The 144,179-nt window shown below is 42.8% G+C and overlaps 1 protein-coding gene and 3 pseudogenes across 4 annotated transcripts; 3 read left to right on the top strand and 1 right to left on the bottom strand.

The window, feature by feature from the left end:
- Nucleotides 1-6,568: 6,568 nt before the first annotated feature.
- Nucleotides 6,569-107,423, bottom strand: KIF13A (kinesin family member 13A). 4 transcript variants are annotated; one of them, XM_028107468.2, is made up of 37 exons: nucleotides 107,367-107,423; nucleotides 91,170-91,262; nucleotides 90,131-90,311; nucleotides 87,465-87,552; nucleotides 85,876-86,010; nucleotides 84,967-85,079; nucleotides 72,989-73,100; nucleotides 72,397-72,609; nucleotides 69,711-69,821; nucleotides 68,170-68,304; nucleotides 65,195-65,325; nucleotides 59,294-59,380; nucleotides 59,029-59,195; nucleotides 52,665-52,878; nucleotides 48,457-48,619; nucleotides 46,582-46,722; nucleotides 45,657-45,806; nucleotides 43,484-43,645; nucleotides 42,787-42,960; nucleotides 40,381-40,532; nucleotides 38,368-38,500; nucleotides 38,037-38,183; nucleotides 33,991-34,029; nucleotides 32,254-32,353; nucleotides 30,954-31,080; nucleotides 28,861-28,916; nucleotides 27,169-27,293; nucleotides 26,727-26,903; nucleotides 25,116-25,208; nucleotides 24,790-24,942; nucleotides 23,514-23,591; nucleotides 20,713-20,760; nucleotides 19,360-19,471; nucleotides 18,048-18,199; nucleotides 17,500-17,604; nucleotides 10,879-11,670; nucleotides 6,569-8,081 (listed from the first exon to the last, which is right to left on the bottom strand). In XM_028107468.2, the coding sequence occupies exons 1-37, from the start codon at nucleotides 107,395-107,397 to the stop codon at nucleotides 8,061-8,063; spliced, it is 5,211 nt and encodes a 1,736-aa protein (XP_027963269.2). In that variant the 5' UTR covers nucleotides 107,398-107,423; the 3' UTR covers nucleotides 6,569-8,060. The 4 variants fall into 4 exon arrangements, with proteins under 4 accessions (XP_027963269.2, XP_027963270.2, XP_027963271.2 ...); XM_028107469.2 differs by lacking the exon at nucleotides 33,991-34,029; XM_028107470.2 differs by lacking the exon at nucleotides 17,500-17,604.
- LOC148164165 (small ribosomal subunit protein uS3 pseudogene) lies at nucleotides 39,268-40,023 on the top strand (annotated as a pseudogene).
- On the top strand, nucleotides 65,423-66,936 carry LOC114212638 (fatty acid-binding protein 5 pseudogene; annotated as a pseudogene).
- An 11,457-nt stretch (nucleotides 107,424-118,880) lies between the features above and the next one.
- On the top strand, nucleotides 118,881-119,302 carry LOC114212558 (LYR motif-containing protein 4 pseudogene; annotated as a pseudogene).
- Nucleotides 119,303-144,179: the final 24,877 nt, after the last annotated feature.

Below are 144,179 nucleotides of genomic sequence, written 5' to 3' on the forward strand. Positions count from 1 at the left end.
ATTTTTCTTTCCCTCTTTTGCTCAGCTTATTTCCCATAATTCTATTTTCTATACCTGTTCATTCCTCTGCCTCTTCCATCTTTGTGGTCATCACCACAAACCATCCAATTGGTTTTGAATCTGTTATTGCTTTTTCATTTTGGCCTGATTGGTTTTATGCTTTTTTATCTCTGTGGTAAGGGTATCCCTGATGTCTTCTCTGCTTTTCTCAAGCCCAGCTAGTATTCTTACGATTGTTGCTTTCAATTCTGGATCAGAAAAATAAAATAAATTCTGGTTCAGGCATATTACTTATATCTGTTTTGATTAGATCCCTGGCTGTGACCTCCTTTTGTTTTCTTTTGGGATGAATTCCTGTCTTAGCAATTTCTCTACATCTCTGTCTTCTGTGTGTTAGGAAAGCCTGTTATGTTTCCTGCTCCTGAGAGTAATGAATTTATGAAGAGGTCATATAATGTCCAGGGTCTGGTGCTTCAGGAAGTGTCTCCGGTGTATGCTGAGTGCACTCTGCTGCTGTGTCTTGGCTGCTGTATCCCTCGGGTCAGTCCTCTGCAGAGTTTGTCCTCGCCTGCAGCGAGGAGTATTTGGACCTTGGCCAGAGTGTGGCAAGTTTTAACTAGGTGTGCTCTGGTCTCCTTGTTAAGAGACCTGATGCTCTTTCCACTAGAGCTGAAGCTTTGCAGAACTCTATGGTCAGGAGATGTGGTGCCTGTGGGGGTTTGCCCTGGTCTCCTGGGGGAGAGGCCTGCTATGCTGGTTTTCAGGCTCACTTCCCAGAGAGAAGCAGTACCAGCAGAATGCAGGGGGGTGGGGCTTGGTGTAAGCAGGTTAGGCAGCCAGCGTTGGTGCTGTGCTGTTCACTGAGGTTGGTTTATGCTGGGGGTGGGGGAGGGAAATGGCACCAGCCAGCTCTTTTGTCCCTGGAAAAGGGAGTTCATGCTTGCTGCTGTCTGGGAAGCTCTCCCTTAAGAGCAAATAATTTCCCCTTGTGCATCCTAGGTGTTTTTTCAGATCGCTGTTTTCACACTGTGTCTAGGTTACTTGCCTGCATGCAGCAGCACAGTGCACTTTGGGCTCTATCCCAGCCAGGCTGGCTGAGTTTTAAAACTCCAAACTTTAGGGACCTAGTGTGGCAGGGACCTAGTGTGGCGGGGACCTGTGCTGGTCTTTGTGGGGAGGGTCTCCCCTCCCTGGGATGAATGCAGGTTTGACCCAGAAGTGCGGTAGTACCAGTGAGCAGGAGCATGGGGTTTGGAGCAAAGTACACTAAAGAGCCAGTGTCCAGGTTAGCCACCCTCACCAGGTGTCTCTGTGCCCATGCTGAGGGGCGGGGGAGGGAAATGGCACCTGCCGGCACCTTCATCCCTAGAGAGGCAATGCCACCTCTCTCAGATGCACTCCAAGAAGAGCAAACAGTCTCTCCCGGTGTCTCTCCTTCAATCTGCAGATGGCACAGTCTGCCCCGGGATTACCTGCTCCCCCTTCTCCACAGGAGCAATGCAGCACCCTCAGGGCTCTATACCAGCCACGCCACTGACCTCTACAACTCCAGTCTTTGAGCCCTGGTTGCAAAAACTCAATGGCTTTGGGGGAAGTGTTTTCCTTGAGCTATTCCTGGTGTGCTGTGCTTTCTCTCTCTCTCGCCTCTCTCCATGACCAGGGCTCCGTCCCCTCTGTAGCACCCGAAATCCATGTCTCCCCCAAGCCATGTCTCCCCACTTCCTACCTTCCACGATGTGCTCTCTTCTCTCCCTCTAGTTATGCGGTTTGTTCTGTCAGTCCTCAGATCGATTTCTTGGGTGTTCAGAGTGATTTGACTTCTCTAGCTCTGTTCGAGGCATGAGGCGAGACTAGGACCCTCCCACTACTCCATCTTAGCTCCTCCCCCCAAACCCCTGCATCTTAAATTTCTTTTTCCACTTATCCTGTTTTAAAGTTTCATTTATAGGGGGCACAGTTGATTAGGCATCTTACTCGTGGTTTCAGCTCAGGTCATGATCTCAGGGTTGTGAGATGGAGCCCTGAGTTGGGCTCTGTGCTCAGAGCAGTCTGCTTGAGATTTTCACTCCTTCTCCCTCTCCCCCTCATGCTCTCTCTCTAAAAGAAATCAATCTTAAAAAAAGTTTCATTTTATAAGCTTCAAGAGCTTTGAACCCCTTTTGCTTATATCCAAACATTTGGGTATGTATCACATTTTAATAATAAAATAATCCTACCACTGTCAATATCTTCAGGGAAAAAAATCCTATTAACTTTTTTGTTGGCAGTTTTATTTCTAAAGCTAATCATTAACATTACTTGCCTTAATAAGATGTGATTGAATTTCCTAAGATTCATTTCCTATTTTGAGGAAAACCATCAAACATATTCATGTGCTTGTGCCTCTAATGAAGCAAATCTGAAAAGAATCAAATGTGAAAATATAGCTATAAATAGAAACGTAATAGTTTCTGATCATTCGCCTCTGCCAGGAATATTGGTTCAGTTCAATTATTGGCTATAACTCACACATTCAAATGATCCTATTTTCATTTTTATTCATATCTTTTTTATTCCATGAAAATGTGGCTTTCCTTTTGACCCTACTGCTTATATAAATAGGTGAATTCCTACATTCACTCATAAGTTCTAGTTAGCTTTGCTTTATCCCAAGGCCTCAGCGATGTAACCCCTAATTAGTTATGGAGATTTAAAAATATGTCTGCAAATTCTTAGACATTCCTCTTTTCAAAAGGAAGAGCCTAATTTCCTTCCTTTCAGTGGGTCTGTTCTAGGGACTCACTTTAATGAGTAGAATGTGATGGAAGTGACAGAGTGGACTTCTGAGTCCAGGTCATAAAAGGCAAGGTGGCTTCTGTGTGCCCTATGGGACCACTCCCTGGGGAAGCCAGCCGCCACATCACGAGGACACTCAAACAGCACGAAGGGGTCTACTCGGTGAAGAAGCGGTCCCAAGCAGGCCTTCAGATGATGACTGCAGCTCTGACATCCTGACTACCACTTCCGAGCAAACTGCAGCCAGAACTACCTAGAACTGCCTACTCCTGAACTCTGGACCCGTGGAAATCGCGTGAGATCGTTATGGCTGTTTTAAGCTGCCGAGTTGAAGGGTACTTCATTTTGCAGCAATAGGTAACTAATACTCTAGCTTTCTCACAAATATATACCTCTACATATAAAAGGACAAGGGGAAAATGTGGGAAACTGGCATTCATAGCGTCAACAGGACAGTCTTGAATGCAAGTGGTACTGTGGCTAGATCTTACAGCCTCATTCTTGGTGAAATGCTTTCTTGGCAGTTGCTGTGGCTAGTATTTTAACTCTGGTGTTTTTAAGCAGCTTGGCTTGTTTGTTGTTGACTGTGCACTAGGTACAGATTATCCTGGATCAACAAGGGTGACTAATTAATTACATGAAGGTGTGGTTTTTGGCTTGGATACTTAGTCAAAGAAAAATAGATCTACTCTACTGTGCTATTTCCAAAAGCCCATGCTAGACTAAGAGAAGACAAACTCTAACAAAGAAACGTAAGGACATGTGTGTATGGTTTGGTTCAGGCAGATATTTAGGAGACTGAAGAGCCAAAATAATGGTTTGAAGTTGTTACAAACACCCACGTATTCCAGTTTTAAAATCTAAGTAGTTACAGGTGTTTTAGGTATCGTGAAAGGGTTGAGTTGGTTTATACTATTCTAAAACCAAACTGGATCTTTTTTCCCCCTCTCCAAGTTGATTTTCTTCCAGAGACTCCAATTTCAAACTTACCTTTTTCTTTGTAAAACATTCATTGTTCTATTAGCCTCTCAATGTCTTCGTGAATAGGGTCCCATAAGGATTTAAGAGTTCCTTTCTCGGTCACACTCTGCTGCAGAGAAAACCTATGATAAGCTCCAAGATGGTGGTTGTTGCCAACTGGGCTCACATTATGGTGACTGGGGGCACCCGAAGCATCTTCTGGAGCTACCATCTTCTAAGAACTGTGTGCAATGATACTGAGCCTCACAGAGGGCAAAAATAACTTGTTTTTCCAAGAGTACACAGAGGTGAGTGTGTGCCCCAGAACATCTGAAAGATAAAGACTAAGTTTTATTTCAACTGAAATTAACTCACTGTATTGGGGGGGGCCGGAATCTACAGTGATCTTTCTCCTCATCTCAGAGGATTAGCAGGGTTGAATTTTAGAAGTTTGGCTTTTGTTTTCATTCCAGTTCATAATGTTCTGCTGGGCAGAGCTCGCCTGCCGGCCTGGCATTCCTACAGGGTTCACTGCATTCCGGGTTCCCCACTCGTAGGATGGGGCAGTAATGCCCAGCTCTCTGGTGGGAGACTGTTGAGCTTTAGAACACTGCCTTCCCTCTGGGTTAGAACACCTGAATACCACAGGCTGACTTGTTATTTTTAAATGTAGGGTAGGGGTGCCTGGGTGACTCAGTCAGTTAGGCGTCTGCCTTCGGCTCAGGTCATGATCCCAGGGTCCTGGGATTGAGTCCCACGTTGAGCTCCCTGTTCAGAGAGGAGTATGCTTCTCCCTCTGCCTGCTCTGTCTCTTGCTCCCCCTTGTGCTCTCTCTGTCAAATAGATAAATAAAAATCTTTTAAAACAATGTAGGAGGTAGGCTCAATATCATGGAAAGAAACTCATGTTAGTAAGAAGTTCAAGGGTGAACACAAACATTCTCCACATGACTGTGTATTGGTAGCATCCTTTCTGTTTTGGGCTCCTTTTGTTCCAGAAAAGCAAGCAAGAACTCTTATTCAATTACATCTTCTTTCAGGACTTCTTAATGACATGACCAGAAAGCTTTACTTTGTAGAAATAAAGATCAATTGGGTCATTAGTTGTCTTTTTTTTTTTCAAACCGTTCAAAAACCTCAATATTGTAATTTTCAAAAATAAGTATTGATTACAGCAGGATAAGTAGAATTATTGTCTTGTTCTTACTTAACTCTAAAGGTATTTTTATGAAGTCATTCTTCCTGTAAGTTGGTGCCCTAGAAACACAAGGCAAAATTCTTATTAAATAAGTTATTTGGACATACATTTTATGTATAAATACGTACATAAAAATGTATGTCCAAATAACTATAAACAAATGTTATGACACTAGTCATACTGGAAGTTAGCTGTTAAACACATGCCTGTATTTAACTGTCCTACATGCTAAAACCAGTTTGCTCTTCCCAAGTCATAACAACAAAGTTGATGACCAAATACCGTCAATCCCATGCTAGCAGAAGGAATGACAATTTGCTCATTTTGTCTTGAATTCTATTTGTACTCATCATTTATTTAAATATTAAATAGCTGTTCTCCTCCCTCAATCCTATGTTATGGAATTCAAGGAACTTTGGACTTTCCCTGCTCTCTACTTTCTCCTGGAAGTCTACGTAAGACACTTGTCTGTCCAGACTAGGCTAGGTCTAATTCTTGACCTCTTCAGGAAGGCTACCACAGGGACGTGTGGGTGGCTCAGTTGGTTAAGCATCTACCTTCAGCTCAGTCAGGTCATGATCCCGGGGTCCTGGGATCCAGCCCCGCATCGGGCTGCCTGCTCAGCGGGCAGTCCGCTTCTCCCTCTGCCTCTTCCCCCCAACTCGCACTCTCTTTCTCAAATAAATAAAACCTTTTTTTTTTTAAGATTTGATTTATTTGTCAGAGAGAGAGAGAGAAAGCACAAGCAGGCAGAGTAGCAGGCAGAGGCAGAGAGAGAAGCAGGCTCCCCGCCAAGCAGGGAGCCTGAATGCGGGACTCGATCCCAGGATGCCGGGATCATGACCTGAGCCAAAGGCAGATGCCCAACTGACTGAGCCACCCAGGCGTCCCTCAAATAAATAAAACCTTTAAAAAAACAAAAACAAAAAAAGAAGGCTACCGCGAACAACTGAGATTTTTCTGAAAACATTGTGAGCTACCATTTTAAGATAAACCTCTCACAGGAAGCTGTCGTTAGCCACTAGCTGTCAGGTGACTGAGCACTACTACTTGCTCTCTCGAAGACTTGTCTGAGTGCTGTGAACGGGACAGATCCCCCTTGGCCTGTCTGCTGCGGATGTCACGTTGGTTGCTCAGTCTGGAACCTGTGAGACTGGCCCAGCCCTTCTGCACTCTGAAGGTGCCCCATCCTCCCTTCAGGGGCCTGCTCTTTCAGGACACATCACCAGACACGACATGGGGAGGAGACTGAGGCAAGCATGCCACCGTCCCGCTCACCCACCCCCTCCCTCGGTCTTCCAGCATCAAACACTTAATAATAGCAGCACCCATGGCACCCACTGCTGTGAGAATTAAGCAAGATGATAAATATCAAATGCTGGGAATAGCGCCTAGTACACAGTAAACCCTCAGTGAATGTTGGCTGTTACTATTTTTGTTCAGGCCACAGGGACATGCATATACATACGAATAAGGGAAGTTAGATCTGCAGCTAATGGCAGAGTTATTAAAGACAAACCACTGATGTTTTAAAATCTGAATTAGGCAGTCTGTATTCTAAAACACACACACACACACACACACACACACACACACAGTCTGAACCAATTAAATACAATAAAGTTGAAAGGGGATATAAATTACAGTTTTTCTTTTTTTTTTAAACAGACAATAGTAAAATACTACAGTCGGCTCACTATACACAAAATCATGAACAGCAGCTTTTCATTAGTCTCCAAAATCTTACTCATGTACTGGTGCTAAGAACTTAAAGAAAAAGGTACAGCAGGCTGTACGCCTTTTCTCTCTCCCACAGGCATTTACTGCTGTACATCCACACCCATCCCACAGGCTTCTACAGAGCAGGTGCATAAAGTACTCCTGTCACAATGCATGCACGTCATCCCTTCGACGTCTCCGTTAGCAGAACTCTGCAAGCGAAGACGTGGACAGCGGGGTCCTCTGTACTCAGTCGTTTGCCGCAAACATGGCAGAGTGAGCACCTGTGACCTGTAGAGCTCATCCCAACAACGGAAGTAAAGTAACAACAGCAAAACCACACAACGGAACCTACCAATCCAAAAAAAAAAAAAAAAAAAAAAAAACCACAAAAAGACAAAAATCAACATCCCCCTCCCTCCCCAAACCCAACTCCAGGCGTGTCCTCGTGTTTTCCTACAGTAATACTGCTCTCCGCATCCCACCCGCCTGGCCAGGCCAAACCAAGGGACGAGGAAGGCTGGAGTCAGAGCCCCAGGCAGTGTCAACAGTTCCGGTACCATGTCTCGTCAGCAGGTGCCGGGCCAGGTGGAAGACCATGGAGGATAGCTGTGGGGTTTTTCAGTGTGCTTATGCAACAGGACAGAGAACAGCTAGCTACAGGGGGCCTGGTAGCCAAGAGGAATATGGCACCAAACTTGCAGTCAGACATATATGTACACATGAAACAGGAATGGACAGCAAACACGTGCAGTCTTACGTAAGTTCTTTGGTTGTAAAGAACGGCCTTCTGGAACCTTTTCTGCAAAGAGGGATTTGCGACCTCGTTCTTAGGCAATCAAATCTTTTTCATCTGCTCGTCTATCAGATGATTACCTAAGTTGCTGTGTATCCAAGTCCAGTACCTTATGATTTTCTACAAACCACTTTTATCTGCATTTTCATGTGCAGTCTTGTCTGTCTCGGAACAGACATACTATAGATATACATTTCATATACATCATATATATTATTTATAAAAAAAAAGCATTGACTCCAGATTTTACAGTAAGAACTGATTAAAATTAGTTGTACAAGAATAAAGTTTGTTTGAATCTGTGGAGGTTTCTACACAGTGGGTGTGTGTAGTAGTTAAGTGCAAAACAAAAATACTGCCACTTAATTCAGTCCAGGATTTTCGGTTCTCTGGCTTTCTGGGAAAAGCAGAGGCTGCCGATTCACCCGCCTGACAAAGTGCCACTGCTCCCAGCTCGGGAGGAGAAAGTAGGTGGCCCATGAAGCACACGGCTTCTCCACGCTGGTCTGAGGTCCCCGGCTGGGCCGCCGCACGGTTTAAAGATGCGGCTGGTGCTTCCACAAGGCAACCGGAGCAAAGATGCCATGGCCTGCGGAGCAGCATGGGCTGCCTTTCACCGAGTGGTCGTGCTGCCCTAGAATGCAGAGGCTGGTGAGTTCAAGCTCCGGATCTCCCCACCCCCAACTCCACACACACACACACACACACACACACGGGCCCCCTCCCCCAAGTCCCCCCCCCACAGGGGCCCCCTCCCCCAACTCCACACACACACACACACACACACACACATACACACACAGGGGCCCCCTCCCCAACTCCACACACACATACATACACACACACACACACACGGGCCCCCTCCCCCAACTCCACACACACACACACACACACACACACACACAGGGGCCCCCTCCCCCAACTCCACACACATACACAGGTCCCCTCTTCCCCAACTCCAGCACACACACACAGGCCCCCCCCACCCCCAACGCCACACAGACACACATATACACACACACATACACACAGGGCCCCCCTCCCCCAACACACACACAGGGACCACTCTCAGCCAGACATCACCCACCCAAGGGGCTCTTCCTGAAGGGACCCATGGAATCTGATTTCTTATGGAATCCATTCTAGGGCTTACACTATATGAGGGAGAAACCTAGCCCAAGGTGAGGCTTCTAGGAAAAGTAATGACAGCAAGACCCAAAGCTAAGGTAAAAAATTGTTACTGCAACTTACTAAAACCTAAGACTATTATAACAAAAATACTAAAGCAATTAAAAAAAAATAACCTGATAACCACAAATGTTTTTGTTAAATTCCACTTCTAAAGCAGGATCTTTGGCAGGAACATACTATTCTGGAGCCTCTGAAAACAAAAATCAGGTACTATTCCTGTTGGTTGGTTCTAAATAATCCAAGCCATGGTATGAGAGGAGGGACTGTTGCCTCTTCCTCTCCTGCAGCCCCTGCTTTTCCCAGTGCAGCCTTTAGACAGCCAATCACTGCAGCAGAGGCTGAAAACCCAAGCCCCCCGCTCCACCCCATGCTGAAGCAGAACGTCAGGTGAGGGGGCAGTGACTCCTGGGGCCTTGAATTTTGAAGAGGCTCCCTCAATACTGCTCAGTGAGTCTGCTGCACATTTAGACTGGAGGAGCACTGTCTGAGGGGCACCTGGGTGGCTCAGTCGGTGAAGCGACTGCCTTCGGCTCAGGTCATGATGCTGGGGTTGTGGGATCGAGTCCCCAGGTCAGGTTCCCTGCTCAGCTGGGAGTCTGCTTCTCCCTCTGCCCCTCCCCCTTCTCATGCTCTCTCTCAAATAAATCAATAAAATATATTTTTTTTAATTTTTATTTTTTGGATCTTCTTTCTTTCCTTAATTTTATTATGTTAGTCACCATATAATACATCATTAGTTTTTGATGCAGTGAATAAAATCTTTTTTAAAAAAAGAGAGAGGCACTGTTCGAGGGGGAAGAATCAGCCCTTGGACTTCCCGGAAGAAGGCCTGACAGGCCAATGCAGGCCAACAGGGCAGGTTCTGCCTGAAGACCAGGGTAGAGGAAGCCAAAGACTTTGAAACAAATTAATGTTTTGTTTCCAAGGACAGTAACCAGTCACTTTACTCTTAGTCTTATGTTGGAGAAAAAAGGGGAAAAAGTCTTTTTTTTTTTTTAAATTGTAAGGAATACTTTAGGGTTTTTGCAGTATATGGATGAGTGTACTGTATAAGTGACCACACACTGAAATTTTAAGGGTTAGTATGGAAAGGAAGTAAAGCTTGTGGGGGAAAAGCCACCAAACTGGAAGAACTTCCTCAACAAAGCAGAGACTGAATGGCAGCACGATGATCTTTCTAGATTATCTTTCTAGTTCTGTCTGAGCTTTGTTTTGCTCCATTCTGGTGTTCCCATACCCCTCCCTCGCACAGCTGCAGTGGGGGTGTGGGACTACAACACTGACCCCAAATGGGAAGTAATGGGGGCACTCCGGAGAAGAGCCCTCAGAAGCGGACAATCTCTCATTTATATCATTTGCTCTTTTCCTCAGTACTGTGAGCAAACATCCATTTTGTTCCATTAGTTTAGGAATTACACTAAAAAATTAAACTATGAAACTATAAAAGGAAACAGTCTAATAAATCAACCCGCTAACTTCCAAAGCCCAAACTTCAACTGCTCTGGGCACCAAATGACTTGTTTTTTTAATCCATTCTGCAATGCGTGCCTCCCTCCCCTCACCCATACCCCTTTTAAACGTGTCTGAAATTGGGATGCATCTGACAATTACTGATGTGAGGCAGTTTAAATGGAAGTATTTTTTTTTAAGATTTTATTTATTTATTTGAGAGAGAGAATGAGAGAGAGAGAGAGAGCACATGAGAGGGGGGAGGGTCAGAGGGAGAAGCAGACTCCCCGCCGAGCAGGGAGCCCGATGCGGGACTCGATCCCGGGACTCATGACCTGAGCCAAAGGCAGTCGCTTAACCAACTGAGCCAGCCAGGCGCCCCCTGGAAGTATTTTTTTGTAATGATACGTAAACCAATGGTTTCTCTAATAATTATGGAAATTACAGATTTGATAAAATATGACGGATGCTGTCTGAACGCCTTGGGATAGCCAGTAATGAAACATCTCCAGGAATGCATATGGGATTGAATGATCCTTATTTGGCATCAACCCACAGGCCAGTAAGAAAGGCCACCGGCCCTATATATTCTGTAGTTCCACTCTGACGGAGCCAGCCGGGCAGCGGTGTGAGCGAGCCTGCTCCCCGGGGGGCCCATGCTCCCGGTCAGCAGCACCTGAGGGAATCTCTCCTACTAAGTCACGAGGTGAAGCGCCTCTGGGGGTTGGTGCACAACCAGGCAGGCTCACCAACAGGACAGAACACAAAGGACAGCCTCGGGAATTTATTACCTGGTCACTCTCAACCGAGGAATGCAGCTGCGCAGGGCCCTGTGGCCCGTCAGCGATACTCTTCTGGTCCGTTTTACTTGGCAGATTTCTTCTACTCGAAAGCTCTCCAGCAGAAGAGTCTGTCAAACCGTCAAAATCTTTCCCATCGGATACACCCATAAACTCTGTGAAAGAATGGTCCTCAAGGATATTTGTGGTGTGTTCTACGGTCACTTCCCCGGGGTAAAATTCTCTGGCTGGCTGGCCATTTCTGCTGGAGCAGGCATCTTGTTCGGAACAGGAGCCAGTCCTACAGAGGATTTGGGGGTTTTTCTCAGGGATGCTTTGGGGCGATGGGCTCCCTTTGGCTAAGGCACTGTTTTCCTTGAGGGGCACCAAAATTATCTTCTCTTTCCCCATGCCTCTTTCTAGTTCTGTCAACTCTTTGTTTGAGGACGGTCTGAAATCGTGCACAAGTGACGGTCCATAATGCTCACTGGAGTCTGTATCCTTTGTCTGCATGGCTAGCTGGTCTGAGCTGTCACTGGAAGGGACCGCCATGTCAGACAGCGTGGCATTGGAGGCACTGTGGGAAAAGTAGCCGCTGGTAATACTGCTGGTGGTGGGGCTACGGGATACTTCTTTCTCCAAGACCCTTGAGTTCATCAAATCGACTTTAGAAGAAAACCACTCCCTGTTCTCCAAGCTGGCGTTGTAAACACTGAAGTCTGCAAACTCCACAGGTACGTAAGGCTGTGAACTTATCAGCTTCCTGTTAAGAGCTTCCAGATCATTTTCCTCCTCCTCAGAGTCCTGTAGTAATGAAGGAAAAGTCACTCATTAGCTCCTTTCAGCGACTTTATTGTCGAGACAGGTTTCAAATATATTCATATTAAAGGCTTTCACATTCACATGTTTAGTGGGTTTTTCTTTCTTTCTTTCCGAGTTTGGTTAAATCTTGTCACCTACGGTGCATACGTTATTCTCAGAGATCTGTGAGCATAAACCCATTATCACCTAATATGGAGGAGATTTATTTCTTCTGTGCTCACTCAGTGCTAATTGGAAATGCTTCCTTCACTGGTTTAAGGGCAGTAGACTTTTAATTAATTTTAATTAATGATTAGTGTTCAGTTGTGATGTTTTCCCTTTTGGAATCAAATGAGGAGAGGGGCAGCTGGAGGCAGAGAAAAGCTGTTGCTTCATTTGCCCTTACAATCCTCACTTTGGGAAACCAAGCGCAGGTGAGGAAGGTACTTTGTAGGTTTCTGAGCTATTTTATGGGGGGGAGAGGGCAGTAAAACCAAGACCTCAACAGTGAAAAGAGCAAAGAACACAATTTCAACACCCGTTCCCAATGTTGTATTAAACATCGTAGGGCTGTAAAATACTAACAGTCTTAAAGTTAACACTTTCTAGGGGTTTGGAGAAGCATTGTTAGAGAATTTGGCCAGAGGTGAGGAAGGTACTGAGCCATCACTGAAAATCTCCTTCGTCAAAGAGCTTTAGAATTCTGTTTGTAAAGACTAGTAAATATGCTGAAGTGGATATTCTCAACACCCCAGTCTGTCCCTGAATGGATGATTCTTCTGTATTTGGTGGAAAACAGTATAAAGCATGTGGATGTTTTATGTTCAAATAAAAATAAATGATAAATGACACCTGGCTGGCTCAGTCAGTAGAGCATGTGGCTTTTGATCTTGGGGTTGTGAGTTCGAGCCCCACACTGGATGTAGAGCTTACTTGAAAAAAAAAATTACTATCTAGCATTTTAATTACTCTCATAAACATCTGAAGACATTGTAAATATTCCTTTCCTCTTACAACAGACTTTCAACGAGTATTCATCAGGCATCCACTATATGCCAGCCATTGTCCTAAGAACTGGGAATACCAGTGTTGAGCAAAGACAGGCACAGTCCCTGCCCTCATGGTGTTATGGCTTTGGGTCCTTGCTCTTAGAACAATCCTGGACCCTGATTCAGTGGATGGAAATTTCTTTTTTTTTTTTTCAAAGATTTTATTTATTTATTTGACAGAGAGAGACACAGCGAGAGAGGGAACACAAGCAGGGGGAGTGGGAGAAGGAGAAGCAGGCTCCCCGCTGAGCAGGGAGCCCAATGTGGGGCTCGATCCCAGGACCCTGGGATCATGACCTGAGCCGAAGGCAGACGCTTAACGACTGAGCCACCTAAGCGCCTTGGTGGATGGAAATTTCATTCAGTATAATAACAGGGAGACTGTGAAACCTGCAACCAAAACATTAACCTTACTCATTAAAGGATAATTTCAAGAGGTCGAGGAGAGAGGATGGGAAAGAGGAAGCAGACAGAGCATGAGCGAAGGATATGTCAGATGGCAGTTCACAAATGAACATCAATTTCATCTGCTGCATTTTATAGTAATAATTTATTATTTATAATATTATAAATATATTATAGGCACCCCTATAGTAATAATTTCTTTTGCATAAGATGCTAATTACCTAAATCAATACCTTAATGCTCTTCAGTGCTCCTTAGTTTTTAAAATAACGAATATACATTACATAAAAGCATCCGGTGTCTTAATTCCATGGCTATTAATCAAAGGTGACTATCAAATACCAGCGATAAAAAATTCCAGAAATTAGCAAAACAAAATTTTGGCAACTCTAATCTTGCCATCTTATTTTTAGCTACATTCCACATTAGGTAGCACTGTCAAAAGAGGGGGTGGGGAGAATGTTTGGAAAGGAGCAAAGATTGGACAGAATTCAATCAGTAGTTTTTGCCTGTATTTTCTACGTTCTCTACTTGACGGGTTTAGACTCAAAATTGAACTTCTAGTGTTTGCATCTTTATATTTCCTTTTTTTTTTCTTTTTAAGTAGGCTCCATGCCCAACATGGGGCTCGAACTCACCACCTGAGATCAAGAGTCAGGCTCTCCCGACTGAGCCAGCCAGGTGCCCCCCCGCCCCCATATTTCCTTCTGATTTAAGCTGGCAAAGAAATATAATTCCCTAAGCCTAGGAGTCTTTGATGCAGTTAATTACTGAAAAGTTAGTTGGTACAAGAAAAACCAAATCTGAATGTGAGACTTAGTAATCTGGGGCTCCTTTTACGCCTGGAGTTATTTCTTCTGAAGACTGAGGAAAGGCCTGTCATCCTAAAATACAACTTTGCTGAATGAAATATTCAACCATGAATTTATTGTGCAGAAACAGGTGCATGCACATTTGTCACACTCATGAAGATAAAAAAAATTATTCCCAAAGGATTAGAATGAGCTTAGGAAAAACTGAAGAGTCTACAAAACCCCCAAGAGATTAAGTTCCAATAGGGATCAGTACACAGCTGTACACCTGGGATGGGAATGGGAGAAGGTGAATGACCCAAAGAGAGAGGCTAGCGGAGTAGGGACAAGTAATTCCAGAAAAAAGAAAACTGAGGAGAGATGAAACGTTTCCCAACAGGTAAACAGACTGAAGATTTATCAAGTTATTGCCTTCAAGGGGAAAAAGAGAGCACTTAATTGGTTCAAACTGTACCTTAAAGCAATCTGGTTAGATAGACCTTTTACTCCAGAAATATTTATCATTGTATCTGAAAGGAGACTAAACTTAGCACCTTCCTACTATGTCTTAATGACACAAAGAATTAAAACCCTACCTAAAAAGTGAAGCATGGAGTCAAGTTCTCAAGCCCCTCTACAGCTACAGTCTTCATGATTTGGTTTTTGCAATTAAGTTTATGCAACTGGTATTTACCTACAGACAAAACAGCTTGATTTTAAAAAGGGATCAAAACCCCCACGAAAGCAGTGACTCCCTGCAAGGAGTTTCACTTAATTAAAGTCATTTTCACTTTCACTGGGATGGGGTCTGTGTTGTCCTGCAGGAAGATGGTCTCTTTTTGGAAGGACTGTATCAACCTAAGGCCCCCAAACTTCTGTCCGTGGTACTAAGATGCTGGCAGCCCTTTCTAGAAACAACAGTACCAGGGCAATTGAAACTGCACTATTTTGGAGAGCACCTGGAGTCACTGGGGTCAGCCCAATTCTGCTGAGGGATAGGGTCTTTGTTCTTATGCTCTCATTAACTGTGAGACCCTGAGGCAAGCCACTCATCAAGTCCTTTGTTTCTTCTGCAAAATGGAGAAATAAACCATATGCTGTCTATGCAAGACCCAAGGGAGAAGTGATTTCCTTTACACTCTTCTGCTTCATGACTTAAAAAAAGATGGACTCCAAAGGCATATTGTTGTCTTTATCTTATTCAAACAGGACATGCAGTACATTTGTGTGTCTTCCCGAACTGATGAGACAGCAGACCCTGCTTTAAGAATCAAGGGTAGCTACGTAATACTCTATTTTATGTGAAACTCTGAAAAATGATTTCAACCTCCTTTGATCAGACCAAACCACTTATTCACAATCTTGATTTTTCAAGAATGGAAAAGGAAGGAGAGTGAATGGGGAACAAAGTAATAAAGCAGTTTATGTCCATTTGTAAGAGGAGAAATAAAATGAAAGCTTCCCGAAGAGAACCAGAACCTCAGAGCAAGCAATTAAGACTGTTAAAATCTACCAAAACATCCTGGAAAAGCTGCTATCTGAAATAAATCAAACAGTTCAACAGTTTCAAAGATGAAGAGTATTGAGACAGGTATCTTTCTCTTATTTAAAAAAAATTTTTTTTTAGGTTTTATTTATTTAAGCAATTTCTACACCCAACTTGGGGCTGGAACTCAACGACCCAGAGATCAAGAGTCACATGTTCCTCTGACTGAGCCAGCCAAGCATCCTTCTTTCTCATTTTTTTTTTTTAATTTTGTTGTTGTTGTTGTTGTTGTTTTGAGCCAGATTTCTAAGGCGAGTAGAGGCAGATCTCTCAAGATTCCAGCAAGGAAGATACCATCAAACCCTGCTCAGCAGACTTCAAGGTGTGTTTGATCACAGAGAGCCTAACCACTGCTTAAGAGTTGCTGAGTTATGAGAAGCTGGTTCCATCCTACCCTCTGCTAGCTGAAAGTCCTGAGATGGGTTTTATCTAAAAACATTACAAGGAAAGTAAATGATGAGGCAAACTCTGTCAACAGTAAAGCCATCTGCTGGGGAGACCCAGAAGGACCACCCAGCAGTCTCTCAATAGGATGTTCTACCAAAATGATCAGTAACAGAGGTTTAAATTTAGTAGCCATGCAACATGGTGGCAAGTTCCACGTCAACCAACAGACAGATCCAATCAGCCAGAGAGCCAGAGAGTTTGAAGGGATAACGAACTGGCCACTTGGCCTTTTTTAGCCCATGCCGCTGCTTTATTAACTAAGCGGGAGGAGGTCAAGTAAGTGACTGAGCAGTTCATTAGGATCCAGAGATACAGGGGCAGCTGTTGACGTTCACCATGTTCTGCAGTAGGACGACGATGGGGACTTGGGACAGAGCAGCCAGGAGAACACAGAGGCGATGGTGGGGAGAGGGACAGAGGTGCAGGGGAAATGGTGTCTTTTCTTCTGTCCTCAATGGACAGGAGTAATGAGAAGGTCATTCCTGAAGATCCGCTAGCATTCCACGCATGCAGACGGGTGGCCGACTGCATCTCCAGGTTAACTTCTGGTTAGGATCACGAAGTGTGCATCAGCAGCACGTTTTAGAGCTGTTAGAGGACCTCACACCAATGAGTCCTTGGACTGGGTCAGCCATGCTGCGACCAGGAGAGGAAATGTCCCGTGCGCCGCCCACAGATCAGACTGCACACAGACGTGAACACCAAGCAGCTCCGACTCGCTCGGAGCTGCTTCACTGTTCAAAGCCCAGGAAGCCACAGGAAAGTGAAAGCTGAGACACAAAATAAGACAACTCTTTCCAGGCCCAAGAATACAGTTTGTTTTTTTGTTTTTTTGTTTTTTTTTAACTGAGGTATCACTGATAATCCAAAGTGCCTGGTATACAGCGTCTTAAAAACTACATTCAAATCTGTAATTTGAAAACCAAGCACTGGGGACTGACTGTTTTACAGGCAAAGTTTCCACCTACCTGTGGATGAAGTACAGATAAGTCGTGCCCAAAGCAACACTGACACCAGCGGGCTTGGGACCTATTTTGCCAGCAAATGAGAATGGGCTACCTGAGATGCCGAGCGGGCAGCGGGGGCACCGAGGGCTCGTAGCGGGGCTACAAGCTACAGAATAAGCTGGGCAAGGGCATCAGGCAACACGGAAGGAGCTTTCAAACACACCCACGGCTAAGTGCATGATTACTCACTCCAAGTAAGTGCAACTCCTCTAGGTAGATTAACTTCAGAATCTGGGCAATATGCATCGGCACATTAGAAAGATTCACAATCAGTGACGGTGATCTCATGGTTACACTTTTTAAAGACCAGAACCTGTTAAGAGTGCCCTTTCCCCCTTTTCTAAGCAAGTTGCTACTGAGCAAAAAGATAAATAAAACTGAATGAACACTTAGGAAAAAACCACAGGTCATGGCCACATTCATGCAAGATTTCATTACCGGTGATCACATTAAAAAAAAAAAAGCAAAGCAAAGCAAAAAGACCCAGTACATTCTCTTCATGTCTCCTACAGGATTTGGATGATCGTCTGTGAAGGGGCCTTAAACCCACCACCAGGCAAGACGACAGAAATAGTTCCAGAACTTACAATCTTCTTCTCGTGCTTGCTATTGTGCTCTACTGGCACGCTGCCGCCCTCGCGTCCGGAGGGCACAGTGCAGCCCGGGTTATGTGCCTGAGGTGAAGGCATGCTCTGCAAAGGTTAAGACACACAGATGCATCACATACAGAAGACGCCGACAGCCGAAATACACAGTAAGTACGTGCCAGTTAGAAAAGCAACGCGGACACTTCTAATCCCGTGTGAGGAGTGCAACCTGGCAGGCTGCAGTTAAACCACCGATGGACTCCGACGACACTACGCACACCCCACGGCAAATCGCATCCTTGGTTTTATCAACATAAAAATAAGTAAACAAATAAATAAATAGAGCCTGTCATGTTTTCCAAACACCCAAGGAACGGCTCCTTCTCACTTGGAAGAGCCGTAAACGCACAGAAAGGAACATCAAGAGCACCACGCAAGAAATCCCGCCATGACCCTGTGTGCCCCACACACGTCCGCAGGCACGGTTACTGCCCCCCACGCAACACGATTCTGCTCTACTTTCCACGGTGGAGACGTGCAGCACTTACCTCCTGGCTGAGGAGCGGCCTCGCTTCCAGGGCTATCCTTTTCTGATGTTCCTCCTTTACAGGCATTAAGGGTTTGAAAAACTTTGGTGGCTGGGGAGAGAATGCTTTAAAAGGGCTGACTGTTAAGGCGTGGGGGTTCTCTGATGGACAACCTGGGGAAGACAAACAGGCACGGATTGACGGGCACACTGGAAGCACGGTCATCACCTAGCCACGGGAGTATCTGGTTCGACAAAGAAATTACCAGGCTAATACTTGGCTAAAGACTAAAACCGGTGTGGGCAAGAGTGGAGATGTAGCTACCAAGTCCCAAAGAGTCAGCATCGAAGAAAGCAGAAACTGAATTTCCCACCTTCTTTTCAAGATCCCCCTGAAGCGCTGCCTATTAGACCGATTTCAACTCATGCTGATTTTCCATTACTCTGAAATTCCAGAGTCTATTAGCCTTCCGTGCATTTAGGCACATTTTCATTGCAATATCTTATTTTCTATGTATCTCATTCCACAGTTCGATTTCAGGATCTAGAATGGCACCTTACTGTATCTTTCACTGCCTATAGCAAGTAGAGGCTCAATAAATACTCAAGGAATGGATACTGTATACATTTTTTTGCAAGCCCTGTTCTTCCTCAGGCCACCTTCTCCATATGACTAAGGAAGAACAATTCTGCTTTCCTGCTCTGACTCATTTCTTACTTTTGGGGAGTCTCTTTCCCTCCTTCTGCATTTTCTTCCCAATTCACTGCTACAATGTCATTTAGTAGGCAAAATATACGGTGTAAGGTAACAGAACTGATTCACATTTTCAAAGAATGCTATTCCTCTCAGGGCACTGGGAGATTATACAGTTAGGTAATAATGCTGTCGCTGATCAAACTCATTTCTGGTACCATTTTTGAAACTGCTTTAGGAATCGAAAAATTCTCATAAAAACTCTTTTGAGTACAAAAAAGCATTACACAGGTAGATATTCTTGTGGTAAAAAATGAAGTCTAACCACAACATAATAAGATTTGTGTCTCAAAAGGGACTTCAATTTCAGGAAATGATGTGGGAAAAATGATTTGAAAATTCTGAAGTGCTACACAAAAAGCCTATTATTATTATCTGGATGATATACCGGATCCAAAAGCAAAAATAAATCAAGTAAGTGGAAATGACATGTTCTCTTCAAGAAGACAGTTTAGAATCATCCAGCACATTAGAATTTCAGGTTCCTATCTTATTAAATGCCACCTACAAAAGAACTCCCCCCCTCCCCGATGCTTTTCCTAAGAAATTATAAAGAAAGAACACAGAAAAGCAATCTCACCACTACTTTCTTTACTCCTTCGAGGCGAATCCCTGGGTAACGTTCCGTAACAGGCTATATCCTGGTAACTGGAGCAATAGTCGGACATGTCTAATTGGTTCTCTAGCCAACCCTACAAGGGAAAGATACGGGTTAGCTGTAATTAAGTCCCTTTAAAGTGAGAAGTGAAGCCCAGATTTGAGTTTTTTCCTATTTTTTAATGGCAGTATGTGCTCTTATTTTTATTATAAAGTATTTCAAACATACAGAAAAGTATGAATGGCTGAATAATATGACAAATACTGTCATACCCAGGGTAGAGCTAGAGTTTTAATGTTAATAATCCTATCATATTTGTCCAAGATTTAATAAAATCATAACAAATGGAGTGAAATCCCCTGACTCCCTAAGGTCCCATCCATTTTCCTCCCTCCCCTGCAAAGGGAGCCACCTTGATCAATCTGGTATGTATCTAGGGTGACTGCATAATTTAGAGACCACAGTGAAACGCTTTTTGGAGTGAACGGGTTCCATTAATAATTTTGCCTGGGTAGCAGGCATACGCTAGGACTGCCCCAGGCAAACCAGACCTGGGATTTAAAAGGATCAAACTGGCATAAGATATTGGTACACTAAGGAAAGAAAACTCCATTTGTGTATCATATAAGCTTATTTAATCTTAAGCAACTTCTCAGGAGCTGGCTGCCTAAAAGACTAGATTTTGACCTTCTTGATGACATGTTTCTACTCTTTGAATCACTCAGTCCCTCACATAATAACATAAATATAATATATGCTCCAAGCAATATTTGCTGAGAAAGGTCATGTTGCAAAATACCCTTAATTTTAAATACCTAATTTGCCTAGTTGAATTAATTTTGATTTTGCGATGGTAAATATAATGCTTTTTTTCCTTTTTTGTTTGTTTTTATTAAATTCACATGTACCGTGTTATTGGTTTCAGAGGAACAGGTTTGTGATTCATCAGTCTTATATAACACTCAGTGCTCATTACAACACATACCCTCCTTAATGTCCATCACTCAGTTACCCCATCCCCCATCCCCCTCCCCTCCGGCAACCCGCAGTTGATACAATATGTTATTAAATCATTGAGTTAGACCCATAAACACACAGATGTTCAATTCGGTGTAGTACTATGCTGGTATGGAAAATATGCTAGGTACAATGTTAACACTGAGTGCATAGCAATTTCACATCAAGTATTTGAGCCTGGAAATGGACTCGTGGAGACAATGATCAGCATAAGATTAAGATGGGAAGTCCTGAGATTTTAAAAACACCAAGATACCCTAACTTTTCAGGCTTCGACTCTGCTAGTAACCTAGCCATGCCCACACCACAGGTGCACACCTTATCATCTTCATCAAAGCCAGAAAGGTCTGGTCGACTGGAGGAGACCTGTAAGAGAGCCATGGTTTTATCAATGTGGCTTATGTATTTAACATAAATTACACAGAAATACAGAAATGTAATGTCACATTTACAGTTGAAGCCTGTATGATAGTCTCAACTCCCTCTTCTTTCTACAATCCTCAGGAATAACAACCACACTAAATTTGGGGTTGATTATTTCCATACAGGCTTTGTATAGTTCTTATATTCATAAAATTGGTTTATATATAAAAATACATGCACATACTATATATAAATATATATAATGTATATGCACATGTAATATATATTTGGTGTATTTTTATAATTAAAGTAAGTGGTATCTCACCATACATGGTCTTTTTCATTAGTTTCAGAATTTATTTGTTCTATTCTAGATGGTATCTAAGCTGCTTCTAATTTTTCTCTATTACAAACTCTGATAAAATAAATTATTATTATTGTCCCTAAGTACCACTCTAGCTGTATCCCACAATGATTGACTTGTATACCATTTCAACATTATTTAGTTCTAAATCCATCCTATGTTTTTTATTCTAAGTTTATTTATTTATTAATTTAAGTAATCTCTATATCCGACATGGGGCTCGAACTCCTCACCACCCCAAGACTGAGGATTGCATGCTCTACTGACTGAGTCAGCCAGCCAGGAGCCTCCTCCTGCATTTCTATTAGGAGCTCTAGAGGGTATGTGAAGGCCTGGAATCTCTGGGCTGTAGATTAACACATATGCACCTTCAACTCTGCTCTTCCATAGCAATTCTGGGGTTAGTTTATGAAATCCTACAAGAAATTATGTTGGGAATTTATAGATTAGTTTAAGGAGATGTGCCAATTTTTTGGATACTGCGTGTTCCCATCAATGAGCACAGTCTCTCTTTCTGTGAGTTTAGGCTTTATTTATGGTGATAGCTGTATTCAGATTTGGTTTCTGTAGTAAGAAAATTCCATTTTGTTGAAGCTTGTTTTACATTTACTGCTATAACATTATTCATAGTTTGCTCTTACGCTGTCTAAATCTTTGTCCTCTCTGTAGTGATATGTCCCTTTTTATTGTCAATAATATTGGAATTAATATCCCAATATTTTCTCTCCTTCCCCAGTTAATCTTAACTAGAAGTCACTCTATTTGACCAGTCTTTTCAAAAAGCCCACTTTTCAGCTTTGTTGATTCTCTTGTTGGTCTTCTATTTCATACATCTCTGTTTTAATCTTCATACACCTTCTTTGAATTTATTATAATTCTGCTCTAGTATTATTACCTTTAAGATTTTTTTATTCATTTTGTTTTTTTGATTTAAAAATCTTTTATCCATAAACACTTCTCTGTGAATCTCTAAAAAATACATTATTCCTCCTCCCTTTAAAAAAACCATAACCATAGGGGTCCTGCCTGGCTCAGCTGGAGGAGCGGGCGACTCTTGACTCATGAGTTCAAGCCCCATGTTGGATGTAGAGATTACTTAAAAAAATAAATCTTAAAACAAAAACAAAAGTAGAATATCATTATCACATTGTAAAAAATTAAATAATTCCTAGATAGTAACCGATATCGCCCAGTGTTCATATGTCTCAGACACATTGTCAGTTAATTCTGAATCAGGATCACAATAGTTCACACGTTTCCTTTTTCTACATCATTTGTTCCTATAAAGTTTCCCTTTGCTAATGGAGTCCCTTTGGTGTCACTTAACATTCTCTTTTGTCCCCCATAAATATCAGCAGTCAGATTCAGAGTCTTGATCAGATGTAGGTTCATTTTCTAGGGGGCTAAGGGTGGAGAGAGAATACTCCTTTAGAATCTGTCTTTACCTTTTAGCACAGATGTTTCCCTCCATGTTTTTTACTCTTCTTTTTAATACAAGAGCCATACATCCCTAAGAGTCGCTCTTGTTCTTTCATTTTTCTCTGTCTAGTATTCAGTGGTAGAAACGGAAAAATAGGGAACTCAGAGCCTAGTTTCCCTCTAAGTACTTCACCTGCATCCCACAAGTACTGATGTGTGTACCAGTTTCTATTTTTCAATTTACACTGTATGAGTCTCTTATTATCAGTTTCTAAATAATCGCACTGTGGTCAGAAGTAACCTGTATGTACACCACTATAGGGATGTGCTGGGATCAGCTCTGTAGCCTGCTCTAAGACAACTTTTATACATGTTTACCATGTTTTTAATCATTTCCTGGCAATTCTGGAGAGGAGCAAGGTAATGATATTGTGCCCTTCCTTGGGAGGATCTTTTATTCTGCTGCTTCTGGAGAAGAGACTGCTTTGAAATTGTCCGTGCACTAGTTTGTCCCATGACCGCGTCCCCTCCACTAAGCAGTTCCTGTCAATTGGATTTTCTAGATGAACTGGTTAAGAATGAGAATCGAATGGTCAATGGAGAGACCACAGACCAGGGGAGTGTGGACACGGAGGTACCCAGCGCCCTACCACACTGATGGGCAGCACAGGAAAATCCACCCAGGCGACGAGGACAGAGCAGCACCCTCCAGGTGCTATAGCTACCACCCTTAAACCAACTACATTCAATTTAGGTCTCAAGAGACGCCTTTCAAGGACGTAACTTTCTGAAGAGAAATCCGAAAGATTCCACTAAAGGCGCGGGCATGGGATTCTAACTGCACTCTCCGGTGTGTTTCCCTGGGAGAGCGGAGAGGCTTGGCTGTACGGGATGCCCACGCCAGGACCCACATGCCCTTCCCAAACCCTGAGACACGTCACCGAAGCAACAGACCCTCTGCAGGGGTGCTCACATTATGAACGTTTGGTGTGCTGAGACTCCTCCTCAGGTGCCGAGCTTTGGTGGACAGAGCTTCTTTGACCGTGACCGCCTGCAAAGGTCAAGGTAACATTTGTTTTTCCCCCTCTGATGACAAATAATATATGTTTGTTGTGGAAGGTTTAGAAAATAATAGAAAGACACATCATTTCAATGCCACACTCCCTCCCATAGTTGCAAAAGCTGGACTCTTATGGTCCCCCCTAATTTCTCTTTCCTTAATCTACCAAAAATGCTTTCCATACATAAAACCAGGACAACTGCTGAAATGAGGACATTTATGTGGTAGATTTTTTACAGAGGTAGACAGAGAAAACGGAGAAGAAATAACCCTAACGACAGATCTCATTTGCAAAACGACCATCAACTTTTATGCTGTTTGTGTTTTATTCACGCAGCAATTTTGGGGGGATTTCCACTAAAGGCAGATTTTTCTGACAGATGCCAATCTTAGTCCTCTTGTTGCTCACAATGCACTTTCCATGAACTTCAACTGCTGCTTCTATGGATGACAATTCCTGTCTCAGAGTTCCACTGCCTAGTGGGTTAGTTTCATGTCAATGTCCTGCTATTGCTGCAGAAGTTAACCTAGACCCCTCCCAAAATTAGGGAAACAGTAACAGCATGTGGCTAAGCACATGGACTCCGGAGTCAAGCCCTCCTGGTTTACAACCAACTTTGTACCAACTTAGCGGTGTAGCCTTGGGCAGGCTAGCTAACTTCTGCGGGCCTCAATTTTCTCACTTAGAAAAGGGGATTCTGGGGCGCCTGGGTGGCTCAGTTGGTTAAGCAACTGCCTTTGGCTCAGGTCATGATCCTGGAGTCCCGGGATCGAGTCCCGCATCGGGCTCCCTGCTTGGCAGGGACTCTGCTTCTCCCTCTGACCCTCCCCTCTCTTGTGCTCTCTCTCATTCTCTCTCTCAAATAAATAAATAAAATCTTGAAAAAAAAAAAAAAAAGAAAAGAAAAGGGGATTCTGACAGTGTCTATTTCCCTAGCAGGGCCATCTTGAAGATTAAATGAAAGAATGTATCTAAATTACTTGGGCACAGTGCTTAAGTAGAAGGTACTGAATAGAATGCAGACATTATTTTCATTTTTGCTACTTTGTCCGAAGAGATTGCTACTCAAGTTTTCCTTCTCTGATAGATGCAGAGGGAAGGTGTTTGGTAAATAAATTCGTCTTTGTCCACTTGGTTGGGGGGAGGCTAGTGCTCTTGCCCTCTGGTCGGGACACTGCTTCTACTTGCCTGCCGGAGCCGTTCAAGGCTCAGAATGTTCTCCACCTGCAGCACGCCACGCGTGTATTTCTCTATGTAGGTCTCCCCATCTGAAGTGCCTTCATTTTCACTCCTTGCTGCCATGAGAGCCAGTGTTTCCCGGTCCTCAATCTCCTCTGTTGCCTGAAGGGACAATAAGACAATTAACTTTCTTTTTTTCTTTTAATTACAATACTTTCATGTGAACAATATTTTTATCTAAACTGTGGTGAGAAAATGATTTAGAAGTTCTAAGAATCAACACATTCTCTAACACTTCAATTTTGATATTTTTAAAAAGTAATACGTATATTTACCTTTGGTATATTGGATACTATTTCATAGGTTACACCACAGGAATAAAATATATTCTTCAATGATATTCTCCTCTTCAGACTCTGGGTGAAGCTCTGTTAGGAAAGGAAAGCTGAATTAAGCGATGTGAAATACGTAAGTTATTTGGCATTTTACAAACTGTAGAAGCATTATCAAGTACTATGTTTTTGATACACCTACAACAACTCAGAAAAATGGAACTGAAAAACCCTTGTCTCTGACCCTGAAGTACAACAGTGTCCTTCATTTGGGGTTTATAGAATTTGTAGTCCATTCAGGGATTTTGGGGGTTGTGCTTCTTTCTCATTGGCAGCTTTCCTTTTGATCTTGATAGGGTTATTTATTTTAAAGATTTTTTTTAAAAGATTTTACTTCTTGCCTTGTCAATTTTTGCCATTCTAAATGGTGTAAGGTGGTATCTGAATGTGGTTTTGATTTGAATTTCCCTGACGGCTAATGATGATGAACATTTTTTCATGTGTCTGTTAGCCATTTGTATGTCTTCTTTGGAGAAGTGTCTGTTCATGTCTTCTGCCCATTTTCTGACTTGATTATTTGTTTTTTGGGTGTTGAGTTTGAGAAGTTCTTTATAGACCTTGGAAATCAGCGCTTTGTCTGTAGTGTCATTTGCAAATATCTTCTCCCATTCTGTGGGTTGCCTCTTTGTTTTGTTGAGACTATGGACTCCAAGAAACAAACTGAGGGTTCTAGAGGGGAGGGGGGTGGGGGGATGGGTTAGCCCGGTGATGGGTATTAAGGAGGGCACATAGTGCATGGAGCACTGGGTGTTACATGAAAAAAATGAATCGTGGATCACTACATCAAAAACTAATGATGTATTGTATGGTGACTAACATAATAAAATTAAATTAAATTAAAAAAGATTTTACTTATTTATTTGAGAGAGGATGAGAGAGAAAGCCCTAGTGGTGGGGAGGGGCAGGAGAGGGAGAAGCAGACTGTCCGAGGAGCAGGGAGCCTGATGCAGGACTCAATCCCAGGACCCCGGGACCATGACCTAAGCCAAAGGCAGATGCTTAATGACTGAGCCACCTATTTATTTTAGAGAGAGAGCGCACAGGCAGGAGGGACAGGAGGAGAGAGAATCTCAAGCAGAGTTGGACGCTCAATTGCCTGCACCACCCAGGCGCCCCATGATCTTGATAGAGTTTAATCAATCCTCGTATAGAAGAAAACTGGAGAGGATCCATTTTGTTGGCAATACCTGTGGGATGAGATCTGGGAAGCAGCAAGGATTTATTTTGGGCCTACCCCTTGTCCTGTTTTGTCACTAACCTGCTTGGCCTTGGCACTTAGCCTTTTTCAAACAGTGACATGTCATAGCTCCACTGCCTCTTAGGATTATGGGTCTCAAACGGGCCAAGGGGGAATGTCCTTTGGTGGGTGACATCCACCTGTGCTGTCCTCATGCCCCGTCATCTGGGGTCAATAAGAATCAGGCTGTAACTTGGCTAGTGTGGTGACAATTTGCACATCCACTTATCAGCACCACAAAACACGACTTTATGATAGAGGGAAGAAAGAAACGTTGAGCTCATGTAGGCAACAGCAGAATCAGGCCCTGTTACTACCTGTTTGTTGTAAATATTGGCTGCAATCCGTTTCCGTAATACTAACTCCATAGCAGCCGGGTGGCTGAGCTGGACCGTGGTTTTCACTATCAGGTAAATCCTTTCGTTCTGGGGCGTGACCCTATTCAGGTGAACGGAATCATGCACTGAGGAGTCCCAAGAGGCTGTGGCTGAAACCTAAGAACAGGAGAAGGGTTGGGGACATGGAAAAGACCCAGCTCAGGGGCTGAGGTTCGACATCACACGTGAGAGCGAGAAGAGAAACGCAACCCCACTGAATCATACATGTTTCTCCTCACTTCTGAGTGACAACACACATTCAACTTTTTAAAGCCCCCAGTCCTCTCCCCCAAAGCAGACCACAGCAGTTTAACGGGAAGACAGGCCTGTAGGCAGGTGCACTCATCTGAAGCCCAGGAAGAGAACCGTAGGGGTCAATTACCTCCTCATCACTGTGCTTTATGATGGGCAGGTAGAAAAACTGGCTGCCGTGCTCCTTGGGCAGGATGGAGTTCACGCCCGACGCGTGGGGGCCCACGAGCTGCTCGTTGGCACTGAGGTCATCGGCTGACCACGTCCAGGGCACAGAAACAGAAGTGGAAGGAAGTCACTTTTTAAGCAAGCACTGAAAATTTTTATTTTTTTAATTTAATTTTATTATTATTACTTTTTAAAGATTTTATTTATTCGTTTGACAGAGAGAGACAGCAAGAGAGGGAACACAAGCAGGGGGAGTGGGAGAGGGAGAAGCAGGCTTCCCACTGAACAGGGAGCCCAATGCGGGGCTCGATTCCAGGACTCCAGGATCGTGACCTGAGCCGAAGGCAGATGCTTCACTGACTGAGCCACCCAGGCGCCCCAGCACTGAAAATTTTTAAATATGCTTTCCACAGATGACTTTTTGCACTTTCTTTTTTTTCTTTCCTTCCTTATCCCACAGTGGAAATAGAGATGCTAATTCCTCATAATAGGTCTTATCCTTTCCAGAAACAACTATGAGAGCCAAAAACGTACCCCATGAGTCTCTAACAAAAGGGACAGATATATTCCATATGCAATCCTAGGAGCAGAGATTTTCTCTACAAAAACACAGCTGAGACTCTGCTGCTTTCTGAGGTCAAATCCTCGTGTAACCTGGTGTCACGCTTGCGTCCTACTTATACAACTTACACATGATTAGAGATTTGAACAGCTAAATGATCAATCTGGAATCAAAGTTCCAAGCACTTGGGAGAAATACAAAGATCATCTTCTTCCAATGCCCTAAGCCATGTGGGATTCACCCTTCATAAATTTCTATACGTGGTCATCCAACCATTGTGCGTATCCCTCCAATAACAGGGAGCCCACCACTTCATGAGGCACACATCCTACTTCCAGGATCTTAAACAATTCTTCCTAGGAAGAGCCAAAGTCACCCTCCCCAGGCCCTTCCACCAAAAGACTGGTTTCCAGGCTATGTTTTGAGATTCCAGGGGCCGCGTGCGGAAGAGCTTGCCTGAGCCTACCTATCACCCCACTTGGCAACTCTGCCTTTGTAGTCTACATACAGGCTTCCATTTAAGATTTCATTCTGAAAATGGATTTTCCTGCTAAAATACATTGAGGACCATCATTCTTGGTTCACGCAGGTTCGATCCAATTGCTACAGTAAAGAACAACCCTTAATGCAGGGTTTACACTATAATCATATTCTGGCATTGGCACTGTGGGGGGTGGGGGGCAAATGGCACTAATCAGAAATGCAGATTCCTAGGGCCCCGCAAAGCCTAAAGGTTCAGAATCTCTGAGGGTGATTACTTTCTCAGGTAATTCCTGTGTCCATTGATGTCTCTCAACTGTAACTGTTTTGACATTTTTTGTGTGACATTTTTTGAGTTATGACACCTCTCTCATAACTCTATGGGAGAGAGTTATCTCTCATAACTCTTTTTAAGACTAAATATCCACGTCTCTCTTCCAGTGATGCTACACGTCAAGGTTTATACATTTGGTTGGACTAAAAATGTCACCTAGATACAGCATATGAGTGATTAGAAAAGTCATTTAATTTAGGGAATCAAAATCAGGTGGGTCTGAAGAGATTACACACCTAAATGAAATGCGAGGGCCCCTCGAACACGGATCTGCTTACCGTTCAGATCAAGGAAGAGAACTGGTATGTGAGTTTCCATTCCAGGTGGTGGGACCCTAAATTTAACAACAAAATTTAATCACAACAAATACGTGTTTTACATTGTGTTAGATAATCAAACACCACAGAGGCATGGAAGCGGAAAAGAACCACTATGGGGACAGAGATTCTATTCGTGAAATATTTGCACTTTTTTCTTTTTTTTAAGATTTTATTTGAGAGAGAGCGAGAGCAAGCACAAGCAGGAGGGGATGGCAGGCAGAGGGAGAAGCAGGCTTCCCGCCGAGCAGGGAGCCCGACGCGGGGCTCAATCCCAGGACCCCGGGACCATGACCTGAGCCGAAGGCAGACGCTCAACCGACTGAGCCACCCAGGCGCCCTAATTGCACATCTCTTGATGTCCCTGTGAACACACATCATGAGAATTATGTGACTTCCATAAAGAACCACCAGTTATATATATCAGATGTAATTAATTGAAACAAAGATTATTTGACGGCTTTCTAGAAATAGCCCTAGTGATGGGAAAAAGGGAAGGGATGCTGTTAAGAGTAGAGACAGGGGGCAGGATCAGAACCCAGAGGAAGGAAACAAAAAAGACAACACTGTAAAAGCATAAAGCAGGAGAGAATGAAAGACCTATTAAGGGAGGAAGGGTTGTCTACGAAAAAGACCAAAGCAGTGTTTTATCAAAAACTGGCCCGTATGCATCCGAGTCACCCGGGGCGGGGGGAAGGCTCTGAAAATGAAAAGTCCTGGGCCCATCCTTCCTCTTGTAAATCAAAATAACGAGAGACAGGACCCAGGACTCCCCATTTTACAGTCAAGATGACCTGAAGTTTGGAAATGGCTCAAACGAAAGTCACGGGGCTAAGGAGAAGGGCTGTCTGGACAGGGCCTCAGGGAGGGGACCAAGACGGGATGAGGTGGCCGTCTGCAGCCACGTGGCTGGCAGACAGACGGCGCGTGTGCCCCGCAGGACTCTGGGACTGCAGGGAGAAACATCAGGTCACAAATTATGTGCCAGAAAATTCAGGTTTGCTGGTTTCATAATACTATCAACTCCATTATACTTCCCTTTATCATTATAGACGCAAATAACACCACTGATGTTTCTGCGCCTACCCTAAAGAGACCATGTGGGCATACACGCCCTCTGTTCAAAAGGAGTCTGATTTCTCCTAAATGCCTAGGACATACTCTTGTAATAAGAATGAGAATAAGCAGCAGCAGGAGTAGTTACCACTTAACAAATGGGCACCAACAAGGTGTTTTTAATACATTATCTCTAATCCTTCCAACAGTACCAAAAACGGGGCTCCATTCATAGATAAAGAATAAAGCCTTGGGGCGCCTGGGTGGCTCAGTCGGTAACGTGTCTGCCTTCAGCTCAGGTCATGATCTCGGGGTCCTGGAATCGAGTCCCACATCGGGTTCCTTGCTCAGCGGGGAGCCTGCTTCTCCCTCTGCCTCTGCTCCTCCCCACTGCTCTTGCTCTCTCTCTCTCTCTTTCTCTCAAATAAATAAAATCTTGAAAAAAAAAGAACAAGGCCTCAGAGAAGTTAACGACATTTAACATTGCAGCTGGAAACTCAATCCAGATCTATCTGACTCCAGAGCCTAGGATACCATGCTGTTTCTGATGAGCACTGGGATGGACTGATTAATCAACTGACTGACCATGGTTACTTAGGGCTCAGGACCTGACTCTCTGCTAGGGACCAAACTGAGCAGGCACGAAGGCCAGGAAGAACATGTATCTTCTCCCCTCTTCAAGCAGACTCTGGATACACCCTTCTTTTAAGCCGAAATAAGAGAATTTCTGGGGATGAGGAAACCCTGTCCAAGTTGCTCATGTGGAGAAACTGAGAAGTGTGGTATTTGCTTCCTGGCCAGGTAATCAACAGACACTCCCCGGCTTCCTGGGAGAGGAAGCTGGCTGCCGTGGGGAAGGAAAAAGGGAAGGCGGCACGAGACATGGGTGGTCCTTCCCTGAGCAGCTCATGGCACTCAGCATGGACCGTGACAGTCCTGGAAAGTCACTCGCACGACTCTGGTGCAGGCCGTCTGCCCCACCCTGTCAGGCCACTCACCAGTGGGCGGGCGCCCCAGGGACCCCGCTGCCGGGGGCAGGCACCAGCACGGCGTTTCTCTCCTCGGTCAGGCCCACCCACTGCTCCACAAGCCGGGCTTCCCGCTCCACGTCGTCCTCCGTCTTCTCTGCAGGACAAAATGAGGGGATGAGCACCAAGGCGGGGGAAAAGACAATTTCCAGACTTAAAACAAACAGGTTTTCACTTGGTGACATACCCAAGTGGCTGGAACATCCATGATGTTCCAAAAGAGGATGGGAGGCTTTGAAGTTCCAGCCTGAGCACCCAGACAAGCTCAGAGAGGCTAGGATTCTCACTTGATGGACCTCCGGGTAGGGAAATGGAGAGAGCATCAGGATGAGAACACGGGTTATGTTTCCTGGGTCTGCACTCTGTGGAAGTTACTCGACAGACAAGTCTGGGCTTCCTAACCCATCAAATAGGGCTCACACAAGTCATGTCTACTTTACACTCTTGTTGGGAAGAGCCAGTGACATAATGGATGTGACACTGCATTATAAAACTATACACTACTGTACAGAGGATTAAAACACACCACACTCTGTAAGACTAACTTTACTGTCCTTTATGTTCCTTACTAAAGGGACTTTACAGAACATATTTTGAAACCCTCTGATTCATAATTCCACCCTGGAGCTATCTGGGTAGAGTCAAAGCGAGTTTCCATCAGCAGCGTGAGCTGCTACAAACTGACATCAAGAACGCTGAGCCAAGATGTTCTACTGAGCGGGGAGCTTTTGCTAACTTCTACCTGAAATGGATGAACACTCATAATGTGTCCTTTGATGCAAAACCCACCACAATGCATGGACCATCAAGTTGGGGTGAGAAACTGAGGGTTTTAAGAACATAGCTCTACCCTGGAGCCCACATGGCTGCCACCAGCAAAAGCAAACTGCGTCCCTGGAGCTGAGTGGCCAGGAGGCCCACCTGTACCAGCTGAGCGCATCGCTGCCGCCCGACAGGAGCTGGGTGCTGACCTGCCACGTGTGACCCGAGAGCTGCTGTCAAGTCCCAGGTCTGGAGCCCGGAACGCCTCATAAGGACACGTGGGTTCTGATGGCATTTGCATTCTTCAGAACTAAATGCGAGTTTAACGTTTAACGTCACAGTTCACTCAGAGGCTTATGAACGTTTATTACTTTCCAATCCGATACCATGCCAAAGGAGTCACTACTGTCTATAATTGTTATGAGGTCAGAACACTAAGAACATATTGTTCCGACCACTGTCTAGAAGGGAAAAGGCCACTCCCGGGAAAGAGTTTAATCTCACATACCTTTTTTATTGCTGACTTTTTTAATCTGCTCATCTAAGTACTCTCGTCGTTTGATGAGTGCGTCAGACCACCTCTCTCTCACACAGTTTAAGTCTTCTTCCTGATGTTGGGGAGGGAAAACATTTTCCTGTAGAATACATAGACGACTCTTTTTTTTTTTTAAGCAAAGATGTTTACATGGATCAGGAAAGTTTTCATTCGGAAAGGCCATTGAACACCGCTGTGTGATTAATATGCAAGAAAGCAAAGAGGCCTCAGAAACACAGCATGCTGATCAAGGAACCCATTACTCAGAAATCAGAGCCCCTGGATTGCCAAAAGGATAATTATACTTAAAAGCAAGAGAAGCTCAAACTACACCAGCTGTGGGGATGATTCTTACGTGTGTGTGTGTGTGTGTGTGTGTGTGTGTGTGTTTAAATCAGAGCTATTCATTTAAAGGATGTGTGATTCCAAGCAGAAGGACACCATGAACAGAGCCCAAATCATGGAACAGCGAATGGAACGGAAAAAGAGAAAACAGGCATTTTCATAGTTCATCGTTCAATGGCTTCGAAACATGTATTTTCCGAAATGCAAAGAACAGATCAGCAGAGAACCTTTCAAACTTGCTGCCAAGATTTTACCTCCAACCACTACCATAAGGCTCACCAAAAATCTCCCATGCAAACAGCCAACATGCAGCCAGCCATGCTTTAAGAACTCCCAGAAGCAGCCGCTGGGACTTGGCCGTGAACAACGTGGCCGGAAGCGCACAGACAGCAGCAGGACGTTAGTTAATGGCATTGCTGAGATCCAAGGGGAGACTGGGATTTCACCCTTGAAGCTGGTTTTCGTTTGCTTGTTTTCTTTCTCAGTAAAGTAATGAGGGAAAGAAACCCATCAATTCTACTCAAAATGCTCTCTGACTTGCCTCATTCCAGTCTAACCCTTAAGACGTGGCATTAAGAGCGGACGGCAGGGGACTTCTGAGGCTCTATCTGCAATGTACCCACAGTTCACATACAGGAAGGCACCCCGGGAAAACTGTGGAGAATGAGTATAAAGACTGGGAACCAAACCCAGAAAACTTCACCTTGATTTGCTGCCTTGCCTATTCCTGTCACCCCACATTCCGTGACAGGAGGCTGGCCAGTGCCGACTAGGGATGAGTTCACAGGTGCCTTTTTTTTTTTTTTTTTTCTGAATTTCCAAAAAGAAAAAGCTGAGATTTAAATTCTCCAAGTTATGTATAATTAAGCTGGGTCCTAATGACAGAAAGAAGCTGGCTAACCCAAACTAAACTATGTGCATGACATGTTTTCAATTTCCTATCCAGCAAGAGACTTTTAAACTAAAACTGCATATTAGAACAGTCCTACTCTCTTGGACGTGAGGCACGAAGTGCAGTTTTGCATAGAAAACACAAGGTTCAACTGAAAGATTGTGGATGGACGATTCCACGGTTTTTAAAATCATTAACTTAATACAGTGATAATGGTCTTGCTTCGAAAGTCTTTACAAGCTAATTCAAGATAGCAGAGCAGCAATGCAGTATCCGATCGTACATTTTGAACGGAGAAATCTATGGCACTAGTATTGTATCCCTGATTATGTTTAAAGCAAATCCAAAGCGAGTTAGAGTCTACATATTCTTGCTCCATGATCCTCCTTCCTCCTCCCTGCCCTGTGCTTTGCAGATGCTAGCCATTAGCAGTAGCTGTGCCCCATGCCACAGAACGAGAGCAACGATGATACCTGATAACTATCCATATCATCACCATCCTCATCATCTCTCTGGGAGGAAAAAAACAAACACAAAGGACATGCATTTTTGTTTCTCAAACAGCACACAGGTAATTCTTTAAGCGTAACACACACATTACAATGGACAGCACACGGAACACCCAGCATAATAAAACATTTAAATGAATTGCAAGGTTTAGTGGATTTAATTCACTCGCCTCTAAGAATTTGAGTTTTGTTTTGTTATGTTTTTAATAAAGAAAGCAACCATTAAAAAAAAAAAAAAAACAAGAACTCTCTTCAATGGGACTAGGAATCACCCTCACTGGGCCAGGCCTTACCCTGTCATTATGCGAATGGCGCATATGCATTTCTGGGTGGGCTATCTGAGATTTGGAACGGACTCAGAAGGACAAAATGGTAGAACTAGACTCTCCTGCTCAATCTTAGTTTAGCTGTGAGGCAGAAGGGGCCCCGGAGGATGAAATGTTTTAACCCAAGGATCACACAAATGGTGGCAGGGTCAGGATTGGGTGCCAGGCTGCTAGTTACCCCACTCAGTGTCCTTTCCCCCTGCACCACACCACATGCACTGAGGAAATCCTCACAGGTGAAAGCCCACCGGGAGCCTCAGGCTATTCACAGACAGGCTTCCTCAGCGTACAACGGTCTCAAGAACACAGCCCGCCATGCTGAATACTGGATCCACTGTTGTCCATTACTGGTTATGTTAGCATCATACCAATCAGTTGAGAAAAATCAGAACTGTCCTAAACCCACGGCAAGAGTTTACAATAATTGTATAAAGTAACGATTCTGGCAAAAACATTTGACAAAACAAAACCACCATGTTGAAAATAAAAGGATTTAGTTGAGACAGGTTTCCTTAGACAGAAGAATAAGGAAACTCCCATTTGTAGGAAAATAACCATCTACAGGGAGGCAGGTTCTACTCAATATGAACCCTGGCCCATGTAATGATCATCTTTGGCTTTTTTCTAGTTACTGGAGGGTTAATATTCAAACAGGCAGTGAAGTGGTCTAGTCATAAAAAGACAAACTTTTTTTTTTAAGTGCTTTAAAAATATAATTACATTACTCTCATATGTAAGTATGCTTCAATATATACTGCTTTTTAAAAGTGCTTTAAAAATATAGTTAAACATTCTCTGCATAGATTTCAAAATCCACTTTTTTTTTTTAAGTTTGGAACCCACCATTATCATTTGAGTAACTAACTTACTAAATGCATGCCTAATACTGAAGTACTTTTTCTTTTTTCTTCAAGATTTTATTTTTTAAGTAATATCTATATCCAACGTGGGGCTCAAACTCAAAACCCTGAGGTCAAGGGTCCCATGCTCTACTAACTGAGCCAGCCAGATACCCACTGAAGTAATTTTTCTTGACTTAATTCCCCATATTACTGAATAAAGTACAAGTAGCTTGAATTTATCATTACTATTTTCTAGACTAGGGAGATTCTTCTATTAACTGAGAACTAGCCTGAGCTTTCATGATGTATAACTTGTGAAATCAGCATATTCTGGACTGGCTTGAGCTACTGCATCAGAATATTTCTAAAGTACTACGTCAACAAAATAAGTTCTGGATGTGACTTTGAGCATGGCTGCAAAGAAAAATAAGAGCTTTAAAATAGTCACAGTTTAGGGGCACCTGGGTGGCTCAGTCAGTTAAGCATCCGACTCTTTAATTTCGGCTCAGGTCATGATCTCAGGGTCATGGGATCGAGCCCCACACCGGGCTCTGTGCTCAGCGGGGAGTCTACTTCTTTCTCCCTCTCCCTCTGTCCTCTCTCTCCAAAATAAATAAAATTTAAAAAATCTTTATAAAAAAATTAGCCACAGTTTATTGATTGATTTTTTAAGCAGGCTCCATGCCCAGCGTGGAGCCCAACAGGGGGCTTGAGAACTCACAACCCTGAGATCGAGACCTGAGCTGAGATGAAGAGTTGGCCGCTCAATGACTGAGCCACTCAGGCGCCCCGAAATAGTCACAGTTTAAATCTGCATGACTGGCACTAAGTTCTTTAAAGAGCATTTAGCACTGGGGAAAGCTCGAATTTTGACAAAAATGAGTTTTAACTTAGGAGGTAGAGCAGTTTTAAAAGTGCAAATAATCAATCTTTATAAGGTTCTTCAAATGGGAACATGAGCCAGTTGGTGATCCCTGTTTTATAGGTCTTGATTTAGGATGTAAATTCAGAGTTCTAGCTAAGGTGAGAGATTTACTAAGCCACAAAATCTTAGTATAGACTGGGATCTCAGGGAATTATTAAGTCTCCTTCATCATTCTGGAGAAGAGAGAAGGGGAACAAGAGGTTTGCATTATCCCAACAAGGTAACCAGGAAGGCCGTGCTAGACTGAAGAATCCAGGTCCCCTGGCTCCAGGCTGGCGACCTCTCTACCAGGCCCGGCAGCACCCCCCAAAGTTGATGGCTGAGTGAGGGACTGAGCTGGGATGAGAATCCATATAACCCAGTCTCCTACTCCACACATGAGGAAAAGTCTGGGGGAGAAGCCTACCCTAGAAGACAAGACTGTCCTCAGGCCTTCCTTCATACTCTCTCCGGCTCTGAGAACCAGGGGCAATTTTGGCCTGGGACAGGGAAGGCAGCGTTTGACAAAACTATGCCTTCCTAAGGCCTCATAGGCCAAGCCAGTGTTCCTTCTGGCTTTCAGAAAGTCTTTGCCTGAATGCCAGGGAGTGCAAGGAAACTGAGACTGAAGATGAATCATTTTCAAGACAGGCTGGGCCTCTGCCCAGACGCCACAGAGAAACGTCACAACAGGGCGTGCTCCCTCTCTCCTGTGGTAGTGAGGCAGCCAGAGTTCAATGGGCTGATTCCTCCCCTAATTCATACCTGACAGTAAACTGGGTACTGAGCGAAAGCACATGCCTTCTTTCAGGCCACTGAGGGCAAGTTCCTAATCTCAAAGTTCATTCTCACGGAGTGATGAAGAGATGGGGTTGGTAACATGAAGATTCATTCTTTGATGTTTTCATCTTTCACTTTTTATAAATATTTATTTATTTATTTATTTATTTATTTTTTAAAGATTTTATTTATTCATTCATGAGAGACAGAGAGAGAGAAAGAGAGAGAGAGAGGCAGAGGGAGAAGCAGGCTCCCAAGGAGCAGGGAGCCCGACGCGGGACTCGATCCCAGGACCCTGGGATCATGACCTGAGCCGAAGGCAGACGCTTAACCATCTGAGCCACCCAGGCGCCCAATATTTACTTATTTATTTAAAAAATAAAGTCTGCACCCAATATGGAACTCACGACCCCAAGATCAAGATTCGCATGTTCTTCCAACTGAGCCATCCAGGTGCCCCCCAATCTTTTAATTTTAAAATGAGAACAGAAGATTTAGTAAAGGAGGATTTAATGGACAAAAATGATCATGAAGACAACTTTTAATTGGGAAAAAAAAAAAAAAGGAAAGCTTTCAAAGAACTGCTTAATTATGCCAGTGTAGGGCGCCTGGTGGCTCAGTCGTTAAGCGTCTGCCTTCAGCTCAGGTCATGATCCCAGGGTCCTGGGATCGAGCCCCGCATCGGGCTCCCGGCTCAGCGGGAAGCCTGCTTCTCCCTCTCCCACTCCCCCTGCTGGTGTTCCCTCTCTCGCTGTGTCTCTGTCAAATAAATAAGATCTTTAAAAAAAAAATTATGCCAGTGTACGGGGGCAATTTTATATTAATAAAAGTGGACTGGGCCAGGCAGCCATGCCAAATATCCAACATAACCTAACTGGAGCCAGACAGAAAATGAAATCTGCCTGAAGTAAATGAGTAACATATCATTCATATGTGTGTTTACAAATAAAATTATTACTAATCAACACTAAGCTGGTATAGTATTTCACAAATCTCGTAAAAAAGGCAATGGATGGAAATGTGAAGGGAGAGCTACAGATAAGGTCAGGACAAGGAGTTCGGTCATATTCCCCAAAGGTCTCGAGCCCAGATCACTGACTACCTTTCTATGCATTCGCTGGTCCTCGCTGCAGACTACTTCCAATGTGCTGGTCTTACCTGGTAACTGTCCAGCCCTCTCTGCAGCTTGGTGGACCTGGCAGTGACGCAACCAATGGAGACAGACAGGATGGCTTCGACCATGAGTGGCAGCGTCCCGGAATGCTGCACGGGTTTCACCGTGACTTGCACCCTCCGGGAGTGACCCTGCAGAGGGCGGGGGGTGGGGGCAAAGGGTGCCAGGAGTGGGAAGGGCAAGGAATGGGGGAACAGGACAAAGGAAGAGAAGAGAATCAGGGAATACAGAAGCCCACAATTAGAAAATTCCCAGAAACGGTGTGTAAGAGTGGGACAAAGAGAAAACAAAAACAAAGAAAACCAAGCCTAGTACCTGTCTGAGTTGGAAGATGCCTCCCGTGTTGACATCTTTTGCCTGGTGAAGTTCCACTGCGGTGTATTCTCCTAGCTCGTTCAGTTCCAGTATGGAGAGCCACATCTCTATTCTCCGTGTTACCTCATTCCACCTGTGCAAACACGTGCCCGTGGACAGCAACGTCAATGCCCAGGGACATCACGAGCAACAGGAAGGAGCCACCACCCCGAGCTCTTACTATGGGCTGGACATCGTGCTGTCCATTGGTTAAGCGTCTGCCTTCGGCTCAGGTCATGATCCTGGAGTCCCGGGATCAAGTCCCGCATCGGGCTCCCTGCTCAGCGGGGAGTCTGCTTCTCCCTCTGACCCTCCCCCCTCTCATGCTCTCTCTCTCTCTCTCTCATTCTCTCTCAAATAAAATCTTAAAAAAAAAAAAAAGAAAAAGAAAATGCAGACACCTCTGTCACTACCCCATCGTGTGCCTCTGCAAGTTTGCTCACGCCCCTTCGTGTTCAATACCCACAGCATCCCGCAGCGGCCATGTAACTATAAATTAGTTCTGCTTGTTCTAGAATTTCATAAAAAGGGAATCATTTATGCGTACCCTTTTAGGTCTGGCTTTCTTGGTTTAGCGTAACGTTTTTGCGATTCATTCAGATGGGTATCCATTGTCCTTCTTGTTAACAGAGCTGGATAATACTCGTTACATGACTAGTAGTATAATTTGTTTATCAAACGTTCTCACACATTTGGGTTGTTGGCGTTTGGGGGATAAGAAGAACTGCCATGAACATTTGTGAACAAGTCTGTTTACAGACTTACATTCTCATTTTTCTTGGGGAAATACCCAGGAGTAGATTGCTAGGTCACAGAAAAGGCAAAGGATCAAATTTCCAAGAAGATATCCTCCTGTGCAAGATGACGGGGCAAATTTCCAAAAGGGGAAGCTCGTGGCCGATGGCATCTTCAAAGCTCAAGTGAATGAGCTTCTCACTGAGGAGGTGGCTGAGGATGGCTACTCTGGAGCTGAGGTACGAGTAACAGGAACCGGGACAGAAATCATGATCTCGGCTACCAGGATGCGCAGTTTTTGGGGAAAAGGGCTGGTGCACCTGAGAACTGACCGCAGCGGTTCAGTAGAGGTTTGGCTTCCCCGAGGGCAGTGGAGAGCTTTATGCTAAAAAGGTGGCCATGGGAGGTCCGTGTGCTATCACCCAGGCCAAGTCTCTGCGTGACCAGCTCCTAGGACGCCTTGCTGTGTGGCGGGTCTGCCATGGCGTGCAGTGGTTCATCGTGGAGAGTGGGGTCAAAGAACAATGAGGTCCTGGTGTCCAGGAAACTCTGAGGACAGAGGGCCAAATCCAGCAAGTTTGTGGCTGGCCTGATGCTTACCAGTGGGGACCCTGTCAACTGCTGCTCAGACAGGATGTGCTGGGCAACAAAGTGAAGATTGTGCTTCCCTGGGACCCTTGTGATGAGACAGGCCCTAAGAGGTCTGTGCCTCACCATGTGAGCACTGGGGACCCCAAAGGTGAGATACTGCCTAGCACCTCCATTGTGGAACATGGGAAGCTGGAGCAGCCTGCCACACCCCGGCCAGTTCCCACAGCACAACAGGTGCTCCTTGGCAGCCGAATCTGGAGTCTAAATATTGCTCTATACAGACTTTTATAAAAGCTTCCAAAAAGAGAAAAAAAAAAAAAAGGAAAATATCCTCCTGGTTTTTGTTTTTATTTTTTCTACAAGCTTTACAGTTTTATCTTTCCCATGAAACGTTCTGATCCATCTCAAAATAAGTTTTGTGTATCATGTGAAGCCAAGATCCAGGTTGGGTTTGACCCAGCAGATACGCGGTTGTTTCAGTACTGTTTGTTGAAAAGGCTTTCCTTCCCCCATCTGATGTCCTTGATGCCTGCTAGTTCCTTTTATCGTTCCCATTTCACCAAGGAGGAGGCAGGACCGGGGACCCCTACTCTCACCCTCTGGCCTAGTGCCAGTCTTGAGCCTGCATCAGCTCAGCCAAGTACACACCTGTCATGCAACGTTCTCGTCTTCGCATGAAGGGAGTCGACTTCCCAGACAGAGCTGCCGTTCCCAGCACAGCGGTGGCCCCACACCTCAATGGCCAGGGCTCCATCGGACAGGAACTCCAGGAGCTCCTCTGTCACCGTCACCACGTAGTCCTGGGGCAAGTGGGAGCAAGGGAAGAGCAACGAGAATCACGCACCGAGCAATCTGTGCAATTTCCGTTTTTACCTTTCCATCGTGTAGAGATCCACTTTGGAGGTGGGTTAGTCTGATCCCAACCTGAAAACCACCTGTGCTGTTTTAAAAACCCGGAATACTAGCTCTTATACTAGCAAGGAAGGAGGGATTGAGTGCAACTCCCTTCTTTAATCAGGGCGGACACTGAAGGAAGTGTCCTGTCCTGCATCACGGTGCTTGTGAGTGAATCCGCACCTCACACCTGCTTCCTTCGTGGTTCTGCAGGACCACTCAGAACTCCCGCCACCGTAGGCTAATCAGCACATCACAAAAAAAGAACGTCTGATTGCTCCTTGCTACGGCTTGGGAGACTGTGAACAGAATTAAATTTCCTATGATTATCTTCATGATTCTGTGCTCTTGCTCTGAAACTCCCCTGCTCCAGCTCCTCATCATGAAACGCAGACAGAGGAGTGTGAGGAAATGAACGCCCAGTGGACCGCGGAGTATGGAAATCACCCTGAACAAAGTGGCAGGCAAGGGGCCAAGCCGAGCATCTTCCCAGCAGCATCTTAGTGAAGTCTCTGGTGAAGACAACTCCACAGCTCTCAATTCTGGAAAGACCTGTGCTGTGTTGATTTAACATTCTACTACTTACCTTCTTACTTATTGTATTTGGAGACAGAGCCAGAATTTTAGAAGGAAAACAAACTAATGATCAATTAGTACAATCTACACATCTTATTGATGAAAAAAACCCCAAGTTCACACAGTGAATCCAAGGTCACACAGTGAATCCAAGGTCTCTGTGACTAGCGTTTATCAAAATAGTTGCTAACCAGAATGTACTTAAAATTCAGGCTTCATCCTTCTACAGGAACAGCTTTGTGGATCCAAAGAAAGACAGGGACTAGTTAAGAGAGTATTCAGACAACAATAACCAAAAAGTAACTCACAAGGATTTTGAGAAACAGACTTGGTGAATATAGGTGAAAGAAAAAAAAGAGTGGACTATTTGTTTTCAGAAAAAGAAAGACCTGACAGTCTTTTACCTATGTGAAATTTGATAGGTGTAGAGCCAGAGAGAAAAAGCACAATTTCCAAAGGAAAGGACTTGGAGTATCTGTTAAGAATTGTGCAAGGAAAAACAAAATTACAACAGAACGTAGTGTCTGTCTGTCAGTCAGAAACAACCTGTGGGCAGTCTGACGTGAAAACCAGGAAGGGTGGCTGATGGTCACACGACAAGGCCAAGCAACAGTCACCAAAAATTCACCTTGTCCACTGACATTTTCTTTAAAAACTCATTTGGCACATTAGAATACGATGCTTGGAGTGTTATACCATATTCCAAAGATTGGAAAGAGGTTCACCTATATTAAAGGGTCTAATTCTGCAATATACATAACGTGACCACATTTTTTATAAAAAAAAAAATTTCTAAAGACGTTATGCCATGCATGATGGTAAGAGACTGTATCTATGCCCATTGCTGTGTGAACATATATTGACCACACACAGATAAAAGTTGGAGGGCACAGAAAATAGTTTATCAAAATGTATACAAATGTCACTAGCCATTACACCTTTAGGGCCTAAGACTTCAGGGAAAGGGCTTTCAGATTTTATTTTATTTTATTTATTTATTTTTAAAGATTTTATTTATTTATTTGACAGAGAGACACAGCAAGAGAGGGAACACAAGCAGGGGGAGTGGGAGAGGGAGAAACAAGGCTTCCCGCTGAGCAGGGAGTCTGGATGTGGGGCTCGATCCCAGGACCCTGGGATCACGACCTGAGCCGAAGGCAGATCCTTAATGACCGAGCCACCCAGGCGCCCCCAGATTTTATTTTAAAACTTCCCATCTGAGGGGCGCTTGGGTGGCTCAGTTGTTAACCATCTGCCTTCGGTTCAGGTCATGATCCCGGGGTCCTGGGATCGAGCCCCGCATCGGGCTCCCTGCTCGGCAGGAGGCCTGCTTCTCCCTCTCCCACTCCCCCTGCTTGTGTTCCCTCTCTCGCTGTGTCTCTCTGTCAAATAAATAAATAAAATCTTTAAAAAACAAAACAACTGAATTTGTACTGAAGTACATTTTGAGGTTAAAAAGTGCAACACACATATTACCTTTATTAAACATTCTTATGGGGGGAACTTGTAAGTTACAAGGAGAGTTTTGAATGGCACCCAGGTCCATTGCCTCCCGTGTAACTCATCTTGTAATGGCGCCCATACCTTACAATGAGAGAAGGTGACGGTGTATTGGGCGTCCCTGGACTGAGGCGAAGGCACCTCGGGGTCCACCACCGGGGCCGCCACCGTAGATTCACACTGGTCCCAGAATGTGTATTGACAGAAGACAAAATTTGAGAGGTTTAAGGGCAGCCCAGTTGCCTCTTTAATTTTTACCTAAAGAGATTAAAAGAAAAAAAATGCAATGTAATTCTGATAGAAAAAACATTAACCTACACATGCTTACTTCCAAAACTTCTATTTTAAGAGTCAGCGTTGAAATACGTAAATCAGTTATCCATTTGACATGTGAAAACATCTGGCACGTGAAGGGTTCCACTTATAATCAGTCTGTACCAGGACCACCACTGCAGCACGCGAGCCTGGCAACAAACATACACATCCTCTCAAATTTTCCTAGTGGCTGAGCTTCCGACACAGAAGCAACCTTTACTAGAAAAGCACGATTCCTTGAACAATGTATACTTCCTGCCGCCAAAAGCACGTGGGCTTTTTAAAATTTCATCAACTGGCATCAGAAAGTGTGCTCTACTTCTGGAAAAAGTACTGCCCGCCATGGTATTTGTGGTCAGAAAGCTTATCGTTTACTACGCTCTACAAAAAACTCCCAAGATCTTCTGTCGAACTGCTCTGGCTGAACACGGTGGTTTATCGGCGCCCGCCCACCCTGTCCTCTCACCCGGCATGTCAGTTTCCTGACCCGGTGAACGACCTCCCCGCTGTTGTCCACGACTTCAAGGCTCCCGCCTTCGCTGGAGTTCTCCGAGGAGTCATCCTCCACCACGCGCTCCGGGACGGCCCCTGTCACTCGCATCACTTCCACGTGGAGACGCCCAGCAACCTGCGGCAGGGACCAAAGGCCTGTGGGTTACAGGCATCGTGTGCACAAGCCTGACCTGAGATGGAGAGCACGCCGCCAGGGCCCCTGGCTGCTACTGGGTATGCTCCGGCGATGGGAAACTCACGTCTTCCACAGCCAGTCCTTCCATCACCTGCCCCTGCAATCACCCTGCCTGACTTGGAGCCAAACCTGCCTCTCTGCCACTTGCCTTCTGGAGTCATCTTCCTTCTCATCCTTCTTTACCGGCAGCCCATGAACAGAGTAAAGGCAGCTCTCGTATTCTACCTGGAGTGGTTTATTTTCCACTTCATATGTATTCCTTCATTTAGTCTGCTGACCAAACACCTGCCTCATGGGACTACCGAGACAAATAGTAGAGCTACGTGCAGGTTGTGATGGGTTAAATTGATCCAGGAATCAGCCCAGTGCCAGGAACTGCACGAAACACTGCATTTACAACAGTAAACCAAAAGACACGGTCACCAGGCTCCTGGAGAGTCTACTCTCTTGGGAGCAGAGAATGGGTATGTGACTCACACTCGGGCTGGGAGCAGGGTGGAGGCAGGCTCCACGGCGGAAGGAGACCCATCCCAGGAGGAACGGCAAACACAAGGACAAAGTTATAAGGAAACAGTTCCTTTAAAGCTGTTCCCCCCTCCACAAAAGGCTTAACATGTCAACATCCTGGTGGTCCTCTGGACAGGAGTTAGGTTAGCAGTGCCCCTCTTCCAGCTGGATGCCCAGAACTGAACTGAAGGACAAGAATTATCCCGCACTTGGCACCCTCAGAGCGCTATAACTGGCCAAGTTATCTTTCATAACATGGGTTAAGGTTGCAGTGGCTGGAGCTGTGAAGGTGACACGTCCTGGCAGTGTTGCTGTTGTCTTAAATAGTAAGGCCCATTTTTAAAGGGAGTCAGACCCAACTGCCATTGGCAGCAGAGACTTGAGAAATTCGTCAATGGTCTTGGACGAGTGAGACCGATATGGAGGAATCAGAGGAGGGGGAATGACAGAAATCAGTTTGAAGACAATAGTTCTCAAGGTTTTTTTCAATGGTCTTTGAGAATTAATACATTTTTAATATAATTTCAGAGGGATGAATGGAACACTTAAAGCCCAGCCCAGATCCTGGCTTAAGAACTGAGTCACTGGATTCCTTTGCCACAGGAGCTGTGCCCATTTTTCACATGGGAAAAAGCAATTCCAGCCCACTGGGCTTCTAGAGCAGAATGTCCCCAGGGGGGCTGCCACACACAGAATGTGAGCTGTGCACGTACACGCCACAGCTGGGAACCTGGGCTCTGCTTCCTGGTTCACTCTGGGCAGAATGGCATCCTGCTCACAGCCTGCCTCAAGGATCACAAGAGATAACTAAGTATTTCAAGTCTGCACGTTATGGAAGGGCAAGCTACAGAATAACGATGTTACTAAATTTAAAATAAAAACATCAGTTGATGAAATGGATAAAAATCAAACAGTTTGAACTTGAGTATTTTCTAAAATGTCTTAGGCCTACATAATAAGGTCAATACTTATAAGTAACTGAAATGTGAAGTATTTTGTTTTCTTTTGTTTTTTAAAAGGGGTTAAGCTTGTTTTCCTTGAATACTTTAGATTTCAAAATAATGCTACCAAGTTGTATCTTGTGAAGACCACACAGGGGCCGGGAAGGAATTTTGAGTATATTACAAACATAAGAGATTAAAGGGAGATAAATAGGCGGATAGAGCTGAATCTGGTTTCCAAAAGATTTCTAATTTGATTAAAACAAAGAAAAAAACTCATGAACCATAAATAAACATGTTATGATAATCTTATATGGTTTTAATCTTATAATCTTAAAAAACCCTGATTTAATTTTGATAGTTTCTATTGATACGAGCGAAGAAAGTGATCCTGACTATTCACCCTAGTTTCCTGATATACCTCAAGAGAATAACTTACATTGGATTCACACAGACAGATACACACCCTTTAACTGTTTCCTTCAAGGATAGCTTGTCCTTACCTCCCCCTGCTGGCTGATGATAGGAACTGCATACTGAAGTTTCACGTCATAGAAGAGACACTCCAAGAACACATTAGCGACGCCAATTAGGTTGTGATTCTCTTGGGCTTCATAGAAAGGGTCACCTCGTTTTCCACAGAGACGCTTTGCCTAATGAGGGGGGCGTGGGGGAGGCGAGTAGGAAACAAAACACCAACTTGGATAATATTATTTAAAACTAGCACTTAAAAAATGTTTCTTGAAAAAGAAAGCATTTATCCAAAGAAATTTAAAAAGTAGTAGTACAATCATGTCGCAAAAATAAAACAAAAGTAGCACATGGGAAGGACTCGACAGCTGGGGGACTACATGATGTCTGCGGGGAGAGCTCTTCCTTAGTTACTGCCTCTCTTCCCTATCACACCCCCCATGCAGCCCTTTTCACTCCATTCCCTGTGCTTTGCCTCATTTCTTTCACCGAGGTTTCTTTTCCATTACTAGTATCCAAAAAGATGGATTGTGCTTTCTAAAATTATTTGTAATCTCCCCAGCCACGATCACAGCTGGGGGAGCATGAACACATGCTAATGAATACGAAATCCATGCTGGCTCCATCCATGTGGATTTGTCACAACACTGACCAAACAGCACAGATTCGCTTTGTTCTATTTCATTTCACTTGAAATGTAGCAAAAACTCCTGCCAACTAAGAATATGTCACGTGTTCTCTTCATTCAGTTCCTGTCCATGTGGGGATCGCATGTTCTATGACTGATTCAACTTAGCACCCCTTCCAAGGTCACTTCTATGTTACTTTTCTAATATCAATGTCCAAAGTACGACCGCAGATAGTCACCACCACGCGTGTGTGTGTTCTGACGGTGATGATCACTTACATTCTGCGCTTTCAACATGGTCAAATCTCCTTGACATTTATCTCTTTTACCTCAGGAATTTTTTCCTTCCATTCTTGATAAAGGTCTCTCATATCAATTAATTTATTCTCCAGCTTCTCAATGGTCCAAACTTGGGTGCCCTTTCCTTTCCTCCTCACTTGAATAGCTGGCTCACTCACGATGGCTCCTCTCTGCAGAGTGAAGGAAAACAAAAACACACAACAAACCAAATGAGCCTTGTTATGGCTTTTTGGATTGTTAAATAAATATGTTATTGTCAAGTAGCAAGTTTGAAAAAGACTCAGCAATGTATACAGACAGAAGATGAAATTCTACCACCTAAGGAACATTCTGGCTTATTTTCAACTAAGATGCAAAAAGATTAATGAAATCTTCTGTGTACACCCATGCACATGCTTTTTACTTTTATCATAAGCAGAACCAAACAAAACTGTGAATCTCCTATCCTGATCCTCTCTCCACAGTTTTTATATTATGGTCATCTTCTTGTGTTGTTAAATATTCCTCACAGACATGATTTTTTTCTTTTAAAAAAGATTTTATTTATTTATTTGAGAGAAAGAGGGAAAGAAAGAGAGCATGAGCAGGGGGCAGAGGGAGGAGCAGGCAGCCGGACGCAGAGGCTTGATCCCAGGACCCTGGGATCATGACCTGAGCCAAAGGCAGACGCTTAACGACTGAGCCACCCAGGCGCCCCTCATAGACGTGATTTTTAATGGCAACAGAGAAATCTATTATTTGTATATACCACTCATCTGACAAATTATTATATTGTTCAACATCACGGCTATTTCAAATTTTTGCTACTATAAAGGCCATTATGATAAGCATCCTTCTACAAAAAGCACGTGATCTTTATGAACACTTCTATGACCGTGGACTTAAGATAAATTTCTCAAAGAACTGCTTGGTCAAAGAACTAAAATACAGAAAGATTAATGAAATACTCCCTGACTCATTTCTAGTTTGCTTGCTGGAGGCAAACAAACGGATGAAAAATTATTTTCTTTTGAGGCTTCTTCTTAAAGGAAAAAAAAAATCCTTCAAGTTGAAATGATGGTAAACTTCCCAGTGACTGCAAAAAGTTGTTCTGTGTACAAAAAAAGTCTTATACAAGTCTTCCTTTCTTGTAGAATCCACTCTTAAAAATGGTACTATAACAAAACATATACTTCTCATTCCAGAAAGGATCATTCATAGGAAAGAGAAAAGCAAGAGGAATTACTTATATATATTTCTAATTTTAACATATCTGAGGGCACATATACTCTGGGGGGGGTCTATAGAGGAAATCTTTTTTTTTATTTTTAATTTTTACTGTTGAAGCCTAGTTGGCAAACAATGTTATATTAATATGGAGGAAGTCTTTTTTTTTTTTTTAAAGATTTTTATTTATTTATTTGACAGAGAGGGACACAGCGAGAGAGGGAACACAAGCAGGGGGAGTGGGAGAGGGAGAAGCAGGCTTCCCGCGGAGCAGGGAGCCCGATGTGGGGCTCGATCCCAGGACCCTGGGATCATGACCTGAGCCGAAGGCAGATGCTTAATGACTGAGCCACCGAGGCGCCCCTCTTTTTTTTTAAGATTTTATTTATTTATTTGACAGAGAGCATAAGCAGGGGGAGCAGGAGAGGGAGACGGAGAAGCAGACTCCCCCCTGAGCAGGGAGCCGGATGAGGGGCTCGATCCCAGGACCCCAGGATTATGACCTGAGCCGAAGGCAGACGTTTAACCGACTGAGCCACCCAGGTGCCCCAATATAGAGGAAGTCTTAAAAAGAATAAATACACTGGCTCACATCAAGATCTCCTCATGGATGTTCTTTTGGACGTCAGGTGTGTATTCTATCTTACAGTACATTAAGTTGTGCATTTTGCTCTCATTTTCTTTAAAAACACTCTTACCTTCCTATTGGCGCTGAGGTTTGCGGCAGGGATCTGCAGAGTCACTTGGTAGTCAGTGAGCTTGCTCATTTCCTCAGCTAAGAAGTTCGCCTCCCTTACCAAGGTGTTAGCTTTCACGAGCTGCTCGCGCAGCTTTGCCAGGCTTTGACGGAAGAGCTCATCCCTGCGGGGTAGCGAAAAAGGAAATGAGAACATCTGAAAGAAAAGGAAACTGTAATCCTGGTTCTAAGTGAGTCATAGTATTAGAAAGTGGTAGAAAACTCCTTTCAGGAGATAATTTTCAACTGTTTTTGTCCAAAAAAAAAAAAAAAGTGTTTTTTTGTTTTTTGTTTTGTTTTGTTTTTTTAATGTTTCCTTCCTCCCACAAGGGTACTGTGGGCTCCCTATTGGTCACCACTGATGAGGAGCAAAATAGGTGAAGAGACTTAACTAAAAACCGTATTTTAAATCCTCTAACATTTGAAAACTGCTAGATTTTGATATGTTGCTGCCAAAAAACCAATCAAGGAATTCTGGAGGGAAAAGAACTGATTATGATTTGTGTGCTTCTGGGGCTGGGGGGAAGGGGAGAGGAATCTGGGGTCCATAAGGAGAAAGCGTTTCACACGATTTCTTCAGCTGGTAAAAGGCGAGAAGCGGGGGTTTTCTGTGGCAGCAGGAATTCAACTTTTCAACTCCACACAATAGCGCTTTGTGGTGAGACCTTCCCTAATGTTCTGATGCTGAATACAGGTCAAAACCCTTACCTGCTCTCCCAGCCCCACGTGCTCTGTCTCAGTAGCATTTGTCCTAGTTAGACTCTCATTTATTTGTATAATTATCTGAGCTTCAGGCACACTGGGGCAAGAACCAGGTCTTTTTTGGTCTGTCATTACAGCTAGTTCCTGGACAAGTGCGTGGGATACCCCCAAACTACCCAGTGAGTGAAAGGAATGGTACTTTTGGGTTCTACCTGTGAGTCTGGACTCAGAGGTAACCCAGACTAACAGACTGCTTATCTAGCCTCATGTAGCTTCTCTCTTCTACCATTTACACACCTGCCCTTACTTCGTGGGACAATGAGGAGCTTGGAACACCCAATCTCTACTCCTTTCTCATCACCTTAGAAGTGATACAGGAGGCCGACTGCAAGATGTTAATATAAAGTTAACCTAAACCATATGACACATGCATCCCATCTGCCTGGGTTTTCTAAGTGGTATTACCATCTTTTTTTCAGTTACCCAAACTTGACTTCTCCTGGCCAGCTCCGTCTTTTCTCTTTTCCACAACATCCAGAAAAAAAGCCTTGTTGATTCTCCCTTTGAAATATCTCCTAAATCTCTCTCTCTATTGTTTTCATAGCCCCTGGGTCCTGGCTCCCATCCCTGCCCCCCATAACCTCACAGCCCCCCCCACTCTTCCCCTTCCCTCCCAGTCACATAAACCCCTGCCTGTCTCAGGTCAGTCCTCAGTTCAAAGCCTCCTCTGCGCCCTACAGAACAGCTTTGGACTTAGCTTTCCATCCTCCTCTGTAAGTCACCTTTTAGACCAAACAAAACAGCTCTCATGTAATCCCCTAAACACACCTTCCTCTTCTCCATGGCTTCCCATTTGTTTGTGCCAACCTGCCCGTTCAAAATGCCTCCCACGTCCTGTCCGCCCGTCCAGTCGCCACCCTTCAAACTCGCTTGAAATCCTTCCTTCTCCATGAACTTGCTGTAGAAAGCTCCAGAGAACGGGGTCCCACCCTGCAGTAACCACCACAGCTCCTCCGGCACTCCCTGCCCAGGCACCCACCTGTTTATCACAGATCCCCTGCCCCTGGAAGTTATTCTTCAGCTCAGGGATCAATGACAAAGGGATAATTATGCAATTGCAACACTTCCTATTGTTGGATGAAACTGTTTTTTTAATTTACTATTAGGATGTACTTTTCACATATTTGTATCTTGCTCTACACTCCATTGTAAGTGTCCAGAAAGAAGAATCGGCATCTCTGGTTTTCTTTGTAATTCTCACTAGCTCTTAAATATACTTGATTTTCAGCCCCTCAACATTTACTTAGGTATGAGTCCCTCAGTATTTCACAAGCCATCCACATTTATTTAGGTCAGAGTCCCAGCTTCTAATATAACAATCCATCGTTAATGACATCTTAATTTTATCCAGTGACTCTGGTGAAATCGATACTGTAACCATTCTCCTCTCCTTGGATGACGTCCCCAAAGTATCATCCTTGCTACTCTCCTTATTTTTAAGAACTTGAGCCTCAAAGAAAATCAATTTGGACTCAAGTGGGGAAAAAAAATTTTAACACCTGACTGAAAAACACTATCATTAAAAACAATCCACTTTTTCTGTTGCATCTTTTTTGTCTTTTACCATCTTCAGGACAGAGAAGTAATTAGGGAGACTGAACAGAAAGGCATCAGTGGGTCCAATCACAATTACTTTCAAGCCCACTGTCGCTGAGAAGGAAGCCACCAGCTCGCAGTAAAGGCAGAGAAGGCAGCTCTTCAGAAAAAGCACCATCTGGTAACCTTTGCCTCTTTTACCCAGGCACATTAAAAGAGAATGTGTTACAAGTAGGATAAATCTTCACACTTCAGTATCCAGACAGATGAGTGGGCAACTCCTGGGGAAAATGCCACTGACTCTTTTCTCTGAATTTAGAACAATCAAGTGCATTATCGTGGCAAGCCTGGTGTGCAGGGCTGGGCTCCTTTTCTCCCTCTGCTCCTCTTAGGGGTCATTTTCCCTGGATGTGGCTCTAGTTTAAGTGTCTCACTGCTCGTGAGAGATGCAGTGTGGCTGCAAGAATCAGAGACTGGTCCTGGCGTCAGACGGCCATGGCTTTGATCTCACTGCCCCAACATGCCAGCTAAGGGACTCTAGGAGGCAGCTTGTCAGTTTGCATCCAAAGTCTTAATATTTTCCCTACACTTTGACCTGGCAATTCTACTTCTAGGACTCTGTAATAAGAAGCTAAATAATGGGGTGCCTGGGTGCCTCTGGGTGCCTCAGTCATTAAGCGTCTGCCTTGTGCTCAGGTCATGATCCTGGGGTCGTGGGATCGAGTCCCCCAACGGGCTCCTTGCTCAGTGGGGAGCCTGCTTCTCCCTCTCCTTCCTGCCCATGATCTCTCTCGCTGTCTGTCTCTCTCAAATAAATAAACTCTTTAGAAAAAAGAAGATAAATAATGATGTTCACAGTAATTTGTGCACATGGTTGTTCTTTGCAGCATTATTTACGAAAGCAAAAATTTTAGTAAGAACTAAATATCCAACAATGTGAAACTAATTCAAAAATTATTCTGTGTCATACAAAGGAATTCGGCCTCTAATATAATATAGTATTGGTTGTTTAAAACAATGAAAATGTTCACAAATAAATGTTAAGTGCAAAAAGAATATTGCAAAATATATGTGTGAATGTTTATACTAAAAAAAATGATTTTAGGGGAATCATTCAACCCCTCGCAGCCTGTTTGCTCATGTGTGAAATGGGGTACAAATGACCAAACAGAGTGGCAGTTGTGAAGATGAGATGAATATATGTAAAGCACTTGGTGCCTGGACCATGCTCTGTAAACACCAAATGCTACTTTTGTGACTGCTCTTAGTAAAGGGACTACAGGCAGATCTGGGTTCACACGCTGGCCTTCTCACCGGCCAGGCGGGTGACTGAGGACACGTAAAGTGAGCACGCTATCTACGGGACGGACAGAACCGCCCCTCTGGCACAGTCTGCGGGACTGTTAGGTCAGCACCGCGCCTAGACTGCAGTAAGAACACGACAGAATCCACAAGTGACGTACTCTCCTCACGGCCGATGCTTCTCCCACCGGCACCTCAGTTGAGATAAATATTTAAAAGCCATAAATTCGGAAAATTCACATTTAGTAGATCTCTTAATGTTACAGTTGTATTTAGAGAGAATCCAAAGTAAGAGAAATTTAAAGATGAGGAATGCTTTGATGCTACAGGAGCGTTCCAACTTTCTTTCAGTACCTCCCGGTGGTGCTGTCACATGGTGCCATTTTTACTGAAGGGTAAGGGGGCGAGGGGTGGTCTTTAACAACTAACATTGCAGTAAACATCCTGCGGGTGGACAGTATCTCTCAAAGGAAGAGGCAACTGCTAACGACCCAGATCTGGGACGAAGATTTCCTTCCTTGCTAGGCTGATGCCCCTGGTGACCCTGGGTTCCCCAGGCCCCGTTCTTACCTCTCCTCTGCCCACTGGGTCACCTTCTGCTGAGCTGTCTGGCCGCTGTAGGCCAGGCGGTCGGGGCCGCTGCTCGGGGGCCGCCGCTCCGGGGACAGCTGCTGACGGAGCTGCTCCAGCTCCCGCTCATACATGAGCCGCTGCTCCTCGAGGGCACTCCTCTTCTCCTCCAGGTACTGTTTCTCCAGCACCTGAACCACGTTTTGCACTGGGTCTGGGGAGCCAAGAGACAAGGCAAGGTGACTTCGGTGCTGGGCACGACAGGGCAGCCAGCCGGTGCTTCTTCCAGCAAGAATCATCTCCCTGCTCAGAATCTAGCCTTTCCAGATGCCTTCTCTGAGCGGCCGAGGGGCCCCTCCAGATGAGATCCTCCCAACGGCCTTTTTGCTAACATTTCAGATAACTGCCTTACATGTAAACATTCCCCACATCTACTGTGCTTCAATTTGATGAGCTCATCCTCCTGTTTAGATGGATCAGTAATTCACTACAAGAAGACGCTAGAGGGGATGTGCTTCTACCCATTGAGAAAAAACTTCATGAAATCGAAGACAGCTTCAAAGACAGAGCCACACAAGATTTCATTTTTATGGTAGTCAATTTCTATGCCCATTTAGCATCAGTTTTAGTATATGGTGAAGGGTTTATATTTCTGATTTCAACCACCTATCTCATTACTCCTGAATTTCTATCATGGAGAGGAAACTTCTAGATCACAGCATATGCTTGAAAATATTGAGTGTATGGTCTGGCAATTTCTCAGGTGCTGATATCCAGGAGGGCAATTCACATGCAAAAAGAAAAGAAAAGCAGAAAAAAAGGAGGAAGGAGGAATTCACTTGTAAAAACAAAAGGCTGTTTTTGACTTAATGCTTTTGCAGACCAAGAGATCAGCAACATACATGTGGTGAACAAGTATAGAAATACGTTGTTCGAAGGGGCCATGGCCATGGCCAGCAGTGGTTGTGGTGTAGGTAGCGGTCACTGGCTGAGGCTGGACATTAGCTTGGCAATGACCACTGATCTGGATGCTGTGGAGAAAGGAGGTACTGACTATATGTCCAAAGGAGAAAGTTACCGGCATCTCTAAGTGAGTAGACTGCAGGGAAACAATATGTCAGACTATCTGGATGGCAAATAAGAAAACCACCATCCCAGTATTTCCTCCTGGAAGCACATGAGATGGGGAGGACATGCATTCATATTCTCAGACTGGCCTGCAACTCACACCTTTGCCTGTGATTCAAATAGTGCTATTTGTGTTGTTCCCACAGACTGACTCTCAGTTTAATTTCCAGGACAGAGTGGGAAATGAAGAGGACAAGACGAATTTTTCTATCATCCAATGATGGTTCCTGACTGACCTTTCCAGAAGACCCTACTGATCAATTTGTGGATTAACCATGTAAATTATACTTATCTTCTATGTAAGCAATAAGAGAAAGAGACAGTATGTTAGCTTAAAAAATAAGGTTAAATTATACAAAACAAAAAGTAGAAAGCAATTTAAGAAATCACCAGAGATCTACACAGAGTACAGGTGAGTTGTTTTAATAAAAAATGACAACCACATGGCAATAAGAATTCTACTAGCTACTGACCACCACTCAGGTAGAAGCACTGCACCCTTTCCATGCATCATCTCATGAAAGCCTTGCACCATACCTGAGGGTGGATATATTCCCATTTTAAGGATGCTGACCTAAGATCACAGAGCTAGTAAGCAACAGAGCCAGGTTCTGAACTCAGATCAGAGCTAACCATCTGAGGTTGGACATCAATTCACTAATAAACTGATACAGTATTCTTATCTCCAATGTTTTGCTCAGAATTAGTACTCTGTTAAAGAGTAGATATTTGAAAAAAATACTGTTCTTTGCAGATATAAAATTCTAAAACTCAGCATTTTTCCAAAGCAGAAATAGTTTTCTTCACAGAGTCCTGACAGGGAGTCCCTAAAATATACCACCTGAAAATCTGATGGAAAATGAACTAAAAATTACCAAACTCTTAAACAAAGACAGACCATGGAGAGGGAAGAGCTTTTCGTACATAAGACATCTATATACTCTAAAGCATTAGAACTTCTGATCTTGCCCTGTAAATTTATGAAAAAATATATGAATAATATGATGAAGGAGTCTGAAGAAATTTTAAATGTAAGGGCTAGAGAAGAAAAGTTGTCTCAGAATTACTTTAAAAATGCATTTCTCAAACAATACGTACTTTTTCCCTTTTAGGCTCTAGGTTTAAAAAAGGAAGGATAGGGTCTTCACCATCCATTTATACTTCCATGGAGCCTGGTTTTTCAAGAGCCCTACCTTAGTGTTCATAAATCTTTTCCAGAGAGAGAAAACTGGAGAATACACCGTTTGATAAAAATTAATATTCTAAGATTTTTGCTAAAAGACACCAGGTAAGACATTTAATCCTTATTTCTGCTTGTTAGTCCATCGTGTGTGGAAACACACATGATCCCAAATGGCTGAGAGGATTTCACCCCGAGGTTCCATGATAATGCAGAGGCAACGTGACCAAAGTTGCTTTAAACTGCTTTGGCAGATGCCATGACCTAACACCCTGACATAACTATTCACCAGGCTTCATCAGTGGCCACAAACCCAAGAAGCAGTTATAGAAGAGGGAACAACTCAAAGCATCCCTCCCCTGAGCCTGCCACCATAGCCCGGCAAGCCCTGCCCCGGGGCCCTAGGACAGACCTCACTATACAGAGCCTGGGTAGAGATACAGAGGCTAAGATTTCCCTCTGTATGTCTGTCCATCTTTCCCTTTTTGAACCTCCTATCTCAACACAAGTCTTTCTCTTAGACATATTTGATGATATTGTCTTTTCAATGAGCCAGTTTCAAGCCTTTATCATTATACAGCATATTTATCAATAGATCATCCTACTCAGCAGGTCAATCTGACTCTATGATATGGCTTAGGACAGAAGCCAAAGACTATTTATAGCCTATTCTCAACCAACCAGTCATCAAAAAATTGTCCAGTTTTTTTTTTCTCCCTATCATTTTCTTCCTCTTGAATGAAGGGTTTCAAAACTCAGTGAGCCTGGAGCCTAAAGCCAAGATACCAAAGAGGGAAATGTTCTAGGAAGAGAGAAAGGACCACATTTATTATGGTATAGAATGTTCTCTCTTCGTTAGTTTATTCTTTATCTCGGTATGTAACTGTGCAATGTGCTCAGACTTATTTATAGGTCCCGAGAATGGAGAAGAGAGGGTGCTACCAGTAGAGGCTAGGCTGGAGGACACTGATGTGATAACCAACAGTATTCACTCACACCCAGGTGCCCAATGCGCTAAACTGAAGGGAAGTAAATCCTTTGGGAAAAAACGAAAAAACAACTCTTAATCCCAGATGGAATAAACTCAATGACTCTTCACCAGCCCCTTCATTGCTCTTTACTTCAGAGTTACCACTGACTCTGGTGGTCAGAATAAGATGAGTGCCTCATTATTCTGAACCTTCGGGACGAACACATTATCATCCACAGACACTGGGTTTGCTTCTACTCCTAATTCCAATGAATGGGGTTTTCGATCATGATTTAGAGACTTGAAAATACATCATCCTCGTCTCTTACTGGGATGATGCAGGTCAATCGATATCTGCAAGAACAGAGGCCTGAACTGCTGAGCTCCCAACGGTCATCCAGCCTTTAGTAACAGGAGCAATAGTGCAGTAACAATGTCTGTGCTGGTGGAAGTACAGGGAAAGGACAGCTACCAGAGTTTAACCAAGGGGAAGGCAATGGAGCTGGGACACGGGGAGGTAGGGGTCACGACTTAGAAGGGCACACGCCTCAATCAGGAATACAGAGTGCTTCTGTCAGGCAGAAAACTTCCACTTCTTCCCAATCATGTTAGTTCGATTTTGCCGAAGCAGAAGCACAAGCATCAGTCAGCAGCCCTGCTAACAACCAGTCAAGCTCCCCCATGCTAATGCCAATCAGTTAAAACCTTTATCCCAGTGTTTGTGGAGGAGCTTCGTCTGAAACCACATGAGAGGGAAGAGAATCTTCAAATAGGACCACCAGGGGGACGACCACCAGGCAGACAGGCTTAGGATCGGGAAGCCACCTAGTGGTAGAGGTGAATTCCATGAACACTAGCGGGCCCCCCACGTTTCGTCACTGAGTCAGAGCACACCAGAGGGAAGCCCCACTTATGCGGGGAATTGGGGAAACACTACTCTGAAACAGACAAAATCAACACTGGGGAACAAGGCTTGTTCTGGAAGACAAAAGGGTAACTCATGTTAATACCATAAGCCAGGCCACCGGTGACTAACTGGTTTGGCTAAGAGGATTGGAGGAATTAACAAACACTCACCAAATACTCATCAGTTATTCAGGGCTTTAATATAAATATGATAAGAATGTAGTGACTGAATAAAATTAGAAATGTGTGATGTGGGACGTAAATGATTAAATTGGTAGCACCTGGATACGTTGCTGTTAGACAACAGAGACATCCAGAATTCTGTAATATCATGTAAAGAAAGAAGGTTCTCCCAACAGGCATTCTGCACCTGGGGTTTGGGGCCCGCACCCTCCTGTCACACCCTGTATCTATTCGGGCTCCCAAAAATTACTCAGAGGAGACTTGTTGCTCGGGCATGTCGGAAAATGGCCCATTAATGTGATTCTGATGTCTGAACATCACTTTGGAATGTCTTTTGTGATTCCTCCCAACTGGGTGAGCAAGTAGCAGAGTGGACTGCAGCCTGATTTCTAGCTATGGTCCAGTCTGTGGTGAAGCGTCCAAAACCCCAGCAGCTAATCTGCATCCCTAATCTCACTGATGTTCTTTTTTGGTGGTGGTCTCTATTCTTCATATTAAATACACCATACTTGTTTTTCCATCTAGCCTTTTCTTCATACTTCATTTTTATAATGGAAAAGAGGGGGGTCCTTGGGGCTAAAAATCCAGAGAGATTAAAAACGTCGTCTTTATTCCCAATTTGTGTGTGAGAGAGAGCATGAGCGGGGAGGGGGGGGAGGGCGCGCAGAATCCCCAATTTGATATGCCAGAGTTCCGACTGACATTCTCCAGCCACGCTCACATTCTTCTCAGGTCGACTCACAGATAGAGTGCAAAAGTCAGGGTTTCAGGGGAGAGCCCCACTGGGAAACTGTGATGCTCTCCCTGTACCATGTCAGGCAGAGGCTCCCGGAGGTCCTCCTTGGTTCGAGGTAGGGATCCTTAGGTATTCAAAGAACTCCTGATTGGGAAAGTGAAAGGAGACAAAGTCCAAAAACAAACTTTCTCAGGTGCTCCTTATATTTCCCTGTCAAATAGTTCTGGTCACGGAAATGCTGCCTCGTGCTTGGTAGGAGAGGAACTTTCCTGTCCTGCTTCTAGTCCCCAGGCAAAAGCCTGATGACAAGAGACTGAGAGATGGAAGAGAAGCCGCAGATTTATAAAACAGCCATCAAGGAAAGAATGTGGTGTGGATTTTATTGAATGCACGGAAGTGTGTATGAAGAGATAAAGGCTTACCTTTTAGATATAGAGGGGAAGAATTTTAATACAAACACTGAAAACTTTCTGAAAAGAGGGATCTAGAAACAAGGTTTTAAGGAAAATCTTCCTTAAAAATCTGAAACAGGCTGGCGTGTAAGTCAAGCAAAGAGCCTATAAAAGCCCCTCATTGTAGGATCATTTTTGTAAAAGCCACCTGGGCTTACTAAATAAGCCTCTTTGGTTATAATTTCCAACTGAGTTTTTAGCAAAATATTGTGACCTTTATCTCTCCATTAGATTCCATTTGAAATTCCTGGGTTCATCCTCTGCTGGGATTTTTGTGCTCTGAAGGATTCAGAAATGACGAACTCAGTAACGGGAAATTTGAAAAGGAATTCCACCACTACCATTCTGTACTCTAGGACTGTGGAAATGTTACCATAACTGACTTGGGAACAAGGGGTCTCAAAACAGGGACTTCTTAGTTATACTTGAGGGAGTAGACCAGGCCCTGGAATAGTTTCATTAGTCCCTCCCCCCTGGCCTCTATAAGAAATTAGCAATTTGGGGGCACCTGGGTGGCTCAGTCTGTTAAGCATCTGCCTTTGGCTCAGGTCGTGATCCTGGGGTCCTGGGATGGAGCCCCGTGTCCCTACTCAGCAGGGAGCCTGCTTCTCCTTCTGCGCCACCCCCCACCCCACTCATGCTCTCTCTCACACAAATAAATAAAATCTTAAAAAAAAAAAAAGAAATTAACAAGTTTATGTGTCTTAATTTCAGAATGACACCTCCACTTTACATAAGTGCATCATCCCTTACTGAACTGCTGAGACAGGAACTGCCAAAAACGGAGGAATCCGGAGGTAAGGTCTTACCATTACTATTCAGGGTTTTCATGATAACTTCCATCTGTGCAAATTCATAGTTATAGTCTGGTTCTGAGGAAGCTTCACTGGCTGCATCCAGGTCATGCTCTGGCGGGCCTGCCTCCTTTTCAAAGTCTTTCAACCAATCTCGCCGTTTCCTCTTAGGTAAATTAATTCTGTGGAGTTTTCCATCATTAGAGAAAATTGACTTGTTTTATACTCCAATAACAGAAAAAGAAGTTTATGAAAATATTAGGGAACACAAAGATGTTACCTAAAAAAGTGGTTATTTCCCCACAGGATTCGATCACCGTGCCACAGCTGGGTGGTGTTGCACACAAGGGTGCCATTTACACAGGACCTGAAGGAACACCAGGGAATATGTCAGCTCTATGGGAAAGAGCACAAAACCCAGCCCCAGTAGCCAAAGAGATAAATGGGGAAGTTTCTCTTAACAGAGGTATTCTACTAATTCCTAAAGAAGGAACAACAGAATTATAACCACTATCAAAACACGTGATCTAAGTAATGATGATCTAGGGCTGCCAATATCCCTCAAAGACAGACAACCAGGCATGACGTGCTCCTAATGGAGATAGACACAAGAATGCCTATGGAATATCTTGTCCAAATATGGGCTGAACCTGATCAAGCCTTTATTAGCTAAATACCAATTTAGGAAATGCACAAAGTGGTGGAAGATGCTACATGATGTCATGGGATGCAATGAGCAAAATGCTGACTCTGGGGAACAACCAGGTGTCTTCAATAAATAAAATGCAAGGAAAAGGCGGGGAAAGGGGGGAGGAACAGAGGGAGGAGGGACCTGTTAAGAGAGACATAACAGCCAATGACAATGGTTGAATCTTATTTGATCCTGATTTCAAGAAACAGCTGAAAAAGAACATTTATGATACCACTGGGGAAATCTGAACACTGGCTCAATATATGAAGATTAGTAAGGAATTATTTGTAATTACTTTAGGTGTGATGGTATTGAAGCTATGTTCAAGAATACTTGTCTTTTAGAGATACAAGCTGATATATTTAGATACAAAGTTATATCTGGAACTTGCTTTAAAATAACGCAGAGGGGAGGGAGGAGGAGATGTGGAGGGCGAATAAATAAAAACAAAACTGTAAGTGTTCATTTTTGAAGCTGGATGATGGAAATTTGGGGGTTCATTATACGCTTCTTTCTATTTCATATACTCGAAATTTTCCATAATAAAAACTTGGGGAAAACTCAAAAAGAGCAACCAGGTTTAAATCCTAAATAGCTACCAAACAAACTGTAAAAACAAGACAATCGGAGATGGGGGAAACAACTCTGAGTCTCTGCTACCCTGCACCTAGCGTGCAGTAGATGGTGTGCACCATGTCTCCAGGTTTGTGCTGACCTATGCATCTGCGATTTGTCTCAAGCAAATCCTGAAGCCCCAAGTCTTCCTTGCATTGCAGCTTTGTTACAGCTTACCGGCTACAAGGGTCTATGAATCCAGGGGCTGTGAATAACTCACGATAACAGATCTCATAGGACTTCCTGCCAATCTAGATCTCATCAACAGATTCTTTAACAAAGTTAAAGCCTTGCCACTGTGACTTTTCTTAGGGGGAGAGGAAAAGCCCCCCCCCCCCCATTTTTAGCGCTGATAACTAGTCTTCTTACAAATGTTTCCTTCATTAAAAAAAAGATTTTGCTGGTATTAAAACAATCAGGAGGATAATTAACTAATTAAAGTTTAACTTGCTAAAAACTGTCAGGTGAAGTATGATGGAGAAAAATAATGATTATTCTTTTGAGTTTTAGTTTTTCAATAAGTTACTTTTCTCACAGAATCTCATTTTCTGGCTCCTTATCTTTACAGGACTCTCCAGCTCAGAGTTATGGAGTAAGGAGAACTCACACATGAAAATAAGCCTTCCTTGGTAGTAATATTTCAAGCTTAGGGACTAAGTTTTTATTGATAAAAATACCGTGGCAATACCATCTCAAATGTTTTTCATCTATCATACATAAACATGATAAAACTTTGCTGTGTATCTTTTACACTAACATGCTCCCTTTATTCTTGCCAATGAAAATGACTCTCAACGCTAACTCAAGCTTCAGAGGTCTGTGTCCATCTATTCGGAATGATGGACTAATTTATCCATCTGCAAAAAGTGGAAAATGAGATCAGAATATATATGTATATGTATATCTGTACAAATATACATATTTTAGCCAAAAGAATGATGAAAAGTTGTTTTTTTGGGGGAAATTTTTTAATAGAGTACTCACCTCTTCTACCTAAAAAACAAACATTCATTAGTCAGTTTTCAAGGAAAATATTTGCCCAGTTTATTAAGGTATCTAAATAACGTATCTAGGTATATAGATAGATGGGTATCTAGACATATCTAAATTACATTTTATATCTAAGAATAGCAGTATGAGGAAGAGATGTGTCAATGTCCTTTATTACTTTAAACAATGAATTATAATTAAAAAATTCAGTTCCTCACTTTCATTAGCCATATGTCGATACTCAAGAGCACCATCTCACTAGTGGCTACCGAAATGGTCTTTGCAGGTATAGAACCTTCCCATTATCTCAGAAACTTCTATTGGATAGTATTATTCTAGAATAAAACTAAAAACAGTTCCAAAGAAAATGACAGAGAAATATAATAAGCTTTGCCTTTTTATTTATTGCTAACTTTTGTGATCATCTGTATCTTTAAGGGACCCCTCTATAGGTATGTGTGTGCATGCATACACACATGGGCACACACACAACTTCTGAACACATACATAAAACATCGCTGCCATTTATAGTATGCTCTTATTACAATAATATACAGAAATAGTTATGGAAATTGCCTGCTTTGGTACTGTACCCAAGTCAAGAAATTAATAACATAAAAAGTGATTTCTAAGGGGACATATGCCTGGGGTTCTTGTTAAGAAGCAAATACAAGGGGCGCCTGGGTGGCTCAGTCGGTTGGGTGTCTACCTTTGGCTCGGGTCATGATCTCAGGGTCCTGGGATAGAGCCCCGCATCAGGCTCCCTGCTCAGTGGGGAGCCTGCTCGTCCCTCTTCCCCCCTTCATGTGCTCGCTTGCTCTCTCTCTCAAATAAAAGAAAAAAAAAGAAGAAGCCAATACAAAATGTGTTTGCAACAATTTATGTCCCCTCGCAGGCCATGAGACTTCTACAGAGAACCTCCTGCTGAAGGTGAGCCCATCTGAGGAATCACACGCTGCTCTAGGAAGCAGTTATCAGCAGATACGACCAACAGGCAGGCTGAAGCCCCAATAATGTCAGAAATAGAATTTTCAAACAAAGACCATAAAATAAGTAAAAATCTAATTATTAAAGGCATACAGTGAATCTTAAAAAAAAAAAGGCATACAGTGGAGTACAAATACGACTCTAGAAATATAGACCAGGCTTACCAAAAAAAGGACTTTCTAGACTTCTATAAATGAAAAACAGAGACCCTGTAATTACAAACTCAATACAATGGTTAAGCAGCAGGTAAGATGTGACTAGAGAGAGAATGCGTGACTTGAAGACAGATTTGAAGACACAGTGACTCCCCCCTAACCCAACATCCCTCCCTGGCTCTGTCTCTAATCCCATGTCCATCTTCACAACCATGACTCTCAGCCCACCTCCTCACCCCCCATTCTCTCCTCCTTGTATTGGTTCCTTCTATACCCACAACTACATGGTTCCTAAACGTCCCAAGGTTGCTAGTGTCCTCCTAACTGCTACATCCAACAGAAGCTTGTTAACCTCGGGGCGCCTGGGGGACTCAGTCATTGAGCGTCTGCCTTCAGCTCAGGTCACGATCTCGGGGTCCTGAAATGGAGCCCCGCATCGGGCTCCCTGCTCCGCGGGAAGCCTGCTTCTCCCTCTCCCACTCCCCCTGCTTGTGTTCCCTCTCTCGCTGTGTCTCTGTCAAATAAATAAATAAAATCTTAAAAAAAAAAAAAAAAGGAGCTTGTTAACCTCTATTTTGACCTCTACTTCCTTACAATGTTCTCTTCCCTTGGCTTCCATCACTGTATCTTTGCCTCTCTGACTCCCTTATCTCTGGGCTCTCAGACCATCCCTAAAACATTGGTTTACTCCTTCCACTACACACTTGGGATCCACTTTGAAGACAGATGACACCATTAATGGCTGACTGTATATCCTGAGTATAACTCTACATGTTTAAATCCAATGTCCAACTGGATACATCCACACGGATGTCCCAAGGACACCTCAAATTCACAGGATCCCAACCTGAATCCATTACCACTCACTACCCATCATCCTCCAAGCCTGTCCTACCTTTTGTAGTGCTTATTTCGGCTCAGGATCTCCACTGTTTGTCTAGTCTCCCAAGACAGAACCCTGTAACCATTGCTGACTTCACCTTCTTTTACTGACTCTCCATCCTGTCCCCAAGCACATCACAAAAGCTGGCTGACTCTCAAATTATTCTCAAATACATTTTGTTCTTCACTTCTTCTGCCACTTGCTGTGTTCCCATGACAATATCATAATAATATCCTAACAGATCTCCCCACCTCCGGTCCTACAACCCCACATTTCCATAGTGATCAGACCTGCAGGAAGAAGTACTTATCATCCTGTATAATCACTGTTGCCTCTATACATTCTCTTCCACCAGGTTTTGAGTCCCTTTACTTGGGCATTCCCTGCACAGAGCCTGTAGCAAAGACTCCTGAATGAATGCACTGCTACCCCAGGGTAGGAAAGGAGGAGACTGGGCAGGGTGAGGGGGGGCAAAGAGCAGGAACAAAAACATGGCACTGGAATTGGGTATGAGGAAATTTGCTGATTAAAATTATTTTTAGATACAGTGTTAAAAGAGAGTATGGTCTAATCATATTGTACACTTTAAATATATGCAATTTTGTCAATTAAAAACCAGAGTATTAAAAAAATCCAGAGTTTCTAATATGGCATAATACAGCATAAGGCAGAGGGCTACTTGAACTTGGAATAAGTAAAAATTAAGGAACAGCATCATTTCACCATTAGATATCTTTAACAATTGTATCACTGTAACACAAGACCTACAAACTTTCATGAATCATCTATGCCATCCTTGTTAGTCTCAGTTTGTCATCACTTAGAAATTGATATGGCCAATATTAATCGAATAATTTGAAATGAGTGTAAGGTTTTCCTTTCCCTAAAAATGAGCATTCTGATCACAATGTTTGTGTGTTAGTGAATATTGTGATAGGACTTCATATAAACTTTGTACTTGATTGTAAAGTAGTTCAAGACAGTATTTAGTAGAAATCCCAAAGTTAATATACTATCATGTCAATTTTCAAATTCTTATATATTATAGCCTAGTTTAGGAATTTTTCATACAATGGAGTTATCTGATTAACTGCTTTTTATGCAATGTATTACACTGAGTAACAACTAATTTTATTCATTATGTGTATGTGTCAGGGGCGCCTGGGTGGCTCAGTCAGGTAAGTGTCTGGCTTCAGCTCAGGTCATGATCTCTGGGTCCTGGGATCGAGCCCTGCATTGGGCTCCCCCTCAGTGTGGAGCCTGCTTCTCCCTCTGCCCCTCTCCCTGCTTGTGCTATCTCTCTCTCTCTCTCAAATAAATAAATAAAATCTTAAAAATAAAATATCTGTGGGGCGCCTGCGTGGCTCAGTTGTTAAGCATCTGCCTTCAGCTCAGGTCACGATCCCAGGGTCCAGGGATCGAACCCCACATTGGGCTCCCTGCCAGGCGGAAGCCTGCTTCTCCCTCTCCCACTCCCCCTGCTTGTGTTCCATCTCTCACTGTCTCTCTGTCAAATAAATAAATAAAATCTTTAAAAAAATAAAAATAAAATATTTGTATGTATCAGGCACTGAGCCAAGTGATTTCTGTTTTGCCTACTTTTAGCCCTATGTTTCACATGAGGAAGTAGAAGTTTAGACAAAAGTGTGTTATCTAAGATAACCCGGCCAGTCCAGGCAGAATCAGCCACCCCAAAGCTGGTGCTCTAAATGTTGCTATACAGCTCCCTACAATCGGAAGTATCCCAAGAACCCAGTGAAGTCTTAACTTTGCTAGAACTGAGCCAACAGACAGAAAGGGGCAGTCTATTCCTGAAAATCAGGCTCACAGATACGTGAAGTGGACATTTATTTCTCTTACCTTGCATTTTCTTTCGGAGTCAGAGTAACATCGCCATCAGATGCAATATCTATCTCACAGTGCTCCGGCTGAATTCCTATCCCAAAGAGCTGGATGTCCTGTGATGTATCTGCACCCACCCTGGTATGGTCCTAGTAACAGATTGTGAAAGAAAGGAAAAAACCTACTCTTACAAGTAACTCAACACAAATTTATCACCATCAACTTGAATAACCCAACGGCATCTGCATGACAATATTAAACAATCAGATGGGAGATGCAAGGTATCTGGAACATTATAGGTCCAAAGCTTACCTTAATACACTACATTTTAAAAATATTTAAACACCATGAAGAAAACAACACCAACCAACAGTGATTAGATATTGTTTTACAATATAAGGAAATGGCGGGGGGGGCGCCTGGGTGGCTCAGTTGTTAAGCATCTGCCTTTGGGTCAGGTCATGACCCCGGAATCCTGGGATCAAGCCCTACATCAGGCTCCCTGCTCCGCGGGAAGCCTGCTTCTCCCTCTCCCACTCCCCCTGCTTGTGTTCCCTCTCTTGCTGTATCCATCTCTGTCAAATGAATAAATAAAACCTTAAAAAAAAAAATAAAACAACAATATAAGGAAATCAGACTTGACAGGAGACTATCTTGAGTTCCCATGTTAACTTGACACCTTACCATTTATGTGACCATGGGCAAGCTACTTCACAGTCTGAGCCTTGGTTTCTTTTTTCTTTTCTTTCTTTTTTTTTTTTTTTTTGCAAAACTAAGACAATATCATCAATTTGAACTACTTAGTAGGATTCTTTCAAGGATCACCTGAGTTGGCAATGAAAATGCTTTGACAATAACTATATAAATTCAAGAATCACTAACAGGAATTTCATGGAAAATGGTATTTTCAAATATATAAATTTTAAAATAAAAGCAGGGTGCCTGGGTGGCTCAGTCATTAAGCATCTGCCTTGGGCTCAGGTCACGATCCCAGGGTCCTGGGATTGAGCCCCGCATCGGGCTCCCTGCTCAGCAGGAAGCCTGCTTCTCCCTCTCCCAGTCCCCCTGCTGTGTTCCTTCTCTCCCTGTGTCTCTGTCAAATAAATAAATAAAATCTTTACCAAAAAAAAAAAAAAAAAAAGGGAAGCCATGCTCCCAATGCCCCACTCTGCTCTGCTCGCTGGGCCTGCCGGCCCGCGCCCACCATAGCCACCATTCAGCAGCTGGTAGGAGGATGGTGCTTAGTGGAAAGCAAAGGCTTTGACGAATACGTGAAGGAAGTAGGAGTGGGAATGGCTGTGCGGAAAGTGGGTGCAATGGCCAAACCAGGTTGTATCATCTCTTCTGATGGCAAAAACCTCACCAAAAAAACTGAGAGCACACTGAAAACAACACAGTTTTCATGTAACCTGGGAGAGAAGTTTGAAGAAACTACAGCTGATGGCAAAAAAACAGACTGTATGCAACTTCACAGACGGCGCGTTGGTTCAACATCAGGAATGGGATGGGAAGGAAAGCACAATCAAAAGAAAATTGGAAAATGGGAAATTAGTGGTGGAATGCGTCATGAATAATGTCACCTGTACTCGGGTCTATGGAAAAGTAGAGTAAAAATTCCATCATCATTGTGGACAGGAAGTAGCTGTGAGAATAAACAAGCTCAGTTCAATGAGCAAATCTCCATACTGCTTTTTTTTCATTACTGTGTTCAATTATCTTTATCACAAACATTTTACATGCATCTATTTCAAAGTGTTGATTTAATTAGGATCATCCCTTTGGTTAGTAAATAAATTTGTTTGTGCTATGCCAAAAAAAAAAGACCCGCGTCGGGCTCCCTGCTTCTCCCTCTCCCTCTGCTCCTCCCCTTCTCATATTCTCTCTCTTGCTCTCAAATAAATAGAATCTTAAAAAAATAAAAATAAAGTAGTTGAGTTTCGAATACCAATATTACAGAGTACTGTAGCCTTTGGGTTACAGAATGTACGGATGAGCATGATTTCAGACATATGAGGACTGTCACTCCCGTGATGCGGTCCACAGTTCATCACTTTGTGTTTTCTATTGCTCTAAAAATTATTGAGTCACCATGACAGTAATATTTCCCTATTTGACAGAAAGGCTTGGTCTTTCAAAATTAGGATTTTGCACACAATTCCTATGCCTTAATTATGTCCCAAATGAACAGTTAAGTCTACTGGTGAACTCTCAGTAAATCAGGAGCTATTTGCACCAGATTTATGTCTCTGGAAAAAGGAGAATAAAAAGGGTATTGGAAAACTGAGGCTCCTTTCTTCAATTCTAGCTTATTTTCCATTGCATTTTTATATTAACTCAAGGCAGATGAGAATCCTTAACTAGGCACCTGTTTAACTTCTGGCAAGTGGGTAACATCTCTGGCATTTAGAGATTTAGGTGTGTGGACAGTTCGATAAGCTGCCTTCAAGTCCCCAGGTCTCCAATCCTTGAGAGTTATTTAAATACTGCCACATATATTTCTATACTACCGTAACTGAGGAACCCTATGTCTTTTGGGGTGCCCCGTATCAGTGTCTATCAGGTGCCTCACTTCAAACAGATGTCTTATTTCTCACCTAACAAAATAAGCCAGGATTTCCAAAAGTGTGGTCTGACAGAGAAAGATAAATACCATATGATTTTGCTTTATGTGGGATCTAAAAAAGACAAACCAGCAAACAAAGAAAAAGTAGAAACAGACCCATAAATACAGAGAACAAACTGATGGTCGCCAGAGGGGAGGTTTCACTCTCAATGGTAACCACATCACACCATCCATCCTCTTACTTTTTTTTTTAAATGGTGCAAAAGCAATTTATTTATTTATTTTATTTTGCGGGGGGGGGTGTCACTTACTTTTAATGAGCACTAAGCTGGATACAAAAACCAAATCATGGGTACAGACATCCAGATTCCAACAGGAGTTGTACATGAATGAATCGGGATTGCAACTGTCTCTTTATATGCTTTCTTACCTTTAAATAATAAACCAGAAGTTCATTGAGAGCAGGGTCTGCGTTCAGGTTGACTAAGTAGCACTTGTCGTCCCCGACCTTGATACCCGACGTCTCCAGGGAAATCCCCATACTTTCAAGTTGTCGTTGTCTCTCCTGGGCACAAAAACAGGGAACTCTATTTGTTGCTCTAGACACAAGAGGTATCCATGGAAAGTTTCAGTCACTATTTCTGGGGACAATGCCAACGAAATGACACATTACAACCAAGTTTACAGAGTGTCTAAAATGTGTGACATCTTGAGTCAATGTTATCAGGGTGCTTCGGGTGAACCAGACACCATCTTCCCTTGAAGGGGTTTGCGGTCTAGGAGAGGGGATAAGACAACATACCTAAATCTGAAGAGGAGAGCCCTGGATCACTGGAGAGGAACAGTGTACTGCGGGGCTTCCAAGGAGGGAGATTGTGATGGGTTCAGAGACCAAGAAAGACTTCAGGAAAAGGGTACACTTAAGACGTTTCTTGAAGTATAAGAAGAATTTCCAAGAAATGGGGCAGTGGTAAGGTAGGAGCAGGGTGTCCTAACGGAAGGCACCAGAAGGCACAGTAGAGGTTCTGGGCATACTGCATGATGCCAGGGGGCAAGAACCCTAGTCAATGTGGGAAAGTCATGGGAGAGATGGGGCTGGAAGAGCCAGTTGGTTCCTTACTGCAGAGGGCTTTGAATTCACTCATTCATTCATTCATTCATGAGATATTTAAGTGTTAGGTACTGATCTAGGGCTAGGAATACAACAGCAAAGTCCCTTCATTTGTGAAAACTTATATTCTAGTGGAAAGAAACAGACCATGAAAAAACAGACATGTAAAATAAAGAATTGCCAATGGTGATAAGTGCTGTGAAGAAACACAAAGCAAGGTACAAGACATAGGGAGTTAGGGGTGTGTGGGGGGGGGCGTGAGTGTGCGTCTGTGCGTGTGTGAATAATATCTAAGAGAAGGCTCGACTAGGTCCCAGTTACTGCTTTCAAGATACCTCACTGGGACAGTCCAGTATTTCCAAGTGGTCAGTGAGATTAAAATATTCACAAAATGCATAGTGTAGATTCATAAAACGCACACACTCACACACAAGTGCAGCATTAGTCCTTGCCTTATATTAGATCTCAAGTAAAGTTCATGTAGCATTTTCTCACAAGCCCAAAGAAGCAATTACAATGAAAAAAACCATGATGTGCTGTCGGTTATAAATTCTCTGCCAGTCAGGTAGCATGCTTTGCCAGGTGATCCAAAATCACAAAATGGAAAAGCAGGAAACATGCACAGTGTGGTCTTAGAGCATGCCTGCTCCAACTCCGTGCTCTCCAGCACTTCTAGCAAACACGTGGAGCAAATGATAGTTGATGAAAGACGACAAAGTCAGCCTCTAACCCTGATCTTTGTGGTCTCGTTTACCAGAAAGAGGTCCTTACATGACTTTTTGAGGATGAGGAGTGGCTACACAGAAAAGACAGCAAATGAAAAAGAATCACAAGATTTTAGGCCTGAATTATCAAGCTACCTGTGCGATTTCTTCTGTTTTCCTCAGCTTCTCTTCCCAAGTCACTGTTAGCTCTTTGATCAGCTTTTCAGACTCCTCGAGCTTCTCTTTCAGTTCAGGGGCCTTCATAGCCTTGAAGAGGAAACCAGAGATAGCTGATTTTCTAATTTTTCCCACCATTATTTATAAAACAATCCCTTACTGTCCTTCGTAAGTGGCTATCAGCAGTCTGTTGGAAGCAATTAAGTCATACACTGTCAAGGTGGGGTTTAGATCTTTATTAATCAAAAGAAATATAAGAATAAATGACTGCTACTCTTTAAAGGAGAAAATGAAACCAGTGTCCTGAATTAAACTGATACAAATCATTACAGAATAATTTTATCCCTCCTACTTAAATTTCACATTTAAAGCCTTTTTTTTTTTTAAGTAGGCTCCACGCCCAACATGGGGCTTGAACTCACAATTCTGAGATTAAGAGTCACATGCTCTACCAACTGAGCCAGCCAGGCGCACTTCACATTTGAAGACCTCAAAGATGCTAAAGTTTGTAGAAACTTAGGTAAAAAGGTAACTTAAGCAGATTTCTTATTCAGTAAGACAGAGATCAACACACATCACCAATAAACACAACCCAGGGATAACCTACCAGGAAAGGTGAAGATTCTTCTCATTCATTTTAAAATTTGACTCTCAATCATTTAAAACTACTTTTCTTATTGGTGGTAATAAACTTTACATATTCATCATTCCCTTGGAAACAGGGCCATCTGGGTAAACAGGCAGCAAGTTCCCTGTGAGTTAGCTCAGTAAGAGTAACTAAGGGATCTAAGTACAGATACATACATGCAGCTTAAACACTCCGGGGGCCTTTACTTGGCACAACAACATGCTTTGACGCCCTATAGCAACAGGAGCCTCTACAAAGAATAAGTCCATGAACAGGAAAGATGGCAGACTCAGACAAGAAATCCAAGTGGTGATGATGTATACGGTCACTGAGGTTTCAGAGTCTCACAGTGGTAACAGAAGCTGAGAGTGACATTCAGTGCTGGGGACAAGGAGACACCCAGGAAAACTCTATCTCGGAGAACCTTCCGGGGCCCCTCTTCTGTTCCCTTCGGCCGGGCATGGTTCTAACCATCTGGCCTAGATTACATGGTCAAGGTGGAAAAGCAGATTCAGAGACAAGAGGAGAGAAGTAGCTCATCCACCTCTACACGAATTTCAGAACAGGTACACTTTCCTCCTAGGATCATGAATGACTCTCTTCAAAGTTTATCAGTATTTTGACTTTTCAGGTGTTTCGCTACCCTTCTTGGCATCAATAAAAAATGATGCTCGATGCACTGAATGATTATGATCATGATAATAACAAAAAAATAGCAACATTTATTGAGTACTCACAATGTTGCCAGGCATTATGCTAAGTGCCTTCCAGTATCAATGTTGCCCTAGGGGTTAGGGATGAAGATAATTAATAAAACAAGGCTTCCTACACTTGAGAAGCCCATAGCTAGAAAAAGAGAAAGACTTGTAAACACATTGTTACAGTGCAACTCCACTATCACCAATGAAGAGGCAGTTCAGATCCCTGGTTTGACTCCTTTCTGCCTGTTTATCTCAATCTCTTACTGATTACTTTTTTGACTAGATACACTGATAGATACATAGGCTGGTACAAAAGTGCTCAAAAAACAGTATCTATTACGCTTTTCCCCCCTACAGCTTAATATTCTCCCCACTAAAGAGGGTTCAGCAGCGAGTGGTATGAAGGAATGTGACCTTAGCAGCCCTAGGTCCACACCCAAGTGAGGCATGGCCAAGCATGTGACTAAAGCTCAGGCACTTGGCCTTCATTTCAGTCCTATTACCTATTTCAAATGAGACAGGGCCTCACCCAGTAGCTTGCAACAAGCAAGTTACTTAGAAGAGGGTGTGTTTATTCAAGCTGGGTAAAGCCAAGGAAAGATGGTAACAATGAGAAATGACCAATTTTGTTTCCTGCCAGGAGCTGATATACATTAAAAAAATAAAATGAGATTTCTGAATTGTTCCTAACGTTTATCTGTCTGCCCTGCCTTGAGGAAGAGATGATATATAACCAACTAATCTGAAAACTGCAAGGCCTTATGGGCACATAGTTTACAATGTTAATAAAAACAACACATTTGGGGCGCCTGGATGGCTCAGTTGGTTAAGCATCCGACTCTAGATTTTGGCTCAGGTCATGACCTCAGGGTCCCCGTGTCAGGTACAGTGCTCAACAGGGAGTCCGCTTGAGATTCTCTCTCTCCCTCTGCCTCTGCTCCTCCCCTTTCTCTCTCTCTCTCTAAAATGAATAAACAAATCTTTAAAAAAATAAAAAAATTAAATTAAATTTAAAAAACCACATTTGGTTCTTCAAGTTTCATACTGGAAGAGATTTGCGGTCAAGGGCCAACTGACTGAAGCAAACAATGAGGCAGTAGCAACCACTGACTCTTACTTGTCTGCGTCCTCAGCTGGAGGTTGAGTTCCTGGGACAGAAGTCTGGTACCACTCATGCTGTCTTCACCATGCTTAGCACGCAAAAAATGCCAATCAACATAGAAATGCTGAATGGCATTAGGGAGATGACCTAAAACTGCAGGCAAGGACACCCTTCCCTACTCTGATACCACCAGCCAGGGACCTTCAGGAACAGGGAGCTCCGGGCTGATCTTACCTCAGCCTGCGAGAGCTGCTCCTTCAGTTTCTCTACTTCCTCACGCAGTTCCCGGATGACTTTGGCGTTGGGGTCCTCATTCACGATGGCGTGGTTAACGATCCTTTTGGCTCGATCTGCATATCGCAAGGTGGAGAGGGTCTCTTCGTAGTTGTCTGCTGCTGGGCTAATGGTGGCTATCATAGAGGTCTGGCTGTTGCCTCCCAAATTGTCCTGCAAAATATTTCCAGTAGCATCTTAGGAAATGAGCCCCATTCTGTGCACAACACGTAGGATGAAAGCTGAGAATGTGCACGTGTGACATTCTCTGTGAAGAAAGAAACGTGTGGTGGAAATGGGTCTGTACCTCACAAATAATTTTATGCCGAGATGTGGTTTCTCTCTAGTCACAACAATGATGCCTGTGAAACAGCACTACCATAGGGTAAGAAGGGCAACAGAAGAGAGTTTTCATTCTACGTTCCTGGGAATCAGGATGACAGTACTGTCGGGGATTGCTGTGTATTTGGTTAGCTCTGCACACACCTCTCAGCTACCAGCTCTGAAACTGGCAAGTTCTAGTTGGAAAGGAACACCATGAACAATGAATTACCTTAAGAAGCCAAGTGAGGACTGAATCTCGGTAAGGCACAAATTTGTTTTTACCCTTGCCAGCTGCCTGGTCAGCCAGCGATGATATCACCAACCCCAAGGTTGTAAGTGATCTGCCGAGACAAAAAAAAATTTTTTTTAATTAGCTTTAGAGAATATTTATATTGTTTCTATAAAATAATAATCATTCCAGGGAATAAGTACAAAATATGCAGAACAACAAGGCCCTAACATTGATACAATCAAGTGTACATTAATTTGTCAAGAAGCTCAGAAAAAGGGTGCCTGGGTGGCTCAGTTGGTTGGGCGACTGCCTTCGGCTCAGGTCATGATCCTGGAGTCCCGGGATCGAGTCCCGCATCGGGCTCCCTGCTCAGCAGGGGGTCTACTTCTCCCTCTGACCCTCTTCCCTCTCGTGCTCTCTGTCTCTCATTCTCTCTCTCTCAAATAAATAAATGAAATCTTTAAAAAAAAAAAAAGAAGCTCAGAAAAAGAAAAACAAAAAAAGTAACTTCATTCATTTAAAAGAATGAATTTAGAATCCCTGTAAGCATCTATTCTGTTCAGTCACAGGACCTGTGACTGTGAGACAGACATTTCAGAACCTGGAAACATACGTTTAAAAGATCACTCCAGAGAATTTTAATTGACTCCAAATATTACGTTGAAAGTCTGAACCATTTACTCTTTGGGGCTAATCTGGACCATCTAGGCCTCTCATTCTGTGTTCCACCATAACCACGTAACTTGAAGAGAAGCTTTCCCTGCACGTTACAAGGTATATTCTGTTCATCTGTTAAAGCTAGCAAGCTGATTTCACAACTCAGTGTGGAATTTGTACAGTTGTACAGAACAAAGACCTACCCAAGCAGAGGACAGCATACGGCTACTCTTTCAACACCTGCTACACAAAGCAGCACTGGGATCTCCTGAGAGCTGCTTAGAAACACAGACTCTTGGAAGCCTCCCCAGGCCTACTGAGTCAGAACAGGTTAAAGATACTTCCAGGTAATTCATAGGCACATTAAATTTTAAGAGGCCCAAGATTCTCAAAACGTGGTGCTGGGACCAGCAGCACCAGCAAGACTTGGGACCTTGTTACAAATGCACATTCTCAGGCCGCACTACACCCCAGACCTACAGACTCAGACACTTGTAGTGGGACCCACCACTCTGCTTTAACCAGCCCTCCACGTGATTCTGGTGCAGGCTGGAGTTCGAGAACCACTGGTCTAAGCTCATGAATGTTCCCTGGTAGTTAATACATGTTCCCTGCACCTGGAGAAAAGAGCACCATAGAAGCAACAGATTTGTGAAACTGAAGGACATCGTCCTGTGTCACAGTTAGTACCCAGTGCGCTTTTAAAAGGAAATCAACTGGATCCCAAGTTTAGCAGCCAGAAAAGAGCAGCCTCAGGAGATCTCTCAGGAGTACAAGGAAGCTTACAGGACAACATAAAGAGAAAATACTCTGTGAATGGTTAAAAAATTAAATGTTATTACTTATCTATAAAAACAAAAAAGAGCACATATCAGCATATAACCAGAGTTTAGCATGAAAGACTAGATAGCTTTCTTTCTAATGTTAACAACAGACTTCCATGAAATGAGTTGAAAGCATGTTTCTTGCAAAACATAATCGCTCAAAGGTGAGTCATTTGAAAAGTCACTGAAATACAAAGGCAAATTCAAGAGGCAGAAAATGAGCCAGAATTTAATAACAGCCATTCCTGCAAAGTTACATAAATATGTACAATATAATTGAAAGATTCAGTTAAATCCACCCCAAAAGAAATGAAAACATATGCCCACACAAAAACGCGTCCATGAATTTTCATAGCAGCATTATTCACAACAGCCAGAATGTAGAAACCACCCAAGTGTCTGTCCGTCAAATGATGAAGGGATGGATAAAATGTGGTGTCCTCACAATGGAATATTATTCAGCCACAAGAGAGGATTCTGATATAACCTACAACATGGATAAACCCTGAAAAATTATGATAAGTGGAAGAAGCCAAACACCAAAGGCCAACGTCCTGGGTTGAACAGTGTCTACCCAAAATTCATGTTCACCAGAACCTCAGATGGATTCTTATTTGGAAATAGGGTCCCTGAAGATGTAATTAGTTAAGACGAGATCATATTGGCTTACAGAGGGCTGTAATCCAGTGACTGGTGCCTTATAAGAAGGCCACGTGAAGACACCCAGGGAACAGGGGAGGGGCCGTGTGAAAACAGAGGCACAGATGGGAGCAATGCATCTACAAGCCAAGGAAGGTCAAGGAGCTTCAGTGACCACGAGAAGGTAGGAGAGAGGCAAGAAACAGATTTTCCCTCTGAGCCCCAAGAAGGAACAAACCCTGCCAATCCCATGATCTGGATTTCTGGCTTCCAGAACTATAAGGAAATAAATTTCTATTGTTGTAAGTCACCCAGTCTGTGGTAACCTGTTATAACACTGGGAAACTAATACAGCCACATATCGATTCCATTTATACGAAATACCCAGAATAGGTGAATACCCAGAAAAGAGATGAAGGTAGTGATTGTCCAGGGCTGGAGGTGGTATAAATGGGGAACGACTTGGACACAAGGTTACTTTGGGAATGATGAAAATGTTTTCAAATTAGATTGTGATGATGGTTATACATTCTGAAAATAATAAAGCTGCGAAATTGTATATTTTAAATGGGAGAGGAACCATGAGAGACGATGGACTCTGAGAAACAAAATGAGGGTTCTAGAGGGGAGGGGGGTGGGGGTAGGGGCTAGTCCGGTGATGGGTTTTAAGGAGGGCACGTTCTGCATGGAGCACTGGGTGTTCTACGCAAACAATGAATCATGGAACACTACATCAAAAACTAATGATGTAATGTATGGTGATTAACATAATAAAATTTTCAAAAAATGGTAAAGTATGCGTATGTGAACTATTTCCCAACACAGTTGTTTAAAAAAAGTTCAAGTTCAGGGGCGCCTGGGTGGCTCAGCCGTTAAGTGTCTGCCTTCGGCTCAGGTCATGATTCCGGGGTCCTGGGATCGAGCCCCACATCGGGCTCCCTACTCTGCAGGAAGCCTGCTTCTCTCTCTCACATTCCCCCTGCTTGTGTTCCCTCTCTCTGTCAAATAAATAAAAACTTAAAAAAAAAATTCAAGTTCAAACACTCCATCACTCCTCCCAAAGGTAACAAATTTAAGAAAGAAAATGGCAAAAATAAATTATTCAGACTACATCAAAATAAAAAGTTTCTGCACAAAGGAAAGAATCAACAAAACTAAAAGGCAACCTACTGAATATGAGAAGATAGTTGCAAATGACACATCCAATAAGGAATTGAACAACTCAACACCCAAAGACAAATAATCCAATTTAAAAATGGGCAGAAGACATTGAAAGACATTTCTCCAAAGACATCCAGATGGCCAACAGACACATGAAAAGATGCTCAACCATCAGTCATCATCAAGGTAATGCAAATCAAAATACAATGAGGTACCACCTCACACCTGTCAGAATGGCTAAAAATCAAGAAACAAGCGTTGGTGAGGATATGGAGAAAAAGGAACCTTCTTGCATAGCTGGTGGGAATGCAAACTGGTGCAACCACTGTGGAAAACAGTATGGAGGTTCCTCAAAAAATTAAAAATAGAACTACCCTACTATCCAGTAATCACACTAATGGTTATTTATCCCAAAAATATTAATTCAAAGGGATACATGCACCCCTAGGTTTATTGCAGTGTTATTTACAATAGCCAAATTTTGGAAGCAGCCCAAGTGTCCATCAACAGATGAATGGATAAAGAGAATATATACACAATGGAATATTACTCAGTCATAAAAAGGAATGAAATTCTGCCACTTCCAACAGTGTGGATAGAGCTAGAATGCTAAGCGACATAAGTCAGTTCAAGAAAGATGAATACCATATGATTTCACTCATATGTAGAATTTAAGAAACATGAGGAGCAAAGGAAAAGAGAGACAGACAAACCAATTAACAAACTCTTAACTCTAGAGAACAAACTGATGGTCCCCACCAGAGAGAAGGGGGAATGGGAATGAAAGATTATACTTATCATGATGAAATAAAATTAAATTTAAAAAGAAAGAAAATGGCATGTGATATATATGACATAGAAGAAAATAGGAATTCAATATAAGGCAAAACCACATTTCTGCTTTAATAAAGAATATAGGGCATCTTTCACATTTTGCAACTACTGGAATAAAAGTTTCAGTTGAAAACAATTCTTTGAACTATATCAGTTTTAATACTTAAATACATTAGAAAGTACTTTAATTCATACAGACTATAAAGAGCTCTGCGACTCCAAGGTCAGTATTACGTGAACAGTGCCCTTCATATGCAAACGCGTTCTGGGGTTGTCATGTGTTTTTCCTCACTGAGAGATGTGATGCGGTCTGGTGGCAACTGGTCCTATTTTCTAATTTGATAGTGTCAGGAGTAAAAAGGGAAGTTCCTGGCACTCCTAAACAAAGACACAAAAATCAAACGAGCGCTTTGAGAGAAAAGGGGAACCGGTGGCACAGCGTCAGCCCCGTCCACGGCACCACGTGCACGCTGCGTCAGTACGTCCCGTCAGCACGTACAGCACGTGAGCGGCCTCAGCGGAGGGGAGGGGCGGGGCAGACACGATCACGTGACTCTGGGGCGGGACGGCTAATGGTCTCCCGACTCCCTTTCGTGTGTACTTAGCTCTATAACTTATCCAGTAAAGGAGGCTTATCACTAGTGGAAGGCTTTTACCTGATAGTGTGCACACATTCAAAACAAGAACTCCATCTCAACCTACTGTCCCTTTGGCGCAAAAAGAAAAAAACTGCAGGGTGAGAGGACTCCCTGGATGAGAGGTAACCAGGTCGCCCGGCGACCAGGGGGCCACGCCACCCCTCCTTGCTACCTTCCACCTGGGAGCAATGATGCAGGGGCTTGTGGAACCTCAAAAACTATGTGTAAAAAGTGAACAGTGGGTTTACGTATTCTAACAGTAACTTTATTCCTAGGGAGTTTAAGAATATAATGAAATCACAAATTATGGACCCTGCTAGCACTGTCTTATTCTGGAGGCAAATGGGCAGCTCACAGGTTTCCAAGACAGGGTGGAGCTGTTTGCCAATTTGAGGGGCTGAAAAAATTGCTCCAGGAATCTTTCTGATTCTACCAAAGTACAGCTCCTTCCCTGAACCCAAGGGAGATGGAGATAGTAAGGAAATTCCTAACCTTTCCACACGTTCTTGGGCTGCGGCAGTGGGCACAGTAAGTGAGGAGAGGCTCAGTGAGGAGGGCAGAAGGATTAGGCTACGGGATAACGATTTGTGAACGGGTAGCCATGTTTTCGAGATAGAAATTTTAAAAATCTACCTATCTACTATAACAATGGAGAACTGAGATTAAGAAGAAAGTAAATAAAACTAGGAGGATCAAAAACAAAATAAAAGCTCCAATAAATAAAATCAGTGAGAAGAACGTGGTCATAATTCAGCTTTTGTTTTTTTTTCCCTTTTCTGCACCTTCCTCCAACCCCCATAGTTTCTTGAAACCCTAACCACCAGATTCCTTCCCTTAGGAGTAGATATGATGTGAGTTATCTATACTCTCCAGGATGGATTTCAAATATATTATTTTACCTATTTTTCTAATGATCTTTTTCTAAGGTCATAAGTGCAGTAGTTATTAAACTTTGCTACAGTTACCCGCATATGTATTTCTCTCTCTCTTTCTACTTAAGGCTGTGACTGCTTTGAGAGCAGAGACCATTCTACATCATACCATTACTGCGCCTGGCTTACAAAAATCAGTCAATAACTCTGCTGAGTAAAACAGTCTACATACACTGAAGAACAGAACATGGACCTCTTTCTAAAAAGGACTGATTCAATGCTGGCTTTGGTACTCTCTGTGGATACTGGCCCAATATCCCTTCTGCCTTTCTTACTTGCTAACAGAGCCCTGAATTTGCTGGGAAGCGAATGCTGGGCTAAAAACTCCACTTTTCAGAGTCCTCTGCACCTCTGGAAAGCCATGAAACACAGCTCTGGCCAATGAGATGCAGGGTGACATTACTGGGTGGGGCTTCCAAGAAAGCTATTGTTCTGGTAGAAAAGGTACATATTCCGTAGACATAAGCCAGAAGCCAGTGGTCCTTTGCCCTTCCTTTCCCCTTCTTGTGTGGAACACAGATAAGGCTACAATGCCTGGAATGACAGAGTCATCTTGAGGTCATGAGGACAACGTGAACACACACTAAGGTTTGTCGAGCTGGGTGCCTGACAGCATTTTTGAGGTGCTATACCAGCCTCTGGACTTCTAGTTAAAAGTGAGGAAAAGGAATCCATCATTTGATCATCACCATAGCTGCTGCTTACAGCAGAATGCAATCCTTGCCTTTTAAAGAATCAGTTGAAAGAGGATGAAGTTAGTGGACTTGAGTTAGTACTTTTCCCCAGTTAAGTCTCCACTCTTAACAGTAAAGGCAAAATGCAAAGAGTACGTTTGGCAAAACAGGGGCAAGGAAAATCCCATCTCATGGCAGGAGAGGAAGGAAAGCCGTGATCATGCAGAACAGGCCTCGTTCCACCCCCCACTGGTTTCCAGTGGCCGATTCGAGTCATTCAAATCGAGCAAAGTGCGTCTAACAAGAACCATGCCCAGTCTCATCTCCGTTTCAAGTACCGTGGTGAAATCAAGTACCCACGAACATCTCCAAAAATGAGTTCTTTTGATTATTTGTTCTGGAGCTTTTAATAGATGTAATACCTAGAATTCTGTCATCAAAAAAGTTCAGCGACTAAGTTACAGCTATATGGGATTCGTGAATCTCTGAAGGGAGATTTTTTTAAGCAGCCTTTCTCAAAATTATTTGTCCAAGGATCCTTTTCTTCCCAGAGCCACTCGAGGAACTAGTATTTCCCAAAAATGCTTTGAGAAACACTGAAGTCACAATGTCACGTGCCCCAAAACATGTGGCTACTGCCTCTCAAGGAGATTTTTGATCTGTCCTTTGTGGGTCTCTCATATTAAATGCAAAGATGTTTATTCAGATTGGACCCTGCAATGCATAAGTCGTAAATTGATGAGGAACCCCACCAGCCCTTGAATAATGGACAGAACCAGGCCTTTTTTTACTCTCCCCAGGTACGAGTTCATGTTCGGTTATGCAGGCAATACCCACTTAAGTGAGACTTCCGAGAAGAAATGATTAAGAGTCATGCAAAGTACTCAAGAAAAAAAGAGGATTGAGTCACATGACACATTAGAAATACTGTGCTTATAATTTATTACATTGTAACAAATTATTTGACAGAATCTTAAGAATAACATATATTTGTATCCCTAGAACAAATGTTGAGTAGAACCCATTTAGGGAAATGTTTCATACATACTTTATTATCAACCACAGTGACTGAAACGAACTGAGACCGGGAATGATACTCATTTGATGAACATTGCTTGAACTTAAAGACTGGCCATCGCTGAGATTAATATGGAACCATTTTCAATGACATTCCCAGGGGTTTTAGCGAGCGCCCCATGATCTGAATGAGCGCTCCAAGAAGCTAGCCTGCCACTCGGGTAGCAGGGACAGACTTCCTCACTCCACCCTCAACAGACAGGTGGAGCAACAGACTTGAGTTTTCAGATGTATTCCCCTGTGAGGATGGTCTACAGACCTATTCCTCCCACACCCTGCACAGACCACGGCGGTGCAGCCACACCGTGCCTTAGCTCTGCAAATGAAGGAATAATGTGTGCTTTAAAGCTCTTAAGAGCTTAAGGAGAGATGAAGCTCCTAAATCCATAGCCCATTAAGGACACTAATGTCTCTGTGAAGTCCCTGACAGGTCTGCTTAAGAGGATTACTAATGTTCCATCAAAAGAAGCCCAAACAGGAGGCCCAGAGAAAGCTTAGGAAACATGTCAGAGATTTCTTTAATTTTAGCACTCAACGGGGCACTGGTCTTAAGGCTTAAAAAGCCATCTGTGGAGCTATCAGGCAGCCCTTTCAATTTATTATTTATTTTACTTGTGTCTCTACTGACACAGAACTTACTACATGCTGGGCTCTGTTCTAAGAAGCACTTACTAATAGTAACTAATTTAATCCCCGTAATAGCCCTGCTCACAGGGCTGTTTCCTCAGCCATGTTTTACAGCTGACAAAACTGAGGCACACAGGGGTCACTTGGCTAGAAATTCCACCCTCCCTGAACCTTCCAGCTGGGTTGTCCCTGGTTCCCACTGCACCCATGGCACTGAATGTGGTCACACTAGCCCTCAGTCCTTTCCCGTCGGATCCTGACCTTCCCGAGGCCAGAGCCCCAGCTACTCCTCCCCGTGCCTCACGCACCACTAGTGCCCAACACATACTGGCTCCATGGATCAAAAAGGGGCAGGTGAGCACCTCTCGTTTGAAATCCTTGGGGCCACCTGGGTATGGAAATGCAGAATATTTTGAATTTTAGGAAGTTCAGTGCGTGCATTATACATGACCACCACGGACAGATCTGGGACAGCAGGCCGTAATAAAACCCATTGGCATTTCTATGGCTAAACTTACAAATGGCCATGCTAAATGAGTAAACAAACACTATAAACGCAGGTAACAACCAGAGACAGCCTCACAAGACTTCCGGTGAGGCTCTGCCATCAGGTAAGCTGTGAAGAAAAAAAGAAAAGCGCTTGGTGTTCAGAGCATTACGGATTTTGAATGGCAGGTAAGGATGGAGGGCCCATTTCCATGAAGGTCTCCCAGACAGCTCTGCAGACGTCAGGGCACCGTGTAACGTCAAGATGTCCCGTCCATGCTACGTCCCCATGACCACAATGAGAACCTGGAGGACACCTACTGGAGACCTGGGTCTGGAGTGGGCTCTTGGGGCATATGCACCTACTCAGGAAGACCAGAGAGGTGTGTGGGGTTAAGAAAACAGCCCTGGACTAAGGCATAGGAGAAAAGATTCAGAGGCAACTCTAGTCCCTCCGAGCCAGTTATTTTGGGAAAAGCACAAGACCAACTTGGCAAACATCCACAGGCTGGTAAAGGTGTCATAAAAAAAAAAAAAAATAGTTCCATGCTTCAGTGTTGGCTTATGTAGGATTTCGCAGCGTTGTCTGGTCCAAAAAAAAAGAAAAAAAAAATCCTCCCTCCTTTCATTTTTTCAAATGAAGTGACCTCCTGTTGTCCTCAACTGTGTGCTCCTCAAGGGCAGCCATCATGCTGTGACAAATAACCATAAACACGGTGGCTTAACAGAACACGAAGCTATTACAGCTATTATCTTATAGTTCTGGAAGGCCAGAAGTCCAAAATGTGTCTCACTGGGCTAAGAAGGTGTCAGCAGGGCTGCGCTCCTTCTGGAAGCCGTTGGGACAGACTGTTGCCCTGCCTGCTCCAGCTCCCACAGGCCGCCTGTGTTCCTTGGCTCGTGGTCCCTTCCTTCACCGTCAAACAGGAAATGGAAGGCGAAGATTTTCTCACCCCACATCACTCTGACCGGCTCTGGCCCTCCTACCTCCCTCTTTCACTTTTCAGGAGCTTTGTTTTTATAGCAGGCTCACCTGGATAATCTCCTCATCTCAAAATCTTAAGTTAATCACATCTGGCAAGTTCGCTGCCTTGCACTGTCACATATGCACAAGTTTTGGGAATTAGGATCAGGGCATATTTGGGGGGTGGGTGGGGAGGCAGTAGTGTCTACAAGAATATCTAAATTTCTTTTGCATCGCCAGCATCTAATGCAGCGCCAGGCACATAGCAGAGACTTAATAAATGTCGGCTCAGCTTTTATTCATATTACTTAAATGTCTCCAAGCATTAGTTCCCTCATCTATAAACAGAAATAAAAATACCTAATAGGAGCCTCACATGAAATAATGCATATGAAAGTGCTCTGATAACTATAAAGAACCCCCAAAATGAAGATCAGATCTCACTGACTACTAGTAGGAAATCCACACATCCATTTGTGAAAGAGCTAGTATATAAATAAGGAAAGACAGCAGGATGCTAAGAGCATTTGATGAAATTCAGTAAGGCATTATGGAAGAGAGTCAGTCGCCGGGGGATCTAAATCATGTTATTATGTGGCTTCGAGATAGTCCGGTTTGGGACAGTACGTAATTCAGTGCCCAAATTTAAGAGGGCACTATTAATGTTTACTCTGGGATGAAAGTATCAGCTAGGACTCTTGCAGGCAAACAAAACACATGGTCACCCCACATACTACACGGGGCTCGGGCGCCAGATTGCCTGCAGCCAAATCCAGATCCACGCTTAGAGCTTTGAGACCTGGGGCACATTATTTAACCCCTCTCTGTCTTGGTTTCCTCTTCTGTAAAAGAGGGATAACAGACCCCCCCGCCCTGCCAGTGCTGGTGTGAGGATCAGATGAGTGATTGCATATGGAGCATTCAGTAGAGCACCCAGAACACACTAGGAGGTCAGTAGAAGTTAGCGATCATTATACAGCAAAGCCAGCCATACTCTACATTCTCACAAATCCTCGGCACAGAACTCCTACTGTTTTCCCACAGGCCCAGCCAGAAGGCAAAGGGCTGGCATGGCTTAGCACCAGTAAACACATCTCCCGGACAGGTGACAATCTTTTCGTTGATACCTGCTCCCTCAGACCCCCATTTCTGCTTTCCCATCCCTGCCCTTGAGCTCACTGTGGAAGGCCGAGCTGCGGTGCCGGCCTGCACTCCTACAGTGCTTGGTCATGAAATATAGCCAAGCCCTTTGTTATTAGAGCAGGAGACAGGATGACTGGAAGATTAACTCCCTAAAGCAGCAGTCTCTGCAGTGAGTGCTGCTGTGTCCAGCTGATAGAGGGGGTGATATTTCCCTTCTAATTTTAAACTTCAGCACACTAAAATTATAATGTGCTCACGTCATTTTAAATGCAAGCTGCACAAACATGTTCCTGCATAGATTGCCTCTTGTCACCTTCTGTCCTAAACGAAACCCAAGTTATTATGTCTCAACAGAGAGATGTTACAAGTACAAACTCAACTGCTTTCTGCTGAGCTTGGAATAATGATAATGATGACACTATTTGTACAGATTATAAAAATATTAGCTACAGCAATTAATATTGATTCAGTGCACAGTATGTGCCAGGCATTGTTCGAAGCGCATCCTGGGCATGTAAGCTCCAACAAGTCTATGAAGTAGGGACTGTTATGATCCCCATTTACGGATGAGAAAAAGAAAGCACAGAGAGGCGAAGGGAAGGACGAAACTCCGGCAGTCTCACTTGACACTTCATACTCTTAAATGCAAACTCTGCTCCCTCTTGAGCAGGAAAGCAAACACCCCTCTTGCACGGCAGGAGCCATCCTGGGATACTGCATTACTGAAAAGAACAAACCCTCCACTGGGCTGTGCGTTTGCTGTGCCCTCTGTGCCCAATGCCGGCATCTCCTTTGTCTGCCTGGCAAACTCCTACACATCCCGTACCACCCTGCTCTCTTCCAGCCCCCAGGATAGCACTGGGCACACCGTAGGCTCCCAAGCAAAAAGTGAGATTTCAGTGTGGCAGCTATTCAGCAACTGTTAAATTCTGTTAAGCACTGATGTTTAAACAGTATCAGCTAACAAAGGGATTCAAAGCAGGTTTTCTTTTCAGAGTAAGCTTCTCAGGTTAATTTAAGATATGACTTGAGTGACAAAGCTGTGACTGGCATTTACCTGAGATTACATTAGACATGATGATGACATGCACAGGGCTGCAACGCGTAGCTTCACACAAATAAACCCATGCATTTCAGGAGAGGTAGGGCTGTTGGTTTTCTTCAACTCCATTTACTAAAGCTACACGGACTCAGAAGCACCTGCCACCAGAACCATCCACTCTCTTCTAGTGCCACAAGCCCCACTCCCCACCCCCGGACACAGGGGAAGCTGGGTGTGAGGCTGCAGTGTGACACCTGAATTCCACCAGCCACCTTACTTGTTAATGTTGCTGCCTTCTTTGAGTCGCTCTCCTGCAGCTCCTGTCTTGGACACTCTTTCACTACCCGCCAGGTCCACCAGGCTGACCTTACTGACCTTCTCTCCTGAGTTCTGGGTGCAGGGAACAAGAGAGAAACAACACACGTGAGTGCAAATGCACACGTCCATACCAATGTCTGCACGGTAACTGAGGGCAGCTGGAGTACCCCTGCCCCCACAACAGGGCAGGGGAGGAGCTATGTGGACTCGCGATTTCATGGTCAAATTTATTTTTTTAATTTTTACTTTTTTAAAAGTTTTATTCATTCAAGTCATCTCTACACCCAACGTGGGGCTCAAACTCACGACCCCGAGATTAAGAGTCACATGCTCATCTACCTGGGTCAGCCAGGCGCCCCATCACAGTCAAATTTGAACTGGTGCGCGCTTGCTTTGTAGCTGGGGAGCAAGCCCACTCAGCTTTCCAGGATGCGGTCAGAGAGCCGGAGATTTTCTGTGCCTTTGAGGAAACACATGAGGATTCCTGCATATTCAGGTCAAATTCCTCTTCTTTTGAAAAAGTGTTCTTTAGGCTAAATGTTGTGGTTTCCTCCTTAATAGCCCTTAATGGCTGTGAGGTAGACTCCCATTGTTTTTAGGGGAATTTCGGGTGAAAGGATACATATTAAAAGCTGTATGGTGACATCATCATGCCGTTCAGGGAGTTTACACAAGAAACCCAATTTTTAAAAAAAGTTATATATAAAGGAAGACCTGATAAATTGAATGATTTAAGTAAAGTAGCTTATTTAGTAAGCACCAAAGCCAGCATAAAATTTTCAGCAACCGAATCCACCCATGAAACCCTTCACCCCTGCAGGATATTTGCGTTCTTTTCCTGCACTGAAGGCTCTCCCCAGGCCCTCACCCCAGACTGCAGGTCATAAAGCGTCTGTGTGATTACGATGTTGAACACAGCATGGGAGCGGCTGCTTTCCTCATTCATGTTAGTCGCAGCTACCGTCCGAGACTTATTTCCCTCAGACATCAATGACTCAATATCCTAGAGGCAAAGCAGAAGGAACACAGGATAAGCGCAAACACAGGAATGCAGTCCTGCCCACCAGGTGCACGGATTAATTACAAGCCCGGGGACGTGCTTGGCCCCGCCCTTCCGTAAGGACCCTCCCCGTCTGCCTTCCGCGGCGAAGGGGCTGAGCCTCCGCCTCTCTCACCGCCTTCTGGAATATGAAATGTTCCCCCCATTTTGGCCATCCCGCAATTGTCCCCTTTCTCTGTCTGGCGCCTCTTTTTTCCCTTTGCAAGTTCCTGGGGGAGAAAGGAGCTAATGTTTATGGAACACTCCAGATACTCACTATAAGGTAGTGACCTTATGTGACGGTAACTCTCTTGTGCTTAACGACTCTACAGAGCTACCCACGGCTTGTTTATGTCGCCGCCTCAGCAGGGAATGCTCCTTATTCATCTTTGAACACCTAGAACCCACGGGCTCTTACACGTTAGATGCATGAACTTTATAATAAACAAGTATTCCCCTGATGTTACCCACAGAACACCGACGTTCACAGAGCTCAAGTAACTTTTCCCACATCTAGTAAGAGGCAGAGCGGGGATGCAAATCACAAGCTCTTACTAATAAGTGACAGGGTGAGATGAACACGGACCCTGACCACACTGAGCTGTGAACCACGCACCTGAGCAAAGGTGCTGACTTTTAGCACCTTGACGCCAGAGAGGTTTCCCTTCATTTCAGAATCTAGGTGCTTTTAAAGTGATGGCTGTACTGTTTCTCATTTGAGCGATACTAAAAATGTCTTCATCTAATTGGCTGGGGGGAGTTAGCTCACAGATTAATTTTCGTCATACTGAGTCAAGCGGACGGTGGGACAGCCACAAGCCGTCTAGGCAGAGCATGACTAGGCAGAGGACACCTTCACGCACCCGTGGGTCGGCATTCTCCAGCAACACAGAGCGGGCTGTTTTGGGGGGTTTCTGAAGCAGTGACAATAGAAGTAAGGCTAAAACATCAAGTCGGGATGTAAAAAGGCATACAAGTCAAGGAGCAGAAAAAGGAGACAGGTCCGTCAATGGAGAGAGGAGCGATTCAGAAAAATAGAATCAGAAGACTGAAAAGTAATGGAAATGAGCACAGAAGATCCTGTCAGCAGGAAGGGAATGAACGGATTACCCAACGCTGCTTACATGCGTCCAGGTTTCTCTAGAAGGACATCACTGACAACCTTGGGGAGAAGAGTTTCAACAAGGCGGCATGAAAGAAAATACTCAGCACTTCACACTGGTGAGCCTCTTGGCCACACTGTCACGCCTTCACAACAAAGCATGTTGAAGCCCTTTCTTTCCGTGTAGGGTGTGTTGCTACCGGGTTTCTGAGACCACGCATGGTACCAATATGCTACAAAGCACTCACATAAAAAATACACTCAACATTACCTACACATTTCAATTTACTGATTTTTTTTTTTTAATGACACTTACCTCAAAACTAGTGACAGCCAGCTGGGATAAACCGTCTACATATGGTCCCAAAACTTTATGCTCTCGAACTTTAAGAGACTGTCTATTCCTTTGGGAGGAAGGAAATAGGAATGAATGAATCAGACCAAACTGGGAAGCTTTTCTTTCTTTTTAGCTACTCAAAAACTAAGGTTGCAATTTTTTTAATGATCAAGAAATATTCTAAAAGCTACTTTATTTGGATTAGGAAAACAGCATTCCTTTTGAGGAATGTCTTTTATACTGATTTCTATTTTAAGTAACTTACTATTTAAAAAATTCTATCTCTACTCCTAAACTAAATAGCCAGCACACAGAATTTGAGGGTAAGCTAACTTGCTTGCTTTAGTCGATGAACTTCAGTTCTACACAGGAGGAAAAAAAAAAGGAAAGAAAACAAAGGAAAGAACATGCAGAATTAAATTTAACCTTAAGATTATTTCATACACAAGCACACTCCCAGTTTCAGTAAATCACGTCTAAAAGTTTTGATCAAGTAGTGAACAATATTAAAGTATTTTAATTTGCTTCTTTAAGGCTGAACTGATTTATGCTGCTTCTATGCTAACAATTTTATACAGAAAGTGATAGAGCAGGAAAGCAGTTGTTTGCAGTTACTGATATTTATGCTATATTTAGAATTGGCTCTGCTGGTGAAGACTTTAAGACTTTTTAAAAATTTTAAATGACCAACCTGGTTTGGGACCCATTTAAAGCTTATCAACACATAATTGAGATTAAAAGCAAATCTATATATATTATGAGTATATTGCATTTGTCACCTTTTCCATTGCATCAGATACTGATCCCCTTTCAAATCAAGTGTCGATGTTTGGCATCACTTAAGTGCAGAAAAACGGAACTAAGAATCACTGAGTGCTTCCCAAAGTCATGGCACTGTTCCCTAAGAACTTTTTAGTTATCCCATTTAATCTTACAGTAACCTACAAAGTAGGTTTTACTGCCTTTACTGATGAAGAATTCAATGTGACAACGAGCAATTCTGTGTACTCTAAATGGGGGCAGATCAAATGCACATCTTCAAGAGAGCTAGCGGGATGCACACGGCTCTGAGACTCTACTCACTTGCCTTGCGCAACCAGAGATTCTTGAATGCTATTCTGGAGCCAGAAAAAGTAACCTAGCACCGTATCAAGTGCTTGTGATGGTGTCTAACACAGGGCATTCTTGTACACTGCTGGTGGGCTGTGAACTGGTACGAGTCCTTTGAAAGACAATTAGGCAGGACCTCCTAACGCCAAAGATTCAGTGTCCTGTTGCCCACAAGTCCACCCCAGATGTATTCCCTAGGAACTTACATTTGCACACCCAGAAAATTGTGCAAGAATGCTCAGAGTAGCACTGAAGCAGTAAAAAGTGGAAACCACACAAGTGATAGTAGATGAGACAGACTATGGTATAATCATATAATGAAACACCAAGGAGCAGTAAAAGTGAACGCATTATTACTTCATGTATCAGAATGAATGAATCATTAAGAAGAAAACAGCAAGTCAACAAGGGACATATATGCTATGATGTCCCTTACACAAAGTTTAAAATTGTGCAAAATTCTGTGTAAACTCTAAGGAGGATGAAGATAATGAGAAATGTAAAATTCATCATTGTGGTTACCTTGGAGAAGGGTAGGGAATGGAATGGAATCCAAGACAATCATAAAGGGGTTCAAAAATATTGGTCATGATTAAGCCAAATGGTAAGTAGGATGGTCAATTTTATTATTCTTTATATCTTACATGTATTATAAATGTTCTTTCATATGCAAATAGTTAATAACTTTAAAGTCAATATAAACATTTCCTATGATTGGTTCACTTCCTTATCACCTACAAGTCTGATCTTATGATGATACCCTTGATTACACAGCTGCTAAAAGCATTTAAAAATAATTCAGGATAACTGAATTGAATTTAGAGAATGAGCTCAATACTCCCCCCGCCTGCTGGAGACTTGGATCAAACACAGGATCAAAATACACCAAAGTATTAACAATGGTTATTTTTGAGTGGTGGGATTATAGGTCATTTTTATTTCTTCTTACACTTTGCCTATTTTCTAAATTTTCTATGAGTATGTATTTTTAAATCAGCAAAAAAATTTTTTTATGAATCAAACTCATCTGGTTTTTATCACCTAGTTTTTAAAAAATACCCATGCTTGGGATTCCCCTTGGGGCCACTGAATCATGGTCTCAATGGGTGGGGCTCAGGCCAGTGTATGCTTCAAAAGCCCCCCAACATGATTCCAGAGCACAGCCCAGGAAGAGAATGCTTGTCCAGGCTGGTTCCAGCACTTACCTCCAATGTAGAGCTGCTGCCTTCCAACATGAATTGGAGGACCACTGAGTCATTCTTAACTCAATTTTTATGAACAAGCCATGGTAGCAAAAATAATACCAACAGTAAAAACATCTTTTTAAATGGCATATGTAAGCAACTTTACACATGAATACAGGATGAACCATGTATACTGGGTATACCAGTAGGCTTTGAGAAGCAGATGATTTCTCAGTGAATGAACTGAAACCACAGTAGTGACCAAATAAATATATTCACTTGCAGTTTTAACTTAAGGATCATTTACAATTATTATTCCCATGACAAGCTTAATTTCAACCACTAACTTACCCTTTGGGGTCTAAAAGATCCCGAACTTTCTCATTATAAATTTCCATATAGGATACTTCGACTTTAAAGGTCTGTGACTCATTTTGCTCTAGAGAGATCCTTTTAAATAAAGCACAGCAGAGCCTTGGAATAAGGCCCAGCTGCTCAGCACTGCCCATCATGGAGAAAGATTTTCCCGAACCTGAAGAAGAGAAAGCAGAAAGGAAGGAGGACCACAGAGGGAGTGAAACATAATGCTTCCGCATGATGAGGTTTCTACATTTATCTGCCAGGGTCACAGAGCAGAAGCGGCAAACGCAGCCTCACGCCCATGCCCCTGGACAGCAAGACTACTATTCTTTCTGTAACGCTCACAACCTCCAGCTTGATGGAGGGACGCCTACAAATAGAACCACGATGAATATGTAATCTTGAAAAGTATGTATAGTGAATGTCAACTAAATACATTATTGAGTAACACAGACAGTACTTTACCCCCAAAATATTTTATGTTTGTGAAAATGCTTTGATACGTGTTCTCTTGTCTGAGTCTCGTAGCTGTCCTGTGATGGGGCCTCAGGCAGTATTAGTGGGACTTAGATTCTAACTTTCTTGCTGAAGCAGTGTTAACGGCTGAGCCCCTAGCGAACTTCTGCTCTGCATGTTCCAAGCACCTGCCCCACAGTCTCGGTTTAATAATCCATTAGCACTCCTGTGTCCCAGGGAAGGTCCTCCGCATAGGATGATACCAAGAGTTGTTCTACAGCTTTTTACTATAACCTTTATACTGAGAAACTGGTAATTATTTTTCTAGGTCAAATACAGGTTAAAACTATAATTTAGGAAAATGACATTTAATAGTTTGAAACTAGCTTTGCTCAATTACTCAATTATCAAAACTGTTGAATCTTCAAAAAGAGGGTTACTTTTGATCATCTAATTCAGCAAAACCCACAAAGTCAGAAGCATGTTTCCGACACTTCCCAGAGTGTTTTCTATTTCTAGACTTTAAGAAATGCATATTTAACGTCATTGGCTATAAATAAAAGCAGCTACTTACCTGTCTGTCCATACGCAAAAATACAAGCATTATACCCCTGAAAGGCTTTTTCAAGAATTCCTTCCCCAAGGCACTTGAAAACCACTTCTTGGCCTAAAAACCAAAACAAAAAATAAAAAATTACAAAAGAAAAGAATGATTTTTCTTGATTATGTTTGGATTAATAACTGAGTCCCAGTTAGTAACAACATTCTCTCAATCCAAAGATGTTAAAAGTGTACTGTGTGCCTACTATGTGTAGGGCTATGTGTTAAGAGCTCAGTTCCTGGATCAGGTCATGATTCTACTCATTCTTTCCCTCTCAGACACTTCGCTAGGCATAAAAGTTTCCTTTTCATAAAAGTTTTCCTTTCCATAGTCAGTGGGCCATACAAAAGGATCGTTTAAATTCTGTTTAGCTTCTTCTCATGAGCTGGTATTAAAATACCATTAAACATAAATGGTCTTATCTCCCCATCTGGATTCTGGGTTTGCAATGAGCAGGAACGTTGTCAGACACATCTTGGTACATGTAAGCACCTAGCACAACGCTAAGTGCATGCCAAATGCTGAGAAACCGTTCACTGCTGGAGGAGGTGATGTGTGGAGCATAGGCACCTTTACCCTGGTTCCCATGCTGGGTTCGAGGACAAGTTCTCTTCTGTGAGCCTGTCTACAGCTCACGGCAGCTTGTGGGGGTCTTCGGTCATGTACTATATAGCCAGTAGCTTCTGGCTAAAGAGTAAAGCTGTGAAAATTTTTTTTTTTTAAGTAGGTTCCACACCCAATATGGGGCCCGAACCCACAATCCTGAGATCAAGACCTGAACGGAGATCAAGAGTTGGACAGCCAAACAACGGAGCCACGCAGGCGCCCCAGGTATAAAAATCTTTTTAAACAGTTAAGGTGGCATTTACTACCCTTTGAAATTTCTGACTTTCTAACATTCATTCCCCATCATTAAGAGAATTAAAATGGTATTCTCCTTCCTCTGTGTTCTCATAGCCCCCAACTTTCACAATTACGGTATTTGCCAAACCTACTGGTTTAAGTACCTCTTCCCGCCACTGGAATGAGAAGACCCTGATTGATGTCAGAGACTATAATCTGTTTATCTTGTAATCCTTGGGCCTGGCACAAAATGCTTAATAAATGTTGAAAAAATGAGTCCAATGAACTTTTTATTTTTTAATCTTACACGACAATTCCTTTTACATTTGGAAATAACGCAACATAACATAAGCTTTCAGGTGTACTGTTTCCTTTATGCAAAGCTGGACCTAATTCTGGCAGTCTCTTGTTACACTGGGACATGCGGCTGCACAGTGGGACTCTCAGAGATGTGTAAGTGCGAAACAAGTAATGTTTCCAACCATTAGGTTGGCAAAACATAAAACCGTGGCAACAATACAGCTGGACTGAGGAAATACAGGCATTTTCATAATCCACTGGGAGGAGAATAAATAATGCAGCCACTTGAAGAAAACCTGACAGCACCTAGAAGAGAGAGAATATGCCTCTACTCGGAGCCAATGTGAGGCAACCACCCTCGAGACATTCCACAAGGGACTCCTGTAACAGAATGCTCACAGCAGCATTATTTAGACTTTCTAAGTTGGAATCAAGTTAAATGCCCATTAGTAAGGGAGTAGAGAAGGAAAATGAGACTATTTTGTATGTTAGAATATTACAAACCATGTAAAAAAAAACAAATAGAACACACCTGTGGGTGTAAACAATGCTAAAATTCAAAAACATTGCTGAGTTTAACAAAAGTCATGTTCCAATACCTTTAACGTATACATATAATGTAAAAAACTTATGTCAAATAGTGTGAAACATCAACTGATGGGCACTAAAGTTGAAAAAAATGAAGTGGAAGAAAAATAACAGATTTACATAACCTTATTTCTCTAATTCTGACTTCTAACATCTAGCACAGAGCCTGGTACCTAAGGGGTATTCAAAACATGTTGGCGTAATATGTGGATTTTTAAAAAGGGTGTAACTACTCCTAAATGCACAGGTTTGTTGTGAAGACTAGCTATAGATGTGTGCACACACACTGAAAAGAATAAGGCAATGTTAAAATTTTTATCTACTACATCAATACCTTTTTCCTGTATGTTTTCTCAAAGGATCTTCCTTATTCCACATGTACTCCCCCCAAGGCCCATGCCAAAAGGCAGGCCTTAAATCTGGAGCAAAGCCCTGCAGTGTAGAATTTAGGGATTAAACCCGGCCTGCGCTCAGGCTTGTGAGAACCGACCGTGGTCCTTAGCCAGACCCAGGTGCCACCCGCAGGCTCTGAAGGCACTGCTTTCTTGGTGCAAGGAGACAAACGGAGCCATCTCGTGGCATCTTCCACCCTGGTTAACCAGTCCCCCTCAGGAAGGGGGTGGGGACAACATGCTTTAAGACCTGGCCAGGTCAAACATCCTGCCCGTAACTCTTGATTTCAACTCATATTTAGTAACTTGAAAAAAAGCAAGAACTTGAGTTGACTGAAGGACTCGACTGCAGGAAGCCTGTGGTCAGAGCTCGACGACGCCATGCAAGGGCCTGTGGTCACTTAGTCAGGAACCTCTCTCTTCCTATGTTAGGGGGTGAGATGCAATACTTCTAGCTTTTCCTCCTGAAGTTGAGTAGCATGGAAGTATGAGGAATTATTTTCTCTATATTCTTTTATTTTTATTTTTTTTTAAAGATTTATTTTAGAGAGAGAAAGTGAGTGGGGGGAGGGACAGAGGGAGAGAATCTCTAAGCAGACTCCCTGCTGAGCGTGGAGCCCAAAGCGAGGCTTGATCTCACGACCCTCAGAGATCACGACCTGAGCCGAAACCAAGAGTCAGATGCTCAACTGACTGAGCCACCCAGGAACCTCTCCATGTTCTCTTAAAGGAAAATTGCAATGTTTTTTTTTCCCTTGGTACGAATGGTTTTTTAAACTAAAGAGCATTAGTCAAAAAAACCAAGAATGAATGCTACAGAGCTACATGAAATAGGTTTATGACATGTCAAGCGAAAAAAAAACACAAAACCTTCCAGGCTAGGATATATACACTAAAAGTGCACAAAAAAATAAACCAAATGATTAAAGAATTCTCCAGCATATAAAAACACATGAATAAATTGGTTTTGCCTATGTCTAAATTACTACAAATACTAAAGAGGATATGAATTTATTTTATTTTTTTTAAGATTTTATTTATTTGAGAGAGTGAGCAAGAGAGTGAGTACAAGTGGGGGTGGGGTGCAGAGGGGCAGAGGGAGAGGGAGAAGCAGGCTCCCCTCTGAGCAGGGAGCCTGATACGGGGCTCGATCTCAGAACCCTGTAATCATGACCTGAGTGGAAGTCAGACGCTTAACTGACTAAGCCACCCAGGTACCCTGATAAATTAACCTTTTAAACTTGTATACTTTTATTATTTGTGCAACTAGGAAGAAGAGAATTAATTTTTATCAACTGCCCCAATAGCAATGCACTTTACATATTTTGTATCATTGAATCCTTGCAGACCCCAGGGCCAGTAGGATCTGTAAGGAGGCTGGGGTTCTAAAGGGGAGTCATTTGTCCAAGATCACACAGACAGTGAGTGGCAGGGCCTGGGTCTGTCTGTACTGCCTCTTAAATGTTAAAGGAGATGCTCACCCATCATCGGTGACTCAGAGTGCACGACACCAGGAGTCAGTTACTCCCACCTCTGGTCTTCGTGGTTTTGTGCGTTTGTTTGTTTTTACAAACTCTAGGTCTTATTATGCTTCACTATTTTTTTCCATTTTTTTCTCTACCACTGGATTGCGAGTTTCTTTTTTTGAAAGATTTTATTTATTTATTCATTTGAGGGGGGAGGGGCAACAGGAGAGGGAGAGAGAGAATCTCAAGCAGACTCTATACTTAGCACGGAGCCTGATGCGGGGCTCGATCTCACGACTCTGAGATCATGACCTGAGCTGAAATCAAGAGTCAGATGCCCAACTGACTGAGACTCCCCGATGTCCTGTGAGCTTTAAAAATGTTGCTGAATCTTAGCAGACTACCTGGCAAACAGTAGGCACTTTTACTTCCTGAGTTATTCCTGTATGTTGACATAGCTGTCCTCAGACTAAAGTGGATTTAACTGGGGGCCCCTTTCCTCACTGGTGAGGACTGAGGCATCAAAATATTGTTTGTTGAACTTAAAAAGAAACATTTGGGGTATCTGGCTGGCTCAGCTGGTAGAGCATGCAACTCTTGATCTTAGGGTTTTGAGTTTGAGCCCCACATTGCGCGTGGAGATCACTTCAAAATAAAAATTAAAAAAAAAAAAGGTTTAATTGCATTAGAGTTTATACTTTGGTCAAAGTATGACTGTTTTGGGGCGCCTGGGTGGCTCAGTCGTTAAACGTCTGCCTTCGGCTCAGGTCATGATCCCAGAGTCTTGGGATCGAGCCCCACACTGGGATCCCTGCTCAGCGGGAAGCCTGCTTCTCCCTCTCCCACTCCCCCTGCTTGTGTTCCCTTTCTCGCTGTCTCTCTCTCTGTCAAATAAATAAAAATCAAATGTTTAAAAAAAAAAAACACAAAGTATGACTGTTTTTGAAATTTTAATGAGCCCCTAAAGACTAGAGTACCCTTGGTTACATAAGGTCTGGGGATAGATGTGAATAGATTTGTTAATGAAATATGTATCTACTAATTGAATAATTTTGATAAAAATGACAGATTATACTTTTCCCAGCACCCACAGTAACCGCCCAGACATTAAAACAAAATATATGTGACAGAAAAAAACCAAACTAGTCTCTCTGATTTCCATTAAATATATGCATATGCTTTTCAAAAAGTCAAGTTCTCTTAGACATTTACAGTTATGCTTGACAGAATATACTTCAGATTTATCATATTTAATCAAATTTTAGTTATAAGTAGGAAAGGAAAAAATTCTGAGAAATACAAAATAGAATATGAAAAAGTAGCAAACAATTATACTGTGTTTCTGGAAAGAATTCGTCTCCTTTCCATCCTTAAATAACTACCTCGAAGCACAATTTATAAAAGGATAAACACAAAGAACTATTGTTAAGTTCATGTATCTTTACAATTCTAAGCAAGACTGGATTCTAGAGAGAATGCAATACATTTTATCACTATGGCTTAATGTCTCAAGGGAAATTTATTCTCTTTCAAGATAAGAAATAATGAACACTTTGCCACCTCTACAAAGTTATACCAACATTAATATTTTTTATAGCTGCTTAGCTTTCCACTGTATGCTTACCTGATGCAATCAGTTCCCTATTATGGATATGTAGATTATTTCCTTTTTCTTTTTTCTGTAATATTTATCCTTACATATTTATCTCTGAGCACTTTTCTGTTTTCTAGTTTCAGGCAAAACTCCAAAAACTCAAATTACTGTGTCCTGTAGCAATGCACCCTCAACAACACGGCTATTATCATTCTTCCCGGTTTTGTCTAAACTACAATTTTCCTTTCCTTTGTTGATTCCCCACTTTGTATTTATTCCTTAGTAAACTGATTATTTGGGTCCTATGTTTCTTTTTACAAATTGATTGCTTTAATCATTGATTTTTTTTTTACTTAAAAATGCTCATCATACATACATTTATATGTTTATTTACTTATTTAAGTAATCTCTACACCCAACATGGGGCTCGAACTCATACTCCCGAGATCAAGAGTCACATGCTCTTCCGACTGAGCCAGCCAGGTGCCCCCAAAATGCTCATCATATATTAAGGATATTAACCTTTGGTCTATTATACATTGTAAATATTGTTTCCTAGTCTGTCATTTACTTTTTAGTCTCATGTTGGTTTTTGTCATACAAAAGCTTTTGGTTGTCCATATTCAAATCTTTCATCTTTTCCTCTGTGATTTTTCCCTACGGTATATGTTTATGCTTCCAAAATCCTTTTGTATTATTATTACCCCAAATTATATAGGGATTCACCTGTATTTTCTTCTAGTTCTGTTGTTTTTATTTTTTTACAGTTTTATTTTCCAACCTGAACTCTGCTCCTTACCAGCTGTGTGATCTTGGGCAAGTTCTGGGTTTCTTCATTAGTAAATCAGGAATAATAGTTGTTCCCTTACTGGGTCGCTGGTATGATTTAACAAGGCAAGACAGGTAAAGCACTTACCACAGTGCCTGGCCAGTATAAGTCTATAGTATATTTTAGTTAATATCCATTATCAACATCATCCCTCAAATCTTTAATCAACTATAATTAATTTTGGTATAGAGAAGGAGATCAACATCTAATTATTTTTCCTTAATGTAGTTTCTTTACCTTTGCAACAATTCTGTCAGGTAATCCAATTTCAAAGATAAAAGACATCTATTCTTAGGAAAAAGATTTTAAAGGAATCACTTACTGCTGTTTCTCTAGTTCCCACTTCTAAAATTCTACTGGCCAAATATAATGGTATAATATGGTGATGGGTGTTATGTTTTGTATGTATTGGTGTGTGTGTGTGTGTGTACGTGTGTGTATGGGTGTTGAGTGTATATGGGGTTATATATGTGCTGGGCATACGTGCATATGTGTGTGTGTTGGGGGTGTATGTGTGGTGCATGTGTGCTGGGTTGTGTGGGGTATGTATGTGTGTTGGGGGTACATGTATGTCTACATATGTGTATGTGTGTTATGTTGGGGCTTGTGAGGAGAGGAAAAAAGAACAGTACTATTTGGGACAAGATATGCCAACCTATACTGTCCAGTGGAGGAAAAATATTTACTTTTCTTTCATAACATTATCTTGGAAGGGTATAGGGGGCAAAAACCAACATAATAAATCCTATCAATAAAACTGTGAATAGAAACACCCTCTATACATTTCCCCTGAAATTTCTAACTGGTGCCCTTTGAGCTGTAGAACTCCTTGGCTGGGGTTATAGTTAATCAATGCTTCGGTTTGGGAACTTTCAAGGGCATCACTGGGATGGTAGGAAACCACTGTAAAAGGGTCAGACTGTCAACCAAAGCCCAAAAATGCCCTGTGGACTCTATACAGCCTCCTGTCTTCCCCAACACAACAGGCTCTCCGTGACACACAAATGGGGTACACTTCACTCTGTGATAGAGAGAAGACATTAAATATCAAAGACCCTTTCATGGTCTGTTAAGGAGAGTCTGGTTGATCCAAAAGACTGAAGGTTTCCTGCTTGTTTCTATTTTTTAAACACAGAGGTCTCCTTTCTCAGCATAGGAAAAAAAAAACGACTTGCCAACTGCTTTTCGAAGCTCACTATGCAAAACAATGGGGCTGTTTATGTTGGATGGTGGGAATCAGGGAGCCCATAAAAGATGCAATATTTTCACCTACATGTTTCCTGCCCATACCTCCCCTCAAAGAGAAAGAAGCTGTCTGTCTAGGGGCATGCACACCAGCCCGAGAGGGAAAGTTCAAAAGTCGCGTGGGAAGCAGGAGGATCTACGAGTATTTGCTTCTATCCCAGAAAAACCAAGCAAGGCCACAGCACTGTCACGCCCAAGAGGCTTGTGGCTTTTCAGCAGGTGATCCTTCTACACATGGCAGCTCCATGTGTCTGGTGCAGGGAATCCACAGGGCAAACCTGACCTCACTTGTTAATAACCATGACCAAGAAGATGCCAATTTCCCCTGTGGGGTTCATGCTTAAAACTATAAAGTATATAGTTATGTATGTTGTATGTACACAATACGTATATGACTGTAAATATACAGTTATATATATAACTATATGCATAAGTCTTAACACATAGGCATGTCCAAAGCAATCTGGAATACCGTATCACAACAGCAGAGAGGACCCCTGCATGGAATTTCTGCAACCAAGGTTATACACCTGACCCACCCAACCCTAAGTCACATATATAATACAGATCTGAGTCTCTACACTCGTGCATCACTTGTCCCTGTTGGGGACCGCAGCAACGTATTCAAAGCTGTTTCAGAGCTGTTACGTGTGTGCATGGACAACTGAGTAACCAAGGTAATTCTCTCTCTATAGCAGGGCCCCGAGCAGAAGACCAACCAGGGATGGAAGAGAAAATGCACGTACCATTCATATGCCTAACACCGACTACTGAAGAGGCACAGGGTCAGTTACAGGGGGCTGTGTTCTAAGAAACGGGAGAACAAAATGGGAAGGCATAACCCTTGTCTTATTTAAAATCTGCATTAAACAAGGCAGTCACATAGAGATCATGGCTGAATAAAACAGTAAGCATGGCAATACAAGGTCAGACAGGACATATGCGTGGAATATTTCTCATTTTTCTAAAGCAGGAACATGGAAAAGCATTCAAGATTTCAACACGATCAATACTTTTTATCACTGTAAATACAATCTCCTGTTTTCCTGTCTTTTCTCTTTGGAGTTAGAGTGGGGGAAAAAATGTCTGAACTCAGTATTCGTGATGTGGGATTCCTGGGTCTGCTTGTTGGGTGAGGATGTTTTTCCACCTCTAAGCAGGGCTGACAGCCTCAGTGATTTTGATGAGTCTGGGCTTGGCAGGTGGCCCAGGTCCAAATCAGAGCACCTGGACAGTGCAAGACCAGACAGGTTCTCCACATACACATGCAGTGAGGAGAAATGCCTAATGTGGACCAGGCTTCAGCAAATCCCTCTCCCAAATAGGGCAACTCAGAAACTGTCCCATGTAGGGAAGTTAAACCTCGGTTAAACTAAATGACCAAAAACTACTGAGTTTGGATACAAAAATGAAGCCTTTCAGGATGGACCTGGTGACACTAGATTTACGTTTTAATCGACTACAGAAGTTTGCCACTAAGGGGCTTGGTAAAAGAATCCTGAGAGTGGGCACCTGGGTAGCTCAGTTGGTTAAGCGACTGCCTTCGGCTCAGGTCATGATCCTGGAGTCCCAGGATTGAGTCCCGCATCGGGCTCCCTGCTCAGCAGGGAGTCTGCTTCTCCCTCTGACTCTCTTCCCTCTCATGCTCTCTCTCTACCATTCTCTCTCTCTCTCAATAAATAAATAAAAATCTTAAAAAAAAAAAAAAAAGAATCCTGAGAAACTGGGCCATGCGGGTAAAGGGAGAGCGCGGGGCCACTTTCCACAGTGGTGTCTAAGGGCGATCAGCATCGCGGTGTTTGGGAGTCTTGCTTGCAGCATGGCACAGGGTGACTCACCCAGATGGACGTTTCCACCCCAGCAACAGCGCTGGGACGAGTCATGAACTGGCAGTGAACCTTGGCTCCTTTTTTGTTGGCAAGTCAGGTGGCTGACTCACTGAGGAGAGGATCAGATATTGGTGCCCAGAATGGAAGAAGCAAAGAAGCCACCTGGCCTGTGATGACTCTGATAGAGAATGTCTTTTGAGCTATTCCGTAGGGTGTTTTCACATAAAGCATCTGCTGGGAAAGTAAGTGTTCTTCATTTCTGTCTAATATGTTCTCGGTGGTACAGGAACACGCCAGCCCCAACATTCCTTCTGGACTTCGGGGAGCACAGTATTCACAGCACTCGAGGGGAGATTAAAACAAAGCCCAAACCAAATATAGGCACTGGGGACTCCAGAAAACATCTGACAGGAGGGAGAATGCTACCAGAACGATTCCTGGCTGGCTTCCAAGCCAGAGCACTGCAACGTGATTGCCGAACACAGCCGCTCTTTTGGGGTGGCAGAGAAGAGAGGACAGCCTGGGACTACAGGAGAATCCATAACATTTTCATACATACTTGTCACTGTCTAAAACTCACATTTACGACTGCTTTTCAGCTCTCTCCCACGGAGCAGTTTCCTCATCTGTAAAATGGGGACAATAATTGTTTCTACGTGATAGGGTGTTCTGACAATTAAATGACCCACTGCAGGTGAAGGGATGAGCACAGTGCTGAGAACCTAGTGCTCCCAAGTCTATTGTCTACTGTGATTCTTACCCACCTCTCTACATACCCTTCAGTAAGTTACATGATGTCTCTGGGTGCCAATAAATAAGGAATAGATGGGGATGAAGAAAGGAAACCCTGTAAGAAGGTGGGGCTGTGTGGGATTAAAAAAATAGGAGTAGAGGAGCGCCTGGATGGCTCCACTGGTAGAGCATGGGGCTCTTGATCTCAGGGTCATGAGTTCAAGCCCCACGTTGGGCATGAAGCCTACTTTTAAAAAAATCAGGAGAAGTAAGAGAAAAGAGAAGCACACACACACTCACACATAAACATATACACATGCACTAACTCACATTTACACACACCCATACTCACCACACACACACACACTTATAATCAAATATACATGCTCACAACATACATACATACACACACATGCATACTTATATACACACATTTACACACACATACGCACACACGCACGCACTCTCTTCTCAAAAAAATCTAACAATATTAGCTAAGCTTATTTATTTCAGGAAAGTTTTTCTCACTAGTAAAGCTGGCCTAACCCAGAGAAAAGTCAAGGCCCCCCCCCCCATGACCTCACTGGGCAAGGAAACGTCCATGAGGAGTGCAGGGATGTGAACTCAAACGGTCTCAGTGTGGGCACTTGGCACATTTTACCCAACACAAATACAATCCCACCATGAGTAAACTTGAAAGTAAACATCAAAGATTCTTGTGATACAAAAACAGAAAAAAAGAAGAAAAGTTTTTCTTCACTGACCTCTACTTTTACCCAAATTTCTGAATTCGCCAACATTCTCTTCCATCTATAAAATAGTACATGGAGGCGCGCCCACTGAACCCTACATCACCCCAGCTGGGAGGCTGTGCTCTGGACTCCCACCAGCTGAGCTTTGCTCTCACAAAGGGTCACAAAGGGTTTGCTCCTAAACTGGTTTATGTCAATTGTACTTCTCTGTAATTACATAATTTCATTAATAAATGTAAAAAGACAGTTGCTGGTTCTAAGAAAACGAAGTTGGATGCTTAGGGAACAACCTGATAAGGCTTAGTCACTAAAAGAATTGTTAAATTTGGGATGGGTACAACAATTTGCAAAAGACTATAAAAGAGAAAGAAAAATCTAGAAGAACTCTGCATTTAGACTGTTTTGTGTCTTTTAAGATGGCATGCATCATTTATAAGGAATCTCCATTTCATCGAACTTTTCAAAGAATCAACTGCTACTGCTTCTCGTAACTATAGGGAAAACATCTATGGTTTTGATAAACCTAACAGCTAACAATTATTCTGTGCAAAGCACTTGCTGAGTGTTTCTTATATACTTGAATAATGAAAGAATGAACCAACTTTGCTAAAACAAGTATTTTGGAACTTTGATAAAATATTTGTTCTATTTTGGCTAGTGCTGGCTTTTAGAATATAAATTTTCAATTAGCAATAATCACACAAATGTCTTATCTTGTTCCTAATCTTGCTTCCATTAAACAGCGTGAAAGAGAAATTAGTTCTACCTCTGGGCACATAAAATGTCCCATCATGGGAACAGAATCAAACAGGGCAACAGCTCACGGCTCGGATGCACACAGCACAAAGCTATGCTAGCAGAGTAAGAATCAGACATATATATATAACCTTTCTCCTGAACTGCAGGGCATTAACAATGCCCCAAAACACACGGCTTCAGCAAGTTTGAGCAACATGCCATATGGTGACAATTGTTATATAATTTCTAAATCAATAGTTTAGAAGCTCTAGGCCTGGAAATGTTCAGGTCCACATTGATCCCAAGATATGCCACCCCCAGACAGGTTTGTTTTTTTTTTTAAGATTTTATTTTTGGGGTGCCTGGGTGGCTCAGTCGGTTACAGATTTTTTTTTAGTAATCTCTATGCCCAACATGGGGTTCGAACTTACAACCCCAAGATCAAAGATTCACGTGTTCTACCGACAGAGCCAGCCAGGCGCCCCTCACCAGATTGGTTTTAATTTTTGGCATGAAGATCTGTAGAAAAATAGGTTTGTGAAAAATATTCCCCCACTAGGAAGAAAACTGAAACCAAGGGGACTGGAAGTCACTGTTATTTACCAACATGGCACATTTTAGGCAGTGATGAATCACGGACTGATTCATTATCAAGAAGGCCTCAATTACAATCGGTAGTGATTTGACCATTTACAAAGGCCTATTATCTGCATGACACTTTCAAGTGTTGTCAGTATTCACTACAATAGCTTTATAGTCCTAAACGTGGATCTATGTCTGTATGTACGAAGATCCATACAGGGAAGATAAAGAGTTTATGTAGAAATATGCCAAGCTTTGAGTGCCTCATTTTTGCAGGTTACTTGTTTTGTTTGTTTTCTTCATCCTGGCACAAGCGTTTTTGCTTTAAAGACTCAGAATTACCTGCCAGACAAGCATTATTATGCCTACCTAACCCAAAGGTTATAATAAGAAATAAATACAGTTAAAATGTAAAATGTCTCAGAGCCTGATTCAGGGCAATTCAAACCGCTTAACAAACAAGTCTTTGACTTGCCTCTGAAAAGTCCATTACAACAGCTGTGTGGCCAACATAAAATGTCTGATTCATGCTTTATCAGAGAGCGAGAGGGGGGTCTGAGATCACCCTGGGCCACGTCTCCTCCTCCCACAGATGACGAAACAGATCCCCAAAGGTGAGCAGCTGGTGGCAAAACCAAGTCTCGTCAATTCCAGTGCATTCTCTTTCCACAGAGCTGACGCTATTACCCTCAGGACTTGACAACGTGACCACGACAAAGACGGTAAATTCTAAGTGGCTTACGTACTTTCCGCGGACAGGTCATTTGGTCCTCAAATCAACCCTAGGAGATGAGAATGATTACCATCCTCATTTAACATGTGAGGAAACAGAGGGGCAGTGAGACTCAGTGGCTCCCCGGGCGGTCTGACGTAGGAGCCCACATTCTCCCTCCCAGCACTCCAACAGCCCGCTGCCATGCCATCCAACACGCTAGAGACTTGGGTATTTCTACGCGGGACAGCCTGAGAGTGAAGGGTGCTGCGGTCACTTTTAACAAATAGTCAAACAGAACATTCTGACACACTGCGTGAAACTCAGTGCCCTGCCTCTCGTGGCTCCCTCAATCCCTGTGCTTCCAAGTCTTTCTCCCTCCGCTACCCCTCCTTCTCTCTGCCCCCCAAGTTTTGAGAGCCGCCTCGAGAGCTCTTCGTCAGTATCAATGATGCCATTATTCATTGAGCCTGACAAATAGGTCGGTTTCAGGAAATCCATGTTCCCCCTTTTCCATTTCCTCTATGTCCCATCAGAGAATGAAGGCTTCTATCTTAATGTTTCTATTCACCATTAAGAAGGAATTGCTACTTCTTTTTTAATGAAGAGAAAGGAAATCAAGTTAGTATGAAACCAATCAACAAATCTACCAGTAATATACTTCGTAGGCAGATTATTTACAATGGATACAAACAAACCTGAGAATAGCTAGCAAGAATTTTACTTTTTGCTAAGGTGGTCACTGGATTTGCACAATAATAGGGCTGTCTAAAGAATAAGAATTTCTCCCCACGTTTCAGAAACAGACATTGCTCTATGAGCCGAGAGTGCTGTATTTCAGGGCTGAATGGAACATGCTATTTGATGTGATCATGCAAATTAAAAGTAGTAAATTTATTAGGTTCTCAATAACTTTAAAAATCATTTTTATCTTTTTAAATATTTCTGAACATACTAATTTGTAATGCAGAGCTCCAGAAATCTTTAGTTTCACATGTCAATTTTATCATCTGTACTTAATAGTTACTTCCCATTAAAAAAAAAAAGTTTGTTCTGGAGCACCTGGGTAGCTCAGTTGGCTAAGTGTCTGCCCTTGGCTCAAGTCATGATCTTGAAGTCCTGGGATGAGTCCCGCATCGGGCTCCCTGCTCAACGGGAAGTCTGCTTCTCCCTCTCCCTCTGTGCTCTCTCTCTCAAATAAATAAATACAATCTTAAAAAAAAAAAGTTTGTCCTATATTCGGGGATATGTGTTGATACAGTGCAGAAGACCAGAATGGTCTCTGTGGGCAATGAGGGAGAATGTGATTCTAGAAGACACGACAAAGAAAAACAAACCCCCTGAAGCACTATTTAACCACATCACTGCAGTAGCCCCTGTTCTGTACTGTATTAGTCAACCAATAATGTTTACACTAAGCTCAGTTTAGACTGCAGAATTCTGTTCAGCCCTTCCAGATTTTGCCTTTCCTTGGGTTTTCTATAGCACTCAAAATCTTTAAAACAGTTTAACTCAATATTATCTCAAAATGTTTACTGTTGTTTGTTATGCACACTTTTGCTTTCCACCCAACTTTTTCATTTCTCAAGGGCTTTCTGAGGCTGCACACACAGCAGGGGTTTCATGGATCCTTCAGGAACTATTCTGAGACCCGCTGGTTCCCTGGGTTATAGAAGAGGAACAGCCCTGGGCCAGGTGGGAGTCACGGAGTAGAGGGTGAGGAAGGTAGACTGAGGATATATAATAAAGGACCCTACATGTAGTCCAAGGAGAATAGATTTTCTCTCTAAGTGGTGAGGAGTCCTTCAAAGTATTTGAGAATTGCATGAGGAGAGTTCTACTTCAGGAACATCTCTCTGGTTATATCTTGAATAACATCAGCTGAACAAAGAGTGAGCTTTGTACCAGCCACAGCACTTGTTTCTGTTACAATAGGAAATCGTTTACTTTTGTAGTTTATTTAAATCCAAAAGCACACACCCAACCCAACACCAAAATACACAGTGGGCTAACATTCAAAGCAGACTGTTCTAGACTCTGTAGAATTTATTGTCTAAAGTGCTAATGGGCCAATAAAAAGACAAATTAACTACAACCAACATTAAGAAGTACTTATTCACTTCAATGAAATACACTTGCTAAAGGTGTAGGAATGATGTTTGGAAAGAAAGGCTCATTTACTCACTGTGAGCAATGGAAGAAATTTTCCTAGTTTCAGATTAACTTTTGAAAAAATTATATATGAAATAATTTCTCAACAAGTTTGCTTTATGTGGCAAGGAAAGCGTTGTCAGGAAACAAAATTCCCCACAAGCAAGTGATCTCCTTTTGCTTTCTAGTGTTGTAAGACCTGCATCCTCTCCATCCATCCCTCACTATTCTTTTTAAAAAGCAAATGAGAAAGTCATTCAGCTGATGTTCTTCTAAGTAGAAATGAGGAGAAAACATTCATTAAGACTAAATACCTAGGGTGCCTAGGTGGCTCAGATGGTTAAGCGTCTGCCTTCGGCTCAGGTCATGATACCAGGGTCCTGGGATCAAGTCCCCCATTGGGCTCCCTGCTCAGTGGGGAGCCCGTTTCTCCCTCTGCCTCTCTCTCTCTCTGGCTCTTATGAATAAATAAATAAAATCTTTAAAAAAAAAAAAAAGACTAAATACCTAATGGGGCACCTGAGTGGCTCAGTCATTAAGCATCTGCCTTCGACTCAGGTCATGATCCTAGGGTCCTGGGATCAAGTCCTGCATCAGGCTCCTGGCTCCAAGGGAAGCCTGCTTCTCCCTCTCCCACTCCCCATTTGTGTTCCCTCTCTCGCTGTGTCTCTGTCAAATAAATAAATAAAATCTTAAAAAAAAAAAAAGACTAAACACCTAAGGAAATGGGGACACAATCAAAAGAGTAGTAATCAAACTTCCTCCACGACCACAAATGCTTCCCTCCTGAGCTAAAGCAATTGTGATAAACTCCTTGGAAGGACCAAGACCCACCAAATAATAAATCAGTAGTCATCTGTGTTCAATGGAATAGGGATGCAATGCCTCAAGGAAGGAACACTAGCAAAACGTGGGGCTAGCTCAGGGCACATTCCCTGTGAATGTGTAGTTTGTATCACCAGTGACTATTAGAATATTCAGGATGTGAGTGGGTTGTGGAAACCAACAGCATCTGTGCTTTGCTTATATCAATGGACAGTGAATTTCCAAAACAGCGACAAGGAAGACATGGCACATTAAACCTCTTCTTCATGTGATAATCACAACAGCTACCATTTCTGGCTGGAGATGGTGCCCCAGTATTTCTAATTGTTGGAACACCTCTGAAGATACTAATACCCCCTTTTACAGGGAAAGAGCCTGGTGCTTAAAAATAAAAAAACCCGTCCATGACTTCTTAGCAAATTAGTGGCACAGCCAGATCCTGAAATCAAATCTTGTTGACTTCAAAGCCCACATACTAGAATTGGAAAGAATGAATGTGAATTTTATGGGGAAAAACAGAACTGCCGAATAAACAAAACAGATGAAGAGAACTGAGGCCCAAAAATCAAGTGAAGAGAGAGAGCCAACTTACCAGCATATTTTGTAGTATTAGATTCATCCATGGACCAAAAGCAATAATCAAAGGCAAACACCTGAATGAAAGAACAAATTATTAAAGATTAATTAACTTCTATGAGTAAATCAGACTATAAAAAAAAAGATTTGCTGATAAACACGAGGGTTCTTGCTACTGCCTGATTAGAAAAAAAAACCACTATAGATTTAATGCTTTATTAATCCTAAAGCTTCTTTTGGACTAAACTGTTGGTTATCTTACTATATTAGAGTGAGTTGCATACGAAAATTGCTATTTATCCAGAATGCGAACAACGAGACATCTTAACCAAAAAAATATTTTTAATGCTACATTTAGGAAGAAAAAAACCAACCAAACAATGACTTCTCACCCAAATCCACAGTTCCCGCATCTGCTGAAGCCCTTGGCTGGATTCCCACGGCTTTGCTAGTAACATGAAAGTGATCAACTTGCATTTTAATCACCTCCTTCTAGCTTTCTGTGAGCTACCATTTATAGCCAAAGTTCCAAACTCCCCACATTCCCACCTTGGACTCCATCCTCTCGTTGTTTCAGCATACCATCTTAGGCCAAGTCTTGTTAACAAACCAATAACTCACTCTTGGGTGCATTCGTTTTCTGTGGTTACGGAATGACCACTACATATTGGGAAACGCTGATGTCTCCTGCATTGGGATTCTCATCCAATCACTGCTTCCACGCATATGACCACCACTCATGTTCCAGCCATCATTTGCAGATGTGCAGGGCAATGCTCCCCAAAGTGTGCTCCAAGAAACAGTAGTTTCAGGAGATATTCCATGAAAAACGATTAAACTGTGTTGCCAATGGTGTACATTTTACCGTTTGAGATCCTCAATGCAATTCTCAATATGAAAGGTTCTGAAAATTTATCCAGCAAAGAAACTCATTTAAATGCTTAATTTTTTATTTCTGCAGTTCATTTTAGTGAAGAGACCCTTTCCTGAGTAACACCTATTAACATGCCTTGAAACTACTGTTTCTCGGTGTACCCCCCTGGCAAACTCTGGCTCAGAGGACTCAGCAGCCACTTTCCTGGGCTCCCTGTTACAGCCTTTTCCCCTGGCAGTCCGAACAGCAAATTACAGACCTCCCACAGACAGGAACCCTCTAATGCTTAATCATTTCCTAGGGACTATAAGCACTGAGCAAACAGAACCCAAACTCTTTGACCTGGCATTTGAGACTGGCCACAACGAGGCAATTCCAGCCCCTGTCCCCCAGCTTCCTTATGCTTCCACTGAACTTGTCTGTACCTTGGAAATGGGAGGAACGATTCCACCCCCTCCCTGTCCTCCTCTTCATTTACACCCTTCAAAATGTTTCCTATTTCTTAAGGCCTGGTTGGACGCAATTTTCCCCCAGGAAACACTTCTCAAGTTAAATCAAAGGAATCATCTTTCTTCCCTGAAATCTTACAATGCTATTTAATCCTTTTTCTTGACACTCTATACCAGTGATTTATCAGGTAGGTGATCCATGCATACGTTTTACCTCCACTGGTAGACGAAGTTCCTTGAAGGCAGGAACCATACCCAATTCCTATTTATATCCTACAGTGTTCACAGTAGTTTAGTTACTTATTGAATGATTAATGGTACTTGAGACCCTGCAAGAAAGCAGGTCCTTTCTAAATCCTAAAAAGACTAAGTTATGTTCTGAAGAGTTTCAGCCCTGCATGCACACTGTTAACAACCCATGCAGGTATATACAACGTACACGGCTTGTATCATCAATCTCAAATCCAAACAATTTTGCTACTTATACACATTTATTCACTCTGGTCTTATAGTAACCAAGGTTACAACGAACAGTAGTTTCAGCCAACAAGAGTGTGGGATATTTACTGCACTTCAGGGCTTTTCTGGTGACTCGAGAGACCACACAGGCGAAATCCAGTTAATCTTCCTGCCGCTAGGCAGCCCTGAACTTCTCCTGAGACATGATGATTTGACTTGTTTTCAAACGTTTCCAGATAAGGAGATTCCACAACCTAGCTTTAATGGCATCTTACAACACTTAAGTTCCATTCTCAGGACATTTTTCCCTTCCTTTTGACCTAAGTCAACTCTCCTTACTTTAAATGGCCAAAAGAGGCTATTTTCCATTTTTCTATTATCTTGTTTTCCTCTAGAGTCTCAATGAATTCCTCTGAGTAGTTGCTATATACAGTGAAATATCATTTATTCCCCATATGTTGATGTTTCATACCTAAAACTTTCTTTGAACCATGTGCTACTCTGCATACAGGGCGAGAAACCTAGGGAGGTACAGTCACAGTTATGCTACTTGAAATAAAATGGAATCCTCCCCAAATTTTGGGGGTCTACCTCTCAGTAACAATCATTCCCTATTCTGTGCTAACGTCCATTTCTAGCAGCTAATAAAGTCGGTTTTGCTCATAAAAAGGGAGAAAACAAAATTTTCATTTTAAGCATGTGCCTCCTAAAATTCAGACAAATGTTAAAACCCCGCAGAGTTTTAAAAAGAAACAAACAAACAAAAACAAAACAAAACAAAAATTCCACAGAGGAGAAAAGGCCCATGATAGTACTGGTGAATATGACTGGTTTTGGCTTGCTACTGAACTCTCCTTGACCTGAATTATGTCTCGAATTTCACCACCTTTGATCACAGGCATTTTAGAATGGCCATTCCTCAAACCATGGAGTATAGGTTATTATTTTATTACATATTTGCCATGCAGAAGGCTAAAGCCCAGACGTCTGAGGGATTTCCCTAAAACTCAAGGCAAGTGAACAGAAAAATTGTTATTTTTCCTTTAATGCAGGCTACAAGTGATCCTCCCTTCCATGAAATTCTACTGACTTCGGAGCTCCTGTGGCATGAGTTCACATGTGGTTCTTTTGGATGCCTCAGTTCTTGTGCGTGGGTCTTCCCTCCACTGCAACGGTGAGCTCCTTGCACACAGGGACTATGTTTCATGAACCTCATCATGCCTGGGTCAGGATCTCATACAGAGCAACCACTGTAAGTAGCATTTTCTCAATAAACAAACATCATACCAGCAGAAGGAGTTGGAACACAGACACGAGCACAGAACAGATGTGAGAACTGGTATGAAGAAGCAGAAGTTCGGGGCCCCTGGGTGGCTCAGTCGGTTGAGCGTCTTGCCTTTGGCTCAGGTCCTGATTCCGGAGTTCCAGGATCGAGCCCCACATTGGGCTCCCTGCTCAGCGGGGTGTCTGCTTCTCTCTCTGCCCCTCACCCTGCTTGTGCTCTCTCTCTCTCTCTCTCTCTTAAACAAATAAAATTTTTTAAAAAAGCAGAAGTTCAACTGTAAGATATATTTTTAGATGTTTCATTACTTTCATATGCATGTTTCTTTTTTCTTTTTTAGTGCACAAGTGGGGGGGAGGGGCAGAGGGAGAGGGAGAGAGAAAATCTCCAGCAGACTGCCCACTGAGTGCAGAGCCCAACGTTGATCCCACGACCCTGAGATCATGACCTGAGTTGAAATCGAGAGTTGGAAGCTTAACCAACTGAGCCACCCAGGCAGCCCTCATATGCATGTTTTTGAGAGAACTTGGTTCCTTCAATGGTCAAGTACAAATCTGGTCATGAGATGAGCACTAGGGTCCACTTTGGCACCGTTATTCCATGGCTCAGGTGGATAACAAGTATGGCCACATCATGTGTAATTTGTAGCTTGCACAAAGATTAGAACACTTATTTGCTGTTAGAACAATCAGTTCTTATGATTGTTATTAAAACAGTTTCAAGGGTGTTCAAAATAATTTGTCTTATGGAGTCCAATCATTTCTCTTGCAATCTTGTTAGTCCTATACATTATTCACAAACTATCATCCTTCTTTTCATGGCCAAATTTAATTATAGTTTAATCACAAAAGGTTTGTAACAAAAGGGGACATGATTTTCTTTGGTCTTAGGGAAGTTTTGCTCTTCCAATACAAAATCCACTGACATGTCAAGAGATAATAAAACCATTTTCTTGAGAGCTATTCCTTAGAAAATGACTACCTCAAATTAAAAAAAAATCATTTTTTTCAAAGCCATCACATTATATTAAAGAAGTATGTTATTTAAGACTTCAAGCTCATTTCATTAAAATTCCTAAATGCATATTTCATCTATTCATTATGAAGTTACTAGCATCCCAACCAGAGCATGGGAATGGGGGACTTCTTAAATGCATAAAACTGACTAAAAAAGTAAATCAAATTTGGAAACCAAGAATTAATTTCCTATTTTGTCAATGCCAATCCACATTGTGAACATTTTTTGTAAAGGCACACATACCTTCCAAGAGCCTTCAATTAGATAGAGTCAAAAGGACAGATACTCTCCCTTTGTTTTTAAAATCTGAAAGCCATTATCTTCATTGTTTCCAAGAAAATTTTACTCTACCTTCTCAAACTCCTACTCCTTCCTCTTAGTTTGCAACTTGTAAAACTCCTACCAGCATTTAATTCCCTGCAGCTTGCTGCTCACGTCTGCTCACCTTCAACGCTCTCTTAAAAATGTTAGCTTTGCATCTTTGTGAACTGAACATCTAGTAGTTACAACAAGCTGTTCTTAATAAGGTAGATGTGGTGAGTGATACATATTCTGAAGCAAAGGAGTCCCAGGACTTGGAAGTAGGATGCAACATAGTCAAACTCTGCTCCCATCTAAATGTCCTCACCGTAGTCAAACTCTGCTCCCATCTAAATGTCCTATGTCTGGTGGCATTTCAACAAAATACAATTTTTTAAATGCAAGAAAGAATTTTCTTTGTTTCCCTGAAGAACCAGAAGGCATCCACGTTCTAAGAAACGTGATCTGTAATCATTTTCTGACCCATAAAAGCCAAACATGCAGGAACTTGCAATTCCAACCACCTTCCATTCATCCTTCCTAGTTGTGTGCATTTGCCAGGAAGTTCTCAGTCGTACAATGGCTAATCCACAAAGCAATCAACAAATAACCTGTTTGCCACCCCTCTCAATTTTAGGTACTATAGGGAACTCAAATATGTATTAGGCATGCTGTTTGTACTCTAGTTGTTTATAGTCTAGCTAAAAATAACATAAAACAATTATTTTAATATGTCTCATACCCCCTTTTCCAGGCAGAAAGTGATTAACCCCAAATTATACCAAGATAATTTAATTTTATGTAAAGAAATATTTCTAGGCGTGCCTGGGTGGCTCAGTCAGTTAGGCATCTGCCTTCGGCTCAGATCATGATCTCAAGGTCCTGGGTTTGAGCCCCGCATCGGGCTCCTTGCTCAGCGAGGAGGTCTGCTTCTCCCTCTGCCCCTCCCTACCACTCATGGTCTCTCTCTCTCTCTCAAATAAATAAAATATCTCAAAAAAAGAAATATTTCTCCACATATACATCAGATTTTTGGCACAGTGAGTAAAAGCCCACTCCCTTTCAATTTCTCCAAATTAAAATCTTTCAATGACATCTCATATGTCACTTTTTTATTTTTTTAAAGATTTTATTTATTTATTTGACAGAGAGAGACACAGTGAGAAAGGGAACACAAGCAGGGGGAGTGAGAGAGGGAGAAGCAGGCTTCTCGAGGAGCAGGGAGCCCGATGTGGGGCTCGATCCCAGGACTGTGGGATCAAGACCTGAGCCAAAGGCAGATGCTTAGAGACTGAGCCACCCAGGCCCCCCCTAAGATGTCACTTCTTTATGAAAACTCTCTTAAGGATACTTACTACTCTGAATTTCTTATTTGTCTAACCAGAATTCGTGTATGTGTGGTGGGGGCGTGTGTGTGAGAGAGAAACAGAGATTCATTCCCTTTGTTCTGCTACATTATTAATTCTCAGAGGCCAAGATTTTGGTTTTCCTAATGTTTTATTGTCCGTAATTCCACCAAACCAAAAAAAAAAAAAAAAAAAAATCTGAGCATTTACTCTGTAAAGCAACTTCTTGGCAAATTTCCTTTTAATTAAATGATCTTGTAAATCTGTGTTTTCACGTATGATGGCTGCTGAAAACAGCGCACACTGGTTGGTGGGATCCTTCAGCTGTACTGTACCATATAACACACCACAATGGTACCTTGTCAAAGTCTCTGTTTTCATTCAACTGTGGAAGTGACAGGACTAGTGTCACCTTAGAGACATGAGGTGTGTTTACTGGATTCCCACCCCTGTCCTGAGAAGACAGGGGCATGCTCTCCTATTCATCTATTATGTCCAGAGTCAGCCAGATCTTCAGCTCTGAGAGTTTCCACCAATGACCAAGAAATCCTCTGGGCGTATTAAAGACAGTGGGAAGTCTGGGGGGCAAAGGGAAGAAAAGAGAATGCAGACCTATGAAGGAATCCCTCCTTCCTATAACTATCTCCCTCTCCTCACCTCCCTGCCCAGGGGCCTACAGCTCATTCTTCAAGTCCTGCCCAAAGGTTGCGTCCTCTAATGTTTCCTCAACTTCCCTCCTCTGGGCTGTCTTAGTCAAAAGCGTTAGCTCTCTGATACAACCTCTACCAAAATAACTACCCATTTTACATTCAGTTGGGATTGTGGGAATTTAAACAAAATACCTGCCAATACGATGCTTGGTGTATAATAGTAACTCAGTGTTGGCAGCTACTATGATCAGCATTAACAGCATCTACTAGTGGACTCCTCTCCCCAGATAGCAGCAGAGTTACTACTTGTGGATTGTATATTATGTACCAGGTACCATTCTCAGTGTTTTAGAGTCTCATCCAGCTGAGTCCCAAGCCAGGGACTGTGCTGATTCATTTCTTTCCTTCCTACAAGTAGAGATGCAGTAGATAGCTTGATTTGCTTAATCAAGTAAAGAGAGAAAAGTAAAAAGGCAGCGAAAGTGCACATGGCCATGAGTGGAAGAGATCCTATAGTTCCTGTGCTCTGTAGCAAAAGTATCAATGCAAAGCACACCACCCCTACCTCCCAAATCCAGAATGGGAAGGGCTTCCCACCCTGCATGGATGTGCTTTGCTTTGCATGAAGGAGTGTGTTCCTCTCCCCTCTTTCTATACGGCCACCCTCCTCTCTTTGCACAATTCATCCACTGTTCACACCTGCAGACCCAGCTGCTATCAACAGCCTGTGCTGGCAACTATCTACTTTGAAACTAAGCCCGAAATCTCTTTGCAAACCCCCATTTCTCCAGTTTTATAAATGCTGCCTTGCAAATGTTCAATTCTGTCAAGTTGGAAGACCACAATTAATATGAAAGACAAGGGCGAAATTGGTTCACATTTCACCACACTGACTTGAATTGAATCAGACCAAAAAAAAAAAAATTACTGTATTTCATGGCATGTTGAAATTTTCCTTTTAGTGCCAAGCTTCAACACTTTTCCCTTTCATCTCTTTCTCCTAAGTCAGAGATGTGAAGAGTCATTAAAAAAAAAAAAGAAGAAGGGTTGTCTGTCATTCACCTTGAGGAAGCTGGGCTGAAATGGAAAGGAGAGCGGGTCACTGAAGCCTGTCTGATCCCCCGAACCTTCTCCAACCACTGTGATTGCAAGAGCAGCTTTGCCAGCGCTGTACTTGAGCATATCTCCTCCTGCTCACCAAGGGAGAAGCACCATCACGGTCGCCCTGACTCCTGGTGAGTTCTACCAAAAGACACCCCCTTTCCCACCGAACCGCTGTCTTTCTGCAGTGTGATGAATCCTCTTCTTTACTTATGCCTGGAGGAGCACGGCAAACAACGTCTTGAGTTACAGTCAGTACGGCCCGACTGTGAAGAGGTCAAGCATCCTAAAGGCTCAGCGCAAGACAATAGCATCTGCTGCACACCAACAGGCCAACGAGCCAATGCTCCCAATCACAGGGAATTCGTGATCTGCTGTAGGCAAGTCCCACTCTGCACAGCAGTCGGAATTTCTAAGAGTGCCTGGGGAGGTGACTCTTCAAAGACCTGGCTTGTCTTTGTCATAAGCATCTATGGAGCCTCCCACTTGTCAAGCCCTCACACTCGAATAGAGGGAAGTCACCAAGAAAAGGGAAGAGTATGGTATGCAGAAGGCAGTGCCCACCTACAAGGATGAACACACTGTGGGGTGGGGGTGGAGGAATTGGGGCAAGGCTCAGGTTTCTAGAGAAGGCAAAGCTGGGGCTGAACTTTGACAGATCATCATTAAAAAGACAAGTAGGAAAGGCATTCTAGGTAAAGGGGAAGCCGGCAAGCAATGGAGAAAAGGGGAGCGTGACTGGAGTAGTTTGCAAGAGCAGTGGGCAGAGGAGCAAAACTGAAGAACACGGGCGAGCCAGCCGTGGGAGACTCTGTGCGCCTTACAGAGAAGCCTGGGCTTTAGCGTGCTGGCCCATGAAGGGGCCACATTCTCACTCTGGAAGGACCACTGTGGCAGCAATGTGGATGATGGAATGAATGGGTAGAAAACAAGGGGTCAAGAGGCCACTTAGCAAATCATTATGATGAAGGTAAAAAGTTTTAATTCTCAGCCTCAACGGAGATGGAAAGAAACTGTAGTGAAAGTTACCTTTTGGGGCTGGGGCAGAACCCTGTACCTTATTTATTTGAGGAATAGCACCTTTTCTTTGGAGAACGGTACAACTACCACTCCAGCCACTTGGTTGCCAGGAGGTACTGCCATGTTCTTATGGGGCATATATAATCATATATTCAATATATGTTTGCTCGGGGGAGGAGGCAGGATGAAGCACACAGGGGCTCAAAGTGGACCACCCTAATCTCTTGGCCATAGTTAACTGGTCCTACAGTGAGTGTCTTGCTTGGGATTTTTGGATTTGGGACAAAGGAAGCCAAACCAGTCTCTCTGACATGACTGGAGTTGTAAAATCTGGGACATGTTGAGGCCATGTTTCTAACCACATGAACCAGAGGCTGGACAGCAGTGAGAGGGAGAAATGAAGGGGCCCACGTGGGAATGGAGACAGGAGATGGGGAGACAGGGAGAAGTGACTGCATGTGAACTCCAGCCACTTCCTGTCCTTGAGTCCAGACATCTCAGACTCATTCTAATCTTACTATCCATCTAGCTTGAGTTCCGGTCACTTCCAGCTGATGGACTCCAAACTACTAGCAGAAAAAAAAACGTGCGAGATGGTAAAGGAAGAAGTAACTAGGCTGGGTCACCCTTGAATACAGGACTGAAGGAAGGGTGTGAATATTAAGAGCCTGTGGGAAAAGGTACCAAGAGCGAAAACCATCCAGAGTTTCAATAAATTTGAAAGTAGGAGTGAGTTTTCCCAATCTCACACCAATATCATAACAGAGCACAGAGCTTCCCATTTTACACCGTAAACGTACAAACCAGGGGTGCATAAGCAATGCAGTACTAATTGAATTCCAACTCATTGCGATACTCCATTCTCGTGTTTAATCCCTTTAGCATTCAGTTCTAAAAATCTGCTTCACAAGAGGCTGAGGGATGGAGGGGGAGGTGTCACAGATGTACAATCTGGGCTACTTTCTTTCTGGTTCTTTCATGCTCTGATTGCTCCACCTCAAATAAACTAGCCACGCGGATAACTTCACCAACAGCACATTCACAGGGTGACTCAGGTGTTTTTAACACAAGAGTATTTCTTCAACCACAAAAACAGCCCAAAAGATAAACTAAATAAATGCATGATCCTACCCGCAGTCTCTAATAAATGATGGTCGTTGCTCATTAGAAAGGAAAAGAAGTAATAAAACCCAGATTGAATTTGAGTCACCCAGACATCGCCTACCATGAGCAATCTCTGGGTCTGGCTTAAAACTGCCAGTAGCTCATCTCCTTTGTCTGTCACCCCTGCTCTGTCCAGCACACAGAGGAGGCGGCGGGGTGGACTCCAAGGCCCCTTCCAGAGATGGAAGACCCAAGGTACTCCAGGGATTGTAAACATTTATTGTGCAGTCAGATCAAACTGGGAAGCTTGGCAGAGTTCACTCTGTCGGGGATGACCCAGGCCCGGAGGTGGGAGAGATGCCTGAGAGTCTGCCTGGTCCAGTAGGTTTTGACTGTTCTGGATTTGGAGATGGATCAGTGCCAAGAAGCAAGGGAGATGGATCTCTTTATCCTGGCACCTGTAGTCTGTGCATTTGGTACCTGGTCAGCTGTATCTTTGGGCATCTGGAGAAGCACACAACTACAGTGTGCACATCTAGCTCTGAACAAAGCCAGGGAGAAGGAAAGAGGGGAGAGGCAGAGCCTATAGAAATTTCAGTACAGGGGTGCCTGGGTGGCTCAGTCGTTAAGCGTCTGCCTTCTGCTCAGGTCATGATCCCGGGGTCCCGCGATCGAGCCCTGCACCGCGCTCCCTGCTCAGCGGGGAGTCTGCTTCTCCCTCTCCCCCTGCTTGTGCTCTCTCTCAAATAAATGAATAAAATCTTTAAAAAAAAAAATTTCAATACAGAAACACATAGCACCGTGTTTCTGAGGATTTTTTGTTTCCTGGGATTTTTTTTTTTTTTTTTTGCAAATGTGACCTGGAACGACACAGTGTAGTGGACTGTCCTACTCTCCCAGGTTATTGCTATCCTCCTGGTAAAAAGATTCCACAGCCCCGCCTACTGCCACGTGACCCCGGCGCCTCTGGTAGGAGGAACGGGACTCCCGGCCGAAGGGCCGGCGGGCTCGGCCCCGAGACTCGCTTTGAACCGTGGACGAGGAGATGCTGCGGGTCCCGAGCCAGGGAGGAGACCACCGCAGGGCTCTCTTCCGCTCTCCTCCGCCACAGGAAGAGCACATCCCAGCCAGGGGTTGTTCCTTCAGCCCGGGGGGCCAGGCTGGAGTCACGTGGTGCAGAGCCGCCGCGGACGTCCGCGGACACTGAGAATCTGAGAACGAAACCTTGGTTGTTTCAAGCCACTGAACTTTCGAGGCCGCTGCCGCTGCCTCACGCGGCATAAGCTGACCCACACACGAAGACGTCATTATGAAGTGAACCAAGACTGCTACCATCCGGTACTCTCCACTCACAATATATCCTCCCTCCTGCAGCCAAATTAATTTCTTTCATGTTCTGATCACGTAACTTTTAAAAAGTTTTTAAAATTCCAGTGTAGTTAACAAACAGGGTTATATTAGTTTCAGGTGTACAATATAGTGATTCAACAATTCTGTACAGGACTCTGCTCATCGTGGTAAGTGCATTCCTTAATCCTCTCCACCTGTTTCATACCCCGCCCCCCATCCACCCACCTCCCTTCTGGCAACCACCAGTTTGTTCTCTACAATTAAATGTCTGTTTTTGGTTTGTCTCTTTTTCCATTGTTTTGTCTGTCATATGTGAGTGAAATCATATGGTGTTTTTCTTTCTCTGACATACTTCACTTAGCATAATATTCTCTAGATCCGAAGCGGCGTGCGACGCCCAGCGACCCCAGGCACGGGCCGGTGCTCACCCAGGCCTAGGCCCAGGCCGCTGGCAAGACCGAGCCCCACCGCATTTTATTTTATTTCGTTCGTGGTTTTGCATAGACTGAGGTTTCGTGGGTTAGGTTAAGCTCGGGACCTTCTCGAAGAGGACCCATTTATTTTTTTTTCTTTCCAAAATGGCAGCCTCCAGCCGTGCACAAGTGTTAGATCTGTACCGGGCGATGCTGAGAGAGAGCAAGTATTTCAGCGCCTACAATTACAGAACTTACGCTGTCAGGAGGATAAGAGATGCCTTCAGAGAAAATAAGAATGTAAAGCATCCTGTAGAAATTCAAGCCCTAGTGAATAAAGCCAGAAGAGACCTTGGAATAATTCATCGACAAGTGCACATCGGCCAAATGTATTCGACTGACAAGCTTATCATTGAGAATCAAGAGAAGCCTAGGACCTAGGGGGCCGGGACCAGCCACCACCAGCTTCAGCATCCATTCTGCGCTTGGGGTGGGGGCTCCCCCCAGACCACAAGTGGCCTCTTCCATCAGCTTAGAATAGCCTCTTGCTCAGCCTGCCTTGTAGGAGCTGATAAACTGAGTCCGGTTTCCATTCTTCTGTAGCCTTAGTGAAAAAGGGTGGCTGGCTCTCCTTGATTCAAGTGTCAGAGTGAAGAGCTGGAGCTGGTTCAGAATAATGCTGTGTATTATTGTGTCTCCTCTCAACCCCACCCCTCTTTTGTATCTCACCACCACTTGTATAGAGCCCCTCCACCCTCTGTTTCTCCGTTGACAATAAACAGAATTGTCTCCCGAAAAAAAAATTCTCTAGATCCACCCATGTTGGTGCAAATGGCAAGATTTCATTCTTTTTTACAGCTGAGTAATATTCCATTGTGTATATAGACCACATCTTCTTTATCCATTCATCTATCGATGAGCACTTGGGCTACTTCCATAATTTGGCTATTGTAGATACTGCTGCTATAAACGTAAGGTGCCCATACCCCTTTGAGTTAGTGTTTTCATACTCTTTAGGTAAATACCCAGTAGTGGAATCACTGGATCATAGGGTAGTTCTATTCTTCATTCTTTGAGGACCCTCCATACTGTTTTCCACAGTGGCTGCATCCATTTGCTTTCCCACCAACAGTGCAAAAAGGTTCCTTTTTCTCTACATCCTCACCAACACTTGTTGTTTCTTGTGTTATCAAAAGATTTTAGCCATCTTGACGGGTGTGAGGTGGTATCTCATTGTGCTTTTCATTTGCATTTCCCTGATGATAGTGTGACCATGTAACTTTTTTATTCAAAAGTCCTAAATGATTCTTCAGAGGCTACCAGACTGACACCAGACTCCCAAACCCTCTATAAGCTACCTAATTTCCAAGTTTTTTTACTTTATTTTTTGAGAGAGAGAGCGCGTGTGTGTGTGTGTGTGTGTGTGGGTGTGCGCACGTACTCAAGCATACGCATGGGGGGGGGGGGCACCGGGACAGGGAGAGAATCTCAAGCAGACTCCACGCTGAGCTCGCAGCCCGACATGGGGCTTGATCTCACGACCCTGAGATCATGACCTGAGCCAAAATCAAGAGTTAGATGCTTGACCAACTGAGCCACCCAGGTGTCTCCTTTCCCAGTATTTTAATGTGCAACTTCTTTCCACAATCTAACCAGAGTTTGCACTTCTCAAGGCAGCTGTGATATGGTGGTAAATATATTCCTGGTTTTCCTCTCTTTTTTTTTTTTTTTAAAGATTTTTATTTATCCGACAGTGAGAGACACAGCGAGAGAGGGAACACAAGCAGGGGGAGTGGGAGAGGGAGAAGCAGGCCCCCCGTGGAGCAGGGAGCCTGATGCGGGGCTCAAACCCAGGACCCCGGGATCATGACCTGAGCCTAAGGCAGACGCTTAAAGACTGAGCCACCCAGGTGCCCCTCCTCTCTGGTTCTTGATACAGAGCTCCTAAGTCCCTTGGAATTTTGTGAGTGACACAAGGGCCTTTATTCCTGACACAGAACTCCTAAATCCCTTGGAATTTCCCTAGTGATAGAAGCCTCTGTTGTTCTAAATGAGGCAACTCCTGGTAGGCTCCTAGGTAGCTTCACAAGGGGGGATGCCTGCCAGAAAGACCAAGCCTTGATCAGAAGCTTGGAACTTTCAGCCCCCACAGCCCTCAATTCTCTGGATAAAGGAGAGCGTTGGGGATTAGTTAATAATTGATCATACCTGCATTATTAAACCTCCATTAAAACTGCTAAATAGCAAGATTCAGAGAGCTTCCAGCTTTGGTGAATGCATCCATGTGCCAGAAGGGTGACACACCCCAACTCCAGAGGAATAGAAGTTCCTGTGCTTGGGACCCTTCCAGACCTAGCCCTACATACCTCTTCATCTGGGTGCTCAACTGTACCCTTTATAATAAAACCAGTAAACCTAAGTAAATGTTTCCCTGAATCTTGTAATAAGCCATTCTAGCAAATTACTGAACCTGAGGAGGATGCCCTGGGAAGCCCTGATTTGTAGCAAAGTCAGAGGGAAGTACGGGTAATCTGGGGACACACTACTTGTGATTATTGTGCCTGAAGTGAGGGCAGTCTTCTGGGACTGAGCCCTTAACCTGTGCCATCTGGGCTAACTTGGACGGCTAGTGTCAAAGCTGAACTGCCTTATTGGATATCCACTTGTTATCCAAAGAGAATTAGAGAATCATTTATTGTGGAAATGCCACAAGTTTGGATCAGTGTTGTGACTAGAGAAACAATTTTCCTTTAACATCAATTACTTTGTTTCTGTTCCTCAAATACTTCTTGATTGCTATCCCGTATCTCTGCCTTTTGAAATCATACCCATACGTGAAGGTCCTCCTCGAGCCCCACTTGTAGTTATGAAGCCTTTCTTCCTCGGAACTCATAAAATACTGAACCAGTGAATGATGTTTATCATAATCTATTTTCTGTTACCTACAGGGCTGAAGGTTTATTTATTTGTTTTTAAAAATTGTATTTATTTCTCAGAATGAGAGAGAGAAAGAGGGAGCGAGCACAAGCAGGGGGAGTAGCAGGCAGAGGGAGAAGCAGGCTCCTCACTGAACAGGGAGGCCAACACAGGACTCGATCCCAGGACCCTGGGATCATGACCTGAGCCGAAGCAGATGCTTAACCAACTGAGTCACCCAGGCGTCCTGGGGCTGAAGGTTTAATCCTCCTTTCTACATTTGGATTTGTAGAGGGCAGGGACCATGGGTTTAATCACCTCGTGAACCCTACAACCTCCTCATACAAGACTTTTCACCAATATTCTCAATTAATAGTTGTCTACTAAATGACTTTTGAATGCATAAGAAAAAAAAAAAGACTCCTAGGAAGAACACACAGCAGGAAGGTGATGCTAACACGGAGTCTGTGCAGTACACCACTCTGAGACACAGCTATAGAGGCAGAAACGTAAGGGGTGGCTACAGAGCCATCTGACCTGACGCAGCTAGCACAAGGCTCGGGACGGATGCTGAAGAGATGTTCCATCCTCAGCCATGTGTTTGGCCGCAAACCGTGCTGTCCAATAGAAATATAATGTGAGCCACATACGTAATTTAAAAATGTTTTCAGACACACATTAAAAAAAGAGGTAAAATCAAATTTTAATATTTTTTATTTGACCTGGTCTATCCAAAATATTTACCTTATGTATTTTTTCTCATACTAAGTCTCTGATGTCTGATGTACCTTCTGCATGTGTAACACATCTCAGTCCTGAGCAGCCACACAGCGCATGCTCAAAAGCCACATGGGCTGCACGGTGGCTATCTTGGACAGCCAATCCCCCTGCTTGTGCTCGCTCTCTCTCTCTCTCTCATTCTAGAACTCCTCTCAGCTGAGGCCAACCCTTGGTTTTCAGAAATTCACCAAGTGAAGTGGGAGAGGCAACAGAAAATGACCGTAGTCATAAACTGTAAAAAGTGAATGAGATGGCATAAGCTGTGCATCATAAGACTGTCCCCTCCTTTATTCTGAGCAATTTCTACAAAGTCAGATTTTTGGTACACTGGTGTGACTCTTCCAAGGATTCTACTACACTTGCACTGTAATGTCATTTTCTCCTGCTCACGATTTTGCCAACAAAATTATGGAAATATAGGAGGGATCGAACACCTTGAAGTTCAGTAGTTCCTAACCACACTTATAAATAAAATAAAAAAACATGTGAAGTGAGTTTAATTAACATCAAATTGTTCAAATAAATCATACACCAATTTCTGAGGTATTAAACACAATGATGAAGAGTTAAAGAAAAAAAAAAGGAAACTGAGTAAAAAAGGAAGTGATCTTGCAGACATTTACATCTTCCCCAAACTCTTCCTTCTTACTGCTTCCTCCTATCTTTGCTCCCTAAAACCCAACAAACAGAAAACCTGCTTTACACCCACGTGGTGTAACAGAAAGTACAGGCGATCAGAAGGCCTTGGATTGGAGCCAAGCTCTGTCACTGGATGGTTCTGGCCAAATTCACTCCTTCCCATCAATCTCCTCTATGAATAAGAGGGTCTGAATGGTCTGAGGTCAGAAACTTACTCTAGCCCTGCAGTGCTCACTTGGCGCACGGAAGGTGTTCAATAAACACTGAGAGAGCAGAAAACAGGAAAAGGAGGAAGAATTCACTTGTTTTTCTGTGTGTTTCAATGTAGCTCCTCGGGAAAGTAAGACACTTGTGCCAGACATGACAAAGCAGGAGAAGTGAAGGTTCCTAGAACGTGCCAGACATTCTGAGGGCCAACAGGGAGAACTGGAACTGGCTCCTTTCTAAAGGCAAAGCTACTGGGACTGAGGACATTTCCCTGTTCTTCAGCGACAGAGCATGCATACTGGCATAATTAGATAGTGATTCTCCACACACAGGTGTCTTCTCCCTCTGTACCACCTCCTGCCAAAATCCAAAGTTTATGAGAAGGTGGCTGAACGAACTAGCAATTGATACATCTAAGACAAAAGTTTGGACACAAAACTAGTCACACTGATAAGGAAAAACACACCTACCTCCACACTGAAAATTAGGAGGCAAAGCCTCTTTGTTTTTCATTTTGTTTTGTTTTAACAAGGAGGCATAAAGCAGGTGTCTCAATGTTTGTCTAAAAGCTTTTCTTTTTAAGGGAAATAGGACACACTCCTATAAACATTGCATAAGAGCTACTGGCAAGAGGATTAAAGGTATGTGCTTGGACTATGCTAAAATTAATGTCTCTCTGTTCAGGAGTACACACTTACAAAATTTAACACTTGCCAAAGAGAAAAGTCCAAATACATAGCACAAGACAATTTATACAAATATAAATTTCCCTTTCCATTCTAACATGCAACATACACACGCTATAAAAAAAAAAAAAAAATTCCATCTAACTTTTAAAAGTCAACCAGAGAAATAGCTTCATCTTTTCCTTGCCTTAACACTAGAAAAAATAACTTTTAGAACAAAAGAAACCTAATTTGAAAAGAACCAGTGTCTAAGTATCCTCCCAGATGCCACCCCCACCAGCCGGGCCACAGTGAGTGTCTGGTTTCCCTTTATTTTTATTGGTTCTTCCTCCTCTCCCCATTCTCCAGAGCAGGATGAGTCCCAAGGCCCAGTTTCTATTCTCTCATGTCCTCTGTTCTTCTTAATCCTCTCTTCCTTGACAACCTAATAGATATCCCTTCCTTCCACCTCTTCTCTCCTCCCTACCAGATTTTCCCCGACCTTCCTAGGGCAGAGACTGCAAACCTTGCATAATCGCTAGGCATCAATATCAGATGCTTTGCCAATCCTTCCCAATTCAACCCACTCTAAAACCCAACCCACCAACTTCTCCCTGCACCAAACCAGCTCTTTCTTCTCGAGTTCCTGCTGGATTGTCAGTCACTCTGTTTCAAACTCCAAAGTCCACTCCGACTCTCTTTGTTATATTGTCTCCTATATGCTCTCAGGATCCAAGTCCTGGATACTCTATTTCTGAAAATTTTGATAATGTGACCCTTCCTCTTCTCCAGTCCCCTGGCACTGCATCAGCCCCGGCCCTTATTACCTCTTTTCTGGCACATTTTATGGAATGCCGTCTCCAGCTGCCCGCCTCCTCCAACCAAAACCAATTTATTTTACGCTCTGCTTTCACATAAACCTACTGAAACAGAGCCTCAACTAGCCCACTGCTTTGGTCAAAATAGGTGGCAGAGAGACACTGAAGGTATCAAGGGCCATCCCTGGCATCAAGGCCTTCCAGAGCTGGATTTGCATTCAACCTCTTTCTAGATGAGCCACCCAAGACTCCCCTTCATGTCGAACTTTGTGCCTTATCATTCCATGAACACAGTTGACACTCTTCTCTTGGCAGATCCATCTACAATCAAATGACCAAATATATGTGAGGCTTTAATAAAAAGGTTTTGTGTACTTTTCATTAAGTATATCCCTAAGTACAGAATGTTTCTGAAGCTACTGTAAATTATTGGGCTTCTGTTAAATTTTATTTTCTAATTGTTTATCGTGAGTATAGAAAAATACAATTTGTATTTTGACCTTTTTCTTGCCACCTTGCCATTTTTAAGTTCTAGGAACTTGTTTGGAGATTTCTTTTTTTTTTTTTTTTTAAAGATTTTATTTATTTATTTGAGAGAGAGAGAGAATGAGAGATAGAGAGCATGAGAGGCAAGAGGTTCAGAGGGAGAAGCAGACTCCCTGCTCAGCAGGGAGCCCGATGTGGGACTCGATCCCGGGACTCCAGGATCATGACCTGAGCCGAAGGCAGTCGATTAACCAACTGAGCCACCCAGGCGCCCCTGTTTGGAGATTTCTTAATGTTTCCAAGTATGTGACTATATTGCCTATAAATAAAGACGCTTTTGCTTCCTCCTTTCTGATCTGAATATCTTTAATTTCTTTTTCTTGCTTTATTGCACTGGCCAGGACATGCAGGCAATGCTAAATGGAAGTGGCTAAAATAGTATCCTTGCCTTATTCCCTATCTTAGGTGTAAAGTGGTCAGTCCTTCACCATTAAGTATGATTACAGCTGTAGATTTTGAATGGATGCCATTTACCACATTAAGTTTCTGTGTCTCTCTAGCTTGCTTCAAGTCTGTATCATAAATAAGTGTTGAATTTTGTCAAATGTTCTTTTCCTGCATCTACTGAGATGATCACATGGTTTTCCTTTTTTATTTTGTTGGTATGATAAATTTACATTTATTTTTTTATAATTAATAGACTATTTTTAAAGCAGTTTTAGGTGTACAGAAAAACTGAGCAGATGGTGCAAAGGTCCCATATACCCCCTCTTTTTTGGGTACCCCCCATCAGTTTCATCTATTAATAACTTGATTAGTGTGTAATATTTGTTATAATTGATGAACCAATACTGATAATTACTAACCCCCACAATTTACATTAGGGTTCACTCTTTTCAGCTATACAGTTCTATGAGTTTTGATAAATGCATAATGTCATATATCCCCTATTATAGTATTATACAAAATGGTTTCAATGCCCTAACAAATTATGCTTCCCCTGTTCCTCCCTTCTCTCCTCCCACTCCCCCGGCAACCACTGATTTTCTTTTTCTCTTTGAAGGCAACCAAGTTTTCACTGAATTTAATTTAGATTTAAAGTGAATGTGGCATATTGTAAGTACTGAGTTAAAGATAGATACTATTAACAGTAACATTGGAAATGGGATTCTCAGAGTATAGTAGCAGGGATGAATATAAAGAATATGAGACTTTCCTGCACAACAGTTGGGTAGGAACAGTGCTAACTCAACCAAATATTCAAAATCCTTATACATAGTAGAAACAGTGTCTTGTAGGTAGGTGACTATCATTATTTACCATCATCACATAATTAGACAAAATTTCAACAACTGCCCAGACAAACTACACAAAAAAATATTCCTTAAAACACAAATCAATGACAAGAGAATCCATGTCTCTGGTGCAGTTTGTAAGATCTCATGGGAACTCTAGGTTCAGGCCAGAAACAAGTATCTGGATAATGGACTAGCCAGATATTTGGATCTTTCTTGAGAATGGAATCAGGGCAGACAGTGTTCTCTGGCTTAATCTCTAGCAAAGTGGCTCTGACCATCAGTGAAGGGAAGTAAAAATTTAGCTGGACTCCAACCTTTTTTTGTGCTAAACTGGTGAGTGTCCTCCCGCTCCAGCAGATCTCTCTTTCTTTCTTTCCTTTCCTCACGCATCCAACAGTCATTCTGTAGCTTCCACATGCTATGGGTACTATCCCAGGTACATGATAATTTTTGTAATGTCTGTAGTTTTGCTTTTTCCAGAATGTCATATAGTTGGAATCATACAGTATGCAGCCTTTTCAGATTGGCTTCTGTCACTAAGCAATATGCGTTTAAAGTTCCTTCATGTTTTTTCCATGGTTTGATAATTCATACAGTATTCCATTGTATGGATATACCACAGTTTGTTTATCCATTTACTTACTGAAGAACATCTTGGTTGCTTCCAGTTTTTGGCAATTATAAATGGAGCTGCTGAAAACATTCACATATAGGTTTTGTACGGACAAAAATTTTCAACTCATTTGGGTAAAAACCTAGAAGCATTATTACATAGCTATATGATAAGAATATGTCTAGCATTGTAAGAAACTTCCAAGCTGCCTTCCAAAGTGGCCACTTTTCATTCTCACCAGCAATGAATGACAGTTCCTGGTGCTCCACATCCTTACCAGCTTTAGGTGTTGTCAGATGTGTCCGGATTTTAGTTGTTCTAACAGGGGTGCAGTGGCATCTTGTTGTTTTAACGTGAAATTAACCATTTTTCATGTGTGTGTGTTTGCCATGTGTATACCTTCTTTGGTGAGGTGTCTGTTCAGGTCTTCTGCCCATCTTTTAATTGGGTAGTTCATTTTCATACTGTTGAATTTTAAGATTTTTTTTTTTAATATGTTGGATAAGAGTCCTTTATCAGATGTATTTTGCAAATATTTTCTCCCAGTCTGTGGCTTTCTTTCCATTCTCTTCACAGTGCCTTTGCAGAAGTTTGTACTTTTAATGAATTCTACTAATCAATTTTATTTTTACAGGTCACACTTTTGATGTTGCATCTAAAAGGTCATCAGCAACACCAAGATCTCTTAGATTTTTCCCACACTATCTTCTAGAAGTTTTACAGTTTTGCATCTCATATTTAGGTCTATGATCCACACTGAGTTAATTCTTATGAAGGATATAAAGTCTGTATCTAAATTCATTTCTGTGCATGCTAATGTCCAGTTGTCTCAGCACAATTTGTCTCTGTATTTCATTTTGTTATTTCTGCTAACCTATCTTCTAGTTATTTAATTCTCTCTTCGGCTGGATCTAGTCTTCTGCTAAACCCTAACACTGAACTTAATTTTAGTTTTGAGATTGTCAGGGTAAGAATTTCTACTGGTTTATTTTCCAAATCTGTTTTGTCATTTTTTATAATTTCTGTCCTCCCCAACATTTTAAGGTTTTATCTTTTATCACTTTAAATATACTTTAAAGTTCATGCTTAACAATGTGAACATCTGAAGTATCTATGGGTCTATTTCTACTTTTTATTATTTTTGCTATTTCCTGTCCATGTTGCCTTATCTTGTAATACACCTCTTTATCTTTGATTGTGTGCCAGACACTGTATTTTTAAAATGGTCTGTGGAATCTTTAGAGGCTTGGGATTACATTTGCTTCTGCCAGGTGCCTATGGGAACCTCCATTCTAGGATCACTTTGATCCAGTTTTAGTGCTTGAGACTTCCTGGATCACACAAAGAACTTATAACCACACGGTAATCCATGTGAGGGTAGGTTTACTTCTGTTTCCATCTTTATACCTCACCCAAGGCTGCATCTCAATCTACCCTGCCAACCCAAAGTATAAAAAGTTTACCAAGGATTCCACCTCCGGTAAATTCTGAACTCCAACATTTTTGTCCTCCTAGGCTCCCCAGATCCCATGAGGCTGTCAGAAACACTGCTCTGCCTTTAAGCTGCTCTATCTGAATGGCATACACTCAAAAACCAGGCTCACCTCTCTAAATTTCCACCATTTCTTGGATCCTGATTTGGTAATTCTTTACTAACCTGGAATTTCTCCAGTGCCTTCAAGCACAGGTTTTTAATACTAGTTTCAGTCCTAGCTGTCCTCAGATCTGCAGAAGTCAGAATGAGACCCTTCATCCTATGATTTCCACAAATATTTTGCCTCTTGTGGCTTTTAACACAACTGATTTTATACTAAATTGTGCCTATGTTCTCTACCCCAGGAGAATTCTCCTGTTTTCAGGAGAATTTAGTGATTCATCACTTACATATAACACCCAGTGCTCATCATAAAAAGTGCCCTCCTTAACGTCCATCACCCAATTATCCCCTCCCCCACTCACCTCCCTCCATCAACCCTCAGGCTTATTCTCTATTATTCAGTGTCTTACGGTTTGCTTCCCTCTCTCTTTTTTTCCCCCTTCCCGTATGTTCATCTGTTTTGTTTCCTAAATTCCACATATGAGTGACATCACATGGTACTTGTCTTTCTTGGACTTATTTCACTTAGCATAATACTCTCTAGCTCCATCCAAGTCGTTGCAAATGGTCAGATTTCATTCCTTTTGACGGCTGAGTAATATTCTATTGTATATATCCCCACATCTTCTTTATCCATTCACCTGTCAATGGACACTTGGAGTCTTTCCATAGTTTGGCTGAAGTTGCTAATGCTGTTATAAACATCAGGGTGCATATACCCCTTCAAATCTATTTTTGTATCCTCTGGGTAAATACCTAGTAGTGCAACTGCTGGGTTGCAGGGCAGTTCTATTTCTAACTTTCTGAGGAACCTCCATACTGTTCTCCAGAGTGGCTGCACCAGCTTGCATTCCCACCAACAGTGTAGGAGGATTCCCCTTTCTCCGCATCCTCATCAACATCTGTTGTTTCCTGTGTTGTTAATTTAGCCATTCTGACAGGTGTGAGGTGGTATCTCATCATGGTTTTGATTTGTATTTCCCTGATGGTGAGTGATGTTGAGCATCTTTTCATGTGTCTGTTAGCCATCTGGATGTCTTCTTTGGAAAAATGTCTGGTCATGTCTTCTGCCCTTTTTTAAACTAGATTATTTGTTTTCTGGGTGTTGAGTTTGATAAGTTTTTTTATAGATTTTGGATATTAACCCTTTATCAGATATGTAATTTGCAAAAAAAATCACATTGTTTAAAATCAATGAAATTTCGTTTATGTAATCATCATTAAAAACACTTTTCCCTTTCCTGTCTGCTGTCAATGTTTAGTTTCTGCAAGAAAAGACCTTATTTATTTTAATGTCTTTTTTTCAAAATAACACTCTATCGTATCACTTATTTCAAGACCATCTTTATACTTCTCAGATGTGCCGTATGACATGCATAGATACATATATTTAAATGTGGTGACTTCACATTGATTTTATTTTGAAAATTTCATGATACTTCTTAGGAACTATCAACAGAACACTTAAGGAAACCACCAAACTCTATATACTGAATAGAAAATAACCCAGAAAATCTATATGTATAAAGAAATTAGTGATTTTTTTTAAATGTATTTTTGTGCCCCTATTTCAGTGCTTTTCCTTCACTAAGGAGCCATATATCAAATTGCCTAGGATTTCATTGCCTTTTTCTGTGGGGAAAGAATTAAATGCATCACAAGGTTGACAGTCTGTTCTGAAACTTTCAGGACCAAAAGCAAGGGAAGGAAAAGCTACTTAGGGGAACTCACATCTTTCTGAGTAGCACAGACACTTTTCTGGTTGCAGCTTTTTGGGACTATGTCCACATCAGTAAGTGCTCAGGGAGAACCTTCTAATTCCTCAGGGTTGGCCAGATGCCAGTGCTTACATTTCTATAACATCATATATTTCCTCTTTCTTAAAAGATCTCATACTATTTATTCAATATGTACCTTCCTTGCTGGAGTTGAAACTTTTAGTGCCAAGGACAATTCCTATATTGCCTTCAGTAAACATAAAGGCTAACATTTAACATTTTGGTGGGTTTCCACTTCTAAGAGCTAAGCTAGATTTTCCTTTATTGCCTGAGAGGCAAGTAAGCCAAATCTACTCTAGATGCCTTACACCCTCACCAGCATGTCTTAGATTCTGACCATGTAATGGGGGGTGGGGGTGATTAGCCTGTCTTGATTCCATCTCAGAGACCAAAGTTATGACCAGCATTATTGGTCAGGGACTGGTTGAATTTTTCCTTCCTTTTGGCACTAAGTGTCCCTTTGATACCCAATAAAATACTCACTGGTAACAAAATCAGCCTTCAATTATTCAGGAGTTGATCATCCAGATCCCCTCCTTCTCATATTCTTTTTCCCCACCTACTCTCTAACTTATGGGTTACTCCCCTGGTAAACATGCCATTGAAGGCTGGCCAGAGCAAGGAGAACAACTCCAGTCAGTGGACTTTGTGAGGCGCTAGAAACTCTAACAGAACACAAGGAGCTGGTGGGCAGCTAAAACACTATCTGAACGTCTGGAGAATTTCCCTGATATCATCAACTATTCTTGGTAGTTCATCTCTCCAGTCAACAATCATTCCATGATGTTACCAGTTTTGTCTTTCCATTTTCTAGGTGGTGATACTCTACTGACCCAGCTTCTCCACTTACCCAATGTGTAAAATAAGACACACCATTTCACTCTCTGAGCCTCATTTCATCATCAATAAAACAGAAACAGGAAGCTGACAGCTTTGCTCTGAGGACCAGAGCATTAATTCCAAGAATGAAATAATGTATGAAAGTGCTTTGCAAATGTGGAGGAGCATTCTAATTTTATGTCATTACTGACATAAGTGTTCTTTTCATGGTTTAAGTTTTAATTAGAATGCCAATTTTTTTCTCAATGGGAGAGGTGTTCCACATGGGTTACTGTGATGGATGAAGTCTTGGATATTTGCACACTTAGTATGCATGCCAAATTCCGCATCACTGCTTACCTTGGGAGGTTTCCTTAATGATGGAAACAAAAATTCAGCAGCAGGTAGAAAGGGTTGTCAACACAGCAGCCACATCAGAGGGAAGCAATGAAAGAGAAAAAAACATAAGAGAAACTCAGCATCTTGATAACATGATCTGAAAGGTACTCTATTTTACAAAGGTGAGAAGACAAATTCACTTTATGGCCTGCAGTGATAGACTATTTTATTTGTTTAATGGGGTACCTGGGTGGCTCAGTCGGTTAGGCGTCCGACTGTTGGTTTCGGCTCAGGTCATGATTTCAGGGTCATGGGATCAAGCCCCACAATGGGCTCTGGGCTTGGAGGGGAGTCTGCTTGAGATTCTCTCTCTCCCTCTACCCCTGCTCCCCCCGCCCAAATGAATAAATAAGTCTTTAAAATAAATAAATAAAAGCCACGGTTCTCAACAATTTTCACATATTTCAACACCGAAGAGAAATTTCAGAGCAAGTTATAGCCTTTTCCCACTACCAGCCACAGATGCACTTTTTTAATCTTTAATTTTTCCATTTCTCAAAAATGACTGAAATTACCACCTGGAGAAAACTCTGAAAAGCAAACAGTTTTTAAAGTAACAAACCAGTAGACTGACTTGCTCTGCGAATGTTTTCCATGTATACAAAATTAAAAAGCTGAACTATGATTATGCAATGCGATCCTTTGACAGTTTGTAGCTTTCCTGATGTAGTTGTTTTTAATCAACCTCCAATATCATCCATTCATAAACTGTGAAATTATTGTGAAGTAGAAATAAGGGAATTTTTCCCGTGGCTTTATTCCTTCTTCACAAAGAATAAAATCTGGAGGATAACAAAACGGATTTTCAAGCGCAGAGGGCATGGAAATCAAAAGGTACAGGCAAAAATAGCACAGTGACCTTTCTCCAGCATTGGGCCCACCGCTCCGCACAGAGCTCTGAGGGCCCTAGATAAAACCCGGAGCTCCAAGAGAAGAATGTCCATGGATTCCAAAATCAGGTAGACAACTCTAAAGTTCTAAATCTAGGGAAAGAAAAACATGACATTCCTATAATGATGAAGCTGGAAAATCATCTTGGAATTCCACGACTGAGCTGAAAGGATCCCTTAGACCCTCACCTCAGACAGTCAGGCACAATGGGAATGTGGTTTTTGGTCTTCAGGTTTTAGAGGGGAACCCTATCTAGAAAAACTGGTATCTCTGCCATCAAGTAAGTCTCAGCATTCTGTCTACCCTTTCAAACAGGATAAACATTTATGAATGTTATAAGAAAAATGCACGAGTGCTTTTAATCTAAGAAAGCAATGGGATCTTTGCTCAGTGCTTAAACTTTTGAGGCTTCTGCCAAGAAATCTTTCTTAAATGGAACACTGCTCTGGAAGGCATCTGTTCTGAGCAGGTAGAACCATAACGAAAACATCATGCACAGTACTTTTGACTAAACCTTCTCGTATTTTATTTGCTTTACTTTTTAAAAGCCATTTAAATCACTGCTTTAACAACGGACAGACAAGTCACTGGGGTTATAATAAGGCAATTATACGAAACAGCATGGACCAAGTTAATAAAATAAACATCCCACATTAAGGGTACGATGAGCCATGCAACCTAATGGGGGTAGAATGTGCTAACAGGAATCCTAGGGATCTCTCCGGGGTTTTCGTGTGCCTCCTTTAGGCCACAACCGTATAATAATCAGCAGCAGCAGCAAAGAACAGGTGCTGGTCTGTAACCGGTAGTGTATTTACCTCCCGAGCTAACAATAAAGCTGTCCTATCTTCACTGGCATTCCAATGTGGTTTTCCCTATTCTTCTTAGGAAACCGATCTTATTTCAGCATTATAAATATTTTTAAAAATATATCCCTTTCACTTAGAGAGACAGCACATATGGGAATGGCAATATGGTTCTGCTACCTTTTTCTGTGTTTCTCAGGATTGTTTAAGAATAAATGGAGAGGCGCCTGGATGGCTCAGTCAGTTAAGCATCCGACTCTTGTTTTCAGCTCAGGTCTTGATCTCAGGGTCGTGAGATGGAGCCCTGTGTCGGGCCCTGCGCTGGGTGTGGAACCGGCTTAAGATTCTCTCTCTCCCTCTCCCTCTGCTCCCTCCTCCCCTCTTCTCCCTCTCTTAAAAAAAAAAAAATAAAAAGGAAAAAAGAATGGAGACTGGGGAGAATGGGGAAAAGGGAAGTCACTAAATGGACCTGATGCTATCCAAATTTACTCATCATTTAGTTTAGAACAAAGATCCTTACTACAGAAGGAAAAGCAAGTCACTTAGTGTACTACAACTATACTTTGTTAATTGGTAAACCTTTCCTGAGATGTGAATTAAGAGTCCAGGAACTAAGTCATCCTAATTCAGAACCATGATTTACTACCCCAATCCCCAGGGGCTACATGACATTCTCTGGTAGTTGTGAAGAAAAAATTTTCCAATGTAAGTAATACTTATACTATAACTAAATATAGTTTGCTATCCCTTGAAAAAAACTAATACGATACTACAGTGTAGAGATAAAACTTTTCATACATATATATGAAAGAGGATGAATAATATAAACCATCTATCAGAAACATAATCAATATTAATATTTTTAAAAAATTAACGCCTTTGTTGACTTTATCAAAGAGTTTCCTCTGACCCTTAGTAAGGTCCAGCTTATCGCAGACACCGGCTCGGAGAGAGGCAATACCCTGGGCCAAGCAAACATTCAACCAACCACAAAGAACATCCCTTCAGACAGACCTCACTGACCCCCAGGCACAGGCTTGGCTGCTAACTCATCAGAAAGTGGAACAGTCCATGGACACTCAGAGAAGGTCTGTGTACCAACCACAACTCTCCATTGCCCACCTTCTCATTCATCTTCAAAAGAAGTCCTTGTTTCTAATCATGTGATCCTCTGTAAGTTATCATGAGATTTTTTTGAGTGTGTATTCCAAAGAAATAAACTGAACACAATTTGACATTTCAGAAGCCAACAAGGTTGTGTTTCTAGATCCCAGGATTTGGAGAGAAAAGAAGGAGGTGCATGCTGGGCTGGCACTCAATTCACCCTCAATAAATGTTTGCCATTCTGTATATGGTCTCTGTGTGCCAAGTCACCTGAGGATCAGATGCAAAACGTACAGAATGAAATAAAATAGAATGAGGGGGTTGGACTAGAATGTCCCCAATCTCTTCCTGCTCAGGAACTGTTTCACAGTAATATATAATGTTAGAAACCCTGGTGGGAATTATTTGAGCCATTTCATAATTTTGTATGGTCCATGAAGAAGGAAGTGATTTTTAAATCAAATGTACTATTTTCAATAAGTGTATCCTTTCACAAACTTCCCTAACATTTATTATATGTGAAAATAAATTTTGACTTCTCTCCACTTCCAAAAAAAAAAAAAAAAGAAGAAGAAAGAAAGAAAGAAAGGAGGTGCAGTTGTACATGGATAGTAGCTCTATTCTGCAAAACACCAAAGCTGCCTTTCTCAGGATAAGCAAGTCAATGGATCCCTTCAAGATCACTCACACCAGGTACATTTACCACACAGTCCCTGTCATTTCCATGCCTTGATGCCATTTCTGTCTCCCCGGTTTGCCCAAACAAATTTCCCCACTCTCCAAGACACGGCTCAAAGCTCAATTCAACTATCTCAATTCCTCAAGCATTGTTTGAGACCACTTTGGCCTTCACTACCACTGATAGGATACCCCAGGATCTCTATGGTCAACAAAACAGCTTAGCACTTCCTGGCACACATCAAGTTCTGTAGCTCTCAGGAATTCTATCTTTTAATCTCATGTATCCTTAAAATTTTAACTCCCTCAAAGCAGAGGTCATGCCACATGCTACTTCCATGACCTCTGCTCCCAATCCCACATACTCATGCAGAACTGAAGGCATTACAACTCTGAACTAATTTTTTACATTATTGAGTTAAACATAATCCAGATGTGAAGATTTTCTTCAGAGTACCACCACAATCCCAAAATTTGGGGGCAAGACTGCTTGTATTTAATAGTAGTGAGGACTTCAGAGATTGTTAGAAAATGTCACCTGTTTCCAGTGACTTATTTAAAAATAGCTATTTCTCTAGACCAGCATTTCATATAGAGAAGTTCAATCGGATGTTAACAAGGGTCAAACCCTCAAAAGCTTTGGATGTCAACTAAGTTCAGAAAGGCAGTTTGATAAGACTAAAGGAGATACACACAAGGAAACAGGACTGTAAAGATGAGGTGGATCTATACTGGGCCAGGTCTTGAAATGAGGAGCTGGTCCTTAATTTAGTAGGTAGTCCAGACATGGGAAGTTTAACAAACAAGTGAAATAAAGCAGTGTAAGTCGCGTATTACCACAATAACCCTATATAGCTATAGTTCTTTCCTTATACCTCAAGTTGGAAGATTTAAGGGACAAGGCGCCTTTTGTCCATTATTCGCACCCTATCAACTAAGTTAGCTACTCAGAAGTTAGATGGCCAAAGACCCCAATGTGCATGAGCCCTAACATGAGTCAGCGCTTCAGGAGACATGACAGATCAGGGTCTTCTTCTGAAAGAGGAATTTCTCTTCCATGTGTTAACTACTTTACTGATTGAATGTCGGAAATTGCCACAACCTATATCTGAAAGATACACAGCTAGATGATACCTGACTCCTGAAGATGAGTCCAAGGACATGTATTTCACGAAGTCCCTGATTACCCCTTCCACTCTCACAGAGAACAAAACACTGAGTCGCCTCAATTGTCCAAGTACTCTGTTCACCAGCAAGTATTTATTGAGTATTGATTCCTATGCTGCAAAGTATAGGTGCTTTGAGGGATATTCAGGGTAAGGAGGCATGCTCTCTGATCTCAAGAGGGTTAACATCTTGTGAGAGAGACAGATACATACATGTATAACTGACTCTAAGTGGACTCTAATTAAGTGTCCCTGCACCGATAGGAACAAAGCTCTATTCAGTCAACAAATATTTAACACCCACTGTGTGCTACTTTGTTATAGTACAAAAATCAGTTAGATATGTTGTCTTTCAAATAATAAATGGAACTTATATACACATACCATAATACAATATGACGTGCACAGCAAGATCAGTTGAAAAACAGGGGAAGGTTCTCAGAAGAGAAAGCTCTGAAGGATAATTGAGAAGGCTAAAGAGAGTCACCAACCTGACAAGGCAAAGCAATGGCATCCCAATGGGGGAACTCTCTGTGCAAAAAGCATCAGAGAACACAGCCCACTTGAAGACCAGAGAATTGTAGGCTTGTTCTGTTGCCAAGCTGAGTGGTTTGGCCACACAAACTGAGACGCTGGGACACAGGGTGCTACGGGACTGGGGTCTTGTCAAACAGGTGGGTATAAAGGTTCCTCTTCAACCAGGATTTATTGCCTACAGCTTGAAGAAAAGTTTATATGCCTGTGTACCAACAAGTTAATATATCCATACATTTAAAACATATAAGAAGCAAGTCTATGAATTATAAAAGCAGAAGGGGCTACATACCCATCGTGAAGAGCCTTTGAAACCTATCACAAGAAGAATGCGAATGTCAAAAACATTAAATTCCATGACAAAGGCCGGTTTGAAAGCTTTAAAAACGAGTTAGCAGATTAAAAAGCTCACAGGAGGGGCGCCTGGGTGGCTCAATAGTTAAGCGTCTGCCTTCGGCTCAGGTCATAATCCCAGGGTCCTGGGATCAAGCCCTGCATCGGGCTCCCTGCTCGGCGGGAAGCCTGCTTCTCCCTCTCCCACTCCCCCTGCTTGTGTTCCCTCTCTCACTGTCTCTCTCTCTCTCTGTCAAAATAAATAAATGAAATCTTTAAAAAAAATAAAAAAAAAATAAGGTCACAGGAAGCTACAGCAAAATTTTCGGAACATGCAAAGAAGCCGACCCATTCAAGGGACATGTTACCAATCACAGCAGACTTTTAACAACAATATATCTGGTTTGCTTTGGAAGAGCACGTCTTCTAGAATCTCTTGGGTTTAAGATATATGTTTAATATCATTTTTCAGTTGTGTTTCTCTTAATCCCCTATTCCTATAAGACTTTGATCTTGCCACCTATGGATTTTGCTAAATGTGGTGCTTTTCAGGAACACAAATCCTGGCAGTTGGTGAGAGGCTGCTATGGTTCCTTGGAATGACCCAACAGGGCCCAGGTTGAGTAGGGAAGGACGTAAAGTCGGGAGGAGAATGACAGACTGGGAGAAAACAGAGCGGTGAGAAACGTGTGGTCTGGATAAAGGTAAAGAGCAAAGATGCTGGAGGGTGGGAAGAGAAGATGCGACAGTCAATGAGCAAGATGTAGTATGGGGGGTAGAATGTGTTTCAGGGTGTGAAACTCTGACCTGGTCATAGCAGTACACCTGTGAGACGGAATGGCCCTTATTGGGGCGCCTGGCTGGCTCAGTCCATAGAGCATGCTCTTGATCTTGGGATTGTGAGTTCAAGCCATATGGTTAATGGTATCAATCAGAGCCATGTCTGTGCCAAGGTCTTTCATAAACATAGAGGAGAATCTCAAAGGAGAAATGACTGTTATGGGCAGGAAAGGGATGGCGTGGCAGTGTGGCATGAGGAAGCTGCAAACTACCACTTCCCTCGGGAAGGCAGGAAACTGAGCACCTAGATGCACTGGGAGCAAATCTTAGGCAGGGAACAGCTGAAACAAAGTTGGAGAGCACAGGATAAGTTCAGGGAGTAGCAGGGAGACCAAGGTAATGGAGAGCAATAAAGGAGAAATAACACACAGCAACCCAAGTGCACAGAGCACTGGGGGCCATGCTGACGTTGACTTTTTCCAGAAGCAACTGCGATGGATGGTTTGTGCAATGAGAATAACACGGCTAGATGTGTTTTAGGAGGGGGTGAGGGAGACCCCATCAGAGAGGTCAGCAGAGAGGTACGTACTGATGACTCCTTAAGGGGCACCAACCATAGCATAAGTTGGCACCACTGCAAAGGCAAGAGAAACAGTAGAAGGGAAAAGAGATAGCAAAAGAAGTTTTGAAGGAGGACTTGGTAAGACCCGCTGACTGGCATGCCCCACCCGCCCAGCCTCCCCGCCATGACTGCAAGGATGGAGCCACTGCTGGGTGCTGTAGGGTGATCACACACAGTACTTCATCCAGACCTTAAGGCTAACCTCAGGAGAAGGATGGAGGCTAAAACGGCTCTAATTATCTTAACGTTTAATATGTTGTGAGTTTAAAATTCTAATTCCAAACACATGTGTAATAAAATCCCAAAAATCTGAATATTCCTTTACAGAAAACACCTTTTAAAAAAGTATTGGTCCACTTAACCTGCTTTCATTTGCCATAAAACTCAAAAAAAAAAAAAAAAAGAAACAAAACCAATTCGTTTTACACTGGAATGGAAAGACTTGTGGTTTGATTTTTTTTTCCTTTTTGCTATATTTGCACTACATCCTTATGGCATGACTACGTGGAATTTCTTTCTTTTTTAAATTTTTTTTTTTTAAGTAATCTCTACAACCAATGCAGGGCTCGAACTTACAACCCTGAGATCAAGAGTCACACGCTCACTGACTAAGCCAGCCAGGCGCCCCTGGAATTTCTGTAAGTAAAATAGGATAGCGGTGAAGGGTCAGGCTTGGGAGCCAGACAACTCTAGCTCTGCCACCATCTGTCTATGCTGACGTTGGGCAAGTTTATTCAACCCCTCTGAGCCTCAGTTTCTGTGTCTATAAAAAGCGGATGGAAGAGCACTCCTTCAGGACGAAGGATGACATGCAGGCCAAAGGCTAACATTACCCATTAGCGCACCGTCATCACTCAATAAATGTTAGATGCTAGTGCTGTTGTTACAACAAGCAGCCCTCCGGGATGATACACGCAAAATGCCAACATAGCTCAAACTCCGTTTCATCTAGGAAAAAGTTACTGAGAGCTGAAGAATGAGCGCACTTTTTTTTTTTTTTTTGGTGATAGAGAAAATTCATGTTAAAAATAATGTTCTTCAAACAGGGAGAGCAGAATGCTGGTAACTGTTAGAACACAACTGACAGATATATGGATGTCATTATACTCTCTTAAAAAAGTTCAAAAGGTTTTCAGTGTTCAGAAATTAGTTTTAGAGAAAAAAGAATCCTTAAGCATTAAATTGAATACAACATGTACTGAGTCCTAGACATCTTTGCTGGTGAGAGAAGAATGCCTGGGAGGGTCGGCAGCAATGAGGACCAGCACCATCAAGGCCAGGTGGGAGGGGACCCCAGACTCTCCAAGGTGCCCTGCCGCTCTGTTTACTTCAGTGATGGTGGACCCCAAGGGAGGCATACCACCAATGCCACAGTGATTTGTGCCTATGATAACACTTCTAAAACAGGATTTTATCCCTTAAGGAAAAAAAAAAGTGTTGTTTTTTTTTCTTAAACATGTATAATAAAGGAAGGGAAAGAATAGAAAGAAAACCCCTTGGAAATAATTAGATAAACATGTATAAAGTTGGACACTTTCCTAAGAACTAAACTATATTAATTTTCTAGAAAAGAATCAAGAGCAGGTGCATGAGCGCCAACCCTGGAGCCCACTTCATCAAGCTGATCACCCCAACGCCTGTCCCGGTTCTGCTGCCCTCAACTACAGGGTGAGTAAAACTCCCATGACAGATGGCAAAGTGGTCACCGGAATAATGAGGTAAATTTTTAAGAGAGTCTTTATTAAAAAATGACCTCGTATTTAAAAACTTGTCATTTATTTTCTCAGTCTGTTAAGTAATGGCTCTTCACCATGCCACTTGCCCAAGATCCTGGAAGTACTGTTGAAGGACTAGGAAATTGGCAGTAAAAGGGCAGAGGTCAGCAGGAGAACGGGAACCCAGGGGGGCAAACAGATTTGGCTCCCTGTCCTAAAGTGGCAGTTTGAATTTTCAAGTGAGTACCAGTGAGATGCGCCCTGGAGGCCAGGATGAATATTTATGGTTCACTATGGAATCCACTGAAATAATGAGAAGGGGGATTTTAAAGCAAAACAAAACAAAATAAAAACTGCCATTCTGTTAGTCATTGTCAAAAACATCTTCTGCAATAAAGATGATCAACTTAATAACAGAAGCAATAAACTTCTGAAAGAGGGTAATAGCAAAACCTTACAACTACCACAGGAGCTTTCCTATCAATTCAGGTCTTATAAAATTAATGGTAGTATTTTAAAATTCTGATGATTCCAAAAAATGTTTTAGGGTTATAAGAGTGTGCAGATATGATATAATAAAATGCTAAATTTTTAAATCATTGTTTTCTTTCTGCACGATTGTGTATAATCTTCTGTCTGCCACCTAGCAAGATATGACTTTTAACGATATAGGCCATACCATTTCCACTCAGCAGGAAGACATGCAGTGGGGACTCTCTACTTGGAACTGACTAAAGCCCGTTGGTGTGCATCAAATGGCTGGCAAACAATTTGTATTCCGTGCAGTCTGGTCAAAGGACCCAATCGACCAGCCAATGGGTTACCAACCTCTCCTAATACTAGGTTCATCTCTGCTATAACACTAGTAACTGTAAATATGCTTCTAATAAAAATTTTGCTGGTTAAGATTATTTTTTTAACAAACAAAATTAAAGGCATTCAAGTTGAGTCTACAATCTACAAAACCCAACCTCAGAGGAGGGGAGAGGGCTAGAGGTTGAACCAATCACCAATGGCCAGGGATTAATTAATCCTGCCCTCATCAATCATAATGAGCCTTCATAACATCCTAACAGGTGGGGTTCAGAGAGCGTCCAGGTTGCTCAACAGCTGGAGGTGCTGGGAGGGTGGCATATCCAGAGAGGACACAGAAGCCGTGCGCCCCTTCCCATGCACTTTGCCCCATGAATCTCTTCCATTTGGCTGTTTGAGCTGTATCAGGATAATAATAATAAACATAATAAACTGATAACCTAGTAAACAGATTGTTTTCCTGAGTTCTGTGAGCTTCTGTAGCGAATTATCACACCTGAGGAGGGGGCTGTGGGAAGCTCCATCAGTCAAATGCGCAGGTGACAACCTAGGACTCACACTGGTATCTGCAGTGCGGACGGAGGAGGAGGGGGGCAGTCTTGTAGGATGGAGCCCCTAGCCTGTGGGATCTGACAATGACTCCAGGTAGACAGGTGTCAGAACTGAACGGGACTGTAGGACACCGAGCTAGTGCCAACAGAGAACAGACAACTGGTTGGCGTGGGGAAACACCGCCACATTTGGTGGCCAGAAGTATTGAGAATGGAGTAGCAAAACACAGTTGTTCCCTTTCTTGTGGTTACTACCTGGGCCAATCTGGAAATATCTCCCAGCCCCGTGCTCCTCACAGTGCAGTCAGAGGGTGGGTGGCAGTCCATGAACTCTTACCAGTCCTGGAGGAGTTAAGAATCTCCTCCAAGGTCCTGGCCGTTCTCCACCTCCTTTAGAAGTAAAATGCCACGATGCCGTCGCTCCTCCAACACTTACAAAGGTATTTGTCTCTGATGGATTGGAGTTAAAAAGCAAAAAGAAATGGTTCCTTTGGAAGTTCTTTTTTTTTTTTTTTAATTGCTGCCCAGAAGCCAAGTAGAAATTTCAGAGGAAAGTATCATTTCTAAATAATCAACTGGTTAATAAAAAAAAGACTACAATAAAGTGCAAACCTTGAGGTGAATACACAAGTATATTGACAGTAGTTATTAACCCAATACAATGATGCTCCTATGGTCTATATATATCTCCAAAATGAAAACGGGTGCACAAAGCAATGGAAAGTTGTATAAGTGATACATGATCGCAGGTCATCACTATCATCAATAACAGCTTCCCTGCCTTTTTTTCTAATATTGTCAAGGAGAGGCCACCTGAGTTGTTCCTCCTAACAAAATGTGGCCCAACTACAGCTGTGGGGGCTAAGGTCTCCAAGAAACCCCTGGGCAGGGGCGCCTCTGTGGAAAACTTCACCGAGCTCATGCCCCACCCTCATCACCACAGCTGCAATTCCCAGCCGGGCAAAACCTGGCACACTGGGTTAACCAAAACAAAACCAAGCAGAGAAAACATGGCTCTTGGGCAATTTTCTCACTGTGTCTTCAAAAGTATCATGCAGTGAGGCTTTAAAAAAAAAAAAAAAAGCAGCACAAAGCACCAATTCTTAATTTAAAATCAAGAATTAAGCACCTCTGTGAGGCCATTCTCGGGCTAATTCTCAGTCTATCTGCTACTAATAGACTTGATCTTTCAAGACGCGGCTTGAAAGAAACATCCATTTAACTATCTGGTTTTACTTTTATTTCCAAGATTAAGTCTCCATGCATGTGAGTTTGTACCGTGAGCGCATACACTTATGATAGTTTGCTTATGATCACCAAAATTTTCTACATTAGGGGGTCAGAGCCAAACATCATGCTATACGCGACAGCTTCACAAAAGCAGGGATATCAGCTGAATAATCCTAGTAGGACAGACAACGGCATGTTATGAGTCGTGCACAGCAGGGATCCAGAAGCAGGGCTCCCATGCTTTGTCCTCACCACTTTCTCCTGATGGGACCTTGGATGTGGGGGTTAAATGAATTAATATACGTGAAGCCCTTAGAGATATGAGGGTTACACAGGTGATTCACAAATCTCCCACCTTCAGCCGTTGGTTGTACCTATAATCTCCTTCTCTCCACTTGCCATAGAAATAGCTGCTGCTGCTGACAACAGATGCTGGTGGACTTCGAGAGCCTAAAGGACCCACCGCCTTCAGGGCTGTGGGGCCAAGACACCGGTGACTCAGTAGCCCACATACACTGTCAGACGTCTGTGCAGGACCACTGAATTTCAAAGTCACACTGGGTCAAAGCATGAAGGCAGGAAAATTACAATTCCAGTAACTCCCATCTCTGATACGGAAGAGGTTTTAGGAGGCAGGATGGCATCCCTCATCCCTATCTACAATATAGACATGGGAGCTGCTTATGAGCCCCTGGCAATAATGTGTTTGTGACAAAAGCCATACCAGTGGCAAACATTCAGGGCAATGTGATTCTATTAGGAAGCATGAGGGGTTTTTTTCACCCTTCATCATGGACAGTAAACTAAAGCCCGTATGTATCTAATATCATTTCAGGCAGGATCCATGGACTGATTTTAAATTATATTCAACCTCGGCACTACAAAGAAATAAGCTATCAAGCCACAAAAATACATGGAGGAAACTCAGATGCACATTACTAGGAGAAAGAATCCAATCTCAAAAGGCTACATACTAAATGATTTCAACTCAATGACATTCTGGAAAAGGCAAAGCTATGGAGACAGTGAAAAGATCACTGGTTGTCACGGGTTGCTGGGTGGGGGAGAGGGGGCAAATAGAGCACAAGATTTCTAGGGCAGTGACAATATTCCGAATGATAGGATGATGGATATATGTCATTATACATCAGTCCAAACCCATGGTGTACAACACCAAGAGTGAACCTTACCTAATATTAACTACACACTCCGGGTGATTACGATGT

Source organism: Eumetopias jubatus, unplaced genomic scaffold (genome assembly GCF_037043125.1).
Source record: "Eumetopias jubatus isolate StellerSeaLion01/CBP00866 unplaced genomic scaffold, mEumJub1_p1.0 scaffold_6, whole genome shotgun sequence".
Taxonomy (NCBI): Eukaryota; Metazoa; Chordata; class Mammalia; order Carnivora; family Otariidae; genus Eumetopias; species Eumetopias jubatus.

Bases quoted from the DNA above. Each gene is read 5' to 3' on its own strand.
- KIF13A (XM_028107468.2), bottom strand. From the start codon at position 107,397: ATGGATGAATCTAATACTACAAAATATGCTG. The intron at 69,822-72,396 runs GTAAGATCAGCC...TTCCTCTTCAAG, and splicing joins AGCAGCTCTCGCAGGCTGAG to GCTATGAAGGCCCCTGAACT. The intron at 38,501-40,380 runs GTGTGTACTTGG...GTGTTTGCACAG, and splicing joins ACGAGAACGTTGCATGACAG to GTGGAATGAGGTAACACGGA.